This window comes from Pelophylax lessonae, assembly GCF_965119305.1.
Source record: "Pelophylax lessonae genome assembly, chromosome: 3".
In the NCBI taxonomy this organism is placed as follows: domain Eukaryota; kingdom Metazoa; phylum Chordata; class Amphibia; order Anura; family Ranidae; genus Pelophylax; species Pelophylax lessonae.
This window is the reverse complement of record NC_138770.1, coordinates 142337705-142481883: the sequence shown is the minus strand read 5'-3', so window position 1 is coordinate 142481883 and position 144179 is coordinate 142337705. Positions and strand designations below refer to the sequence as shown.

Here is a 144179-nt window from a genome sequence, read left to right as displayed (position 1 = left end):
ATATTATTATTATTTTTTTTTTGTTTTTTTACACAAAGTTGTCACTAAATGATATATTGCTCACACATGCCATGGGTATATGTGAAATGACACCCCAAAATACATTCTGCTGCTTCTCCTGAGTACAGGGATACCACATGTGTGAGACTTTTTTGCAGTCTAGCCGAGTACAGGTCCTCGAAAGCCAACCCCCACTTTCAGGCTTTCCAAGGGCGTAAATTGTTGATTTCACTCCTGACTACCTATCACAGTTTCGGAGGCCATGAAATGCCAAGACAGCACAACCCCCCCCCCAAATGACCCCTTTTCGGAAAGTAGACACCCTAAGCTATTTGCAGAGAGGCATGTTGGGTGTTTTGCAGATCTCACTTTTTGTCACAAAGTTTTGGAAATTGAAAAAAGAGGAAAAAAAATGCATTTTCCTGTTTTTTCTTCATTTTCCAAAAAAAATGAGAGATGCAAAATACTCACCATGCCTCTCAGCAAATAGATTGGAGTGTCTACTTTGCAAAATGGGGTCATTTGGGGGGGTTTTGTGCCATCTTGGCGTTTCATGGCCTTCAAAAGTGTGATAGGTAGTAAGGAGTGAGATCAACAATTTATGCCCTTAGAAAGCCTGAAGGTGGGGAGTGGATTTCCGGGTCCTGTACGCGGCTAGACTGCAAAAAAGTCTCACACATGGGGTATCCTTGTACTCAGGAGAAGCAGCAGAATGTATTTTGGGGTGTCATTTCACATATACCCATGGCATGTGTGAGCATTATATCATTTACTGACAACTTTGTGTAAAAAAAAATAAAAATAAAAAAAATAATAATTTTCCTGAAACTTGTGGCAAAATATAACATATTCCATGGACTCATCATGCCTCTCATCTAATAGCTTGGAGTGTCTACTTTGCAAAATGGGGTCATTTGGGGGGGTTTTGTGCCATTTTGGCATTTCATGGCCTTCAAAAGTGTGATAGGTAGTAAGGAGTGAGATCAACAATTTACGCCCTTAGAAAGCCAGAAGGTGCGGATTGGTTTTCCGGGTCCTGTATGCGGCTAGACTGACAAAAAGTCTCACACATGGGGTATCCCTGTATTCCGGAGAAGCAGCAGAATGTATTTTGAGGTGTCATTTCACATATACCCATGGCATGCGTGAGCAATATATTATTTAGTGACAACTTTGTGTAAAAAAAAAAAAAAAACAAATTGTCATTTTCCTGAAACTTAGGGCAAAATATAAAATACTCCATGGACTCAATATGCCTCTCAGCAAATAGCTTTGGGTGTCTACTTTCCAAAAAGGGGTAATTTGGGGGGTGTTTGAACAGTCCTGACATTTTATGCTCAATTTTAGCAACACATCACCCACTCTTCTAACCACTTGAAAACCAAGCCTTTTCTGTGAGTTTTTGTTTACATGAAAAAATATTTTTTTTTCACAAGAAAATTACTTTGAACCCCCAAACATTATATATTTTTTTAAAGCAGAGGCCCTACAGAACAAAATGGTGGATGTTGCAATTTTTTTTGTTACACGGTATTTGCGCACACATTTTCCAAACGCAATTTTTGCGTAAAAAAAAAAACACTTTTTTTATTTTTAATGCAGAAATACACTATATAATTCCAAATTGTTTGGTAAAATTTAAAAGATGATCTTATGCCGAGTTCATAGACACCTAACATGACATGCTTTAAAAATTGCGCACGCCCGTGCCGCTGCAACAAACTACGTACGGTTTTAAAAGCCTTTAAAAGTCTTTACAGGTTACCACTTTGGACTTACAGAGGAGGTCTACCACAAGAATTACTGCCCTCGACATGGCGTTCACGGCGATACCTCACATGCATGCTGAAATTGCGGTTTACATATGACACTAGACCAACGCTTGTGCGCGCATTTGCGCGCAAGCACGGGGGGACAGGGGGGCTTGATTTTTATTTTTTTTTTAATTTGCTTTCTTATGTTATTTTGACACCTTTTCTTTCATTTTTTTTTTCTTTAATCATTTTTATTGTTATCACGGTGAATTTAAATTTCCTCTATGATAGCAATCTGTAGTGACAGGTACTCTTTTTAAAAAAAATTGGGGTCTTTTAGACTCTAGATCTTTCCTCTGACCTTAACGCATCTGACCATATCAAAATTGGTGTGATAAAATACTTTCCCAATTTCCCAATGGCGCTGTTTATTTCTGGCGAAACAGAAGTCATGAAATGCTCGTAGCCTCCGGCATCTTAGGCCATAGAGATGATTGGAGCCATTCTCATCTCCAATCAGCTCTATGGTTAGATAATTGAACCACCGGCTGCACTCTCGGGTTAACCGGTGGGACAGGAGAGCCCGAGAAAAACCGTGGAAGGCAGCGGAAGGCGGCAGGAGGGGGGGGGGGGGGAGTCCCCTCCCACTGCATGTAAAAGCAGTCTAGCGGCCAATTATCCGCTAGGATTGCTTTTACATGTAAGCCGACCGCTTGCTGTAAAAAACGATACCAAGATGATGCCTAAATCTGCAGGCATCATCCTGGTATAACCACTCAAAGTCCAGCAACGTACCAGTACATTGCTGGTCTTTGTTTGGCATATAGGTTTTTTTTTTTCATGCAGCCTGTGGGCTGAACGAAAAAAAAGAGAACCTATCAGAAATCAGCACAGGAATAATGCGTAGTATTACTCATCATTAACCGCCCAAACAACCACCCACTGAATTTAATGATGGGTATACACGACACTATCCACGTATACAAAAATAGGATTTTAACTGCAGTGCTGAAATCAGAAAATCACCACAGCTGCTATCAGCAAAGGTATCCATATATGCTGAGCGCAAACGCTGTTTGTGTCAGAATATATAAAATCAATGCATGGTAGCCGACAAGTACCTGCAAGAGAAACAGGTCACAAAAGAATGAAAAAACAAACAAAGTACATTAAAAAAAAGTACATTAGGAAGAGTAGGACATATAAAATGACTGACACAACAAAAGTTTTTGGATTCTCATCATTAACCGCCCAAACAACCACCCACTGAATTTAATGATGGGTATACACGGCACTATCCACGTATACCAAAATAGGATTTTAACCGCAGTGCTGAAATCAGAAAATCACCACAGCTGCTATCAGCAAAGGTATCCATGTATGCTGAGCGCAAACACTGTTTGTGTCAGAATATATGAAATCAATGCATGGTAGCCGACGAGTACCTGCAAGAGAAACAGGTCACAAAAGAATGAAAAACAAACAAAGTACATTAAAAGTACATAGGAAGTGTAGAAGAACATAAAAAATGACTGAGACGACAACTATTTTTGGCTTTTATGTATTTTTTTTTTTTTCTTCAAACGTCGAGTTCCAGGTTCCAGGTTCGGGTCTCTCAAAATGACGATAGCCATCGAACATCTTTTGAGACCCTGTGTAAATGTGCCCTAAACTGTGCCGTGCTGTACCCTATGCTAATAATCCACTAGTGTGTGGTAGCGACGGAAACAGTCACCGTGGCAAAGACCAGGTCGGTCAGGACAGTCGGTACAATAATTCCGGGTGTCACGCCTAAATCCGCCCTTGCTGCAGACACGGCATCTTTTTTGGGGGTATCGTTTGGTAGGGGTACTCGGGAGGTATTTCGGAAAATGCCTCTCATGCAGCCGGCTCACTGCATCTGGTTGGGGAAGTTGGGCAGGAGCACCAGCTGAATACAGAAGGGCTCTGATTATCTCTTCTTGGAATTGAAAGAAGGATAATGTTCCAGCAGACGCTTTGTATAAGACAAAAGCGTTGTAAACAGCCAATTGAAATAGGTATACAGACACTTTTTTGTACCAGCGTCTGGCCTTACGGGCAATTAAGTACGGTCCCATCATCTGGTCGTTGAAGTCCACCCCTCCCATTTTACGGTTATAGTCGTGGACACAGAGGGGTTTCTCAACAACAACACCGGTGACCGTAGTAATTTGGACTGCCGTGTCTGGGTGAATGGAGGACAGCACGTAAACGTTTCGTTTGTCCCTCCACTTCACTGCAAGCAATTCATCGCACCTCAAGCAGGCTCTCTCCCCCGAGCTCAGTGGGGCATTCACTAGCCGTTGGGGGAAGCCCCGGCGATTAGATCGCACGGTGCCACAAGCGCCAATTTGCAATTGATAGAGGTGTCTAAAAAGTGGCACGCTTGAATAGAAATTGTCCACGTACAAGTGGTACCCCTTTCCGAATAAGGGTGACACCAAGTCCCAAACTATCTTGCCGCTGCTCCCTATGTAGCCTGGGCAGTCGGGGGGCTCCACAGTGCTATCTTTTCCCTCATAGACACGGAAATTAACTGTATAGCCTGTGGCCCTGTCACAAAGCTTATACAACTTGACCCCGTATCTGGCACGCTTGCTGGGGAGGTACTGTTTGATAGCAAGGCGACCAGTAAACTTAATCAGGGACTCGTCAACGCAGACATCTTGTTGGGGGGTAAACAAGGCTGCGAACCGCTGATTGAAGTGGTCTATGAGGGGCCGAATTTTGTGGAGCCGATCATATTCAGGGTCTCCCCGAGGACGACAGAGTTCATTGTCGTTGAAATGCATGAACCGAAATATTTGTTGGTATCGAGCCCTGGACATAACAGCAGAGAACACGTACATTTGATGAATTGGGTCAGTGGACCAATATAACCGCAATTCATTCTTTCTTGTAATGCCCGTGTTGAAGGAAAGGCCCAGATAGGTTTTAAACTCCTGAATCGTAATAGGATTCCAGGCGAATGGTCTGGCAAGGGGTGAATTTGGGTTGGCGGCGATGAATTGTTGAGCGTACAAATTTGATTGGTCCACAATAGATCTGAAAAGATCTTCAGTGAAAAACAGCTCAAAAAAGTTTATGGGATTAAAACCAGCTGTTTCCACTTGGATTCCGGGTTGGGCGGTGAATGGGGGAAGTACTGGCGCTGTGGAATCTGTGGGCTGCCAATTAGGATATGCCAGCGCTTCAGGGAGGACACTATGGGCTCTACGGGCCTGTCTTCGGAAACGCGGTGGCTGCGGGCCACTTCTCGTGCTAGCCACCGCACCAGCTTCAACTGCACTCAGGTGACTCGCCACGTCACCAGGTGATACTGCAGTGCTGGTTGAAGGTCCAGGGTGTACTAGGCCGCTCGTGCTTGCCAGTTCACGAGAAGTGTGAGCGGCACTAGTACTGGCACTCTGCTGCATACCAGAAACCTCCAGTTCTTGCAAGTCAACAACTCCAGAATGGGGTCGGGTACGCCTGACCCTAGCAGGGACCCCTCTGTCGGAGCTATCTGTCAGGGAGCCGCTGCTGTCATCTGGTTCGTATACTGACCCTGATTCTGACAGTGAGGCTTCCCCATCGCTCTCACGTGCCGCGGTCAGCATTTCGTAGACCTCTTCACCACTGTACCAACGTTTTGTCATTTTAGTAACTAAATTTACCGGTACAGTAGTGCGACTACTAGGTAATAAAAGCACCTGGTTGTCGAGGACTATTTGGTCGCTACAAAGAAAAACTGCTAGTGCTAACAGAGATCAGGCCTGACTCTGCTAACGCAGCGGTTTTGTGTGATGTGTTTTTTGGAAGTGTCAGTAATCTATTGATTACTACACTTGCCTGGGTAAGGTGGGCTGGGCAGGGGGGCTAAACGCAGGTGCTAGCAGGAATCAGTGCTGATTGTGCAAACACTGCGTTTGGGGAACACTAAATTATGAGGACGCTAGTATAGTTATGATCAGATCAGATATTGATCTGTTCAAACACTATACTAGTAACGGTGGTGTGTGTGTGTTAGTGTACTTGACTCTAACTGACGCTAAGTAACGGTGGTGTAGTGGGACCATGACGCTAACTAGCTAGCCTAAGTTGTGTCACCCGTGACGCTAATACAGTGATCGGTAATCACTGTATATAGTGAACACTGTGACAGGGAAGTGAAGGGGTTAAACTGGGGGAGATCAAGGGGTTAAACCTTTATAGAGGATAGATGGCGGGTGGCCTAAACCTATTCGGGCCTAGCGCAAGCGCAAATTAGGGTCACCAGTGACACTAAATACAGTGATCAGTAGTTATCTGATATACTGTATATATTAGTGCACTGTTTTATATGGAGTGAAGGGGTTAACTGGGGAAGATCAAGCGGTTAAAAGTTTATTAGGGAATAGGTGGCGGGTGCCCTAACCCTATATGGGCTTAGCGCAAGCGCAAATTAGGGTCACTAGTGACACTAAATACAGTGATCAGTATTTACCTATATACTGTATTTAGTGCACAGAGTAATAGGTAGTGAAGGGGTTAACTGGGGCTGATCAAGGGGTAAAAACTTTATTAGGGGATAGGTGGCGGGTACCCTAACCCTATTTGGGCCTAACGCAGGCGCAAACTACGCTCACAAGTGACACTTATACAGTGATCAGTAAAATATCTGTATACCACTGTATATAGTGTTCACTGTGAGGGGTTTGGGGGTGATCAGGGGGTGATCAGAGGTGATGAAGGGGTTAAATGTGCCTATGTGAGGTGTGTCAGTGTAGTGTTGGTGGAAACTCACGTTTTTGGTGTGTCTCTGTCTCTCTCCTGGAACCGAAAGGACTTCAGGAGGGACAGTGACATCACTTCCCCTGTCTGTGTTTACATTACACAGACAGGGGACAGATTGCCATTGGTGGGGACCGATCTACAGACACTGACCAAAAATCATTGGTCAGTATCTGGTGATTGATCGGTTCCCTACCGAATGCCATCGGTATCGGGACCCGCGGCGCGCGGGAGCGCGCTCTGGAGCCGCGATCGCGCATGACGTTAATACTACGTGGCTGAGCGGTATCGTGCCGCACTGCCGCAGTAGTATTACCGCGCGCGGTCCTAAAGTGGTTAACTTCAGCTTTTTCACAGATCCAAAATTTGCTGAAATATTATTGAATCCATTTTTCCCTCTACTTGTGAGATGTTCCCTGTGCCACTGGCTGCAATACAACCCCAAAGCATAATTGATCCACCCCCATGCTTAACAGTTGGACAGAGGTTCTTTTCATTAAATTCTGTGCCCCTTCTTCTCCAAACGTACCTTTGCTCATTCCGGCCAAAAAGTTAAATTTTAACCTCATCGGTCCACAGAACTTGTTTCCAAAATGCATCAGGCTTGTCTATATGTTCATTTGCAAAGTTCAAACTCTGATTTTTGTGGTGAGGACATAGAAGAGGTTTTCTTCTGATGACTCTTCCATGAAAACCATATTTGTACAAGTATCTCTTTATAGTGGAATAGTGTACCACAACTCCAGTGTATGCCAGATCTTTCTGGAGGGATCGTGCAGTCAAACGTAGGTTTTGAATTGTTTTTCTCACAATCCTGCGAGCTGTTCTGTCTGATATTTTTCTTGGTCTTCCAGATCTTGCTTTAACTTCCACTGTTCCTGATGACTGCCATTTCTTAATTACATTCCGAACAGAGGATATTGACATCTGAAAACGCTTTGCTATCTTCTTATAGCCTTCTCCAGCTTTGTGAGCGTCAACTATTTTCAATTTCAGTTTTCTAGACAACTGCTTAGAAGATCCCCATGTTGCTGATTGTTGGGGCAAGGTCAGATGAGTCTAGGCATTTAAAACGTTTAAAATTTTCATCACCTGGTCTTCCCAGACGATGATTGAGAACAAACAATGACACTGGCAGGTCTCAGCCTTGGAAAGGGGGCAGTGCATGCTATAAATTCTGCAGGGTGCCCAAACTTTTGCAGACGCCATGTTTTTGTTTTCTGTAATTTTGGAAGTGTCAATGATGGAAATAAAATCTAACTTTTGTTGACATATTATAAGAATGTCTAATCTGTAATTTGAAGCCTTTTGGAGATTTTTCCATCTTTCCTTGGCTTCTTTATGCACATTAATACAAATTTTTACCTGGGGTGCCCAAACTTTCGATCCCCACTGTACTTCCCTAATTCCTCTACTTCCCTAATTCCACATCCCATTCAATCTCCTATTCCCTCAGTGATTTCCCCCCCCCGCCCCCCTATCAGACCTCTTGATAACGCACCTCTACTGCCCTTCACCACTTCCCAAATCTCCCTAACCAGCAGACCACCCAAGCTGTGCAATCCATAGCCTTTCACATTAACCCAAACCCCTACTACAGTCAGGTCCATAAATATTGGGACATTGACACACTTCTAATCTTTTTGGCTCTATACACCACCACAATGGATTTGAACAAGATGTTCTTTAACTGCAGATTTTCAGCTTTAATTTGAGGGTATTTACATCCAAATCAGGTGAACAGTGTAGGAATTACAACAGTTTGTATATGTGCCTCCCACTTTTTAAGGGAACAAAAGTAATGGGACAGATTAACAATCATAAATCAAACTTTCACTTTCTAATACTTGGTTGCAAATCCTTTGCAGTCAATTACAGCCTAAAGTCTGGAACACATAGACATCACCAGACGCTGGGTTTCATCCCTGGTGATGCTCTGCCAGGCCTCTACTGCAACTGTCTTCAGTTTCTGTTTGTTCTTGGGGCATTTTCCCTTCAGTTTTGTCTTCAGCAAGTGAAATGCATGCTCAATCAGATTCAGGTCAGGTGATTGACTTGGCCATTGCATAACATTCCACTTCTTTCCCTTAAAAAACTCTTTAGTTGCTTTCGCAGTATGCTTCGGGTCATTGTCCATCTGCACTGTGAAGCGCCGTCCAATGAGTTCTGAAGCATTTGGCTGAATATGAGCAGATAATATTGTCCGAAACACTTCAGAATTCATCCTGCTGCTTTTGTCAGCAGTCACATAATCAATAAATACAAGAGAACCAGTTCCATTGGCAGCCATACATGCCCACGCCATGACACTAGCACCACCATGCTTCACTGATGAGGTGGTATGCTTTGGATCATGAGCAGTTCCTTTCCTTCTCCTTACTCTTCTCTTCCCATCACTCTGGTACAAGCTGATCTTGGTCTCATCTGTCCATAGGATGTTGTTCCAGAACTGTGAAGGCTTTTTTAGATGTTGTTTGGCAAACTCTAATCTGGCCTTCCTGTTTATGAGGCTCACCAATGGTTTGCATCTTGTGGTGAACCCTCTGTGTTCACTCTGGTGAAGTTTTCTCTTGATTATTGAATTTGACACACATACACCTACCTCCTGGAGAGTGTTCTTGATCTGGTCAACTGTTGTGACCAGGGAAATAATTCTTCGGTCTTTCTCTTTTCTACAATGTTCCTGATTTCACACTTTTGCTTCTCTTCAACTTTAGAATTCCCATATTTTCTCTTATCTGCAAATTTCCTTATTTCACTTTGCTTTCTCTTTTCTAGAACTTTCCTGATCTCCACTCTTTCTTTTTTCTCCAACAATTACCAATCCTCATACTTTACTGTTCCTTTCTCTTTCCTGATACTATACTTTATCTTTTCTACAATGTTCCTGATCTCTGTTCTTTCTCTTCTGTGCAACTTTCCCAATCCCTATACTTTCTATTTTCTAGAAATTTCATGATCTACATACTTTCTCTGGAATGTTCTTGGTTTCAATGTTTTCTCTTTTCGCCAGCTTTCCTAATCCCTATACTTTTCTCTTTTTCCGATTTTCATAATCCCCATACTTTTTCTTTTATAGCTGTATCCTAAGCTCCATACCTTCTTTTTCCTACAATGTTACTTATCTCCACACTTTCTGTTCTCTACAACTTTTCTGATCTCTATGCTTTCTCTTCTCTCCAATTTTGCTAATCTCTATCTTTCTTTCTCCAGCGTTCCTGATCTCCGTACTTTCTTTTCTCTCTAACATTCCTGATCTCCATACTTTCTCTTTCCTCCAACTTTCCTGATCTCCATATTTTTGCTTCTCTCTGACTTTCCTGATATCTATACTTTTTGTCTCTATTCGATAACCTTTCTGATCTCCATACATTCTCTTTTCTTCAAAGTTTCTGATTTTCATACATTATTTTCTCATCTCCACACTTGTTCCAAGTCACAGATTGAAGCCAAAGGGTCAGCGCAAAAATCAGGCAATTTACATTTCAGGAGAGGTCAGCAATGACAGCCTCTGTGTTCCTCTCCTGCAGGAATAGAGCATGGAACAGAGTTCTGTCCATTTGTAGACAGAGCAGTTGATTTATTATTATCGTCCGTACGATTGTGCCATAGACTTGCAACCTGGTGCTATTCCCTCTCGTAGCACGGTTTATCCTTTCTCAGTTGCGGGGAGAATAAGGCCATGGAGGAGTACGTTGCAGATGCGCTTGCCTGGGGGCACATTCACAAGTCCACTTCTCCAGCGGATGCCAGTTTTTTCTTTGTAAAGAAAAAGGGGGGTGAGTTGAGACCTTGCATTGGTTATAGGGGCCTCAGTCGCATCACAGTCACGAATGCATACCCGATTCCGTTGATTACTGAATTAATCGACCGCCTCAAGGGAGCAATGGTCTTTACCAAGCTTGACCTAGGAGCCGCGTATAACCTCCTAAGGATCAAGGAGGGCGACGAGTGGAAGACCGTGTTTAATACCAGAACCGGTCATTAGGAATCTCTAGTGATGCCCTTTGGCTTGCGCAATGCTCCTGCTGTCTTCCAGGAGTTCATTAATGATGTCTTTCATGATATGTTACAGCAATGCGTGGTAGTCTATTCGGACGACATCTTGATTTACTCGGACTCCATTGAATCGCACTACCTGGATGTCAGACGGGTGCTGCAAAGTTTATGTGAGAATGGGCTTTTCTGTAAGCTTGAGAAATGTGAATTTCACCTGTCTCAGGTTACCATCTTGGGCTACATCATTTCAGCTGAGGGGTTCTCCATGGACCCTCAGAAGGTTTCGGCTGTTCTACAATGGAATTGCCCCACTGGTCTCTGTTCCATTCAGCGTTTCCTTGGGTTTGCCAACTACTATCGGAAATTTATCAGGAACTTTGCTTGTTTGCCAAACCTATCTCAGATCTGACCAAGAAGGGCAGCGATTCCCACAATTGGATGCCTGCTGCCATCCAAGATTTCGAGGCCCTCAAGTCTGCTTTAGCTTCGGCTCCCATTCTGTCTCATCCCAATCCTGGTTTCCCATAGAGGTGGATGTGTCTGAGACGGGAGTAGGCACCCTCCTGTCTCAGCGTCGGACACCTAATGGACCCTTACTTCCTTGTGGGTTATGTCAGGAATCTGTCTCCAGCTGAATGCAATTACGAGATTGGAGACAGAAGACAAAGAATTGAGACACTTGCTCTAAGGTTCTGTGGTTCCAGTTCTCATTCTTACTGAGCATAAGAATCTGACGTATCTCTCGGAGGCCAAAAGGCTCACACCCCATCAGGCCTGATGGGCCTTATTCTTGTCTCGTTCTAAACGATGTGGTCTCCTATTTGCACAGCTTCAAGAATGTTAAAGCTGATGCCTTGTTTCGCCAGTTTTCGGAGTTGTCCAGGGAGGACTCAGTGCCAACACCGGTCATACCTTAAGATCATATACTGGCTGCCACCCGCACCAACTTAGCCTCTCCTCTTGGGGAACAGATCTTGGCTGCCCCACCTGATGCTCCCACAGAGAGACCTGCTGGCATATGTTTTGTACCGGAGGGGTCGCGCATCAGACTGTTGCACACCAAAATTCCAAGACTGCCGGTCATCCTGGTAAGAACCAGATGTCCTGAGCTATTTTCCGTCAGTTCTAGTGGCCATCTCTCCGCACTGATGTTGCTGTGTATGTGGCTGCTTGTTTGGTCTGTGCCCCGAACAAATCTCTTCTGCACCTTCCCTTGGGCCTACTGCATCCCATTCCCAATTGGGAGCGTCCCTGGTCTCACCTGGCCATGGATTTTATTGTGGAACTTCCCGCATCTCGAGGTTACACGGTTAACCTCATGGTTGTTGACCGGTTCTCCAAAATGTGCCTTTGTGTTCAATTTAAGCGGCTGCCTACCGCTCAGGAGCTTGCCTCGGTGTTTGCCAGGGTCTTCAGTTTACACAATCCCCATAGGCAATCTGTTTACATGGGTTGCCTGAGGATATTGTCTCGGACTGTAGGAGCCAGATGGTCTCCAGGTTCTGACGCACCTTTTGCTCCCAGTTGGGTATTCACCTCTCCTTCTCCTCGGCCTACCATCTGCAGATCAGTGGTGCCGCTGAGCATTCCAACAAAGCTCTGGAGAAATTTCTCCACTGCTTTATCTCTGACCATCAGGAAAATTGGGTTGATCTGCTACCCTGGGTGGAGTTTGCCAGGAACTCTGCTATCAACTCGTCTTCCAGAATGTCTCCCTTCATGGCCAGTTATGGGTTTCAACCCGCTGTGTTGCCCGAGTTGTTGTTCTCGGGACAGGACATCCCGGCTGTGGAGGATCATCTTCGCGCCCTCCGTTCCTCTTGGTGCAGATTCAAGAGTCTTTACGGGTCTTTGCAAAGCGTCAGAAGCTCCAGGCAGACCAGAGACGCTTATCTGATTCTTCTACCAGTTTGGGGAGAGGGTGTGGTTGTCGACCCGTAATCTCAACCTCAGGGTGCCCACTCCAAAACTGGCACCCCGTTTTTTTGGGCCTTTTCGCATCCTCCGTAAGGTGAACCTGGTGGCCTATGCCCTTGATCTTCCCCCTGGCATGCATATCTCCAATGTCTTTCACATGTCACTTTTAAAGCCACTGGTTTGCAATCGCTATTAGGGGTGTTGAAAATGATCGGCGCATCGATGCATCGCGATGAAGCCTTTTCAGATTCGGTTACGATGCGGAACTCAGATTAATAGCGATTGCGCATGACGTCATCCTGGCTCCTCCCCCTCCCTCCACAGAAGTGTCATTGCTGGATTTCATGCACCGGTGGCCTGGCTGCGTCCGGCGCTGTTCCCCCCTCATTGGATGGTGTATCCTCAGGAGGCGGGCGCTGCAGCACATCAACGTGCCACCATCACCCACGTCCTCCGCCTTCCTTGGGATTTGTAGATCTGTCGACTCCCCCATGGGTGGGTGTGGTGCCGCTCGGTGCTGACACACACATCTCTGCAGGTGTCATCACATCCCTGGACTTCACATCACTGCAGAGTCTGCTTCAGGAAATGAGCTGCGAGGGGAGGAGGAGGGGTGGTAGGAGTGCTCGGAAGGTGAGAGACCAGCCTGTCATGCTTAATGTAAGTGATGGCTGAGTGCATAGAAGTGGCACATCCGCGCCCCCCCCCCTCTGCTGTACCTCCAGTCTGTGTGTACCTATCACATTGGGGCTTTTTTCTGTCTAGTTCTTCCTGAGATTTCCCTATAAATGTTCCCACCTGGAAACATCCACTTATCTGCAAGTAGTATACTTGTAGATAGAATGCCTTCCTTTTTTTCTTTCCTCATTGATGTTGACACACAATCTATGTAAGTTGCTGCCAAAAGACTCACCAATTATTTGTTAAAGTGATGCTAAAGGGTATTATTTTTTTTATAAAATAAAAAAGATATACTTACCTGTTGGCCGTCTCTTGTACCATGTCTGCAGTCTCTGACCATCTCCTGTACCATGTCTGCAGTCTCTGAGCGTCTCCTGTACCGTGTCTGCCACCTCTGAGCGTCTCCTGTACCATGTCTGCAGTCTCTGACCATCTCCTGTACCGTGTCTGCAGTCTCTGACCATCTCCTGTACCGTGTCTGCAACCTCTGACCCTCTCCTGTACCGTGTCTGCAATCTCTGACCCTCTCCTGTACCAGGACTGCAGTCTCTGACCCTCTCCTGTAGTGTGTCTGCGGTCTCTGACCCTCTCCTGTAGTGTGTCTGCGGTCTCTGACCCTCTCCTGTGGTGTGTCTGCGGTCTCTGACCCTCTCCTGTGGTGTGTCTGCGGTCTCTGACCCTCTCCTGCGGTGTGTCTGCCGTCTCTGACCCTCTCCTGTGGTGTGTCTGCCGTCTCTGACCCTCTCCTGTAGTGTCTCTGTGGTCTCTGACCCTCTCCTGTAGTGTATCTGCGGTCTCTGACCCTCTCCTGTAGCGTGTCTGCGGTCTCTGATGCTCTCCTGTAGCGTGTCTGCGGTCTCTGACCCTCTCCTGTAGTGTGTCTGCGGTCTCTGACCCTCTCTTGTAGTATTTAGGGGGGAGCCTGGAGCTCCTTTTTAATTTATCTGCTGTATTTTGACTTTGCTACATGCAGGGAGTGTTTTTTTTTTTTTTAAGAACAGATAAAATAAAAAAATGGAGTGCTTATGACTGCTTGAATTTTTTTTGATGAAAACCATGGGCGTTAATCGTGATGCATCGTGGACTCGAAACGATTTGTTGATATGATAATGTTAATCGCTATACTTCTTCACTTCCCTGCCCTCGTCTTATTCCTGTGGGCAATTATGAGGAGTATGAGGTTAGCAGCATCTTGGATTCTCATCTGTTCCGAGGTCAGGTTCAATACCTGATGCAATGGTCCTGAGGGGCACTCCTGGGTTCCCTCCGCTAATGTTAATCCGACTGCTCTGATGGACAACTTGAAGATTACTCTGCAAACTCTGAGGGAGTTTGGTTGGATTCTGAACCTTCACAAGTCTGCTCTTGTTCTGTCCACAAGACTGGACTATCTGGGTCTGACTCTGGAAAACTCCAGAAATTCCAGGAGGCAATCCAGCTTCTGTTGTCCAGCAGACGGTCATCCCTCCAGGCTTGCATGTGGGTGCTGGGCCTGATGGTGTCTACCTTTTGAGGGGGTTCCGCTTGCACAGTTCCGCACGACATCTCTGCAAAGAGGGATCCTGGTGAAATGGGACAAGAATCCTCAGTTGTTAGACAATCTGATCCTGTTGAGCCGAGGTACGAGAGGGAACCTGATCTGGTGGCTTTGTTCTCCGGCACTTCGACAGGGAAAATCCTTTCTCCCCCCCTACTGGATGGTTGTCACCACGGATGCCAGCTTGCTTGGGTGGGGAGGTGTCCTCGGGCACATATTGTGCTCAGGGGGTCTGGACTCTTCCAGAGTCCAGACTGCAGATCAATGTACTGGAACTAAGAGCAATCAGACTTTGTCTGGATCATTGGACAATTTGTTTTCAGGGGTGTCAGGAACGCATTCAATTGGACAATGCCACTGCCGTGGCCTATGTCAATCACCAAGGGGGCACAAGAAGTGCACTGGTGGCTCGGGAGGTAGCCGGTATTTTAAGGTGGGCAGAACGATAAGTTCCAGCCCTCTCTGATGTAAACATTCCAGGGGTGGAAAATTGGCAAGCAGATTATCTCAGTCAACAGGCGTTGGATCAGGGGGAATGCACGCTTCATCCGGAGGCGTTTCATCAGTTGTGTCCCCGGTGGGGTACTCCCGAGGTGGACCTGTTGGCCTCTCATTTCAACAGGAAGCTACAGAGGTTTGTGCCACAAACTCAGGATCCTCTAGCCGACGCCACAGACACCTTAGTGGCTCCTTGGAGCCAGTATCTTCTGATTTATGCCTTCCCCCCTCTCAAACTTCTGCTAAGACTCCTGCGCAGGATCGAAGCAGAAGCGATTCCAGTCATTCTAGTGGCTCTGGACTGGCCTCGCCGGTTTTGGTACACCGATCTGGTACGGCTGGTCACTGATATTCCTTGGAGATTTTCCTCTCAGGGAAGATCTGCTGTCTCAAGGGCCAATCTTTCATCCTGCTTTACAGTCGCTGGTTTTAACAGCTTGGCCGTTGAAAGCCAGGTGCTGAAGGATAGAGGTTTGTCTGTGATTCTTACGCTGTTAAAGGCTAGAAAATATACCTCTAGGAAGATCTACCATCGTACTTGGAAGATGTACATTGTGTGGTGTGAGTCTCTTGGGGTTCACCCTCGCTCCTTTTCAGTGGCTCGGATATTGGCTTTCCTCCAATCGGGGGTTGAGCAGCGCCTGGCCTTGAGTACTTTCAAGGGCCAGGCTTTGGTTTTAGAGGTTTTCTTTTAATGCCCATTGGCTACACATTCCTTGGGGCGTACCTTTATCCAGGGAGTTTGACACTTGGCTCCTCCATTGCGGTCTCTATTGCCACCATGGGACCTCAATTTGGTGCTGTCAGTTCTTCAGAAACCTCCCTTTCAAAGTCTTAAGGAGGTTCCCCTGCTTACGTTGTCCCAGAAGATGGCCTTTTTTGATGGCTTTTACTTCTAAACGCAGGGTGTCGGAGCTGGCAGTGTTGTCTTGTCGTTCACCTTACCTGGTGGTTCACAGAGATAAGGTGGGTCTTCGTCCCTGTCCATCGTTCCTTCCAAAGGTCGCCTCTGATTTCTATTTGAATGAAGACATTGTGTTGCCTTCCCTATGTCCAATGCCTAAACATCCTAAGGAAATTTCCTTGCATTCTCTGGATGTGGTTCGGGCAATCAGGGTGTACCTGGCAGCTACAGAGTCTTTTCGGAAGTCAGACTCACTATTTGTACTCACGGATAGACCTCAAAAAGGGTTGGCTGCTTCTGCTGCGACCATTGCCAGATGGATCAGACAGACAGTGATTCAGGCCTATTCAATTAAGGGTCAGGTTCCTCTTTTCCCTGTTAAGGCGCACTCTACTCGAGCGCTTAGTGCCTCCTTGGCCTTCTGTTATGAGGCGTCAGTGCTGCAGGTTTGCAAGGAGGCCACCTGGTCGTCTATGCACACTTTCATTACATTTTATAAGGTGAATGTCTTGGCATCTGCGGATACTTCTTTTGGCCGCAAGGTTTTGCAGGCTGCTGTTTAGAGAACCTGGTCCTCTTTGAGGGTGTATTGTTTTTTTTTAGGTGAGCTCCAGTTGTTTATGGTTAAGCTCCATGTTACCTGGTTGGCTATGGTTTAATGGTTTAGCCTTGGGAATTGTTTCTTGTTGTTCCCAGCCCTCATGTTATAGTTTACAGACGGGTATGGTGCCAGCCGATTGGAAAAAAGCCAACGTGGTACCAATATTTAAAAAGGGTCCGAGGTGTATCCCGGGTAACTATAGGCCGGTCAGCCTAACATCTGTAGTCTGCAAGATTTTGGAGGGGATGTTAAGGGACCACATACAAGACTTTAGTAATGAAAACAGTATTATTAGTAGTAATCAGCATGGATTTATGAAAAATCGTTCTTGCCAAACCAATCTACTTACCTTCTACGATGAAGTGAGCTGCCACCTAGATAAAGGAAAGCCTGTGGATGTGGTGTATCTGGACTTTGCAAAGGCCTTTGACACCGTTCCCCACAAACGCTTACTGTACAAACTAAGGAAGGTAGGTATGGACCATAAGGTGAGTACCTGGATAGAGAACTGGCTCCAGGGGATAGTCCAGAGGGTGATGATTAATGGGGAGTACTCGGATTGGGCAGGTGTGGAAAGTGGGGTCCCCCAGGGTTCTGTCCTGGGACCAATCCTGTTTAATTTATTCATAAATGATCTAGAGGAGGGTATATCAAGTACAATCTCAGTATTTGCGGATGATACTAAACTAAGCATGCCAATATCTTCTATGCGGGATGTGGAAACCTTACAAGCGGACCTGAACAAAATAACGGGGTGGGCAACTACATGCCAGATGAGGTTTAATGTTGAAAAATGTAAAGTAATGCACTTGGGGGCCAGAAACCAGAAAGCAAGCTACTCACTAGGGGGGAACCTCTGGGTGAGTCTAGGATGGAAAAAGACTTGGGGGTACTGGTAGACAACAGGCTTGGCAGTGGCATGCAATGCCAAGCCGCTGCAAGCAAAGCCAACAGAATACTAGGATGTATAAAAAAGGGGATTCACTCCAGAAATAAAGAGATTATTCTCCCGCTCTACAAGACTCTGGTCCGGCCACATCTGGAGTATGCTGTCCAGTTCTGGGCACCGGTCCTCAGGAATGATGTGCTGGAATTGGAAAGAGTCCAGAGAAGGGCAACAAAAATAATTAGGGGAATGGAGGACATCAGCTATGAGGAAAGACTACAAGCACTGAACTTATTCTCTCTGGAGAAGAGACGATTGAGGGAGGATATGATATCAATGTACAAATACTGTACTGGCGACCCTAGCATAAGGAACAAACTATTCAGAGTAAGGGAATACAATAAGACACGTGGCCACTCACTAAAACTAGAGGAAAGCGGTTTAACCTTAACCACCCCCCGTCCGCGCTACAGCCTATATACGGCTGCAGCGCGGACTCGAATTTTCGGGAGGCCGTTTTTAAACGGCCTCCCAGTGACACGCCCCCAGCGCGCTCCCGCGAGCGCGCTGCGGGGAAAATCTGTGTCGGCCGTGTCCCTTGGACACGGCCGATCACAGATCGTGGTGAATGGCCAATCACAGCGGCCATTCACCACGTGATCTGGCCGTCCAATGAGCGATGATCTCATATGTAAACATATGAGATCATCTCTCATCGCCGGCGCTTCTTCCTCACACGGAGCCTGCAGTGTGAGGAAGGAGGGGGAGCCTCACAGCGCCGGGGACACACAGCAATGTAATATGGGCACCGATCACCAGTGCCCTGATTACTGCAAGGTAAAAACACACACACAGTGCCCCCCCATCAGTGCCCACAGTGCCCGCCATCAGTGCCCCCATCAATGCCCACAATCAGTGCCCATAGTGCTGCTAGTCAGTGCCCATCAGTGCCTGCTCATCTAGGCACTGATGAGCACTGACTGGCAGCACTATGGGCACTGAGTGTGGGCACTGATGGTGCTGCCCATCAGTGCCGCTCATCAGTGCCACCCGTCAGTGCCCAGTGCCATCCGCCAGTGCCCATCAGTGCCCATCAGTGCCGCCTGTCAGTGCCCAGCAGTGCCACCTCTCAGTGCCCAGCAGTGCCACCTCTCAGTGCCCAGCAGTGCCGCCTCTCAGTGCCCAGCAGTGCCGCCTATCAGTGCCCAGCAGTGCCGCCTATCAGTGCTCATCAGTGCCGCCTCTCAGTGCCGCCTCTCAGTGCTCATCAGTGCGGCATATTAGTACCTCTTCATCAGTGCCCATAAGTGCCACCTTATCAGTGCCCATAAGTGCCACCTCATCAGCGCACATCAGTGAAGGAGAAAAATTTATTTTCAAAATTTACTCGCAGAAAATAAGAAAAACTTTTTTTTTTTTTCAAAATTTTTTGTCTTTATTCTTTTTTTTTGTAAAAAATAAAAAACCCAGAGATGATTAAATACCACCAAAAGAAAGCTCTATTTGTGTGAAAAAAATGATAAAAATGTCAAATGGGTACAGTGTAGCATGACCGCGCAATTTTCATTCAAAGTGTGACAGCGCTGAAAGCTGAAAATTGGCCTGGATGGGAAGGGTGTTTAAGTGCACAGAAGGCAAGTGGTTAAAATGCGTAAGGGGTTCTTCACTGTAAGAGCGGTAAGGATGTGGAATTCTCTTCCACAAGCAGTCGTATCAGCAGGGAGCATTGATAGTTTCAAAAAACTATTAGATGGGCACCTTAGAGACCACAACATACAGGGGTATACAATGTACGGTTAAAAGCAAACACACACACACACATCATAGGTTGAACTGGATGGACTGATGTCTTTTTTCAACCTCACTAACTATGTAACTATGTTTGACACTGCTTTGGGACATCCCAATGGTCAAGAAGATAAGGAGCTTTGTCCGTCAATGAACGAAAGAAAATGGGATTTTTGACTTACCGTAAAATCAATTTCTCTGATGTTCATTGACGGACACAGCACCCACCCCTCTGTGGAGTTGGCTTTCTTCTGACACTTCTTGTAACCAGGGCCAGACTGGCCTGCCGGGATAGCGGGAAATTTCCCGGCAGGCCAGCGCTCCTGGGGCTGCTATCGGCTATGAGCTGCTGTGGGATGTTTTTTTTTTTTTTCTCACAAGAGCAGCGTCCGGGTGCCGCCCACTTCATTAGAACTAGTGCCTGGTGTAGTCATATGCTTTGCAGTGCAGCCACGCCTCTTTTTGTCAGCTGGCTGAGTCAGGGCTTTCACAGACCTCCAGTACAGGTGGGCGGAGCTAGAAGAAGTTACACAGACAGCAGCCCCGATCATTGCTTCCTGCCCAGCACATTTTAACTCTGCCTGAATGAAGATCTGAGAGGACAGGTGGCAGCCTTCATCTTCTCCCTGTGAGTCCTGACCTTCTCTGCCTTCCACCCTGTACTATGCTGTGTGCACCTTACATTGCAGGTTTACACAAACAGAGAGAGTAACTTTCTTGAATAGGTTAGGGATATACTGGGACATCTGAGGTGATACATAGATGTATTCCACACACACACATCTTATATAATAAGTTATAGTATGTATATGGAATACATCTATGTATCACCTCAGAAGTCTAAGCATATTCTTAACCTACTAGAAAATCTAAGTATAAACAGAAATGAATGTAATTGCATAACAGGGCCAACTCCAGGAAAGTATAAAAAAAAAAAAAAGTCCACCTTGCAGTGTAGGTGTGGGGAGGGGGAGGGGGAGAAATGCCTCTTTTACCTTATTCCATGTTGCAGCCAGCTCCAGTGCTCTCTTCCTCCACACAAAGTCCTGACATCATCACATACAATGCAGGGACATTAACCCTGTATAGTATGATGGGGAGACTGGAGTGTGACCACAGTCAGTACTTTACATAGAAGCTGAAGGGGACAAGTTACAGCACTGGAGGAAGCCTATATGAGCAAGGAATAAGGTAAAGCTGGCTACACATAGATTGAGATTTGTCTAGTTCAGCAGGGAACAGCTGAATTTCAATCTGAGTGTAGCTCCACCAGTATTCAGGGTGTAACATGTTCTAGTTGCCCCCCTCTCCTTCTCAGGCGCCTGTACCATGTCTGCAACCTCTGATCATCTCCTGTACTGTGTCCGCAGCCCATGACCTCTCCTATACAATGTCCGCAGCCCATGACCTCTCCTGTACCATGTCTGCAGCCCATGACATCTCCTGTACAATGTCTGCAGCCCATGACATCTCCTGTACCATGTCTGCAGCCCATGACCTCTCCTGTACCATGTCTGCAGCCCATGACCTCTCCTGTTCCATGTCTGCAGCCCATGACCTCTCCTGTACCATATCTGCAGCCCATGACCTCTCCTCTACCATGCCCGCAGCCCATGACATCTCCTGTACCATGTCTGCAGCCCATGACATCTCCTGTACCATGTCTGCAGCCCATGACCTCTCCTGTACCATGTCTGATGTCCATGACCTCCTGTACCATGTCTGCAGCCCATGACCTCTCCTGTACCATGTCCACAGCCCATGACCTCTCCTGTACCAAGTCCGCATGATTCTTGTGCCGTGTCCGCAGCCCATGACATTTCTTGTATTGTGTCAGCAGCCCGTGACATCTCCTGTACCATGTCCGCAGCCCATGACATTTCTTTTACCATATCCGCAGCCCATGACATCTCCTGTACCGTGTCCGCAGCCCATGACCTCTCCTGTACCGTGTCCGCAGCCCATGACCTCTCCTTTACCGTGTCTGGAGCCCATGACATCTCCTGTACCGTGTCCGCAGCCCATGACATTTCTTGTACCGTGTCTGGAGCCCATGACATCTCCTGTACCGTGTTCGCAGCCCTTGACCTCTCCTGTACCATGTCCGCAGCCCATGACATCTCCTGTACCGTGTCCGCAGCCCATGACATTTCCTGTACCATGTCTGCTGCAGCCCATGACATCTCCTGTACCATGTCTGCAGCCCATGACCTCTCCTGTTCCATGTCTGCAGCCCATGACCTCTCCTGTACCATATCTGCAGCCTCTGACCATCTCCTGTATCCTGTCCGTGGTCTCTGACATCTCCTGCACTGTGTCCGCAGCCTCTGACAAGCTCCTGTAACATGTCCGCAGCCTCTGACCATCTCTTGTCTTTTATCGTGTCTGCAGTCTCTGAGAGGGAGCCTGGAAAGAAGTTTGCTCTTATATTTATAAAGCCCTATGTGCTTTCATGTCTGTCTTATCTATATATAATACACTCTTCAAATGTGCTTTAAAACTCATGGTTTTCCCTATTATGAACAAGAAAATAATGGCGTTATGCTGTTGGGCCGGTATAATAATGCTATGGGGCTGGTATGAAATGATTTCCAGGGCTGAATTTTATTCCCAGTCCAGCCCAGCCCTGCTTGTAACACAACTGAGTTGCTATAGGGATTACCCCCTGGGACTGCCCCATAGGAGTAGTCAAGCATTTTCCTGCCTAGTGTCCTACTCATGTAGAGGGCAGTATATCCAATGGTCAAGAAGATAAGGACCTGTGTCCGTCAATGAACATCAGAGAAATTAATTTTACAGTAAGTCAAAAATCCCATTATTCCAGAGTTCAGTTTTAGAGGGTTGGTTCACCTTTAAGAAAAATCTGCTTATACAGATAAGGGATGTCTGTAGATAAAAACAAACTGGGCAGCTTTGACCAAAGTTCAATAATGCCGGTATTTTACACACAAAAAGAGCACTATTGGTCGGGAGACTTTATATGAGGCAAATCACATGTACAATAGTAATATAAGGTTTTCATGATTTCACATTTTATTAACCACTTGCCGACCGCCGCAAGTACATATACTGCTGCTGTCAGCCCCTCCTGGGCAAAGTGACATAGGGGTACTTCACTCGCCCATGAGCCTCTAGGGGGCGAGCGCACGTCGCCGGAGGCGCGCTCCCGCCCCCGCTCGTTCTCTGACATCCCCACGCGAGTGACCGGCGGCTCCGATGTCCGCCGGTCACTCGCGATCTCCCACTGGAGAGGGAGAAAGGCAGGCGGCTAATGTAAACACAAAGCCGTCTGTCATCCTCCCTGGTGTAACTGCAGAGACTCTACGATCCTGCTATGTAGGATCGTATGTCTCTGTGGTTACATCACAAGCCACGCCCCTTGACAGAATCACGTCCCTAGGGATACATTTAACCTACTGATCACCAATAAAGTTAACCCCTTCCCTGCCAGCGTCATTTTTACAGTAACAGTGCATATTTATAGCACTGATTACTGAAGTAATGTCACTGGTACCCGCAAAAGTGTCAGTCAGTCAGGAGTCCGATCTGTCCACCGCAATGTCGCAGTCCCGCAAAAAAAAAACGCAGATCGCCGCCATTAGTTGTTAAAAAAAAAAACAATAATACGTAAAAAATACAACATAGATCTTTCCTGTAGTTAGTAAACGCAATAACTTTTGCGCAAACCAATCAAAATCCGCTTATTGCGATTTTTTTTTACCAAAAATATGTAGCAGAATACAAATTGGCCTAAAATGTTAAAAGATTTTGATTTTTACTTTTTTTTTTTGAGAATTTCATATAAAACAATGTGAAAAATATTGTTATTTTTTCAAAATTGTCGCTCTTTTTTTGTTTATAGCGCAAAAAGTAAATATCGCACAGGTGATCAAATACCACCAAAAGAAAGCTCTGTTTGTGGGAAAAAAAGGACGTCAATTTCATTTGGGTACAGCATCGCACGACCGCGCAATTGTCCGTTACAGTCACGCAGTGTGGAATCGCAAAATAGGCCCTGGTCGTTGAGCAGCCAAATCCTCCGGGGCTTAAGTGGTTAAAAAAGATTAATAATTCTATAGTCCTGGAAATACATGATGTCAAATTTCCAAATATGATATATAAGCATATAAAAATAAAAATGAGCTGATGCATATACATGATGACAGTATGAATTCATAAAATCCTCGTAGTTATGTACATAATAATGTTTACAAATAGAGATACATGATTACACAAGTTGTAAAAAACTGAATTTCTTGATATCCTAAGACTCTACACGTTTCGTGGATCCCTGTCCACTTCATCAGGAGATGATGCAAGAATGGAATCTATAGGATAAGTGCAAAAATGAAAAAGAATATATCATGTAAATGAGTAGTACATAAATCTCCCAAAGGAGAGAGGGAGGGGAAAAGTTATTTAAAGGCTGATAGCCTTGTTATTTAGAAGACAGCTCGAAAAGCCAGCCCAGCATCCTAGCGAGCCAGTGCCGGTAAAAATCTACCCCGGGTGCTGTGATGAGGCAATCTCCCCAAGCCTTGCGAACAGCAGGAGATCAGGCCAAGCTTCCAAACAGTGCAAATCCGAGGGGTATGTGAATTGATGTTGGTACACCCAGCAAACACTGGTCTGTAAAAAATATGTATAATGCTAAGTGTAACATACAGTGCCTTGAAAGTATTCATACTCCTTGAAATTTTCTACATTTTTTCATGTTACAACCAAAAAACGTAATTGTATTTTATTGGAATTGTATATGATAAACCAACACAAAGTGGAAGATACTTGTGAAGAGGAAGGAAAATGATAAATGGTTTCAGATATTTATTTGTAAAAAAAATTGAAAAAGTGTGGCGTGCATTTTTTTTCAGCCCCCTTTACTGTGATACCCCTAACTAAAATCTAGTGGAACCAATTGCCTGCAGAAGTTACATAATTAGTAAATAGAGTCCACCTGTGTGTTATTTAATCTCAGTATAAATACAGCTGTTCTGTGAAGCCCTCAGAAGTTTGTTAGATAACCTTAGTGAACAAACAGCATCATGAAGGCCAAAGAACACACCAGACAGATCAGGGATAATGTTGTGGAGAAGTTTAAAAAACGATATAAAAAACATCCCAAGCTTTGAACATCTCACAGAGCACTGTTAAATCCATCATCCGAAAATGGAAAGAGTATAGTACAACTGTAAACCTACCAAGACATGGCCGTCCACCTAAACTGACAGGCCAGGGAAGGAGAGCATTAATCAGAGAAGCAACCAAGAGGCCCATAGTAACTCTGGAGGAGCTGCAGAGATCCACAGCTCAGGTGGGAGAATCTGTCCACAGGGAAACTTTTAGTCGTGCACTCCACAAATCTGGCCTTTATGGAGAGTGGCAAGAAGAAAGTCATTGTTGAAAGAAAGCCTAAAGCTGGATACACACTATACAACTTTTGTTGTCAGATTTCCTTTAGATTTACCTTTTCTATGTAGTGCAAGGGCCTGCCTTATTGCATACAAATTGAAAGTGTTTAGGTTTGACCTCATATTATATGGTTTTGGTAAGTCTGAAGGAAAAAATGTAAAGAAAATTGTATAGTGTGTATGGCCCTTAAAGAAGTCCCGTATGCAGAGAGAAACCATGTGGGGGACACAGCAAACATGTCAAAGAAGACGTTCTGGTATTGAACTTTTTGACCTAAAGGCAAAACGCTACATGTGGCGGAAAACTAATTGCACATCACCCTGAACACACCATCCCCACCGTGAAACATGGTGGTGGCAGCATCATGTTGTGGAGATGCTTTTCTTCAGCAGAGACAGGGAAGTTAGAGTCTGCAAAAGACTTGAGCCTGGGGCAGAGGTTTACCTTCCAGCAGGACAATGACCCTAAACATACAGCCAGAGCTACAATGGAATGGTTTAGATCAAAGCATATTCATGTGTTAGCATGGCCCAGTCAAAGTCCAGACCTAAATCCAATTGAGAATCTGTGGCAACACGGAAAATTATTGTTCGCAGACACTCTCCATCCAATCTGACACAGCTTGAGCGAATTTGAAAAGAATTGGCAAAAATGTCACTATCCTCGATGTGCAAAGCTGGTAGAGACATACCCAAAAAGACTTGCAGCTGTAATTGCATCGAAAGGTGGTTCTACAAAATATTGACTCAGGGGGCTGAATTAAAAAAAATTTGAAAACCATTTATCATTTTGCTTCCACTTCACAATTATGTGCCACTTTGTGTTGGTCTATCACATAAAATCCCAATAAAATACATTTACATTTTTGATTGTAACATGAAAAAATGGTTTAAATTTCAAGGGGTATGACTACTTTTTCAAGGCACTATGCACAGTGTTTATGTACAGGTGCATCTCAAAAAAATTAAAATATCATCAAAAAATGTACTGATTTCAGTATTTTTATTCAAATTGAAACTCATATATTTTATAGATTAATTACACACAGAGTGTGATATATTTCAAGTATTTCTTTCTTTTAATTTTGATGATTATGGCTCACAGCTAGTAAAAACCCAAGATTTAGTATCTCAGAAAATTAGAATATTACATAAGACCAATAAAAAAATTGATTTTTAATACAGAAATGTTGGCTTTCTGAAAAGTATGGCCATGTACAGTATAGTATGCACTTTATACTTGGTCAGAGCTCCTTTTGCATGAATTACTGGATCAATGCGGCATTGCATGGAAGCCATCAGCCTATGACACTGTTGATGTGTTATGGAAGCCCAGTTTGCTTTTATAGCGGCCTTTAGCTTGTCTGCATTGTTGAGTCTGGTGTCTCACATCTTCCTCCTGGCAATATCCTACAGATTCTCTATGGGGTTTAGGCCAAGCGAGTTTGCTGGCCAATTAACCGCTTGCCGACCACCGCATGACTATTTACTGCGGCGGTCAGCCCCTCACAGGCAAAGCGACGTAGTACTACGTCGCTAGCCTATGAGGCTCTAGGGAGCGAGTGCGCGCCGCCAGGGGCGCGGTCACGGACCCCCCCCCCCCCCCCCCGCGCGTGTGCCCGGCGGACCCGATGTCCGCCGGGCACTCGCGATCATCCGTTACACTGGGATGTCAACAAAGCCGCCTGTCATTCTTCCCTGTGTAAGAATGGAGATCAGACGGTTCTACTATGTTTGTTTATTCATATCTTTGTGTTGAGGCACTTTATGGTTGAATTTAAAGGGACAGCACCTGCTGTTTGCACAACAGCTTGTAGTCTCTTAGCAATGTCTTTAACTACACCCTAGGAGTTTTTCAGTCAGGTTATATGAAGCAGTGTATGTAAATGGCCTACACATATAGTAGGGGCATAATTCAATTTTGGTCAAAGCTGCAGAGTATATTATCTTCAGACACCCATTGTCAGCATAGGCCGGTTTTTGGGGAATAGAGAACAAACGCTCTCTGCCAGCAACGTTTCGCCCGTCTTCTGGGCGTTGTCAATAGCTATTGACAGTAGGAGGGCGAAACGCAGCGTCTAGCAAGGCAGAGAGCGTGTGACGTCATATCCTGCTACTTCCGGTCGGTGGAACGCATGCTGCGGGAGCAGCATCCACCGGGCCTTACAGCCTTTGTTTTAACCCTGTTTGTAAGTGCAACCTTTTACTTGGCTAATAAACTGGTATAACATAATTCACCATGGTGGGCATTGTTTTCTTTTCATCATGAGGGGAAGTAATACTTTTCCAGCAACCCTAAAGAGACATATGAACAGCGTGGTGGAGTCTTAAGAGCATCACACCTGTGTATAAGGGTTACGTATACAGCGTTTCGGTGATTGGGGACACTCAGGGGGGACCACCAGCACTTGGAGTGATACTGAGCACCAAAGCACTTTTTACAAAGTCACCCTATGAACTGTGCACAATTAATTGAAGGACATTTACTTTATGAATAGTGATATATATTCATTTTTTTATTTATTGATTATTCATGTTTATGTCTGCACGATTGGCACTTAGCACTTTACATTTATAATATCACTTGGTATATTTTTGAAAAAAGTTTATTGGATTTTTTGAATATTTATTGATATATTGGTACACGCAGTTAATATATATTTTTTATTAGAATATTTATTTACATTTTGGTATACACAGTGGAAGAAATCGTGACACACACAGCAGCGCTGACTCACATATTTTCTCATTGTGTTAGATTGTTGTCTTCCTATTGCAGCTGTGGGAGTGTAATCTTGGCATACACTGTGTGACAGCTGATTGGAGGAAAGGCACCCCACATAGGTAGAAGGAAGGAATGTGCAGAGCTGTGCTGCGAATAGACCAGCTCTCTGCTAATCCATCTCTATGCTCCCAGCCCGACACAAATTTCCAGTTGCTTTTATCTCCCATCTAAGAGAACTTGTCAAAGGTTATCATGCTGAAGAAGAATGGAGCAGCATAAAGACATGGGACTTAGGGATTTGGAGAGAAATAAGTAAATACTACAGATATATGTGCCCAGGTCAAATTTCATGAATCGGGTTTACATCCACTTTAAGACCAGTTTGTAAAGCAGCAGATGAACCTCTGATCACAAGTCACTTCTACTGGAAGAGGGGGATCCATAAATTCAGGTGTGTCTTTCTCGGTTATAGAGGATTTAAAAAAAAAAACACAGCCAGAATGGGCGCAGATGGGGTGGTAACTGGAGATGTACTTTGACCGACTGCAAATATTTTAGTTTGTGTACATGGGCGGGTACTTTTACATGCATACTTGTGAGTTTTATAGATTACTTTTTTTTACCAATGGGTTTCTTTGAAATAGTGGTCCTTCCAAACCGGTTCATACAGTCAAGTCCTAAAACTTGGAGCCAGAGCTTTCTGGCCTTTTTTTCCTGGGCATCCATGTGATTGTACCATCACAGCAGTGAACTCGCTCTTATCATGTCTCATTACTCAAACTCCCACACTTGGTAATAAAAAGTTGTTGCCGGACTTGCAGTTTTTCCAACCAAGGGCAGTGATGGATTATATTATATGTCTATGATATTTGCTAACTGTATTGACTAACACTGAGTATACATACCATAAAATGGCAATAGATGGATAGTCAATATTGAATTGTCTCCTCCAGTAGTGAAAGACCTCTTTTCACCACTAAGGATGATTTATTTCTGTAGTACCAAATACATTCTAGCATGGGAGGGACACATAATGAATAAAGCTTCAGGAATTCAGCTCCTTTGTAAAAACTGAAGGCACACTATGAGTTAAAGAAGAAGTTTAGCCAAAGGCTATACTTCTCCTGGGGAACACAGGAGTGCAGTTCATTTTGTGCTCCTGTGACCCGTTTTTAGCCAACAGCCGGTCCAAGCTCTGAAAAGATCTTAACCATTAGGTTAGCATCCGCCCAGAAACCTGGAGGGGCAGCTGGCTCAGCCTCTCAACGATCTGCTATGGGCCTGAGCAAGCCGCTTCTGCCCCCACCACAGCTCAGCACTCCAGTGAGCACTGGAGGGGAAAAGCAGAGAGCCACTGACTGACATTCCCCAAGACTCTGCAGTCTTTGATCGCTCAGTTCTTAGTCATAGAGCTAATTCATTAGCTGCAAGTACTCACATTTTAAGTACAGTGAAGAGATATTGCAGGAGACTGAAGAGATACTGAAAGAGATTGGCTTGGAGTTTGCAACTGACTCATATGTTTTTTTTTTTTTTGCTGACCATTGCTTGAGAAGAGGAAAGGAATTTGGTCAGGTGTTTGTAATCTTTTCTGTAGTTAGTAGACACGATAACTTTTGCGCAAACCAATCAAAATATGCTTACGATTTTTTTTTACCAAAAATATGTAGCAGAAAACAAATTGGCCTGAAATGTTGAAAAATTTTGATTTTTAATTTTTTTTTGGGGGGGGGGGGGGGGGGTAATGTTAAATGTTAAAGTGAAAAATATTTTTTTTTTTTTTTTTCAGAATTGTCGCACTTTTTTTGTTTATAGCGCAAAAAATAAAAATTGCAGAGGTGATCAAATAGCACCAAAAGAAAGCTCTATTTGTGGGGAAAAAAAGACAATTTTATTTAGGTTCAGTGTCACACGACCACGCAATTGTCCGTTAAAATAACGTAGTGCCGAAATTGCAAAAAATGGCCTGGTCAGAAAAAGGGCAAATCCTTCCGGTCCAAAAGTGGTTAAGGCAGAATTATACTCACTTTGGCTCCAGCGATGGGATGTCCTGAAATTCCCCGCCAGCCACTGATATCTGCGGGCAGCTGAATTCCGGGTATCAAATGCTGGCTGTTTCATTGGCTGGGCATGGATGACGTTACTCCCATGCATGCAAGAGAGTTTGGGTGGCTTCGGCATTGCTGCAGCTCACTGTACAGCGGCACTTAGGCAAGTTGGTAATTTTAATGCAGAAGAGACAAAGCATGTCTCTTCTGCATTAAAAATCCTGCCTGTTTGCCCATTTTTGTGTATTACCCAAAGATCCACTTTCAGGCATGAAATGGGACAAGTTGTGGGCGACAATTTCATAGGGCCATTTATTGTGGCTCTAACATAAGTCACTGAACTAAAACAACCTTGCAAATAAAAGAAAATCAAACTAATTATATGCAGACTTGTTCTGGGTCAAAAAATAAGAAAGCTCTAAATGTATTGATTCAGTATGATTACTAGGCATGTAGCATTTTCAAAAGGAGAAGTCAGCAATGGCACTCTCCATATTTGGTGGGTTAGTCCCTTATGCTGGCCACATGCGTATAGATTTCTTTCTTCAGCAGGCCCCTATCCAGCTTCAGTACTTGACACTCTGCTAGGGAACTCACCAAAATACAGGGCTGTACAAGGGCCTCAAACAATTAAAAAACTGACGGAGCCAGGTGAAAAATGGTCAGTCGAACAGCAGCTGCATCCAGTCGAATGCTGTCACTCTACAGCCATTCTGACAGCTGCCGACTCCGGCTGTCAGAATACAATGACCCAGCAGAGGCATTTGTTCTTCCATATAACATGGATGGAGGAATCTATTCAAATTCTTTGTTCAGTGTATGGCCAGTTTTAGGGTGCCACTCTGCATTTGCTGGCAGGGGACAGGCTTTTCTACTAAGGCTCTAGCTGTTTTAGAAATAAAACTGTATAATAATAATAATAAACAAACAATCTGTGTCATTGAAAGGTTGTACCTGCAATATATTTTGCTGATTTAAATTGAGGCTTCCGTTAAACTTTATTATTTTTATTTAATTAATTTTGTAATTGTACTTTCTTGTATATATTGAAAATGAAGCTGTAGTCAAGATGGTGTTTTATTCCTTACAAGCACTTGAAATCTCATATGTAGTGGAGCCCTTAAAATGATAAGTTCCCCCTTAGCTGTTCATCGCATTAACCCTACTACTGAAAGAGGAACTTCAAGTAGTATGTGATAAGCTTATCGGAAGTTTCTAGTCCCATGGGACACTGTTGGCACTGTTGGCTTTACATGCTGTGGAAGAGATCCAGCAGGCCTAACATAAAACGGACATGTACAATAATGACTGGAGTGTCATTCTTCTCATTTCCAAATGTATTGTGTATAAAGCCCAAACTTTTTTCTTTACTTTTGGATAGAAAGGGGTCAGAATCCTGATCAGGTTATTACTGTCTGTTGCCTCTGTGAAGTTCATTCTATTTGTCTTCATGACCATTGTCACCCTGACCGAATGCATGGGGGATAAGGGATAGGGGGGACTGGTCTAGACGCACAGAGGAGCCTGTGGGAGCAGAAGATCGAATGACTAAATCTGTTTTTCCATGCCCCATAGACATAAACAAGCAGTTAACCCCAATGCAAGCAGGGCCAGACTGGGAATAAAATTCAGCCCTGGAAATCATTTCATACCAGCCCCATAGCATTATTATACCGGCCCAACAGCATAACGTCATTATTTTCTTGTTCATAAAAGGGAAACCATGCTTTTTAAAGCACATTTGAAGAGTGTATTATATATAGATAAGACAGATATGAAAGCACATACGGCTTTATATATACAGTATATAAGAGCAAATTCCAGTTAAGAGTGGTAAAAGTGCGGACATGGTACAGGAGGTGGTAATGAGCTGTGTGGACATGGTAAAGGAGGACATGTCAGAGGCTGCGGGCATGGTACAGGAGATGCAGGGGCTTCAGACATGGTACAGGAGACGCAGGGGCTTCAGACATGGTACAGGAGAGGCAGGGGCTGCAGGCATGGTACAGGAGATGCAGGGGCAGCGGACATGGTACAGGAGGACATGTCAGAGGCTGTGGGCATGGTAACGGAGATGCAGAGGCTGCGGGCCTGATACAGGAGATGCAGAGGCTGCAGGCATGATACAGGAGATGCAGAGGCTGCGGGCATGGTACAGGAGATGTCAGAGGCTGTGGGCATGGTACAGGAGATGTCATAGGCTGTGCGGACATAATACATGAGATGCAGAGGCTGCGGGCATGGTACAGGAGATGCAGAGGCTGCGGGCATGGTACAAGAGATGCAGAGGCTGCGGGCATGGTACAAGAGATGTAGAGGCTGTGGGCATGGTACAAGAGATGTAGAAGCTGCGGGCATGGTACAAGAGATGTAGAGGCTGCGGGCATTGTACAAGAGATGCAGAGGCTGCGGGCATGGTACAAGAGATGCAGAGGCTGCGGGCATGGTACAAGAGATGCAGAGGCTGCGGACATGGTACAGTAGATGTCAGAGGCTGCAGGCATGGTACAGGAGATGCAGAGGCTGCGAATATGGTACAGGAGATGCAGGGGCTGCAGGCATGGTACAGGAGATGCAGAGTCTGTGAGCATGGTACAGGAGAGGTCATAGGCTGTGCGGACATGGTACAGGAGATAAAGAGGCTGCGGACATTATACAGGAGATGCAGAGGCTGCTGGTATGGTACTAGAGATGCAGAGGCTGCGGGTATGGTACTAGGGATGCAGAGGCTGCGGACATGGTACAGGAGATGTCAGAGGCTACAGGCATGGTACAGGAGATGCAGAGACTGCAGGCATGGTACAGGAGACGCAGAGGCTGCAGGCATGGTACAGGAGATGTCAGAGGCTGCAGGCATGGTACAGGAGATGCAGAGGCTGCGCATATGGTACAGGATATGTCAGAGGCTGCAGGCATGGTACAGGAGATGTCAGAGGCTGCAGGCATGGTACAGGAGATGTCAGAGGCTGTGGATATGGTACAGGAGATGCAGGGGCTGCAGACATGGTACAGGAGATGCAGGGGCTGCAGACATGGTACAGGAGATGTCAGAGGCTGCAGGCATGGTACAGGAGATGCAGAAGCTGCGGGCATGGTACAGGAGATGTCATAGGCTGTGCAGACATGGTACAGGAGATGCAGAGACTGCGGGCATGGTACAGGAGATGCAGAAGCTGCGGGCATGGTACAGGAGATGTCATAGGCTGTGCAGACATGGTACAGGAGATGCAGAGGCTGCGGGCATGGTACAGGAGATGCAGAGGCTGCAGGCATGGTACAGAAGTTGTCATAGGCTGTGCAGACATGGTACAGGAGATGCTGAGGCTGCAGGCATGGTACAGGAGATACAGAGGCTGTGAGCATGGTACAGGAGATATTATATAACCTGTGAAGGCACCAACCCAGTGAACTAAACCCACTAACTGCCGCCCTTTTAAATGTGAAACACATCAAACTACGGTAGTATATGAAATATTAACAAAGTAAGGCTCTGTTAGAAATACTCCTATTTAGTGAAAATTTGTGTGAAAATGAATCTCATAATATACGTGTATCACAAATATTAATATGATTCTAATGTAATGATAAAAACCACTACAAACATCTAATTGAAATAAAATTAAAAAATATTTTCATAAAAAATTCATAATATCAGTCTATTCAATGGTGTAAATATTCATAAGTGCGCTCTACTCTATAACCGTAACCCATAAAATGCATTCTTCTCCAAATTTTAGTGCTCCACCACATGAAATGACAAATATTCACTCTCACCAAAGTCCCTAGGTCCAAGGGACCACAAAGCCTTATCAGGGATCACAGCACCCAAACCGACCAGAGGTTCCCCTTACAGCTGTCACCATACACTCCAGTGCAACAGTCTCTTCTTAGATACCCGATGGCATGTATATGAATGCAAAAAGACCAAATAATAGTGCAACTCTGTTTATTATAAAATGTCCACTAACAAACAGCTAATGGTGTTATGCTTACATGGATAGTGCCAGGACCGGCACCAGCTCAGATAACATTAAAACTGCATCCGACATACGAACAGACCAGTGACAGTCTAACCCTCACTCATCACTCCATGCAGCCGGCTGGCCGGCATGCGTACCGCGGAGTAGCCGGACGTGACGTCCGTGGTCAACTGGAACTGTAGTCGGACATGAATGCATTTCACCATCCGTAGGCGTCCTCAGGAAATCCTACAAAATCACTAAGTAATGGTACAGGAGATGTCAGAGGCTGCGGGCGTTATACAGGGGCTGCAGGCATGGTACATAGGGTTGCCACCTCATCCCTTTAAACCAGGACACACATTAATTACACAGGTTCTTTTGCTGATTAAGGTGGTAATTAAACTCACTTAGTGCCTTATGTGCATTATATTAGCCTCAGAACCTGTGTAATTCATATGTGTCCTGATTTAACCACTTCAGCCCTGGAAGGTTTTACCCCCTTAAGGACCAGGCTATTTTTTGAGATTCGGCACCGCGTTGCTTTAACTGACAATTGCGCGGTCATGCAACGCCATACCTAAATACAATTGATGTCCTTTTTCCCACAAATAGAGCTTTCTTTTGGTGGTATTTGATCACCTCTGCGGTTTTTCGTTTTTGCGCTATAAAAAATGGATTGAAGAGAGGCAAAGAGAGATCGGTGATTCAGCTTAGCTGAATCACACGATCTTTGCCTGCCTCTCTGACAGGAGAGCCGTCTTGCATTGTTTACATTCCAGATGGCTCTCCTGTCAGTATTGCCGAAAGATTGCGGGAGGCCGGCGGCGATCGAGCCCGCTCCTTTCCTGGTCTGCCTCCCGCTGTGTCTAATCACGGCGGCACACGCGCGCAACCAAAACCACGTGCACATAATCACGTAGATCTATGTGATTATGCGCAGCCGGGCCGCCCTGCCACAGTAAATCTGCGTGGGGCGGTCAGCAAGTGGTTAAAGGGATGAGGTGTCAACCCTAATGGTACAGGAGATGCAGAGGAAGTGGGCATGGTACAGGAGATGCAGGGGGGTCTTATTTACCAATTTGTGAGGCGCCTTACATTTAAAAATGGCGCTGCCGGGCACTATTATGTCACTGCGCAGTGCAGTTGACAGGTTGGGCCGGCTGCAGCCATTTTTTAATGGGTGCCACTGCCCTTTAAGCAGCCCCAGGGCAGGCAGACTTGCCAGCCTACTGGGAAATTTCCCGGTAGGCCAGTCCAGCCCTGAATGCAAGGGAGAGTTTTCAGGTTTCCTGGAGTTCATCTCTACAGTGGTTGTAAAGGCAGAACAATGTTTTACCTTAATGCATTCCCTACATTAAGGTAAAAAATATTCCAGTGTTTCTCTCCCCTTTTATTTACCGGAGCCTCCTCTTGATCCAGCACTGTGCCTGTCGGCAGCGGCGCTGAGCTCTCTCTCTCCTCACAGTACTCAGAGGCAGCAGTGGGAGCTATTGGCTCCCGCTGCTGTCAATAAAATTCTGTGAGGAGGGGGCAGGGCTGAGATGTGCTCTGTGTGTCTACCGATGCACACTGCCTTGCTCAGAAGTGAGCCCACACATGCACTCCCATAGCAAGCTGCTTGCTATGGTGGCGTATACAGAAGAGGAGGAGCAAAGAGCACGGGCGTGGGACCCCAGAAACGTACTTTCAGGGCTGCTCTGTGCACAGAGCAGGTATGTATAAACCTGTTTGTTATTTCCCCCCAAAAAACCCTTTGCAACCTCTTTAAAGTGATTGTAAAAGAATATTCCTCTTCTCATGTCTCCCACTGGCGCTCTAGGCCACTTCCCCTTGCCGAGTGCCCTCATAGCAAGCAGCGTTCTATGGGGGAACCTGTGCGTCCTTGCTCCGCTCTCAATCTGGCTCGCTGTGTCTATAAGAAATATTCCCATAGACACACTCCTAAACCTTGTGAACAGCCTTCCCAGAAGAGTTGAAGCTGTTATAGCTGCAAAGGGTGGGCCAACTCAATATTGAACCCTACGGACTAAGACTGGGATGCCATTAAAGTTTATGTGCTTGTAAAGGCAGATGTCCCAATACTTTTGGAAATATAGTGTATGTGCAATTCAGCCAACCTCTGATCAATTAGGACACTTTTTTGGGATACAAACACCCACACTCCTCCTGAATGGTGATTACAGTGCAGACATAACTCAAACTCTTCTACTTGGAGTAAAATATAGGGATCAGACAAGTCTTTCAAACCAGTCCAATTAATCTTTACAGCCATGACACAAAGGAGATCTTGATGCTGGCTACAAAACACCAGGGTCAGGCTCTAAGAGACCGCTTAGCAGTCTCTATTGTGTTACTCCTCCTCACCAGCAAGGGAGATGTGACAGCATTCGGGGGTCAACAGGGGAGCAATTCCACAAAGGTAAGTGTGACTCTACCACTGGTGATGTGTGCAGTATGACATCAACCTTAATCACAAGATCAGCCAGCTACTATCTCATAGACATGAAATCATTCACTACCTTATCTGTCTGAAAGTGGTCAAATTGGGTGACTAATATCTTATATCTGTAACCTAAATTCCAAAAACAATTGGGGCTTTGTGTAAAAATCTACATAAAAACAGAATGAAATGATTTGCAAATCTCATAAACCCATAATTTATTCACAATAGAAAACATATCAAATGTTTAACCACTTGAGTCCTGGACGATCTTAGATGACTAGGCCATTTTTTGCTAATCGGCACTGCCCTACGTTAGTTGGTATTTCCGTGGTAACCCAAACGTAATCTATATCATTTTTTATACACAAATAGAATTTTTTGGTGGTATTGTATCACCACTGTTTTTTTGCGCTATAAACTAAAAATTACAGACTGCCCATACATGTTCAATTTTCTGTTAGATTTACCAAAAACCATATAATATGAAGTCAAAACTAAACAACACTTTCAATTGTATCCTATAAGGCAGGCCTTTGTACAATATAGTTGAAGGTAAATCTAAAGAAAATTGTACAGAAAATTGTATAATGTATGGTTGCCATTAGAGAGTCAAAATGTCTCAGATGGGCAGAGGTTCACCAATCTGTGAAAAGCTGCATCTAAAAATTGTCAAACAAATTCAGAATAATGTTCCTCAAAATAAAATTGTAAAGACTTTAAATACATCATCATCTACAGTACATAATACTGATTGAGAATCTGGAAAAATCTCAGTCTGCAAAGGACAAGGCCGAAACGCAATATTTGATGCCTGTGATCTTCGGGCCCTCAAACGGCACTGCATTAAAAACAGGCATGATTCTGTGATGGACATCACTGCATGGGCTCAGGAATACTTCCAAAAAGCACTGTCCATGAACACAGTTCGCCATGCAATCCAAATACGCAAGGTAAAGCTCTATCATGCAGAGCAGAAGTCATATCTGAACATGATCCAGAAACGCCGCCATCTTCTCTGGGCCAAAGCTCATTGAGCATGGTGTGTCGCAAAGTGGAAAACTTATTTGGCCAGATATATTAAAATTCAAAATTCTTTTTAGCAACTATGGGCACCGCATCCTTCAGACTAAAGAGGAGAGGGACCTTCCGAGTTGTTATCAATGCTCAGTTCAAAAGCCTGCATCTCTGATGGTATGGGGGTGCATTAATGCGTAAAGAATGGACAGCTTGCACACCTGGAAAGGCACCATCAATGCTAAAAGTTAGATTCCGTTTTTAGAGCAGCAAATGCTCCCATCCAGATTACATCTTTTTTAGGTAAGACTTGCAAATTTCAGCAAGAGAATGCCAATCCGCATACTGCATCTTTGACAATAATGTGGCTTCGTAGTAGAAGGGTCCAGGTGCTTAACTGGCCTTCTTGCAGTCCAGACCTTTCACCAATTGAAAATACTTGGCGGATCCTGAAATGAAGAATATGCAGAGAGGACCCAGGACTGTCGAGCAGTTAGAATCCTATATCAGGCAAGAATAGGACAATATTCCTCTCCCAAAACTTCAGCAACTGGTCTCCTCAGTTCCCAGACGTTTACAGAGTGTTGTTGAATGAAAATGAGATTCTACACTGTGATAAACATGACCCTGCCCCAACATTTCTGAGATGTGTTGCTGCCATTCATTTAAAAATGATCCCCTTTTTTTTTTCTTAAAAGTGGTACATTTTCTTGGTTTAAATTAAACATCTGATATATTTTCTATTGTGAATAAAATATGGGTTTATGAGATTTGCAAAATATTGCATTCTATTTTTATATTGATTTTACACAGCATTACAACTTTGGAATTGGGGTTGAATAACTAGTTGAACTACCCCCTCTTATTCTGGGGCGACGTCATATGACGTCGCCCCAGGGTCACCGCTATCGATACGGTGCGCAGCACGGCGATCGTGGTTTCTAGGACATGGCGCGACCAATATCTGGGTAAAGAGCTGTGATAAAAGTGCCCTGATTATCAATGTAGCCCCATCAACGCCACTTATCGGTGCTCAGCAGTGACACCAATTAATGCCCATTAGTGATGCCAGTCAGTGCTGCCTATCATTGCCCATAAGTGCAACCTATCAGTGCGGCATATTAATGCCTCCTCATCAGTGCAGCGTCATCAGTGCACATCAGTGAAGGAGAACATTGACATATTTACAAAATGTACTGACAAAAACTATAAAAAAAAAAAAAAATTTTAATTTTCGGCCCCATTTCATTTTTTTAAGCAAAAAAAAAAAAACAAACCCAGTGGTGATTAAATACTACCAAAAAGAGAGCTCTATTTGTGGGAAGAAAATTATGAAAATTTCCTTTTGGGTACAGTGACCGCGCAATTGTCATTCAAAGTGTGACAGCGCTGAAAGCTAAAAATTGGCCTGGGCAGGAAGAGGGTGAAAGTACCCTGTATTGAATCGGTTAAAAGACCACTAGCACAATAACAATTATATTCTGATAACTGTACATGGTAATACATGTAACAATAGTTTTTTTCACGTATATTTATTTTTTCATTTCTCCACATTTACAGTGCCTTGTGAAAGTATTCGGCCCCCTTGAACTTTGCGACCTTTTGCCACATTTCAGGCTTCAAACAAAGATATAAAACTGTAATTTTTTTTGAAGAATCAACAACAAGTGGGACACAATCATGAAGTGGAACGAAATTTATTGGATATTTCAAACTTTGTTAACGAATAAAAAACAAAAATTTGGCGTGCAAAATTATTCAGCCCCTTTACTTTCAGTGCAGCAGACTCTCTCCAGAAGTTCAGTGAGGATCTCTGAATGATCCAATGTTGACCTAAATTACTAATGATGATAAATAGAATCCACCTGTGTGTAATCAAGTCTCCGTATAGATGCACCTGCACTGTGATAGTCTCAGAGGTCTGTTTAAAGCGCAGAGAGCATCATGAAGAACAAGGAACACACCAGGCAGGTCCGAGATACTGTTGTGGAGAAGTTTAAAGCTGGATTTGGATACAAAAAGATTTCCCAAGCTTTAAACATCCCAAGGAGCACTGTGCAAGCGATAATATTGAAATGGAAGGAGTATCAGACCACTGCAAATCTACGAAGACCTGGCCGTCCCTCTAAACTTTCAGCTCATACAAGGAGAAGACTGATCAGAGATGCAGCCAAGAGGCCCATGATCACTCTGGATGAACTGCAGTGATCTACAGCTGAGGTGGGAGACTCTGTCCATAGGACAACAATCAGTCGTATACTGCACAAATCTGGCCTTTATGGAAGAGTGGCAAGAAGAAAGCCATTTCTTAAAGATATCCATAAAAAGTGTCGTTTAAAGTTTGCCACAAGCCACCTGGGAGACACACCAAACATGTGGAAGAAGGTGCTCTGGTCAGATGAAACCAAAATCAAACTTTTTGGCAACAATGCAAAACGTTATGTTTGGCGTAAAAGCAACACAGCTCATCACCCTGAACACACCATCCCCACTGTCAAACATGGAGGTGGCAGCATCATGGTTTGGGCCTGCTTTTCTTCAGCATGTATACAAAGAAAACGGTGCAGAGCTTGCAGTATGTATGGATGTATATCTGCCTGATGACTAAATTCCTCCCTTACATGCTATTTCTGGAACCATTGATCATTAAGAGGAGGTGACGTAGGGAGACGGCCGGAGGATACAGCCTGATCACGGAGACCTTATCAAACTATATTTGCCCCTTGTCATACAATAAGGGTTGACCCAATACCGTCTATCTGAGTTCCCTATCTGAGTGAGGAGACACAACGGATCGGTTCCATACATATCCTTCCTGCCTCCAAATCATCGGGAGTCGGTAAGGGTGTTTTATCCATCAGAGGTGTCCCCCCACTTGCTTGCATGTTCAAGTCACACCTATCCAGTCATATATAAGCTCTCCATACTCATCCTTGTGGTAAGCTGCTGTCCTATTGGGGTAATCCCCCTTCCCCCCTTTTTGGTGCATCTGCTATTTTTCTTCTATATTTCGGTAAGGAGTACCTATTGGGGTTCTGTGGCATCCTTTTATCACGTTTTCTTCCACTACGGGAGCAGTGGTGTTCTCATTGCACTTTGGGTGTCCTTTCTTTACACATATTTTTTGGTTTTACGCTATGGCGGTATATTTTTTTGTATCACACATGTTACCACTCCATTGAGGGATCCGCGTTGGAACCTGGTAGTCCACTTGGACCTCATCCCTAGGACGTATTTGAACATACTGATGGGCCTTTGTTTATCATATTTCCGGTAAGCGGTACCTGCACAAGTTACCCGTTTTTGTTTCCATATTCTGGACATTATTCGGATCTTTTACTATTTCACCATACAATCAACTAGTCTCACTTGAGGTTGCTGCTTTTATTTTATTTTTGGATTAGCGCAATTGTTTTCTCTTCTTTTTTTTCATGTATACAAAGAAGATTCCCCTTTTGGAGTGGGACTGTAAATGCCACTAGACACTGTGTATTGTATAAAAATAACTTTATTGAAATACCAGATTTTGAACAAACAAAAAACAGAAAATAACAACAGTCAAAAACACATACAGGGCATTAAAATATGCATGCATTTGACAGACCATATACCGAACCAAGATGAGGACGCTCAGGTGTACAAGGCGATCATGGAACCGGAAACGACCCTACGCGTTTTTGGCATTGAGAAAGCCCTTCCTCAGGGGTCACCCAAAGTTCCAGATAAAGCACCTAGTATATCTAAGAAAGCAAGATGTTTTAGTGTATTATAAAATAAATGTCTATACATCGATAAACAGGCGATTATATACTTGTCTTATAGTGCATGCTTTATGCTAATGAACCTACCCTTTGCGTCCAACCAATGGATTGGAACGGTCTGTCGAATTAAAAAATGGTATTGTTACCGTATGGAGGGATGCCCAAGTTCCCAAAGGCCCGTTCAGGGAAAAGAGATCCGTAAGAGCATGAAAGAGATTGTAGTAGCTGCCCAGAGGGACCGACAGGGCACCGCGATGACCGGTAAGTATGTGGCTCAATATGGACCGCTCCCGTGTAGGGGGATATGTTCATATATCGTACCTAATGCAAAAATGTAGAAAAATGAAGAAAACGAGGAATGTAATGACCCGAGATAAAAGTTTACCTTACAAATTGGTCACAGACCCCTTGTGCCCTGAGAAAAGACATTTACCTGTAATATATGAAGTAAATAGGACCGCAGAGGGTCATGTAGAGTAAGTGTAGTAACAGTCTCGTATTAACGGGGTCAGAGTATATGATTATCTGTAAAGATGAGGGGGTACGAGAAACAATTAGGGAACATAGCCGGGCCCATTGGATTAAAAAACAGTATCGATAAGATACGGTGACACCAGGATCCCAAAGTTGTGCAGAAAACCAAAAATACGTGCGCGAGAGGACGTGATACAGGAGAATACAAGATTGGAGTAGGAGTAAGTTCTATATCAAAAGTCAAACGTAGTGACAAAAAGATGAGAGACATAACAACACAGCTGCCCATATTAATCCTGGATATGCCTTATCACACTAATGTGATCTCAAGTATGAGTAAAATGCCTTATAGTGCCTCTAGTGGTGTTTGTCACAGAAACATGACATGACCACTGTATATAAATCCAAAGTAAATTTGCGGCAGTATGTGTATATGTCCTCATAGGTATGGAAAGTGCTGTCTACATATATCAGGTGCAGTAACAGCCAAACATAGCCATATACGTGCATAGGCATAAAGAGTGGAAAATATGCCAAAAGGAAAGAAAGAAAAGAAAGGTTGAATGGTGATAGGAGGTCGGTGAGTACAGGAAATATAAGTCCTGTGGTATCCAGCGCAGGAAAGACAAAGTGCCCACATGTGACATAGAAAGCCAGCGGAACATTAGTCCGCATAAATAGATATAGTGCACAATAGAAGGATGGGGACCATGTGGACTTACCTGTTCCTCGGTGTCAATGGGCTTGGCATCCTCTGCGGATGACCATTAGCCCAGACTGTTTAAAAAGCATTGTGTAGACGCCAGCGCATGCGCATCAGGGATGCGTGGCGTGATGTGGCTCGGTCCGAGAGCCAATCTGGTCACCCGCCCGAGGAGCGCGGGCCCCGCCCATCCCGGAAGGAGAGGCCAAGTCCGCGCTCCACGGGCGCCAACGCGGGAAACCAGCTACTCCGGAAGAGAGCTGGTATAGGCGGGGAGCCACCGCAAAGGGCACCCCCTACCCGCGCCGGGGGAGCCTGCAGTCGGCACTGAACAGCCAGTAAATAGAAGTCAGCAAAGGCTGACAGTGAGTGTAAAGGAAAGAAGGGGAAGAAGGGAAAAAATAGGGGAGGAAAAAAGAGGAAGAAGAGGAGAAACACAACGGAGCAGGGCAATAAAGGGAATTGTGGCAAAAAAATAAATAAATAGATCAGAGTCTGTCCCGCTCTGACTGATGAGAAACTAGTCAGGAGAATATGTCCTTAAAGGAGAACGGCCAAAAAGAAAAATGAAGAGAAAAGTACTATAAAAGGCAAAAAATCTTAGCACTTAAATTTGAACAAAGCAATAGTGGTAAGTCCAATACCCAATAAGGGGTCCGCCACGATGGGCCAATATTGGTCTATCAATTGCATGTAACAAGTAGTGTACAATATGTATACATAGCACATCATTATCGTATCTGTATTTCCACATCACACACCAGCCAAAAAGACCTATGAAAGACCATATGTAACATATTATTATGCACAATGCATATGACAATATTATATCCACATTTAGACATAGCAAGACAGTCCCAGGAAGTAAATGTAATATGTTATGTTGGTGGACCTTTAAACATATGTATTACATAAACTGAACAGTTTGCACAGATGTATATATAAAAAACAGAATGTAAAACATGAACCTATACAGGAAATAGCCTGTGTGTATCCCCCTATATAGGATAGACCTGATAGATAGAATATGACACCTCCATATAGTTGTTATGCTACCTCTGTGATATGGGGTGTAAGAGTAATCGTAGGTTAACCCATTAATGGGTGTTCATAGCTAGCTATCAAAAAGTTTGGTATAGACCACGGAAAAAGGGGTATCCCTGGTCCGTGGGATGTTGTGAACTTGCTGGCTACAGTAATGTGTGTCTTGGTGATACGGGACCAGCCAAAAGAAACCTCAAACGTATAGCCAACATTATGAGTATAATCACTAAACTCCTAAGGTTAGGTGATACTAGATGTACATCTAATTTAGCAAAGCCCAAAGGGATGGTCATATATCTGGGCGATCCGAGTGTTGATGACCTCAACACACCAATAGGGGGGTAAAGATAATAGTTGGAGGATTATGACTGCTCTTATCGCATCAGCAGTAAAGGCTAAACCTAGATTAGAGGGAACCAGAGATACTTAGCTACTGTTCCCAGCCACCTGAGGAGAAACCATCCAAGAAGGGCCTAAAACTCACTACATCATTTAGGCCCGGGGCTGTAGTAGCATTCAAGTCTAAGATCCAGCGTGTTTCTCGCTGTAGAAGGGTCTTGTTCCAGTCCCCACCACGGGGACTGGGGTGGACCCTATCTAAAGCCAAGAATTTGGGTACCGGAGGGATACCTGTGTGCATATCCCGTACATGTCTACCAAGAGGTAGATCGGGGTCTCGTTTTTGCATACTCAGTACATGTCGATAAATAAGTTTATGAAAGGGTAGTTGGGTTTTCCCTATGTAGTAGGATCCACAAGGGCAGGAGAGTAGATACACTACCCCGGCCGTTTTACAATTCACAAAATGGTGTGCCTTGAATGTCTTGCCATTGGGGAGGCGGATGTTGGTATCTCTATTAATATATTGGCAATAATTGCATCCTCCACACGTGAAGGTTCCGAATCTTTTACAGGGATCTTTGCGATATTTGCCAACAAATTTGCTGCGTGTGAGATAATCTTTTAAAGCTTTGGTCCTACGGTACGTAATGGCAGGTTTTTGTGTAATGTGTGGACCAATATTGGGATCACAGCTCAGCATATGCCAATATTTGTCAATCGCCTTGAATACTTGTTGATGCTGTTCTGAGTATTGCATTATAATGCGAGGAAGATTCGCATCAGCCATACCCGACTTGACTTTTTTATTTTTAAACAACAATTCATGTCGTGTAAGTGAATTTGCTCTATTGAACGGTTTTTTGAGGCAAGTTTTAGAATAGCCTCTTTTATACAGGCGTTCCCTTAGTTTGTTGGCCTCGATTTTAAATTGTGTGTCATTTGAGCAATTTCTACGTATACGAAGGTATTGACTGAAGGGTATGGATCTGACAAGTGGTGCAGGATGGGAACTGGACGCATGTAAGATAGTGTTCGCGGATGTGGGTTTGCGATATAAGGTGGTTTGTAAATTCCCTAAAGTATCCTTCTCGACAGTGATATCGAGAAAGTTAATGGAATGCAAGTCATAGTTCATAGTGAACTTTAGGTTAAAGTTATTATTGTTCATACGGGCGACACCCTCAACGAGCTCGTCGGCCGAACCGCTCCAGATAACCAGAACGTCATCAATGTAACGGTACCAAGTCAGGATATGACTGGTCCAACTTATAAGCGAGTCATCAGATAACAATTGACGTTCCCACTCCCCCAGGTACAGGTTGGCATACGATGGGGCACACGAGGTCCCCATCGCTACCCCCTGCACCTGGAGGGGTAGTGGGAACCATCAAATGAAAAAATATTGTTGGTAAGTATAGGGACAGGGAAGATGGTTAAAATTTATGGGAAGATGGATGGGGCCAAATACAGGACCATTCTGGAAGAAAACGTGATGGAGTCTGCAAAAGACCTGAGACTGGGACAGAGATTTGTCTTCCAAAAAGACAATGATCCAAAACATAAAGCAAAATCTACAATGGAATGGTTCACAAATAAACATATCCAGGTGTTAGAATGGCCAAGTCAAAGTCCAGACCTGAATCCAATCGAGAATCTGTGGAAAGAACTGAAAACTGGTGTTCACAAACGCTCTCCATCCAACCACACTGAGCTCGAGCTGTTTTGCAAGGAGGAATGGGCAAAAATTTCAGTCTCTCGATGTGCAAAACTGATAGAGACATACCCCAAGCGACTTACAGCTGTAATCGCAGCAAAAGGTGGAGCTACAAAGTATTAACTTAAGGGGGCGGAATAATTTTGCACGCCCAATTTTTCAGTTTTTTATTTGTTAAAGTTTGAAATATCCAATAAATTTCGTGCCACTTCATGATTGTGTCCCACTTGTTGTTGATTCTTCACAAAAAATTACAGTTTTATATCTTTATGTTTTGAAGCCTGAAATGTGGCAAAAGGTCACAAAGTTCAAGGGGGCCGAATACTTTCGCAAAGCACTGTATATGCAGGCTAGTCTATCCAACGAACGTGACAGTTGAGACATACCATAGCACTGCCAAGGGTGTTTAATCATAGCAGCAAGCAACAGTTTTTGTTTTTTTCCCCCAAAAAGGATTCAAGGCATGGAAATAAACTGTAATCATTGTGAGCACTCCTGGCAGTAGTATCATTTGTCCCAACCCCTGCCGCTGTCATTGTTTCTGCTTCATGTAAATCTGCAGAAAAATTGGAATAAAGACCTGAAATAAAAGCATGAATTTATATACCAAATAACATCATTACATGTATTAACTGTAATTCAATATTTTATTGCAATAGGAAAAAATAGATGGACATTGTGAACGTTTCATCTGTTATAGAAGGAAAGCAATAGATTGATTAGCTGGCACTAAAGCTCTGTGAAAAGAGTAGGAAATGTTGTTATGAATTGCAGCTACTTTACGTATTTCAATCAACTTAACCACAGTCTTTTGGGCCATGGATCAATAGTATTTAAGGTAACGAGCATGCCGGGATTATATTTTTAATGTACACGGACGATTACACTTATTCACATTGCTGTGGTTTCCCCACTTAGTGAGTGGTTGCTGTGTATTGATCATCTGGGAATATTACACGGTGAAGAGCACACAATCTCTAAGAACTTGTTCACTCTTCGTAATAGCAGCACTGCACATCTGGTGATTGGTTCTCCAGTTAAAAAGTGAAAAATTGTTTTCCTCTAGTTGTAACAAGCCCTAACCAACTGAAAATTCTAATAATGGTGCAGCCAAGACCATTCTCTCTGCTGGTAGTTACTACTCTAGGGCTGAGGTTCTAAATATGTCTTCAGGCCTCACTGCTGTTTGTTTTATTATTATTATATATATATATATATATATATATATATATATATATATAAATTGATACTCTTTCTCACTGTACTACTAATCTTGAGATGACCCTGGACCGAAGAGTTTAGTTTTTTAAAAATTTCACATTTTCTGTGTTCTCTTCGGGTTCATTCACCCGACCCGCCTTCATTGACAGCTTATGAGAACTGGTGTATGAGGGAATAGGGTTCGAGGGACCGTATCTCTATGGCATATGAGCTGCTGCTTACCTGCCCCCAAAAGTAACCATACATGTTGGCTTGGGAGAGGGACCTTGCCTTTGAGCTTGAGCCAGATGCCTGTTTTTTTTTTTTTTTTTGAGTATGAGCCTCCTTCCCAGAGATTTTAAATGTCTCCCTAAATAGAGGTCAATCCTAGGGTTCTGACTTGGTGGTATCTGGTCCCTTCTCACCTTGCTAAGATGTAATCCGACTTCTTCACCAGAGTGTTTTAGGGGAAGTTCCATGTGGGGCTCTATGCATCATGTGTGGTGGGAGTGTCCCAGGATCCCAGGATTCTGGAATAGGGTGTTTTCCTTGCTCTGTCGTTTGACTGGTTCTTTTCATGCACAACGGCGTCAAATAGCTCTGTTAAATAAATTACCACAGGGACGGCTCATTTTTACCAAATTTGTAGCTGCTAAAATTACTATCGCCAGGGCTTGGAAATCATCCTCAGAATATGACGGATGAAATACAAAATTTCTTGGATTATGATACACAAAAAAATTGCTATTATTTTTAATGATAGACAGAGGCAGTTTGAGCTTATGTGGGAACCATGGGCTACCTACGTTAATGTGCGGATTACCATCTCTCAGCCAAATAAACCATCTTCTCATCGAGGTTCTCTTTCCTTGTTTTCTTCTTCTTTTTTGTTTTTCAATATATTATTTTGTTTTTTTTTACTGTCCGTTTGGGTTTTGTGCAGATGTTTATGCCGTGTCCCATTGATGATTGGTCTATGAATTAGGTGTTCTTTCATACCCAAGCTTTAGGTCGCTGAACAAAGTATTGTTTAATTATTTTTACAACACAGGGTACTTGTGTAATCTGTCATTTGGGTTTGTCATTTTGGATGTTCTTCTGATTCTTTATGTATTTTCTGTACATATACCGTGGTATCTGGGTATACCATCACACTCAAAAACTAAGAATCGCACGACTCAAGCAGCGCGACATTCCCCGTACCACCAAAGTGCAAACGTGATACCATAAATAATACTATATAAGAATAGAACAAATATATATACTGTGAATAAAAAAATCATATACAGCCAATAAAGTGCATATGTGCTATCATAAATACTGTGAATAATAGTTACTGTGCTATAAATCACAATTCCTTATAGTGCCAATTAAATATCTTATAAAATAAATAATCCAATATGATAAAATGTACATAGATAATTATTGTGCAAAAAAGTTATAGTGCATGTGGGGGGACCAGTGACATTACTACAGTAATCAGTGCTAAAAATATGCACTCTTACTGTAATAATGACACTGGAAGAAAAGGGGTTAACACCAGGGGTGATGAAAAGGGTCAAATGTGAGCCTAGGGGGTGTTTTCTAACTGTGGGGGGATGGGCTTGTAAAATGAATACAGACACCTGTGTTCCTAAATAGTAGGATCACAAGAGCTCTGTGTTGATAGCTGAGAGAACAACGGTCTGCTGTGTGTACAACCGTGGATCGGCTTCTCCGCTGGCGAGTGGGTGCGTAGGAACCTGCCGCCTTATAACTGCGTCGGCTGGTCGGCAAGTGGTTAAAAAAAGTTAAATTGCAACCAGTGACCAAGGCACCCGTTTTACCTACAGAACTTGAAAATCAAGGCGAACATAGGAAATTATACTTCCCCAAAGTGTGACAACGAAACTCTGCTTGTTAAAGCGGAGTTCCAGCTGTTTCTGTGTTTATTAAAAGTCAGCAGCTACAAAAAGTGTAGCTGCTGACTTTTAATAAACAGAGACTCACCTGTCCCATGATCCAGCAAAGCGACCGCCCAAACTCTCACCCTCTCCCTCTCCGCAGTGCCGGCATCACTAGTGTGGGCACCCGGCTGTGACAACTTGTGGCTTCACATCTGGGTGCACACTGCTCATGCGCGAGTCACACTGTGAGTCATGAAAGACCGGGCAATCTTCTAGGAAGTGTGTCGTGTCCCAGAAGATTGCAGGGAGGGAGGGGGAAAGGAAAACTTCCGCTCGAGCCGCCTAGGTGGCCCATGCAGAAGTGGGAGCTGGTATCTATCAAAACTAGGTAGCTGTTGCCCCTCCCATAAAAAAGTGACATGCCGAATGTATGTGTCATGTCAGGAGCCCTTAAAGCAGAAGTTCCACTTTTGGGTGGAACTCCACTTTAAATTTGGAGAGAACAATGTATACCAGAGAATGCCTACATAGCTATACCTAATGGGGGTCTCACTGTTCCCCTTTTCTTTTGTCTTAAGAGGATAGGGGGCAAGGATCTAAAAGAGGAAAGAAGTAAATGAGAAGGTATGGAACTGAGGTTTTAGGGTGGACAAGGAGAACCAAGAGGGAATAGTATGGGAATAGAGAAGAAAGGGGGGGGGGGGGGGAAGGAGAGGAAAAAGAAAAATAGAGGGAGGGGTCAGGGGACGATGCAGTACATCACATAGAGGTAAGTTAACCTCTAAAACGGGCAATGATATGTCACCACTAACCATCTGATCTGAGTTTGGATTTACTAAGATTGAAGTAGGACTCTTAAAGAGGAGCTGTCAAAAAAATAAACGTCAGCAGCTACAAAAAGCATAGCTGCTGACTTTTAAAAAACAGCCACTCACCTGTCCCACGGTCCAGTGGTGAGCTCACCCCAACCGTCTTCATCCTTTGTCCACCCTCGATGGTGCTGGCATCTTCACTATGGGCACCCAGCTGTGACAGCTTTCGACTTCACAGCTGGGTGCCCACTGTGCATGTGCGAGTCGCGCTGCGCCATGTGAATGGTGGATTCAGTTTGAAGGAGAACTTCCATCAAAATCAGAAACCTACTCCCCCGCTCCTCAAAAGTACCAAATGAGCAGAGGACGAGTCCTTAAAGTGGAATTTCCCCTTTTGGATGGAGTTCTGCTTTAAGGGACAATTGTGGACATGATAGTTCAGGCTTTTTGGAATTTTTCCTTAGGCCCCATTTTCACTTTTGCAACCTAAAAGTTGTGCGATTTTGACTGGACTTGAAGCTAGGCCTGTGTAATCGTGAGGTCTATGGACCTTAAAGCACATCAAAGTCAGACCAAAGTAGTGCAGGGACTACTTTGAAGTCGCACATATATGAGTGGTACTCATTGGAAATCGTGGAATACGACTTGTAATGTGACTTTGCAGTCCCAAGTCGCACAATTGTAAAAGGGGCCTTTAGCCCTGTTCACACCTGAACGTTTTTCAGCTTGTAAAACGCTCATCTCTAAAGTTCCAAAATGCCTAACAAGCAAAATCAAATTAATTTCAATGGCCCCTGTTCACATATGAGCGTTTTTGTCACCTGAAACGCAAAAAAAGTACATGAGCTTCTTTTTTGGCAGATTACAAGCGTTTTTGGTCAGATGTCAATGCCTGCCTCCAAACACCTGCAAAAAATGTCTGAAAAACGCTTAAAAAACACCCAAAAAATGCCTGAAAACAATACGCTCAGGTGTGAATGGAGCCTAAGGCTCCGTTTACAAATTGGCATCTCAGATTGCAGGCAGAATGGCAGCGATTCTGCCCAAGGTCCCAAATTATTGAAAATCGCGGGACTCCCGTGCGATTCCTGTGACTTGCAATGGCACCCCAAACATGGCTCGATTTTGCCACGATGGTCGTCTGAAGAATCGCAGTGAAATCTCTCAGAGTTGCGGGACGCCTGTTGTCCAAAAGAAGTTCTTGTACTTTTTTGGGCGACAGGCATCCCGCGTTTCTGTTTGCGCATTGCGCCGCGTTTGGGGTGGCATTGCAAGTCATGGGAATCGCATGGGCGTCCTAAGATTTGCAATGATTTGGGATCGCAATCCGAGACACCAATATGTGAACAGGGCCTAAGGCTCCGTTCACATCTAGCGTTGCTATTTTTACAGGCGTTTTTGTGCAGGTGTTTTTGGTTGACAAGTGACCAATGAAAAAAAATAAAAACGAGCAACGGGCGTTTTGGTTAAGGCAACAGAAAATTTGCTGTTGTGCAGATTTAAAAACGCAAATTGCTGTAAAAACACAATACTTGCATTTTGGATGCAGATCCATTGAAGTTTATTACATGGAAAATACTGCGTTTTGTAGGGGGAAAAAAAGTCCCTGACCCTTTCCAAAAATGCAGAGGCACAAAAATGCATTGACGTGAACCTGTTCCATAGGAAACCATGTTAAAAAAATGAAATGCATTGCTGCGAAAAGCATAAAAAAAAACTCATTAGTGTGAACGGAGCCTTAGTGCCTTTTAGGTGCCTGGTGAGGTCTTCTATTCGTCTGTCACAGAATTGGCGGGGATAATTATTTCTTCCATAGTAAGAGGGTACACAAGTATGGTGCATTCATTAGATAGATAATTATAAACCGTTTGTATGCTTTAAAGCTGACTTGAGTAATGGTTTAGTAGGAAAAAAGGCAGAGTCTATTGGTATATGATATTCTATACATTATTGAGAGAGAACTATCCTAGGTTATTCAACTTACCTTATGGACATAAGTATGGTACTTGTGGTAGTCTGAAGCAAGTCACACATGACTTTTCCTACAAGTCTTGGTAAATGCCCATTTCTGCTTCCAGGTGGCAATTCTGAACAAATAACGAAACAGTGCTGCGCCACTTAAAGCGGAGTTCCGGGCACAGAAATATTTTTTCAATGAACATACCCCCGGGACAGTCAGGGCTAGTACATTCCACAATGGCTAGCCTCTGATCTGTCCCGGTTCGCACTTACCTGCAAGAAGAAATACTCACTTATAAAATGTCTTATACAGCGGTGCCATCTCTGTTGTGGGCAGCTGAAGCCAGCGCGATCCTCTTCTGCGTCCTCTTCCGCGTCTTCTCCCAGAATGCGCTTTCACCGCCCCTCTCGTCACTTCCGGCGCGGCGCCGCATTCCTACACAGCTTCTGGGCATGCCCAGAAGCTTTTTAGCAGGGAATGCGGCGTCGCACCGGAAGTGACGAGCCGGGCCGGTGCATTGATTCCTGGGAGCTTTGACGTTCAGCTCCCAGGAATCATTGCAAACCGGAAGCGATGGCTCGGGCCGCGGCCACAGAGGGAGGAAGTGGAAAATAGGTGAGTATTTCTTTCTACAATTACAAGGTAAGTAAAAAAAAATAATAATCCTAACTATCCAATTCCTTTTCAGGTGAAGCAAAGCAAGCGGATGGCCACAAAATCGATTAGGTCGATTTTGTGCCCTGAACTCCGCTTTAAATGAATTGTTCATCAAATCTAAATACAAGTGAGCATATTGAGATAGTGATGAATATAAATAAATAGTTGTAGCACCCTACAGGTAGGTGCTAGGTAAATGTATAGCGGGCCCTGTCTGCCTAACCTGTTTAGATAGGGGATCAGGGCGTCCGGATGTGCCTGCTGAGGGGAGAAGTATCCCCACTGGCTCCTGTGAGAGTCTTCTCATAGGGCAGTGTGGGAAGCCCAATCAGGGGACACATCCCAGCTTGTATCTACCCCAGAAGGAAGATTATGCTGCAGAGGATTCTGGGAGTGGGTATAAGTCTGGGGGGGGAAGTGCGTGGCACAGTGTCTTTGGCGGGAGCAGAGTCCCAGGAAGGAGAATGCGGCTGTGTCCAGAGAGTGCCGAGTTGAGCTGAGGGGATACGGTGTGCTGAGAGCCTGCGGTTGGAGAGAGGGGTCCAGTCCCAGGAAAGCCTACACAGGTCATGAGTACTGAGAATTGCCCCTGGGGGTCTGCCTGAAGTTAGAGGGGACCACTCCGGAAGAGGTTCTGGGATCCAGTGTCAGCTAGTTGTAAAGGGGGTACCCAGGTTGAGGACCCTGAAGCTACAGAGGGGGTACATAGTCAGTGGACCCTGAAGAGTTCGAGGTTAAAGGGGGCACCTGCAGTTTGGGCCCTGAATTGTACAGAGTGTGCCAGGTAAAGTGACAGCTATACAGAGTTCTACAATATACTACCTCAAGCTGTGCCAGGCGGGGCAAAGTATTCAGTGACTTTCACAGTGCAACAGTGTCAAGAGTTCTACAGTTCTCAATCTTGGATCTTCTGGACTATAAATCTAGGATTCAGCACTTCTTCTGTTTTACAGAATAATCTCAGTGTCAGTGAGCGTTGGCTGGCGCAGGCTGGCGTCCAGGAAGCGCCAACGGGCATTTCAGAAGTAAAAGTCCCAATTGTAATTAGTTTAAGCCTCAGGGCCGGTTCACACTATTGCGAGTGCGGCGATCGCTTGTAATTCGGAGGGCACTGCTCCTTCATTACATGCGATCGGATGTGCGGATGCAAAGTCAGCCTGAATTCGCACTGCACCCGCACAAAAGATGCACAGGACCCTTTTTTCCAGCCGCATCAGGATCGGATCGCACAGTGGTTCACACTTGTGCAATCTGATCCTGTGCGAACTGTCAGATCGCACTGCGATATGCGATCAAACTGGGGGTGTCGTTAACATTTAATTGACACCCCCTGCGTATCGCATATGGCAGTGTGAACTGCCAGAGGTGCGTTTGCGATGCGGGAACAGGCTGCGAATTCGCAGCCTTCCCGCATCGCACAAGTGTGAACCGGGACTCAAGGAGTATCCCACTCATTCCCTCCTCCCCTCCGCTAATTCCATTAAAAACCACAAACAAAGATGCCGGAGTTGTCGCTGCTTCAGTTATCACACCCAGAGTCGCAGCTCACATGGGCTGGAGAGATTACCGGTACTAATGGCAGACCCACATCAGGCCATAGGCCTGGAAACCTTGCTACATAGTGATATCATACAAATGTGTAAACAGAAATTTAAAATTACAATATAAAAGACCCACAAATGTGCAAATATGCAAATCTGGTGCAAATTCAAAACAAAGTGCCAGTGCTCTTGCAATTTATCCCGTGTCCGTGCTCTCTTTCACCAATGGATGGATGGCCGCTCACCTCAAGTTTTGACTGTTCCCTTCCAGGGATAAAATCCTAAAACCAATAGGCAGATAGGGGTCGAGATGATGCCGATCCTTTGTATTACTCTATACTCCAGGTGATTCCTGATAAGGATATAAGGGAGATAAGGACAAGAACTAGTGCTCTCTGTGTAAACAATTTTATTGGCAACAAAAGAAATTAGATGTACTTACATGAAAAAGCACAACAAGCTGTGCGGGCTGGACAGGCATAACACATATGGCAGCTGACAGCGAAGTAGCGTTGAATAGTAGGCTATGCCCTCTATACGCATTGCGTCACACATTGGCTTCCTCAGTAGGGGTCACGAGGCAGAAGTGCAGAGTCACATATATATACATGATTCTGCACAGAATGGCTGCCCTGTAGCAGTAAATTTGCTATTGGGCAGTCGCCAAGTGGTTAAACGTCCAATAAATGTGAAAGGCCAGTGTTGATGTGATCATTGCCCTGCCCTGGTCAATAAATGGATGCAGTGAAAAGTTTGCTCCCTTTCTCTACATACATCAGCTGTGGGTGTATCAATTACATTCTGCATATGACATGTGGTGATACAGCCATCTTCACCACAGAGTGACAATTCTTATACTAAGCCAAGGTTCACACTGAATGCGGGTTTAAAATTGTACAAGTTCAGCTGAGTTTGCGCAATTTCAGTCCGACTTCGGGGGCGATTTGAGAGACATCAGTGCGGATTTATGCACAGATGTCTATTGAAATCGCCCCCGAAGTTGCCAAAAGTATTGCAGTAACTACTTTTGGGAATCGGTGTGGCGCCGCAAAGTCGGTGTCACATCGATTTGGACGGTGCCATTGCTGGCAATACGCTCCGACTTGGCATGTGATTTGACATGTCAAATTGCATGGAAAATCGGCCCTATGTGAACGGGGGCTAAACTGCAAGGTCAGCTGACTTTCCAGACAGACTAGTCACATGACACTCTCAGACACGACCAATTACTACTCCTCCCGCCCTCATCATTTCCAGCGGAAACTGTTTGAAGACCCCTTGTATGATACGGTATTTTGAAATCATATTGCCCTAATTTAGAAACAGCTGAACGGGGATGCTTTTTGTAAAGTTTAGGCCCTTCGATTATGTAATTATTTTAGTAAAAAAACCTAATAGTGGAATAGGCTAATGGAGGGAACATACACATACATTATATGTAGAATATCTTTTAACATTGCAGGTAGCAAATCTAGAGAAATGAGGAAAGGTTTTGTGTTTCCTAAACTATAATGGGTCAAAAGACTCCTCTCAACATCCCCTTCCCCCAACACTTCTCTTGCTGAATTTAGCCACAAATGGCCAGAGGTGGGAAATAAAACAAAGAAAACACTATCACAATTAGTTACTGAGGCTTTGTGTTGCATTATTCTAGCTTCCTTAATCCTTGATTACACAATGTATCTCATAGAAACCAACTGAGAATCTTGGGGATAATAGGATTAATTAATACTATTGTATTTTGTTTGTGATCACTGCAGGCCCTTTTCGATCTATATTGCAGGATTTATTTATTGCCATTTGTAAGAAAGCCAAAAAATGCATACAAGCTGGGGCATTAAAAAAAATATCCCCACCCATACTTAACCTTTTTATATATAAAAAAAAAAAAAAAAAACCCTCCAAATTACCTAAAATGGCAATCATGACAGGTAGACTTTTTTTTCTACTCTGCAGTCAGAGCAAATCCATCAGTGCTGAAGTCTCTTCCTGGTGGGCACCACCTATTGGCTGCTGAATTTGTCTATGACGCAGAGGGTCCTTAAAGTGTAACTAAAGGCAATTTTTTTTTTTTGGGGATGGAGTGGAGATAGATTGGAATACTTGTCAGTTTTTATTGCTGTCTGTGCCCCCATAAGGAAAAATCACCCTCTCCATTTGTCCTGTTTGCCTTCATCATCAAAAGTGAAAGAAAAAAGAAAGTCCTAGCTTTTGGGTTGACCTTGGAACACTAAAGCTTGGTTCACACCTATGCAGTCTGCTTTTGATCTGTTTCTGGAGTGTTTTTGTGGTGCATTTTTGCACGTGGTTTTTTTTACATGTTTTTTATGCTTTTTTTTTGGCCAGTTTGTTGTTGGGGAGATTAAAAAACGCAAATTGCCCTAAAATCACTACCAATACACACTACCTGCTTTTTTGCAACTTCTCCATTGAAGTCTACTGAATCAAAAAGCACTATTTTGCGTTTAAAAAAGCCCCTGACCTTTTGCAAAAACGCAGCGGGATGAAAAAAAGCATAGATGTGAATGTGTCCTACAGGAAACTATGTTAAATGGGCTGTAGTGCAAGACCGGTGGTGAACAACAGAGGCCAGCAGGAAATCACAACTGAAAGCTACACCGGTTAAACGCATGACCATAGATTATGTTAAAGTAATAAAAGTTTTGGAGTTTCAAAGATTTACTTTTTTTAAAGATAAATTAACTAGGGGCAGGCTAGAAACCCTACACTGTCAGCACCATCCTCTTTTGGAAACATGGGTACACTTCAGCCTATCTTCATTGCCATGCCCCACCATGCAGCAGCTGGCTAAGCACTTGTACGTATGGGTCCATAGAAAATTCTCATTAGCCTATGAGCCTTGGGATGCAAAATGCACTTTGGTTTCAGTGAACGATATCAGCGTTGAAGTGAAGAGAAGAGGCCTGACAAGCTGACAAACTACATGATGATGAAGTGCTTGATTAGCAGCTCAGCCTTTAATTACTTCACCAGCTATCAGCCATCAGAAGCAGTCAGCACTGCTGTCTGTTCAGGGCATAACAGAGAAAGCTCCCTGGACAGTTATCTCTTTCCTATCCCTGGAGAGAAAAGGGATTCTACTACACTATTATTAGCCTCAGTCCCTAACACTCTGCATTCTTCTCCCCTTCAAGGCCCAGGTGCCTAATGCCTGTATCAGAAGACATTCCAGCTCATGTGTAATGTGGCCCATCACATTTCACTAGACAGGAGAACAATATTCCTTTTCGCTCCTAAAACCTGGTACTCATTGAGGTTTTTTTTTCCATTCAACTCAGCGGGTTGAATGAAAAAAAAAAAAACGGTCAGCTCTGGCCAGAGCTGCTGTACTAACTATACAAAGTTAGTACAATGATCTCCCCAGCTGAGCTGTTTTGTTTTGAGCAGCCCTGGGTCCAGCCATAGACCTACGTCGCTGGATTCCTGCCTGTCTCGGCGGGAGTCGGAGAGACAGCGATCACCATCTCTCTTCCCCGATCGTCGGGGAAAGAGTGAGAAAATCTGAAAAAGCATCGCTGAACCTGCGATCTCTGTCTCTGTCACAGAACCCCCTCCCCCCACACACATCAGTAACCCCTTGATCACCAACAGTGTTAACCCCTTCCCTGTCAGTGTCATTATTACAGTAACAGTGCATATTTTTAATAGAAAAATAGAAATAGAAAATAGAGAGAAGGGAAGGAAAATGTGGAGACCAATCTTGGGGTTATGGGCAAAAAAAGAGGGATCAAAAATACAAGGGAAAAGAAGGGGACGGAGGTATTAAAGGAAAAACAGGGGGGGGGGGGGAACGGAATTAAAAGTATGGAGACCAAGCTTACCTAGTATAAGTAAAGTTTCTGGCGCACGCGCGTTGCCATTATTGAAGTCGAAGTGGATTGGGCGGACTGGATGTAAATGGCCATAGAACCAAGTGCACAACCAATGGCGGGCGCATGCGCCAGCCACAGGATGCACACCGGAGGTTAATCCAGAACCACTCGGCTTATAGGCAAGGTGGAGGGCCTCCTATGGGGAATCCCCATTCTCTCCTCCCTCTACAGGAATTCAGGGAACGTATGCAGACGACCAAGTTGCCGCCTTGCAAACTTGTTGCACCGACGCCTGATGGCGAAAAGCCCAGGAGGCACTCAGCGCTCTAGTAGAATGCGCCTTCACTGGAAAAGGAGGAACCTGACCCTTCAGTGAATAGGCCTGTACCACCCTCTGTCTGATCAATCTGGAAATGGTTGCAGCAGATGCAGGCAGTCCCTTAAGAGGTCCATCCGTAAGGACAAAAAGAGCGACCAACTATCTGAAGGACGCAGTGGTCTCTAAGTAATCCCTAATAGCCCGGACCATATCCAAAGAATGTAAGGCATACTCCTTAGGATGCTGACATTTAAGACAAAGGGAAGGCAGTACAATGTCTTCATTTAAATGAAAATCAGAAACCACCTTAGGAAGGAACGACTGATTAGGTTGAAGTATCACCTTATCTCTGTAAACCACCAGATAAAGTGAGCGGCAAGACAACGCCACCAATTCAGTTACTCTGCAGGCAGAAGTGATCGCCACCAAGAAGGCAACCTTCTGAGACAAAGCAAGCAGCGAAATCTCCCGAATTTTCTCAAAAGGAGGCATTTGAAGAACAGACAGTACCAAATTGAGATCCCATGACCGTAACAGGGATCGCCTCTGAGGCGCACACCTTGAATGAACGTCGGGATAAGGGCGTGCGTGGCTAACGGGCGTTGAAAATAAATAGCCAAACTCGAAATGTGGCATTTGATAGTACCCAAAGCCAACCACTGTTCAACCCCGTTCTGCAGAAAAGCCAAAAACCCTGGCGATAGAAAACTAGCGAGGGTGCACTTTCAGCAATTCGCACCATGAAATGTACGATTTCCACGTTCGATGATAGATTTTTCGAGAAGTCTACTTCCTAGCCTTTAAGAGAGTGGGAATTACAGACTCAGAGAGACCCCTATCTCAACACCTGACTTTTAACAGTCATGCCGTTAAAGCCAGCGACTGTAAAGCAGGATGGAAGATCGGACCTTGAGACAACAGATCTTTCCTGAGAGGAAGTCTCCAAGGGGTACCGGTGGCCAATCTTACTAGGCCTGTGTACCAAGACCGACAAGGCCAGTCTGGAGTCACCAGAATGACCGGAATGTTTTCCACATCTCTCCTGTGCAGAAGACGCAGCAGAAGTTTCAACAGGGGAAATGCATAAATCAGCCGATACTGATCCCAAAGAGCCACCAGGGCATCTGTGGAGTTGGCCAAAGGATCCCGAGATCTGGCTACGAATCTCTGCACCTTCTTGTTGAGACGAGAGGCAAACCGATCGACCCCCACTGAACATAAAGTAGGTGAAACACCGCTGGGTGTAGGGACCACTCCCCTTGATCCAACACCTGACACTCAGGTAATCCGCCTGCCAGTTTTCCACACCTGGGATGTGTACAGCAGAGAGGGCTGGAACAAATCTTTCTGCCCAAGTCAGAAACTCTGCAACCTCCTTGGCCGCCAGGACACTCCTGGTGCCCCCCTGGTGATTGATGTAAGCCACAGCCATGGCGTTGTCTGATTGAACCCGAACAGGACAATCACGTAGGCAAGTCGTCCAATGACTCAGACAAAGTTTGATTGCTCTGAGTTCCAAAACATTGATCTGAAGTTTTGACTCTTCAACGTCTAGGTACCCTGGGCACAGAGCTTCCCCAGCACCCCACCCCAGCCCGTCAGGCTAACATCCGTGGTTACAATGGCCCAGAACAACGGAAAGAAGGACTTGCCGTGGCATAATGCTGGAGACTGCATCCACCACAACAGAGGAGACTTGGTGTTGTGGCTCAACCGATTCAAGGAGTCCAAGGACTTTGGATCTTCGTTCCACTTCACCAGAATGTCCCTCTGCACGGGTCTTTCCAGAGAGGCTCCAAATAGCTTCTCCCCTGTAAAAGGGAGATCAGCAACAGCTTTTTTTTTTTTTTTTTTTTTTTTTTTTTTAGAAACCTGGTCAGCATTTCAGCCATATCAGGCATCTAATAATAGCAACCCCCACTACTGACGTCCTGGCCACCGCTAAGGCAACTCCATGGACATATCACACATGAACACTAGGGTTGGACCAACTGGTCTAACAGTTCCAAAACCGCAGGGGGGAAGCTATGTCGTTTCCAAGTTGCTCTTCAACAACTTCAAACATTCATAGTTACATAGTTAGTGAGGTTGAAAAAAAGACATCAGTCCATCCAGTTCAACCTATATTCAGTAGCAGTCTGTGCTATGAGAACATTCACAAAGTTAGCTTTTAACATTCCACCAGTCTATCCACGGGATCTAAAAAGGTCGGCAACTCTTCCACTGGCACCAGAGTCGCTTTATTCAACCTGGCCACTGGGGAATCCACTTTCCGTGGTACAGACCACCTGGTATCCACCGCCTCCACAAAGGGATAACGGCATGCAAAGCATTTAGGCACGACCAGCATGTGCTTAATGCGTCGTTCATTGTTCATCCACAAGTCAGGACAAGGGAATACTTTATCCGATTTGCGATATTTGTGGGAGCCAAAAAGACACCTGCGTACCTGATGTGGGTTCATCAGCCATTTTAAGAGTTTCCCGCACAGAAACTATACATTTTTCCACCAAGGTGCATTCTCGTGCGACAGCAAAGGAGGACAAGTCCCCTTCACCGTCAGAATGTGAAGACACCGACCCCTCAGGGTGGTCTCCGTCTGCCGCAACCATATCTGTGTCAGAATCCGAAGATCCTGCAGATGGAGGGGGAGACGTTTGCAGGTACAAGCACCAGAACAAACCGACTGCACTTTTGACATCAGGCTTTGCAGAAAAAACACAATCTCTGGCTGCAACTGGGAGCCAGAGGGTTCCGCAGTCATTTCCAGGGTGATTTTTTTATCCTGGGACTTCATTTGCAAATAAAAATGTTTTTTTGTGCAATGTCCCTTTAAGACCGTGAAAAACTGAATTTTTGTAAAATCTTACCTGTAAAATTCCTTTCTCTGAGTCCTCCGACAGTCGCCGCCACCTCTAAGTCATCACTGTTGGGTATTGACTTCCCATCCGCAGGAGTAGCTAGGCATATAGACTTAGTCAAAAGACAAAAGGCATTAGCATATACACACCCATGGGGGCTGTCCCATCTGGTCAATACCCCCCCTGCATCACCACTCCCAACTCAGTTTGGTAGCATAGCAGTAGGTAATAAGAACCCCAAAAGAGGGGCGGGGGCGGTGACTGTCGGAGGACTCAGAGAAAGGATGTCCCAAAGCAGTATAGACATGAGGGGTGGGAGACTCAACCGTAGAAAAGGCAACGCAGTACCCACATCAGAGAAAGGAATCTTACATGCACTGTAAGAAAACCAACTGGGCAACAGAAAAAACAATGCTCAACAGGAGCAACAGCCCAGGAAAGCAAATGCCAACAGCCAGGGACCCAGAAAAAAATACAAGGGTCCATCATGGCACTGCCGCACTGAGAACTTTGCGGCCAAAGGAAGCATCAGCCGATGCCCGAACATCTACTTTGTAGAATTTTGAAAAAGTGTGCACCAACGACCAAGTCGCAGCCTTGCACACCTGGGCCACCGAGGCCCGATGCCAATAGGCCCAGGACGCACTCACCGATCTGGTAGAGTGCGCCTTAACAGGGAAGGGTGGAACCCGTCCCTTCAAGGCGTAAGCCTGTTCAATGGTCTGTCTGATCCATTTGGCAATAGTGGCTGCAGAAGCAGCCATGCCCTTCCGAGGTCCCTCAGGAAGGACAAAGAGGGAATCAGTCTTCCGAAAGGACTCCGTAGACGACAGGTAAACCCTGATCGCCCTGACAACATCCAAGGAATGCAGAGCAACCTCCTTAGGATGTTTAGGCTTCGTACAAAGCGAAGGCAGGACAATGTCCTCATTAATGTGGAACTCAGAGACCACCTTAGGAAGAAAGGAGGGATGCGGACGCAAAACCACCTTATCCCCGTGAATCTCCAAGTACGGAGAACGGCAAGATAACGCTGCCAGTTCTGACACCCTGCGAGCCGAAGTGATCTCCACCAAAAAGGCAACCTTCTTAGACAGCAGAGGCAACGATATTTCCCTAATGTTTTCAAAGGGAGCACGCTGTAAGACGGACAGAACCAAGTTCAAGTCCCATGGAGGTAAAGGCTCCTTCCTGGAAGGAGCCAAATGTCGCACACCTTGAATGAAGGTGTGAACCAGAGAGTGAGACGCCACAGGGCGTTGAAAAAGAATAGCCAGTGCAGACACCTGGCCTTTGATCGTGGCCAGCGCCAGGCGCTGGTCCACTCCAGACTGGAGGAAGGCCAACACTCTGGACACCGAGTACGAGCGAGGGGAGAACCCCCTGGACTCACACCAGGCGAAATAAGCCTTCCAGGTACGGTAATAGATTTTACCGGAGGAGGTCTTTCTAGCCTTGACAAGGGTAGGGATGATCTCAGAAGAGACCCCTGTCCTTTAGGACCTGGGTCTCAACAGCCAGGCCGTTAAAGCCAGCGACTGTAAAGCAGGATGGAAGATCGGACCCTGAGACAGGAGATCTTCCCGCAGAGGCAGACGCCACGGAGGCGCCACTGCCAGGTGAACAACGTCGGCATACCAGGACCGGCGTGGCAAGTCCGGAGCCACCAGAATCACCAGGTGCTGTTTCGAGACCAATCTGCGGAGGAACCGGGCTAGTAACTGAATCGGAGGAAAGGCATACATCAGACGATACTGATGCCAAGGGGCTACCAACGCATCAGAGGCGTCCGCCAACGGATCGCACGTTCTTGCCACGAACCTTTCCACCTTTTGATTTAGCCGGGATGCGAACAGATCCACGTCCGGGGATCCCCACCTCGCACACAGCATTTGAAAGACCTCCGGGTGTAGGGACCATTCCCCCTGGTCCAGGGTCTGGCGGCTCAGATAGTCGGCCTGCCAATTCTCCACACCCGGAATGTGAACTGCCGAGATCGCCGGGACATGAGCCTCGGCCCAAGACAGAATGTCAGTCACCTCCCGGGCCGCCCGAGGACTCCTGGTGCCCCCTTGTTGGTTGATGTAGGCCACCGCGGTAGCATTGTCCGTCTGTACCCAGACAGGACGGCCCCGAAGACGGCCCGACCACTGGAAGAGACAGTTTTATCGCTCGCAATTCCAGCACATTTATCGGGAGGGAGGACTCTTCCTCCAACCAAGTGCCCTGGGCAGACAGATTTCCCAGAACTCCACCCCAGCCCGACAGGCTGGCATCCGTGGTAATCACCGTCCATACCAACGGACGGAAAGACATGCCTTCCGCCACCAACGGGGACTGGAGCCACCATAGAAGAGCCAATCTGGTCTGACGACTCAAGGAGACACACAGATACAGAGACTGAGGCAGTCTGTCCCACCTGGCCAGGATCTCCGCTTGGAGAGCCCGCGTGTGGAACTGAGCAAAGGGTATCGTCTCGAAGGCCGATACCATCAACCCCAGGCCCCGCATACAGGTCCTGAGTGACGAGGACGAGCTGTCCCTGAGGGACCTGATCTTGTCCCGCAAAGTCCGGAGCTTGTCCTCCAGCAAGAACACCTTTTCCTGAGCAGAGTCCAGAATCATTCCCAGGTAGGGAAGACGAAGCGATGGAGACAACGTTTATTTCTGAACGTTGATGGTCCATCCGAACTCCTGGAGCGTCTGCACCGTGGTGGACAGATTACGCACTAGGTCCTGGCTGGCACGTGATCTCAGAAGTAGATCGTCCAGGTAACCCAAGACCGCAATGCCCTGAGCCCTCAGTAGGCCCAGAACCGGCGCCAACACTTTGGTAAACACCCTTGGTGCCGAAGCGAGACTGAAAGGTAACGCCACAAACTGGTAGTGGTCCTCTGCGATAGCAAACCGAAGGTACCGCTGATGACCCTCGAAAATGGGGATGTGCAGGTACGCACCCTTCAGATCTATCGAGGCCAGGAATTCCCCTGGACTCAGGGAGGCCACCACCGAACGGAGAGACTCCATACGGAACTTCCGAACACGCACAAAGCGGTTCAGCGCTTTTAGGTCCATAATAGGACGCACTTTGCCCTCCTTTCTGGGCACAGTGAACAGATTGGAATAAAACCCCCGAAACCTGTCCCGATGATGCACCGGGACAATCACTCCCTGAGCAAGCAGGTCCTGCACCGCTTGATGCAAGTCCTGCAGACGCCCCGGAAGCAGATGAAGATTGGAGGGAAAGAATGTGTCCGCCGGCCGGGAAAGGAATTCGATCTTGTATCCCGATCGAACGATTTCCAGAACCCACCTGTCCGATATCCGGAGCAACCAAGGTTGGAGGAAACCGTGCAAACGTCCCCCCACCCCTGAAACGGGTGAGGGCGCCCCTTCAGGCAGAGGCAGATTGACCCGCCGTGCCAGCATTGCTGGACTTCTGCTTACCCGCCCAGGGCTTCTTCTGACTGCCCTGGGCCTTGAAGGGCCTGCCCTTGGATTGGTTTCGAAAGGCATGAAAGGACCCGATTGGATCTAGGCGCAGAACCCCGCTTGCCCCGAAAGGACTTGTTCTTCGGGTTCTGGGGCAGCATAGTGCTCTTGCCCCCCCGTGACGCCTTTCACCAGGGTATCCAACGCCTCGCCAAAAAGGCGAGAACCAGCATAGGGAAAATCAGCAACTGTTTTCCTTGAGAACTGGTCAACCGACCAGCTCTTCAGCCATATCAGTCGCCGGTTAAGTACCGCGACACTAGAGAGGCGAGCCACTAAGGGGGCCTCATTCAAGGCTGCATCACACAAATACATGACTCCTTGGTGGATCTGATCCACCATTTCCAGCCGGGCAGGCGGAACACCATCAGACACGAGATTGCACCTAAGCATCTTAGTCCAATCAGCCAACGCCTGAGCCACCAGAACGGACGCGAAAACAGGTTTGAGCAACGAACCCGCCACCGTATAGGAATGGCGAGCTAGAGACTCCAACCGCCAGTCCGTGGGGTCCCGGAAAACCGGGGTATCCTCAGTAGGAACCAAGGTAGCCTTGTTTAACACGGCCACAGTGTGATCCACCTGTGGAGGCACACACCATCGTGATTCCGTTAGCCGGCGCAAAAGGAGAAAGCAATTTGAACCGACTAGGTACCAGGAATGGACGTTTTAACGTGCGCCACATTTCATTAACAGTGTAATGAAATTCAGCTGGGCAGGGGAAAACCTGCGCAGACTTGAGGGTCCTGTGCGTCCCAAATGAGGACACAACGCCCGGAGGACAGGGCTCATCCTCTAAATGCAAGGTTTCCTTAACAGAAACAATTAACTCATCCATGGTCGCCCATTCTTCAGGTGACCCTGGGGAGGAGGTATCAACCCCCTCCATTTCAGCCTCCCCCTCGGACCCCGGGGGGGGTCCAGGGATGAGCGGGACCCTGAAAAGGGCACGCTCACAGCAGCAGCCATATCCCCATCTGAATCAGAAGAGAGAGACAATCTGGGCCTCTTCTTTGCAGCAAGTTCAGACCTCAGCATTTCCATATTAGACACCAAAGTCGCCACTACAGCAGCTAAATCGGGTCGCAGCGGGGCCACAGGAGAACTGGGGACCCCCACTAAAGCGGGGGGGAACTTGCTTTCCTGAGAATCCATTGCTCAAAGTTCACAGAAAAAAACAGTGCAATAAATGTGTACTGCCCCTTTAAATCGCTGCGGAATGCGCAGCCCACCGCTACAGCTACAGTGACAAAGACCCCAAAAGGAGAGAGAAAACTGAGCCAGAAGTGATAATACAGAGGAATATTGAGAGCGATAACCTGCAGAGCCTGCAGAGTGTTGCCACCGATGTCCTGCTGCATATGGAAAGGAAGTGCTGCTGAAGTAGGCTGAACTTAACTTTCAGTCTTAGGGAAAATGGCTGCCCCATAGGAATGCATTGGAGGCTTCAAGAAAATGGCCGCCGAACATGCGGTCGGACCGATCGTTCTACACCCACCAAAATGGCGGCGGATGGCGCCAAAACAGCATGCAGTATCGCCCACAGAGAGGCTGACCATGCCTGCCCAAATCAAAGATGGCGGACCGCGCGAGTTCACTCCGCTGCGGTCATCACACAAAGTCTGCACCCCCAACAATGCACCGAAGTGACACAGGGAAGGGGACCCCCACACATATAGAAAACTGCACAAGCGATCCCCGCAGGGACCGCATCAGGGAGTCACACAGACACAGACATGGGGGACACACAGCAACACAGTCTGCCACCCCAGACAGAGGCCCCACACAGAAGTACTTACCTGTACCAGATGGCGTGGGAAGCCTCTATGCACGGAAAACCGCTGTCCTCACCTGACAGCGAGTGCCGTGAGCCAGGGACATGACACTGCAGCACCGCAGATTTGTCCTGTGAGGTAGCCACCTCACGGCTGCATCCCTGCAGCGAACAGGGATGGGTCGTTCGTAATGCCAGGGCGAGCCATAGCTGAACGCTCGATGGCGGGCTGGGGGTCCATCTGACCCTTTTGCTCTGGAGAACCAGGGCGGTCAGTCCAAATCCCAGCACCGCATGATCCATCTTCATCCGAAGGGAAGACTAACACTAAAAGCTGACAAAATAAACAGCTAGTAAAGTAAGAGAAAAAAACTGACATTTTCAAAGAAAATCAAATAAAAGATTAGGAAGGCGGAGATCGAAGCCCCAACACAAGGTAAGCCTGACTACTCCTCACGCTAGGCAGATTAAAACTGAGTTGGGAGTGGTGATGCAGGGGGGTATTGACCAGATGGGACAGCCCCCATGGGTGTGTATATGCTAATGCCTTTTGTCTAAGTCTATATGCCTAGCTACTCCTGCGGATGGGAAGTCAATACCCAACAGTGATGACTTAGAGGTGGCGGCGACTGTCGGAGGACCTAAGAGAAAGTGCAGTCTCCCCGTTATTACTGCAGACCCCCAAAACCTGAGCAATGTATAAATATAGCAGAGCAGGAGAGGAAAAGCCTACAGGGGACCTCTAGAAACTTTACCAGAGTCCAGATATAACGTGCAGTTCTGGTCTGTGTCAAAATGAAAGTAACACAGAAGAGCAAGCAACTCTGCCTCAAGCATAGAAAAGAATGTGCTGCATGCCAGTCCCGGCCCCAGACCACAAGAAAATGGCTGCTATACATTCTCAATGGGGAATCCTAGAATAAGATCCTGCCCATACAAACTAATGGAAACACAGAGGTCATGAACCACGGTAAAATGGCGGCCCCCCGATGCAGTCTCCGGGACCCCCAAAAGGGGTCCTAGAACAAAAGGCAACTAAGGGTACCCATTCAAGGACCCCCCCACCCCCCGGACAATCCATCTCCTTAAGATAAGTGACTAAAACCGGCTGCATTTTTACCCCCCCCCCCCAAGGTGAAAACCCACTAGGGAAGGGGGAAGCAAGGGGTACGCCAGATTAGACTTCCGGGGTGACAGGGAACCGAGGGAGCCACTAAGGTCTGACCATTCCAGGGAGGGGCCCGTGCCCACCCCGCAACCTCTGGGGGTTTTGGGAGGACATTTTACTCACCATACCACGGTACAAGGTGGGCGCCACTCCGAAACAAATCACCTCCCATCTGGGATGGGGGTACTGTTAACCAAGGGGAGGCTATGACTCCAGGTCGTCTGCATCCCGACTAAATGATCCACTCGCAGGCTGGTCCCCATCCATTGGGGCACTGTTGTGGCGAGGCCTAGTTCTGGACTATAACCTGTTCACGCTCCCAAGCCAGGCTGGGAGACCTTAAGGATCTAGATTATCAAGTGCGAATACCAGCCGGCTGTTACTTATAGTTCCTCTGGATCTTGGTCCTCAGGAACCAACTAGAAAATTAAAAAAATAAAAAAAAAAAATCACAAAAAACTTTCCCTGTTACAGTTTAGACTGAAGTCCCAGCAGGGAACTAGGTCCTATCCCTGTCACTAGGCAGAACAAACTGTTTGAGTATAGCAGAGTCTGAGGGGTTATATGCCTGCTGGGGTAGCCCCTATAGGCGTGGACAAGTTTTTTTCCACCTAGTGCCTATCTCTTGTGGGGGGGGGGGGGGGAGCATAAGCCTATAGTCTATGATTAAGCAGAGCTGTGTCTGTTGATAAACGATAGAGAAAATATGATTCTACATTATAATATATTGTAATACATACAGTATTTGCAGGAGCCTTGTGGATCTGCTCTCATGCTCGCCCGGGGACATTAACCTTGGTGCCTCTGTGGTTTGCTGACTGGGTTGACTCAGGCCTTGAGGTAAAGATCCTTTATATATTTTTTGAACAGTTGCAGAATATGCAAGTTAATTGTTACTAATTTAATTTCATGTAGTGTACTTCGGTTTTTTAATATTACTTGTAGTGTTTGGTCCCCTTTCATTGTCTTTTCTCCTGAAGAAGTGGGCAACCGTGAAACATGTTGAGAATCTGGCTGTCCATATCTACATTACTCTCGGAGCTATCCTTGGAATCAAGTATCCTCCCAGACAAGTGTAAAGGACTGTCTGGAGAGGGACCCATTCATGTACTTTGAATGCTTCTTTTTGATTTTATATTGTAATTTTGTTTCTATAGAAGTGAAATAAATGTAATTGATTTTATACAAGTTGCTTGTCATGTCTCATGACGGTATCGGAAAAGTCCCTTCGCCCCAACCTTCCAAACGTGTTCCAATACATCTACAGTAAGGAATAGGTATAATATACAATTTACACTTGGGTGTCTCTTTAAAAAACATGGGTTAATAATTCATCAAGGCCATATCAGTTTTATCTTTTGTCAATAGCATTAACTCAGGGGATGAGCGTGGTATATAAATATATTTCCATTATCTCTTTATGGTGTCAGCAATTTGGTCTCTGATGATCCTATAATAGCAGGCTCTCCCAGGAAGGATTATAGTGAAAGCAGTAAATCAGCAGAGTGAATCTCACCCCCTGAAATAGTGCACACATCATCTCTATTCTAAGTATATGAATGAGGTCTTCCTGGCCTCTAATAAACTGCATGCGCCCACTTGCCTGGATGCTATCATGAGGTCAATGCTTGTCACCACTCTGCAGCATGATAAATCACCACACATACTCCCTTTACTTCATAAGTATTTTTAATAGAACTTACAAAAATGGCATCTCTACAAAGGTTTCACAAAATAGAGATAGTATCTACTACAACCCATAGAAAAGAGCAGCAGTCTTTACAGTTTTGCTTTTAAACTAATATCCAGGACAGGTTAAGGCACAGGGGAAGAATTAGAAAAAAACAGAGCAAGGACAAGTAGAAGCAACAGGGAATGATCACTAACACCTGACTGGTTGGTGTGGGCAAAAGCTCTACTTTTCCCTTACTCAGATTTTTGATAAATTAGCCCAGGATTCCAAGCTTTTCCTTCAGGGACCACACGCAGGTCACGGTCTGCAAACTTCCAAATACCTAGCTATTTTATTTAGTAATATTCAAAGAAAAAATAATTTATTTGGTTAGAGACCATCCACATAGTTTAGTAACACATGAGAGTACCTACCTCCTTGGGCAGCCCATAGAGGAGTCAGTTGTTTTTTTAATCAACCAGCTTCCACTGGCCTATTGTATTCTGACAACAGGGAGGCTTCGCTGCCATTAGAACGCACTGATCAGCGTAGCAGGCTATAGCCTGCAGCGCTGATCCAACAGGGAAATTTCGACAGGGTGTTCGTAAGGAAGTTGATCGTTAGAGCGAGTTCTGTACAACCACAGTGCCCATACCTGGATCAAAATTTTTCCTGTCCCTGCTGAACCAGCCAAATTTTGATCCATGTATGCCCAGCTTTAGCCAAACTGATGAAATACAACAGCTCCTGTAGCAAGCCACTACTTACAACTGCATTGCAATACAAGATTTCACCAACAGATAGCAGTACAATTGCATCGGACAAAACCTGAGGTCTGGACAAATTCCAAAATTCCATTGCAGGTAATATTAAAGCGGTTGTAAACCGCTCGACATTTTTTTTTTTTGGTACCCTGCAAAGTAATGTCATAATGTGCTAGTTGCTAGCATGCATCGCATACAAGCACATTATGTTAAACTTACCATAAAACAAAGCCCTTCCAGTGCCGAGATATCAGAGCTGCAGGCGCTCCCATCTTCACCCGTCTTGCTTCTGGGTTTTTGGACTCCAGGTCTGTGACTGGCCAGAGTCGTGATAACGCCATTCCGGCGCATGAACACGGGAGCCGCTGTTTACGGCACAGGGCTCTGAAGGAACAGCCCGGGCGGCTGTTCCTTCAAAGCGCATGCGCCAGTGATGTCACTGGCTGCATGTACAGTCAATATCTCCTAAACGGTGCATGTTTAGGAGATATTTACACTACCTAGAGGTAAGCCTTAATATAGGTAAAAGTCAGAGATGGAAGTTTACTTCCACTTTAAAGTGAACCTTCACTTGCAGAATGGACTTCCACTCATCTGCTCTGCACCACCCCCACCCCATTACATGGTAGCAGATCATTTATTTCAGTTAGGCTGTCTAAATAACTTTATTTTGGTTAGGGGCCACTACTTCCTAATTTTTCACTTACATCACACATCCGAGGCAGTGTTTCATTTGGAGATCAAGTAACACAGGACATGGCAGCCTTATGCTGTATTCTGCACATGCATGAGACCCCCACACATGCCCAGATGTGTCACAGGCCCTATTTATCTGGTAGAAACCTGCAGTGCATTTGCACATGTGCAAACAAAAATGTTACAATTATACTGTGCTAGGAGGGGGTTCATGAAGAACTTCAGCAACAAGCAATGCAGTGCTAGACTTCATGGACTAGTATATATTGTATATATTTTTTAATGTCACTTGTTAAATAATTACAAATTTGTTTTAGCCAGGTAAAGTGAAGTTCCTCTTTAATGATAACAGGCTGCCACAGCTGATGTACTAAAAATGCTAAGTTACCTGGCTGAACTGGGGTTCAATGCTAACCCAGAAACAAGCATATGGCAAGATAGGAGTCCTCATTTGCACATCATATTGAGGCCACTGGATTAGCCTGAACCTACTTATTTTTCACCACAGGTTTCCTTTAGCACCAGTGCAGGTGCATCAACACATTTTTGTGTGTTGATATACTGAATGGTGTAATTTGTGTTTTTTCGGTAGATTATAGGGTTTTTCTCTATCCTGTATGACATGTACACATGCTTTTTTTCATGTGCTTACACTCATGATTATGGGTCATCTAACACATGCTTAAAATACTTCTAATGCAGAGAAAAGGCCCATGAGCAACAACTAGACCTGAAAAAAATAAAACATTTTAGACTTTTTAAAAAACAGTGAAGCTAATCTACAAAGGCTGGACACAAAGAACACTGTTGTCCTATGTGCCAGTCCTTGTTGATCAGCCACTTTGTGTATATAGTGCTCTGCACTGCTGACAATAGAAATTTACAATATACATAAAGTATATATAATAAAGCGTTTGCACTGAGGCTTGACCAGCCCTGGAAATATATTTTTAGTTTAGTTGCATGTGTTTTCTATCCATCTGTCTGTCTGTGCAATGCAATTACCAGGAAGATGAATTCTTATTTAAAGAAGTCCAGAATTCCAGAAACGGTAATACATTATACACTTACTTTGAACCAGCTTGGCTCCAATGAATGATCTAGATGCCACCTCAATGTGGCCGATTGTTATTGTTTAATTTACTTTACAAACAGGAAGCAGGTTTGTGGGTGCTCCTATAATTTCCCTCCCTGTGCACTAAATATAGAGCATCTCTTGCTCTGGCGCCTTTGCCACCCAGGAGAAGCCTTGTATTTTTTTTCTCAACAAATGCAAGGCTTTCCAACGTTGAGATTGTGACACCATCCACTCACCTAGGCCAAACAGAGGAAGCCTTGTATTTATTAAAAAACAAATAAAATATAAGGCTTCTCCTGAGCGGCAGAAGTTTCAAAGCAAGCAATGCTATATATTTAGTGCACAGAGAAAAGTTGTGGGAGAACAAGCCAAAATAGCACACCTTTAGACTAAAACACTAACTTAAAGATTAACAATTGGACACACAGAGGTGGCACCAGAATCATTCATTCCAGCTTTAAAGTTACCCTGTTGCTTCACCGGAAATTGAGCCATCAGCAGGCTGTTATAGATTACTGCGACTTCTTTTCTTCCAGAACCAGTGTTGGCATGTTCACTTTAATGAATGCCATTGCTCAGGATCAACATGTAAATGTCAAAGGGGTTTAGCCAGTGGCGCCTGGATGCCCCCCAGGACGGGAGGGGTCTATGGTTCTTAGTATCACGACACAGATATTTTCACAATGCATTAAGAGACATGGAGGATATAGTTAGCATGGTTTTGGGTGTTGTGGTTGGGAGGGGGAGGAGGAGCAACTTCTGCCCATGTAAACTTAATTGGCACAGGCAGAAACTGCTCCCTCCATTGACAGTCAGCAGACCAGATGGGGAACTGCAACACCATAAACCATGTTGGCTCTGCCCCCCATGTCCCTTCAAGCATTGTGAAAACAATGGCATCAGGACGCTGACAACTGTGGATTCCACCACCTTATCCTGAATGCAGACTTGATTGCCACAACAAGGCCCATAATATATGCAGTGCTTTGAAAAAGTATTCACACCCCCTTGAAATTTTCCACATTTTGTCAGGTTACAACCAAAAACGTAAATGTATTTTTTTGGGAATTTATGTGATAGACCAAAGTGGCACATAATTGTGAAGTGGATGAAAAATGATAAATGGTTTACAATTTTTTTTTTATAAATACATATCTGAAAAGTGTGGCCTGCATTTGTATTCAGCCCTTCAGAGTCAATACTTTGTAGAACCACCTTTCACTGCAATTACAGCAATTGATCAGATTCGTTGCAATTACAGCAATCTGTTAGATTGCATGGACAGTGTCTGAACTGCAATTTCCAAGTCTTGCCAAAGATTCTCAATTGGATTTAGGTCTGGACTTTGAGCTATTCTAACACATGAATATGCTTTGATCTAAACCATTCCATTATAGCTCTGGCTGTATGTTCAGGGTCGTCCTGCTGTAAGGTGAACCTCTGCCCCAGTCTCAAGTCCTGCAGACTCCTAACAGGTTTTCTTCTAAGATTGCTCTGTATTTGACTCTATCCATCTTCCCATCAACTCTGACCAGCTTCCCTGTTCCGTTGTTGCTGAAGAAAAGCATCCCTACAACATGATACTGCCGCCACCATCATGTTTCACGGTGGGGATGGTGTCTTTAAGGTGATGTGCAGTGTTAGTTTTCCACCAAAGTTTTGCTTTTAGGCCAAAAAGTTCAATTTTGGTCTCATCTAACCAGAGCACCTTCTTCCACGTTTGCTGTTTCCCCCACATGGCTTCTTTCTACTAACAAACAGGACTTCTTATGGCATTCTTTCAACAATGGCTTTCTTCTTGCCACTCTTCCATAAAGGCCAGATTTGTGGAGTGCACGACTAATAGTTGTCCTGTGGACAGATTCTCCCACCTGAGCTGTGGATCTCTGAGGCTCCTCCAGAGTTACCATGGGCCTCTTGGCTGCTTCTCCCATTAATGCTCTCCTTGCCCGGCCTGCCATTTTAGGTGGACAGCCATGTCTTGGTAGGTTTGCAGTTGTGCTATACCCTTTCCATTTTTGGATGAAGGATTAAACAGTACTCTGTAAGATGTTCAAAGTTTGGGATATTTTTTTTTTTATAACCTAACCCCGCTTTAAACTTCTCCACAACTTTATCCCTGACCTGTCTGATGTGTTCCTTGGCCTTCATGATGTGGTTTGTTCACTAAGGTTCTCCAACGAACCTGGGGGCTTCACAGAACAGCTGTATTTATAGTAAGATTAAATTAACTCAATTTACTAGTTAGGTGACTTCTAAAGGCAACTGGTTCCACTAGATTTTAGTTAGGGGTATAAGAGTAGAGAGGGCTGAATACAAATGCATGCCACACATTTCAAATATTTATTTGTAAAAACTTTTGAAAAACATTTATCATTTTCCTTCTACTTCACAATTATGTGCCACTTTGTGTTAGTCTATCACATGAAATCCCAATAAAATACATTTACGTTTTTGGTTGTAACATGACAAAATGTGGAAAATTTCAACTGGTATGAATACTTTTTCAAGGCACTATAAGAGGACAAATAGTTCAGCCAACAACGTTGTTATGATGCAGGCAGCTTGTTGGAGGATGCGGGCAGCTTTTGCCACCAAGTATCCTAGCAGCCAATTGGGCAAATTTTCACTGTACATGCTACAGAAATGTTTACATGGATACAGTGTTCAGACAACATTTTTACACAGAATCTTGATGCCAGGCTCTGAATTGATAGGCGTATGGTATTACGCCAATGTGCATAAGCCCTTAATGCAAGATACAGCTCCTTTTCATGTCTTAAGACATGAGCTACTGTGTTATGCGAGCCATGGGCATGCTAAAATAGTAAGTCATTAGGAAACCAGAAGCCAAGTAGTATCCTTGCTCTGACCAGGACATACACAGCCCTATCTAAAAAGTTGAATATTGCACAGTTTAGGACAGGAAAGTGAACTGGGCCTCTGTTACTAGATTTTTAGAACAAAAAGGAGAACAGTTTATTAATCAAAAAGCTTAAAAATTCAATAAACAGAACTTCAATGGCAAAATTGTTTTTTCAACAGTAAAGAGGAAAATGGGATTTTTGACTTACCGTAAAATCCATTTCTCTGATGTTCATTGACGGACACAGCTCCCGCTTCTTTTTAACCATTGGGTTATACTGCCCCCTACAGGAGGAGGACACTAGACAGGCAAAAGTTTGACTACGCCTATGGGCACTCCCAGATGGTATACACCCACACTCCGCTATAGGCACTCAGGTTTGTTACAAGCAGTGGCCGAAGAAAGCCAACTCCACAGACGGGTGTGTGCTGTGTCCGTCAATACACATAAGAGAAATAGATTTTTCGGTAAGTCAAAGATCCTATGTTCTCTTTCGTTAATTGACAGACACAGCTCCTGATTCTTCTTAGCCATTGGGACATCCCAAAGCAGTGTTAAACATGAGGGGTGGGAAAAACAGCAGAAAAAAAATTCTCAAGCCTAACCATAGCCAACCAGATAACATGGATCTCAACCAAAACAACTGGAGCTCACCTGAAAAAAAACAAAAAAACCAACAATACACCCTCAAAAGAGGACCAGGTCCTCTAAACAACAGCCTGCAAAAACTTGTGGCTAAAAGAAGCATCCACAGATGCCAACACATCCATGTTATAAAACTTTGTAAACTTTCTGGCCGCCTTGCAAACCTGCATCACTGATGCCCGACGACGGGAGGCCCAGGAGGCACAAAGCGCCCGAGAAGAGTGGCCCTTAACAGGGAAAGGAGGAACCTGACCCCTAGTCGAATAGGCCTAAATCATGGTCTGTTTGATCCATCTGGAAATGGTCGCAGCAGAAACAGCCAACCCTTTTTGAGGTCCAACCATGAGTACAAATAGTAAGTCTGACTTCCTAAAAAAACTCCATAGCTGCCAGGTACACCCCGATTGCCCGAACCACATCCACGGAATGCAGAGCAATTTCCTTAGGATGTTTAAGCCGGAAAAAACAAATTGAAAAGGATTTTCAATTAGTTTTTTCTGACACAGGGATGGAGACGCTGGGCATACCTGCTGGTGTCTCACCTAAAGTCCCACATAGCCCACATTGTTTAGGATGTTTAAGCCTGGAACATAGGTAAGGCAACACAATGTCTCCATTCAAATGGAATTAAGACTAACTTTGGAAGGAACATTGGACAGGGATGAAAAACCACCTTAGCTCAGTAAAAAAACAGGTAAGGTTAACAACAAGACAATGCTGCCAGCTATGACACCCTGCACGCAGAAGTAATAGCCACCAAAAAGGCCACCTTCTGGGACAACATAAGCAGGGGAACCTCACAATATTTTCAAAGGGAGATTCTTGGATAACTGACAACACCAATTTGATGACCCACGCGGTAATGGAGACTGCACTGTAGGAACCAAGTATTGAGCTCCCTGGATAAAAGGTATGCACCAAGGATAGTGTGGCCAATGTATATTGAAAGAAAACCGACAAGGCCGAAACCTGGCCCTTGATTGTACTACAGGCCAAGCGCTGCTCAACCCCCTGTCGGAGAGCCAAGATCCGAGCCACCGAAAAGGAGCGAGTGAGAACCCCAAAAGACTCATACCACACAACGTACGTCTTCCAAATACAATGGTAGATCTTCCTAGAGGCAAGCCGTGTCCTCAATTTGTGTGGAGGCCCAGCTGCAAGTGCACTCATCCCAGCCAGGCTCACTGGGGCTGCCCCCCACAATGGAGGCCGACGCAGCCGCATGGCCTAGTAGGCCGCAAGCGGTGGTCTAGATTTTTGTGGATTCCCAGCCGCCTGGGCGATAGCCTCAGCAGAGCCGACCACCCAGGGGCAGCAGAGGAGAGGGCGGATGCCCAAATGGAGGGTAGTGGCTTCAGCCACCCTCACTGGGGCCACCCCACATACCTCCGGACCAGTAGGCTGCAAAGCAGCAGCCTAAATATTGGGACCGATCCGCTCCCCCAACCCAACAACTGCAGCAGGGAGCCAAGAGAACATCTCTGCCCTAGTCACCAAACCCTCAAGGTAGCAAGGAACCCTGCTCAACTCCCTGTTGTGCACCATGACAAACCCGGTCAGCAGCAACTCAAACAAGCCCCCCTTAAGAGCATGTGGCAAAAGCCAGCTCATAAACCGGGGTGGGCGCCTGAAGACCTGCAGTGACCACCAAATTTTTAGAGGGCTGGGGGGCAAACTCGGGGGTCCCATTGTCCCAGGGAGGGGCCCACGTCCACCCCAAAAAACACTCCAAGGGTGGGGGATAGCTACTTACCATACCAGGAACAGAGAGGGCACTGCTCCTGACAGACCACCGCTCCATCGGGATGTGGGTGGCTATCAGCCAGGAGAACGCTGCGACTCAGGCCAAGGCCAGGTCGTATGCGCCTTCGCAAGGCGTTTAACTAGCAGGCCAGCCCCTGTCCAGCGCGGAGCGGAGGCCTGCGTGCGCTCACTGGCCATACTGGGGGGACCCTCTGGATCTAGATTATCCAGTTTAATGCCCAGTCCGGCAGTTGATAGATTCTCACAGGAAAAAAATAACAAAGCTAGAAAAAAAATCAATTTAAAAAGGGAAAAAATTGCCAGGACCAGAGATCCCAGCAAGGAACTAGGTCCTTACTCCTGACTAGGCAGAAGAAAAAAAAACTGAGTGCCTATTGCTGAGTGTGGGTGTATACCCCCTGGGACTGCCCATAGCCATAGTCAAGCTTTTTCCTGCCTAGTGTCCTACTCCTGTAGGGGGCAGTATATCCCAATGGTTAAGAAGAATCAGGAGCAGTGTTCGTCAATGAACGAAAGAGGAAATTCATTTGAATCCTCAAACAAACATATAAATTACTAACATGTAACAAATAGCATTTCATAGCTACACTTAATTAGGATAGACACAATGGAAGTTAACAGTATCAAAAGTGTTCTAACAAAAATAATATCTGCAATTCAAGCCTGTGTGGCTAGCCCCTCTTATGAAGGCCACTGTATATACAGACAAAACAGAAATTATATTTATCTATGTACACTGTACATTAGTGTGAGCCACATTCCATATTAGCCAATAGCTGGAAATGCAGCTGGGACTTCTAATTCTTCAGATGGAAAGACCCATCCTGCTGTACAAGTTGGTTATATCATATATAACTGATATAACCAGATCTAGAGGAATCCCAGGAAAACTGAGAAACTGAGATGTTGAAATAAATCGGCCAAGGAAAAACCTAAACTCATTTTGCAAAAAAGTGCTTAATTGTAAGGTTATTACACATCTGTCTGCTTACTATATATTTCATTCGTCTAGATGTATATTATCCTTATGATTAAAGTAGAATTCAGGCCTAAATCGAATTAGTCTTAAAAGTCTTGAAACTGCTTTCTCCCCCTCCTAACAGTTATACAGTATGCTGCCTAGCCTAGTGTAAAATAAAAAAAAAAAAAAAAAAAAAATGCACACACCTATTTTCAGGCCACTCAGATCTGGTCACATGATCCACAGATCCAGCACCTCAGTGCCAGTCAGTGGCGGCTGCAGGGGAGGGGAGGGAGCATGGACAATGGCTGGGCTGTGGGAACCAAAGGGTGACGTCATTGCTCCCAGAAGTTATCAAGTGTTCTGTTCTCTCCCCTGTAGCCGCCATTGATTGACATAGGGGATCACGTGACTGGACAGGCGCATGCTTCAAATGGATAAGTATAGGTTTGCTTTTATTTTGATTATTTAACACAGGCTAATCTGCATGGGCGTTAGGAAGGTAAAAGGAACATGTTTATTACTAGTTAGTGTTGGGCTGAAATTGTACTTGAAATACTTTGTGTGGAAAACATCCAGGTTTCTTCTTTGGGGTCTATCCGTGCGTGCCTGTACATTTTCACAATAAATCTTACAATCAAACAAGACAAAACAAGAAAATGAAGTGGTTTAATTTTACCGGAATTTTGCTGAATATACCAGGACCAGGCCAGGTCTGAAAGCCATGATCCTTGAAGCATTGTGCATGTAAAACCATCTCCTTTTTGGCAGCAAAATCTTGTCATCTTGAAAAGAATCTTGTTGCAGAATTTTCAGTATCCAGCACACTTCTGGGTGTGGGATGCCTTGTCCTCTGCTTAGCATGGTTGTTGCCTCTGCTAGTCACTACATCACTACCTTTATACTGTAATAACATGAGTCGGTGGATGAAACTAAAGAGTACAGCAGGGGATGTCCGCATTAAATATTTCCAAAACTGTTGCATGCAGAAGATTTTCAGCAAGCTTATCTCTTCAAGAAAGAGGATTTTGGCTGTATGGGCAGCGGGGCAAATAAGTATGAATGCTTTTTGTTGCAAGCTGCAATTCTTTTTAAATAGCGATAAGCACTGTATTTTTTTTTTTTAAAAAAAACCTTGCTTCTATGTATTGTTTGTAATTACATATGTATATGTAATCTGCTCATTATTTTATGCAGACTTTGCAGTCATTATTTATGCTGCACAATGGTTGTAACTTATGGTTCTAGGCTAACTGAAAGTCTATGGACCAGGTCTTTCCACACTTTCTATTTTGCCAAGACTATTTCACCATCCATGATCAGCAAGGGGGAATGAAAACAGAACCACTAGAAAGTATAAGCAACTCTCCATATGTAACCACAATAAGGGAATTTGTGAACAGCATGTACAATTGTAAAACACCCAAAAAATAATTTAAAATAAAACACAACTATAACATAAAATGTTCTCACTGAAAAAACATTAGACCAAGCTCTCACATTTGTGTCATTTTAAATGGCACTCTGAATCCACATCCCCCAATGCAGTACAACACACCAACATTTTACATTACCTCAAAGCACAGATGTGAAAAAAAAATGCAGGTGTATGTTTACATGTGGCAGCCAATTCAAAATTTTACTACAAACGCTCATTAACGAGCATCATAAATTTATGTGCCAACACCGCACACTTCTGTGATCCTAGCATTATGGTTTTTCCTAAACCAATGCTACATGTGATAACTGGAAAATAGGAAACGCTATATTCTCCCTGAAATGATTTCACTAGAATTAGTATACCAAGTACAAACAGCTGACATCATTCAGTGTATAATATAATTGTAGGGTCCAAAAAACCTAAACGGATTATATATTATCCCTTACTTCAAAACATCTCATTGCTCTAAAGTACTGGCACTACTACAGAACATAGGAGACGATGGCTGAGGATGTGACTGGAGAGTTGGTTTTGGAAAAGGTGCTGGAGGATACAGAGGGTCAATTATCACCTTGGAGGAAAGGTTTTTCAAAATTCTGTGCAAGCTGCACAATGTGCCATATTAATTTGTCCACCTCTGAAAATTATCATCATGACTGAGTTTGCCAACAGCAGCTTAATATATCCAATTTCCAGTTCACACGCTGATGCGTTTCCATTGGTCCTAGAGGGCAGCGTAGTTACTTCTTAAATACATCTGCCGATGATTGTAATAGGAGTCAGATGTTTGTATCTGTGATCACTACAAGATTATAAAACTTTTTACAAGTCTGAGGGAAGTTTAGACGACACTGTAGACCATGCCAAAAAAGCTGCACCAGATTTGATCAGACTTCTTCACTTCCGGCTCCTCCCCCAAAAACAGGACATTAACGTGTTTTAAGTGAGGCAGAAGATATAAGCTCCTTTCTAGAGCTTTGGACATCCATGACCATTAAAACCAGGATGGTGTTTTGTGCGCTATAAACAGCACCTTCTTTTAGAGTCTGTGACGCATTTATAAAGAAGAGCTTTATCCCATCAGTATTGGTAGAAGCCTCCATTGATCAGTCTGTAAGACAAAAAGAAACACAGAAGTCAGCCACAATAAAGAGACAACGGCTGTGAATGCCTGGTGATGTCGGCTAAACAGATTTATGAGTGACTGGTCTGGAATTAAGCTTTCCCACATTTGATGTTGCTGCTATCTGCTTCAGGCAGATGTTCCCCGGGCCAGCTTTCATTTGTTTTATAGAAGAAATGATTATAGTGAACACAAGGACAACATGGTGCAGACATGACACAGCTCTGGGCAAGCACATGCTATAAATCCAGATGTTTGTGCTATGCATCCCAGACAGTGTGTGCGTTGGAGGAGTCCTGGTTCTGATATATGGTTTGATTTATACAACTTACTAGAGTTACTTGGAAAATCAGCTGGTACCTCTGTAGACGTTTTAGGTTGAACTTGTAAGTGATTTGAAGTAGGCAAAACCTTGCTATTGTTCTGCAAGCTCCTACCTTACCAGTACCTCTGATAGGGCATTGAAACTCCTAGCATTCCAGAAGCTGGTATCTAAATAAGTTTAGGCACCCTTTCCAGACATGGGAGTAAGTCACACATGTGCAAGTCACAAGCAAGTCTCAAGTCTTAACCTTCAAGTCTCAAGCAAGTCCCAAGTTACTGTGGAGAAAAGCAAGCAAGTCAGGTCGAGTCCCTGCTAGAAGTCAAGCAAGTCAAGTCATTTATTTTGGTCAAGTCACAAATCAAGTCAAAATACTGATCTACCCCAATTTTCACCTTTAAGCCCCGGTTCACACTTGTGCGTGTGCGGGGTTCGCATGTAATGTCGGAGCGCACTGCTCCTTCATTACATGCGATCGGCTGTGCGGTGCGAGTTTAGCCATACAGTTTGTATGGCTAAATTCGCACCGCAGCCGCAGCAAACACGCACAGGACCCTTTTTGGCAGCCGCATCAGGATCGGATCGCACATCAGTTTACACTTGTGCGATCCGATCCTGTGCTAACTGCACGATCGCACTGCGATATGCGATCAAACTGGGGGTGTCGTTAAGATTACATTGACACCCCCAGCGTATCGCATATGGCAGTGTGAACTGCCGGGGGTGCGTGTGAAATGCGGGAACAGGCTGCGGATTCGCAGCCTTCCCGCATCGCATAAATGTGAACCGAGGCTAAATCAGTTAAAAGTCAGTGGTCAGGAAAGGTTTTGTTTTATTTTCAACACTAACAAAACTGCTTAGTGCTTTTTTCTTGGCATATTAAAGAAACACTTTGAATTCCCAAACAGCTCAAAATCCTTTGTCAGGTCATGTTTGAACACCACAGTCACTAAAAACATGTTAAGTATTTCCATTGTTAAAAAGCCAATGTCCTAAAAATCAGAACACACTGAGGTGTTTTAAGTGACTGTGGTGTCAGAAACATAACAGGCACATTCATTTTGATTTAACACATCTTCATCAGTGCCACCCGTCAGTGTCCAGCAGTGTCGATCAGTGCCACCTCTCAGTGCTCATCAGTGCGGCATATTAGTACCTCCTCATCAGTGCCCATAAGTGGCACCTCATCAGTGCCCATCAGTGCCGCCTATCAGTGCAGCCTATCAGAGCAGCCTATCAGTGCCCATCAGTGCCGCCTCATCAGCGCACATCAGTGAAGGAGAAAAATGTATTTATTTTCAAAATTTACTCACAGAAAAGAAAAACTTTTTTTTTTTTCAAAATTTTGTCCTTTTCTTTTTGTAAGAAATAAAAAAAAACCTGGAGTTGATTAAATACCACCAAAAGAAAGCTCAGTTTGTGTGAAAAAAATGATAAAAATTTCATATGGGTACAGTGTAGCATGACCACGCAATTGTCAAAGTGTCAGAGCGCTGAAAGCTGAAAATTGGCCTGGGCAGGAAGGGGGTGAAAGTGCACTGTAGGCAAGTGGTTAAAAAAGTAAAGTCATTTCGAGTCATATGTCTCAAGTCAAAGTCAAGTCTCAAGTCATGAATACCAAATCAAAGTCAAGTCGAGTCTTTTATTAATTTTAGTCAAGCAAGTCTCAAGTCCTCAAACTGGTGACTTAAGTCTCGGTTCACACTTGTGCAATGCGGGAAGGCTGCGAATTCGCAGCCTGTTCCGCATCGCAAATGCACATCTGGCAGTTCACACTGCCATATGCGATACGCAGGGGGTGTCAATGAAATGTTAATGACACCCCCAGTTTGATCGCATATCGCAGTGTGATCTGACAGTTTGCACAAGTGTGAACCACTGTGCGATCCGATCCTGATGCGGCTGGAAAAAAGGGTCCTGTGCGTCTTTTGTGCGGGTGCAGTGCGAATTCAGCCATACAAAGTGTATGGCTGAATTCGCATCCGCACATCCGATCGCATGTAATGAAGGAGCAGTGCGCTCCGAATTACATGCGATCGCCGCACTCGCACAAATGTGAACCGGCCCCAAGTGTGACTTAAGTCAAGTCATGTGACTCGAGTCCCCCACCTCTGCCCTTGACCCCCTTGCCAAGTGACAGGTCACTGATGTCATAGTGGGAAAATAAAGGATGAATTTCCAAGTACTTCATACCCAAAAGCAGTTTGGGTCTTTGGTGGAGGCAGGTGCTTCTGACAAGGTACTAGCAGGCAGCTTATGGTGCCTTATATACTGCTGCACAATTGGTTTTCTTGCTTTCACCCTATCCTAGGGTTCCTTCAAGAGTGCATGCAAAAACAAAAAGAAAAAATGAGGACATCTAAAAAAAATCTGTAATGGTGGGAGAAATCTTTTCTGTAATTCCACTCCTCCTATGAAACATTGGTAGCAGCTCCAGCCGGCCCTCCAAGGGGTTTGGATTTCTGGGAGGCAGGGCGGGGCTTATGACCGTTTGACCGCCGTGACTGGAGGTCATCTTATCCGAAAACTAAGCATTCCTGTGAGCCGCCATTTACCGCGCTAGGAGCGCATTCTTGGCACAGCTCTGTCAGCGCTATTGCATGCAAATATGCAGCCCCTTGGCACCAGGGCCCGGACACCTATAGGGCACATATTTGCATGCGCTCGGCGCCAACAGGTTAAAGAGCACGCCGCCGCATTCTTAACCACTGATGGCTCATCTTAACTTACAGGCCCTTCAGGTCTGGTATGGATTTTAAGGGGTATCCCATGCCACAATTTTTTTAAAAACAAGCGTGGGGTCCCCCCTTCAAATCCATACCAGACCATTATCCGAGCATGCAGCCTGGCAGCAGGGCACCCCGCTGACAGCTGATGAGTCATTGGTTATTAAGGATGCGCCAGCCAGCTTTACGGCCTGCTCCTTGACAACCAGCTATTCACTGGTTGTTAAGGATGTTGGTGGTCGCTGCTAAGCAAAATTGAAAAAGAAAAAAAAAAAAGGCTGGAGACCAGCTATTTGAAGCAGTTAGGAGTGTTTAGTGTTTTTTTCTGCCAACCAATCACTCCCAAAAAAAAATTGTATTTTTGTAAGAACTTACCGTAAAATGCTTTTTTCCTAGTCCTTTGACAGACGCAGCTCTTAATGCTTCTTCACTAATGGGTTATGCGCCATCTACAGGAGTAGACTAGGCAGTGAAAAGTTTTCACTCGACACGCCTATAGGGGCTGTCCCTTACAACATAACCCCAGACACACTGTGCTCTCAAATCAGTTTCGTAGCAAGCAGTGAAAGAAGACACAACCAACCCCAAAAACGAGGGGTAGGAGCTGCGTCTGTCAAAGGACTCTACGGTAAGTTCTTACAAAAATCCAATTTTCTCTTGCGTCCTTTGACAGATGCAGCTCTTAATGCTTCTTCACTAATGGGACGTCTCAAAGTGTAGGCATGAGGGGTGGGAAGAACGCAACCAAAAACTGTTAACGTATTTCCAAGGTTAAAAGCGTAACCAACTGGGCAACCAAAAGCTTAACCAATACCAACAGGAGCTTACCCACAAAATAAAAAATTCAACCCCTTAAAAGAAAAAAACCAAAGTCTCTAAACAGCAGCCTGCAAAACCTTGCGGCCAAAGGAGGCATCCGAGGATGCCAATAAGTCAACTTTATAGAATTTCGTAAAAGTCTGTACAGACGACCAATTCGCCGCTTTACACACCTGAGCAACGGAAGCCTGATGGCGAAAAGCCCAAGAGGCACTCAGCGCTCTAGTAGAATGCACCCTCACAGGGAAAGGAGGAACCTGACCCTTCAATGAATAGGCCTGAACAATGGTCTGCCTGATCCATTTTGATATGGTCGTCCGACAGGGTGGCAGGAAAGCTTGCCCTCAACAGGAGAACGTCCAGATACCCGAGGATCGCAATCCCCTTTCTGCGTAGCAAAGCCAGCACCGGGACCAAAACCTTGGTGAAGACCCTGGGATCGGAAGCTAGACCAAGGGGTAATGCCACAAATTGAAGGTGCTCCTCCGTCACCGTGAAACGGAGATACCGCTGATGACCCTTGTAGATAGGGATGTGCAGATATGCGTCCATCAAATTGATGGAGGCCAGAAAATCCCCTTGATTCAGAGAAGCCACCACCGACCGAATGGATTCCAATCCGAAACTTCTGCACCCGCACAAAGTGGTTCAGCGATTTGAGGTCCAGAATTGGACGTACCTTGCCCTCCTTTCTGGGCACCGTGAACAGGTTTGAATAAAAACCTCAAAACCTGTGCCGCTGAGGAACCGGGATGATTACGCCCTGTGTCAGGAGATCCTGCACTGCCTCCCTGAGATCCTGCAATTGATCCGGAGACTGACAGAGATTTGATGGAAAGAACCTGTCTGCTGGGCAAGACCGAAATTCGATCTTGTACCCTGAATGAATCAGTTTGTGAACCCACTTGTCTTGAATCAGAGACGTCCAGGGTTCCCGAAGTAACGCAGACGTCCCCCCCACCCCTGAACCGGGTGAGGGCGTCCCTTCATGCAGAGGAGGACTTGGCCGCCAAATCGGACTGGCCGGCCTTGGGCTTACCCGACCAAGCCTTCTTGCTCCCTCCGGAAGCTCCGAACGGTTTGCCTTTTTCCTGCGCACCTGAGGCACGAAAAAGCCCTCTGTGAGACTTGAAGGAAGGCCCCCGCGTACTCTGAGGCGCTATACCTTTTGAGGATTGGGGGAAAAGAGTACTCTTACCCCATCAGGCCCTTGATTATCTCATCCAAAGAGTCACCAAACAGGCGTTCACCCAAAAAGGGAAGATCAGTTAGTTGAGCTCCCCCTCAGAGGTCTGCTACAGGGACACGGGGGGTGTTGCATCACTCACCATACCATGGAACCGGTGGGCTCCGCTCCGAAACAACTCGCCTCCCACCCTGAGTGGGGGTGCTGCCAGCCAAGAGGGGTACGCTGCGCCTCAGGGCGTTCCAGGTCGTGCGTCCCATCGAGACCTCAGCTCACAGGCTCGTCCCCATCCACTGGGGCTCCGTCGTGGCGAGGCCTGGGCGGACCACAACCTGCTCACGCTCGTTGGCGAAGCTAGGAGACCGTAAGGATCTAGATTATCCAGTGCGAAATCCCAACCCGGCTGTCGCTTGTACTTCACAAGGAGGATCCCCCTGACACTAGCTAGCGATAGTGAGTAAAGAGAAATAAACAAGCATTCTTAAAAGAAACAAAAAACTGAGACCGGAGGCCCAGCAGGAAACCTAGGTCCTACTCTTTAAACTAGGCAGCAAGAAACTGATTTGAGAGCACAGTGTGTCTGGGGTTATGTCGTAAGGGACAGAACCTATAGGCCTGTCAAGTGAAAACTTTTAACTGCCTAGTCTACTCCTGTAGATTGCGCATAACCCATTAATGAAGAAGCATTAACCCATTAATGAAGAAGCATTAAGAGCTGCGTCGGTCAAAGAATGTAAGAGAAAAAGTTTTTCTTCTGCTCCTAAAAACTGAAGCTTAAAAAACGCTTTTAGCCTACAATAGTGTGTATGGTCACATAGAAGAACACCATTTGCTTCTAGAGGCAGGAAAAAAAAAAACAAAAAAAAAAAAAACACGATGGTGTGCATTGGGCCTAAAGCTTATAGCAGGGCTTGACAAATTTGCCTGAAATCTAGGAGCCAGTTTTTTTTTTTTAAATAAACAACCAAGCTTTATTTCCCAAAAAATAACATACTAAATTTACACATAAAGACGACTAGAACCCCACTCTCCTCTATAGCCCAATCGGATGGAAACAGACTGTCTGTTTCCATCCGATGCCATCTGATCCGATCCACGGGATGGATAGAAAATATCACCACCATCCGTCTGTTTTTGGCGGACAGGATCAGATGGCGTCAGATTACCGCTCCATAGAGGAGACTGAAGGATCCGACCAGGTCTGCCTGAAAAATTAACAGGCGGACCTGATCAGACAGCCCGTGTGAAAGGGGCCTTCGGTTGTGGCATGGCGATGTGGGAAAAAAAAAAAAAAAATTATATATATATATATATATATATATATATATATATATATATATATATATATATATATATATATATATATATATATATAATATAATATAATATATATATATATATATATATATATATATATATATATATATATATATTTCCCCGTTCTCTCACTGATCGAATGGCGCAGAAGTCCATGCACTCGGGGAGTGGGTGGGGGGGCCAAAAGGGACAGGACACCTCCTGCAGTGCACCCCAGGCGCCAGGTCGCTAATTCTAGTCGCCAATGCGACCTGGCGCCCAGGATTTGTCGAGCCCTGGCTTATAGCCACACCAGCCTTACTATACATAAGTAGAGGCAAATTTATATTTTACAGAAATTCAACAAAAAAGAAACCGTCTGAGCGAGTCCTGACCTGTACCTGAAACCAATCATGCTAGAAACAAGGCTAGTAGTAGAGGAGGTGCTGCCACAGATACTGCCAGAACGGAGAAAGTATCTACAAAGCCATGAGTGTTGATTGAAGTTACAATCCCATTCAGGAGCCAGTCTACCCAAATCCAGGGGCCTGCAGGACTTTAGGACTCTGCTCACTAGAGAAGATCTCAAAAATTAGGCACCAGCTGTAATTTTAAATGAACATTTTGCTACGTGGCTCCTGGGATTTGTCCAACCCTGACCTATAGGTATACCTCCCCTAAAAGAAAAATGTACCAAGAAAGATAAAGTAGCTGCCATTAATGACCACCTGCTGAAATACTAACTGCCTGGCTGTCCCTGGCTTCTATACATTCTGATTAACTGAACTGCATCAAGTGTCAATGAAAGCAATGTCAAAACTACTGACTGATTTCTTATTCCAGGTCAGAGACTAAAGTATGGAAGCCAATGAACTGGCATGACAGGTAGGCAACCAACCACTTCATCAACCACTTTGTGCCTCAGCACCACTCATTTCTGAGCCGAGTTCAGAATTTTCAAGGCCGTCCCATCTACAGCCTCCTTCTGTAAGTCAACTTTCCTAGAAAATTTTTCACAATACCTTGAAAAGAAAACCAATGAAAGAATGGATTTTTTAATACAGACTTACCTGTAAAACCCATTTCTTGAAGTACATCACGGGACACAGAGCCATAAATCATAACATATGGGTTATATAGCCACCTACAGGTGAAGGACACTGGCAACCAATCACAAAGGATGTCCCCCTATACAACCTCTCCCACACAGTACCTCAGTTTTGTAGCAAGTAATAAAGACCCCATAGAAGAGGGGAGGGTCCTGTGATGTACTTCAAGAAATAGATTTTACAGGTAAGTCTGTATTAATAAATCCATTATTCTCTTCGTACATCACAGGACACAGAGCCATAAATCATAACATTTCGGATGTCCCAAAGCAATGCATCTGAGGGGAGGGGGGGGGGGGGGAACACCAAAAAATACCACCATCAAACCACCAAAAGGATTACACCGCTGCCTGCAGAACACTGCGGCCAAATGCAGATGCCTCCTGGGACCTAACATCCACTCGATAGAAATGAGTGAACGTATGCGCCGACGACCAGGTCGTGGCCTTTGAGCCATAGATAGCCATTGATGGTGATGTGCCCAAGAAGCACCTACTCCTCTAGTAGAATGTGCCTTTACAGGAAAAGGTGGAACCTTTCCTTCTAAATCATACACCTGTGTAATAACCTGGCAAATCCAATGAGAAATCGAAGACTTAGATGCTGCCAACCCCTTCCTGTGCCCTTCTGGCAGCACAAACAAGCTCTCGGTCTTATGAATGTGAGCTGATTTCTCTAAATAAAACACAAGACAATTGTTCTGTTCAAAAGAACCAGGGGAACCTGCCACAGAGGTTGAAAAGGCTGTTTTTGTAAAACTGCGAGCACCAAATTTAAGTCCCAAGGATACAATGGTGGCTTCACAGGGGGAAGCAAACATAACATTCCCGGGACGAAGGTCTGAACCAACGAATGGGAAGCGATCGATTCTTGGAAGAAAACCAATAAGGCTGAAATTTGCCCTTCAATAGTGGTCAAGGCTAATTTCATATCTACCCCTGCTTGAAGAAAAGCTAGAATTCTCCCTATTATATATTTACGGGGATGCCATTTCCTGGCTTCACCCCAGGCAATGTAGGATTTCCAGAACCTGTAGTAAATGTTTCCTAGCATTTATCAGCTTATGAACTGCAGGGCCAGATACACCCTTCCTTCAAGATTAAGGCTTCAATAGCCAAGCCGTCAAATTTAGAGACTGTACAGCAGGGTGAAATATCGGACCTTAAGAGAGTAGGTCCGGACACAGTGCAAGAGCCTAAAGCCGCGTCACTGCCAACCATTGGATTTGTGCATACCAAACCCTCCTTGGCCAATACAAACGCGGTATCAGCTGCACCGGAGGAAAGGCTTTTTTTAGGGAATATGCCTCCCAAGGAGTCACCAAAGCATCCACTCCGACTGCGAGTGGATCTCTGGTCCTGGACACAAATCTCTTCAACTTGTTGTTGAACTTGGATGCCAACAGATCTACGTTTGAGGCCCCCCAGCGTAGGCAGATTGATTGAAAAATCTCAGGATGTAATGACCATTCCCCGGAAACATCTGTTGACGGCTCAAAAAATCTGCCTGCCAGTTCTCTATTCTTGGAATAAAAACTGCTGTAAGGCATGGCACAAACTTCTCTTCCTAGGATAGGATGATATCCATCTCTTTCAGGGCTGACTCACTCTTTGTGCCTCCTTGATGGCTTATATAAGCCATGGCCGTGGTAATGTCAGATTGCACCCTGACAAGGTGACCCCGAAGTCTGGCCATCCAGTATTTCAATGCCCGACTGACTGCTCGGTTTTCCAGAATGTTGATGGGGAGACGTCTCTCTTTCCAAGACCATTTCCCCTGGATAGTGGCTTTCTCCAGAACTGCTCCCCAGCCAGAGAGACTGGCATCTGTAGTCACCACTTTCCAGGTCACTGAGAGGAAAGGATTTCCCCTTCTCCAGATATCTGGTCAACAACCACCAATTCAGACTCTGACTTACTCTTGGTGCTAGAGACATCGACCAGTCCAGAGACTGAATCCTTTCAGTCCATGTAGACCGAATGTTCTTCTGTAAGGGTCTGGCACTGAATTGAGCATAGGGGATTGCCTCGAATGCGGACAACATCTTCACTAGTAACATCATACAAAGACGTATAGAAGGATATCTCAGCCTTACTACGGACCAAACCACATCCTTAGGTCTGTGACCTTTCTTGTTGGCAAGAATATCTTTGCCTGTACCATGTCCACAAAGAGACCCAGATGTTCCAGAAGCTGGACCGGCTGTAATGCTGACTTTGCCAAGTTCAGTATCCAACCTGAGACGTTCTAGGAACTGTACTGTCTGGAGGATATTTCGGCTTGGAGCCGAAGCCGATCGATCTATTAGTAATAGATCGTCCAGATATCCTATTACAGATATCCCTCGGGACCTTAGAACAGCCAATACTGGAGCTAGGATCTTTGTGAATACTCTTGGAGCTGTGGCTAACCCAAAGGGCAGGGCCACGAACTGAAAATTATGGTTTTCTATTGCAAAGCGTAGAAACCTTTGATGAGCCTGGAATATAGGCACGTGAAGATATGCATCCGGATGTCTATAGATGCTAGAAATTCCCCTCCCCGCAGGGAGGCTATAACTGAACGAATTGACTCCATACAGAAAGTACGACTGTTCAGTAACGGTTAGAATTTTGAGATCCAAAATAGGTCTCACATCCCCGCTTGGTTTGGGGATTACGAACAGGTTTGAGTAAAAACCCCTGAAACTTTTGTTCTCCGGAACCTCCATTATCACTCTTTAAGCCCTCAGCTGGTCCAATGCCAGAAGGAAACCTTTTTAGAGGATCTGTCAGTAAACTTGACCTATAAACCAAGGATACGGGAACAACCGAAATTCCAGTTTTTACCCCTGCGAAATGGTGGAGATTGTCTTGGATAGATTCCACCCAAACCTTTGAGAACTGCAGCAGCCTTCCCCCCACCCAAGTGAGTGGGGGTGCCCCTTCACACAGTAGGCTTAGAGGAAGTTTTGGCTGATCTCTGGGCCCAGGGCTTTTTCTGACCCTGCCCTGAAGGCTTGGTTCCGGACCCAGATGGTTGAGGCCGTTGCCCCATCTGGAATTAGAAGCACTGGGGATCTTAAAAGAAGGACGCTTGCTCTTCCTTTTCACAGGTAGCAACGTACAGTACTCTTCCCCCGAGATCTTTTGGATATACTTCTCCAGATCATCACCAAAAAGGCGTTCTCCCTGAAAAAGGGAAGACAGCCAGTAACTATTTACATGGTAATTCCACAGACCAGCTCTTTAACCAAAGGATTCTGCGCATATGCACCGTCATCAGAGCAACTCGTTACATTTGCCTTATGGAGTCCGTAAGAGCACTCACTGCGAAACAAAGTGCGAGGTAGATCTGACAGATCTTCCACAGACTCTCCTTGAGAAGGAAATGTCTTGGACACTCGCTTCATACGGTCTTTTAAAAAGACTGACAAACTCCTATGGCCGCTACTGCTGATTGTATCGCAGATCCTGCAACCGCAAAGGAGGCTTTCAATAAAGATTCCAACTTCTTAACTGCTGGATCTCTAAAAACCTGGGCATTATCCACAGGGCAGGTTAAACTGTTATTAACCAAAGAAATGGCAGCATCCACAGTGGGTATACTCTATTTCTTCCTAGTATCCATTTCTTAGTAAGCTTTTTCCTCCATAGAATACAATAGTGAAAACCTTTTAGGAGTAACAAAAAATCCTATTAGGATGGTCCCAATTCATTATACAGTTCTTGCTCCACGAGCGGATGTATGGGAAACGTCTGAGGACTATGAGGAGGGCGCAATGAGCCTAGAGAGGAAAAGGAGACTTCAGCCGTCTCTAAGGGAGGAAATTTGTGTCCAGACCATTTCAATAGGAGACTGAATTAACAATCTCTGGGTTTGAGAGGCTGACAGAGACTCCTCTGACCCTGACTCCCCAGAAGTGGAAACCTCAGCTTGACCTTCTATAGGGTTATCATCAGCTACTTCGTCCACTTCTTCTGCCCAATTCTGAACTGAAAATTGGGGTGGCTCAGGTGAGGAGGATCTATCATGTTTTTTCCCTCTTTGCAATGCTGCAAACATGTCAGCAATCTTCCCTGAAGGCTGGCTAATGCCGATGACAAACTGTCCTTGGTGACGTAGGTTGCAGCAGAAGCACCTGGGGTAGCTACTATGCCGACAACCGTAATGGCTCAGATTGGCTAGTCACCTCTGGCTGTTCAGGGAAAGTAGACACAGAGGAAGCACGGCCAGGACCTTCAAGGCCTGATGGTGGCATCGCATTGCCCCTTCCAACAGTGCCCCCCCAGCCCTCTTTGGCGCAAACATTGCTTTATAGCAAGACAAACTTGAGGTACTAACTTAAGTGTACTCGAGGCTTTTGCCAAGCTCATACAGCTTATCGTACACAGCACTGATTACCCCAAGATACAGGACCTGTTTGTGCCAGTAACATACACCCGCAATGACTCACGCAACCCAGCTGCTGCTGCTCTGTGTCCACTTCAGCCTCAGCAGAGGCTAGAGTGTTGGAAACAGTTCCTCTAAATTGCGCCCATTTATGCTGTACTGCGCATGCATGGCATGCTATGTGGCGTCCACGTGCATGCCAATTGCGTTCAAACATGCCCTCCATGCGGCATACACCTGTATATAAATGCGAAGATGCGTGCGCGAATAGGCCTTCGCCACAGACACGCTATCAAGGGAGGAGACGAACATGCGGGCGCTTATGCGCCAAGGCGAAAACAGCAACCACATGGGGTGAGAGCAGCTTAGGCTAAATTTTGTTTGTCACGGCTGATACCTTTCAGGTGATCAGCCCAGGGCAAGAAAACTGTGTGATAAAAATAAGCAAATAAATAAATGTTTAAACAAACTTTGCATAATCCCACAACTGCACAAACTCATACATTCACAATTGATATAAATGGTACATTTAATCCATGAGGGAAAGCCAGAGTTTTCAACAAGATGTATTTTGCATAGCTTAACATTCACAGTCTCATGCACACATTGGTTTGTCACAGCCGATACCTCTAAGGTAATCAGCCCAGAGTGAAAACAGTGTGTCTGAAAAACAAGCACAGAAATAATGCTTAACAGGATGTATTTCGCCTAGGCTTAACATCTATAGTCTCATGCAGAGACTCACATGGCACTCGGTCTGTTATTTTTTTAAAGGAAACAATGCATAAGATATTTACAATCTGCAATTATGCCAGCAATTTTTACCGTCAAGGTTTGCTGTATAAGTAAAAATATTTTAAATTGGACTCACCAGTCCTGCTGCAGGATTCTGTATGAAACAGGAATCCAATCTTCACCCATCACTGTAAACTTTATCTTGGCGACCTTCAAGGACTGGATCCCCTTGTTTAAGAGGAGCCAGGACCTTGGACCTGTAGAGCACCCTGCACGGAGCGCCTTTGGGGTTTGGTAGTCCAAAAGGTCCAGATCCCAGGGTCCAGCGCCTAAAAAGGACAGCATTACAGGCAATACCTCATATCTGCTTCCGGAGGCACAGGTACCATCTTTTTAGTCCACTGACTGTTTTAGATGGATCTGATAGCTAACCCCTTCGATTCAGTGATCTTTGATCGGGGTATGTAGCATAAGCTTCTTTCTTCTTTGAAGAGAAATGTGGAGAGACTCTCCACAGAGACCATCACCTTTAGACACTGGCGAAAAAACAGAATTACTTCCTGTGTGGGAGGGGTTATATAGGGGACATCCTTTCTGATTGGTTGCCAGTGTCCTTCACCTATAGGTGGCTATATAACCCATATGTTATTATTTATGGCTCTGTGTCCAGTGATGTACGAAGAGAAATACAGATCTTCCATACCGTAAGACCTCAGCATTTGACCAATTTCATAAGTCTTATTTGTTCAATCCCTCAAGGCCACTTCAAGTGCACAGAATTGTTTAGCAGATATTCAGAGAAGAGGTGGGCTGTATCGTGGAGATAGCTATCCACACTTCATTCCCAAAACATCTTACTGAGCTTTGCTGCATGAATAAAAGGCTGTAACCCAGGGCTCGACAAACCCCGGGCGCCAGGTCACATTGGCAACTAGAATTAGTGACCTGGCACCTGGGGTGCAGTGCAGGAGGTGTTCTGTCCCTTTGCACCCCCCCCCCCGCCATTGCGCGGAGTACCGCGCCGTCCGATAATTGAGGCCGCGGCTTTTCGGCCTTCTTGAGTGAGACGCTTCCAATGTGGAACTGGCGCCCTCTTGTGGTGGCCGGGAGTATGACAAGCAGACTGTTTCCCCTGCTTGTTCTCAATGCCCGCCCATCTTCTTTCCAAGAGGAGAAGAGATGGAAGTTTCTGCAGGCTTCATTTGGCGCCCTTTGCTTAAAAGGCAAGTGAAAAGGGAGTGTGTTTTTTTTTTTTTTTTTATTTAAAAAAAAATTAAATTCATTATTTTTCATCATCTCCCTGCCCTGCCATGCCACAGTCACACAGCTGAAGGCTCCTTTCACACAGACTGTCTGATCAGGTCCGCCTGTCAGTTTTTCAGGCGGACCTGATCAGACCCTTCAGTCTCCTCTATGGAGTGGCAACCCGCCGCCATCCGATCCGGTTTGCTAAAAACAAATGGATGGTGGTTCTATTTTCGGATTGGATGGCATCGGATGGAAACGGTCAGACAGTCCGTTTCCATCCGATTGCCCCATAGAGGAGAATGGGCTGTGTCTGCATAGAGTGGACAGGATGCGCCTGCTCAGCAGGGATCAGAAGAGAGATCTGCTGAGCGGAGGTGGCTGTGTTAAAGGGGCCTACGGTGGCATATGTTACTCTTCGTCATTGGATCTCCTATCACCCCCACCTTGCTGCGCTGTCCTTCCCAAGTGAGCCGCTGCCCATCACACGCAAAAGTACAAGGCATATTCATGGCCACAAAAAGCCAAGTGAAAACAAAATGACATTGCATTAAACACCTGGTATGTCACATCAGAATATATTCATTATCTACACAAGGTAAATGCCTATGATGTTTGGTTCTAGTCGTCTATGTGTAAATTTAGGATCAGTAATTTTTGTCATTGAAAATAAAGCTTTGTTGTAAATTCAGACACAGCACGGGTTAGTGCAGTCATGGATAGCAGCAGAATATGTACAGGAAAGCTTCCCTATGTACAGCATTTCTTTCCATTAGCTCATTACTGCTTACTGAATGCATACATTTGTGCACAACTTCCCTTGTGGCTGCTCATGAGCCGCAAATGCAAGATGCAACTTTTTATCAACCTATAGAAATGAACTGGCAAGGTAAAAGTTTGTAAAAGAAACATCACATGTAGATGACTGTATTCGCAAGAGAAAAAGTCTGTAGAAAGTGATCTTTCTAGCCGTTCCCAAAAAATCTATTTGCACATTTTTCTACTTTGAGAAAAAAAGAAAAGAAAATGCTGTCAAAGTTTTTCTTCTAGAACAGACTTTGTAGGTCTTCTTGACCATAAAACTCCATAACCGTTTGCTAGCTTTTTTTGTGTAAATTGAACACTGCCAGTGACAAAGGCATCTGTAAGATGCTGCGAGTTCAGCCAAGTGTACACTAAAGGTTTTTTTTTACCTGCATGCAGGTATATACCTTCACCCTTTACAACCACTTTAAATAGTAGTATGACTGCAAATCATCAAAAACCAAAACAGTAAATAGACTTTGTATTTTCTTCCGATCTATACCAAAGACAAGGTTCGAAAGACTTGGGAACCATCTTTTGGAGGAAATCCATTTCCATAACTAGTAACCATCTTCACTGCTGAAAAGATTTGTGATGGTGCCAAATAATATAGAACAGATATGCAGCTACAAGAAATGTGTATATTATATTATATATCTTGTATCTTATATATCTTGTAGGACTGATGATCAGAAGACATAAAAAGGATTCTTTGAACAGAAAACAGGCTAAAGGAGCTGCAGCTCTACAAATTGATATTTTTGCTAACAGCCATCTATAAAAAACACACAAATGGTCTTTTCATGTCATTGCCAAGGTGATCAACATTTCGTCAAATTGCTATCTCATGTCTATGGGAAGTTTTACAACTTACGAACACTACCAGGGCTATAAGTAGGTAGCACAAAGTGCATTATTCTACAGCAACCAGATTTCAAAGGTAAATTATTAAAACAAGTTTAGACATTGGTCTTTGCCTTATAAGGTATAACTGTATCATATACTTTTTTTACCATCGTCCTTTGGAATTGGTTCTGGTTCCATTTTAAGAGTCTTTGTTAATCTCCGAAAAGATTTCCTGCCTGTATCTTCATCCTCTTCTTCACAAAGGTAAACATCAATTGGCCCCTTTGAGCTCTTTATATGAATCTCTATGCAATCCTGCAAAGAACACAATGTAAACATGAGTGAATAACATGTACTTTCCAGAATATAATCAGAGATACATTGATAGATTTGTAAAAAAATAATATATATATCAGTAAAGAGAATGCAAGAGTTAGAACCTCTATCAGTCTTTTCGTGTCATCTGTATCTCCTAAGTTTATCTTCATATATTTAACAGATATCAGAACAGGAAATTAGAAAATCTCTCCATCACAGACACAATACGGCAATAAATCTCTAATAGAGTGAATATTAAAACCTCTATCAGAAAAGAATTGCTGTCAAAAACCCAATTAAGGAGATTACTGTCCAGTTATCTGGTGTCAGGCAAAACAAGAAGTGAGGAGAAATTAACAGGGACACACACTATGCAAAACTATTGTAGCAGGTTTTCCAGGCATTGAGCCTGATGTGGGTCTGCCATCGTTACCGGTTACCTCTCCAGACCATGTGAGCTGCGACCCTGGGTGTGAGAACTGAGACACTGACAACTCCGGCATCTTTGCTTTGTGGTTTTATTGTATTTTAGGGGATGGGTGAAAGGAATGAGTGGGATACTCCTTTAGGCTCAACTAAGTACAACTTGGGACTTTATCCAGAAAAATGTCTGTTAACGCTGCCTGGACGCCAGCCGACCCTGGCCAATGCTCACTGACTCTTAGAACTCTCTGTAACTTGAAAGAAGTGCTGAATCCTCGACTTTAAGTCCAGAAGACCCAGCACTGTGTAGAGTATGAAACTGCTGACACTGCAAAGTCACTGGCTACTCCCTCCAGCCTTGCACTGGCTTGAGGTAGCTTGTTGTGAATTCCTGTATGGCTGCAACTCTCAACTGATACTGTGCACAATTCAGGGCCCAAACTGCAGGCGCCCCCTTTAACCTTTAGCTCTTCAGGGTCCACTGACTATGTACCCCCTCTGTTACTTCAGGGTCCTCAACATAGGTATCACCTTTACAACTAGCTGACACTGGATCCCAGAACCTCCTCTGGAGTGGTCCCCTCTAACACTTCAGGCAGACCCCCAGGGGCAATCCTCAGTACTCATGACCTGTGTAGGCTTTCCTGGGACTGGACCCCTCTCGCTCTCCGCTGGTTCTCGGCACACCGGATCCCCCTCAGCTCAACTCGGCACTCTCTGGATTCTCAGGCGACATCCCAAAACATCCACCTCCTCAGACAGGAGGAGAGACAGCCGTTCTCTCCCTCCTGGGACTCTGCTCCCGCCAAAGACCCCGAGTCATGCGCCCCCTTCAGACCTATACCCTCCCCCAGAATCCTCTGCGGCAGAATCTGCCTCTTGAGTTAGATTCAAGCCTGAATGTATCTCCTAATTGGGTTTCCTCCACTGTCCTATGAGAAGCCTCTCCCAGGAACCAGTGGGGAAACTACTCGCTGAGCAGGCACACCTGGAAGCCATGACACCCTGACAAAAGAAATCATAGCCCTGCTGTTAGGCAGACAAGGCCCACTATACATTTGCCTAGCACCGACATGTAGGACGCTACACTATGTAACAATAAAAATGTAAAACTCTTTAAAAAGCAAAACAGCCACAGCTTTAAAAAAAAAAAAAAAAAAAGAATGCTACAAAGAAGAGCTCTTACTCTGTGTGAAAGCACTGGTCTCTGCAGAGATCTGTCACAACCCCTGCTGAGACAGAGCTAGAGCTCTCTAATCATAAGAAAGCCCAACTCCAGACAAACCTTTTTTTTTTTTTCCCTTTCGCACCAGTGCAGCATTGCCAGCACTGCACAGGTTAACTGCTCATTTTTTTCTAGGGGAGAGGAGAGCGGAAATTTACTTATCTGATCCTCCCAGCACAAGATTGGTCTGGTGCACCTGTGCTCCAGCGGTCTTGAACAGTGGACTGATGTCATCACACCCAGAACAGGCTCCATAGACCAGGAACAGTCCACTACTGGACAATGGGGGAGTGCAGTTTTGCAGAGGATCAAAGGATCGGATGAGCATATGATTTCTGCTCACTCCTAGATAAAACAAGCAGATGGCCATTGCAGTGCGAGCAGAGCCCCACAGCATCTGAAAAAAAATGTTTCTGCCCGGAGTTGAGCTTAAAAGAGGATATTCAGTCAGAAAAAAAAAAAAAAAAAAGATTAAACGCTAGCAGCCACAAAAACAGTAGCTGTTGACTTTTAAAAAAAAGGACACTTATCTGTCCAGGGATCCAGCGCTGTCCTCATATGGGCAAGTTCCTCACTGGTCTTCAGGTCCCTGGCGTCGATATCTTGTGTGGGAAGCTGGCTGTGACTCCCTGCAGCTTCACAGTCAGCTTCCCACTGCCCATGAGCGAGTTGTGCTGCACTTGGTAAAGAGACTTGCATTCTCCTGAGACCTGTGACTTGTCCCAGGAGGTGGAATTGCCCAGACGATCCCAGTGAAAGTGCAAACGGGTACCTGCCGTAAATAGATAACAACTACCCCCCCCCTCCCAAAAAAAAAAAACTACCAAAAATGTTAGGCGGTGAAGATTTGAGAAAGCAGAATTTCCCTGTTAGGGTGAAGTGCCTCTTTAAAGGGGTTGTAAACCCTTACATATATATACCTAGCGAAGTGACTGGCCTCAGGTTATCGATACACAAGAGCGGAAACAAATCCTCCAACATAAATTACAGATTTATCTGAAGTTTTTGCTTCTCTACATCTGTCAAAGTCCAGAATTTTTGAAGCTTGTCTGAGCTGTCAGAAAAAAGGGGACAGAGAGCTAAAGTCACACTCTGCAGAGCTCACTGAGGATAGCTCTAAGAGCTGAATGGAGGGAAGGGACACACCCCTCTTCACACAGAAGTTGAGCTGAGGCTGTCAATCAACTGGAGCTCCCTCCCCTGTCACCATTTTTCTCTTGGTGTCAGGAAAACTCGTCAGAAGTGATTCATGCGGATAGAGGAACAAAGCAGCAGACTAAAATGACACTTAGTGCTCTGGACTGAGACAAGTACACACTATAGAGGGATATGCTTTGCTCATATTTCATGTCTGAGGTTTACAACCATTTTAAGCTTTGCCGAATACAAAGTTATAGGTTTGAGACCACTGCTTCCATACAGAGAACAAAGCCAGCTGCTGGCAGAGGACAGGCTTTTCTAATCAGGCTTTGGCTGCTTTCTAAAAAAAAAAAAAAAAAGCACACTGTACGACATTGGATACCGTTTCTTTGGAATGTATTCACCAGATTTAAACTGAATGTTCCATTGGACTTTATATGCCATAACCCACAGCAACCAATTTGTTTTATTTATGTTGAAGCAAACACATTAAAGTCTGATGGAATGCTTTAAATTACTGGAGAAAGGGACATCATGTGACTAACCAGAGAACATTTAAAGGTAAGTATGCCTCAAATGATGAAACAATAAATAGGTAAGTGTGTGTGTGAAGGTATGCTGGAATTGGTCTTGAAGACAGACACTTTCATCATTTTCAGAAGTAGCCCAGCAAAGTCAGCCCCCCATACTTCTCTCAAGGCAGACTCACTTTATGGAAATCAAAACTGCTAGTCTTGGATAAAAATGTTAGCTGCCTGGCTGACACAATGACCTAGAACTAGCTTGCAGATTAAAATGTTATGACTTCCATGATTTGCATGCTTTTTTGTCGGGTCAGAGACTTGAAATACCCAAATGCAAGTTACAACCAGGCAACCAGCATTTTCAGAACATGGACAACCATGGAAGCCTCCATCTTCTCAGTCACGATGACCTTAGATGAAGTTGCAGTCATAAGGTACTTGCCTCACTGGGAGCTGGAACCTCTAACTTGGTTTCCTCTGGAGCTTTGACAGCGATGACAATCTGCTTCTGGTAGTCTTCAATACTGTGGAGGTCTTGGTAAGTTACATAGGCTAATGTGTTTCTTCATTAAGGATAGTAAACATCAGAAATTGGCCCAGGAATTCCATAGGAATCAACAAACACTGAGGAAAAAAATAAAACTAGCAGATGGTACTAACCTGGGTGTATAGCAGGAAATACTGTCTGACAATGCCATTGCATACAATTCAGTCTGATAGAAGAGTTAAACCTGTGCCAACATGCCCAAAGTGCTGCAACTGGGAACAAGCATGGAGCTTTAAAGAAAAATTAATTCAGGTATTGTCAGAACTCAAAATAATTTACCTAATTTGTATCATTTTAGAGTAACAAGCCCACTGGTAATTTTTCTAGCACTGGGAGTTCTGTTACATTGGCCTAAAAAAAGGATATCTCCTATTTGTACGGTCTTCTGTTAGCCGGAAGAGTTGATGAGCGCAATCTCTAATTAGGTCATCCAGCGCTTCCTCCATAGCGGAGAGATCACCGATGTCATTGCGGATCCGCTGTTGCTCTGGGATCTCTGTTCCTGTGTGATTCAGGTTTGTCCCCCTTCAATAAGAAATCGCTACATTAGAAAGAATACTGAGAAAAGCATACAGCTCTGAACACAACTTCAATCCACTGATACTGCTTTGTGTGTTAACATTTATTATATTACAGCCCCATTCACACTTGTGCAATTTGTTGTGCGACTTTGGACATCAAAGTCCCATGACAAACCGTACCCCATGTTTTTCAAGGATAATCATTTCTATCCAGGTGCATCTCAAAATCAGAAGATCAAAAAATTCATTTCAGTAATTCAATTCAAAAAGTGAAACTCATATTATATACAGTGCCTTGCGAAAGTATTCGGCCCCCTTGAACTTTGTGACCTTTTGCCACATTTCAGGCTTCAAAACATAAAGATATAAAACTGTAATTTTTTGTGAAGAATCAACAAGTGGGACACAATCATGAAGTGGCACGAAATTTATTGGATATTTCAAACTTTAACCACTTTACCACTTGAGCATTTTGCGGTCTTACGTCTGGGCCACTTTTTGCGATTCGGCGCTGTGCGACTTTAACTGACAATTGCGCGGTCATGCGACGCCGTACCCAAACGAAATTTACGTCCTTTTTTTCCCACAAACAGAGCTTTCTTTTGGTGGTATTTGATCACCTATGTGATTTTTACTTTTTGCGCTATAAACAAAAAAAGAGCGTTTATTTCGAAAAAATAACAATATTTTTAACATTTTTTTATATGAAATTCCCCCCCAAAAAAATGTAAAAATCAATTTTTTTTTAAATTTTTGGCCAATTTGTTTTCTGCTAAGGGGTTAATGTAAGCCTGGTAAAGTGAAATGTGCAAAAGGGTTGAAACGGCGCTACCTGAAAAGTGATTGGTAATATAGTGTAATAATGTGCAAAATGCCTTTTAAAAGGAAAGTGACACCGGCAAATAATAAATAACGTGAAAACTAATAATATTTCCAAAGGGTTAAAAACCACACATTTCCTTATCAATAACCACAACCGATATGATCTGTTGGTGTGTGGTGAATTTTATCTGTAAAATAATAATAATAGTGCCAACAAGTGAGCAGATATTGTAGTGGGTTTATTAAAATAGTGATACAGTGTAAATCAAACAATATATAATATATAAATCCCTGGTGGTGAAGTGATGGATATAAGTGACCAAAGTGAATACTGAAGTGCTGTATTCCTTAGAAGTGTAGGTGTTGTAGTACCCCTGATGACCACTAAGTGAGGTATATACGACCTGTTCACATGAAGTGGTCCCAAGAGGGGTGGATAGTGGGGTCCTCTCCTTATCCCGCAAGGCACCGGCTGGTAATCTCACGGAAAGAAAAGAAAGGGGAGCCCCATCAAGTAGTATGCGAGGTTAAACCAATGTAGAAAGCAGTAAAAACTCACGGTGAAGCTGCCTCGGATCAGTGTAGAGAGACGCCGGGAAGCTTCCGCGTTCCACGGCTCCCATGTCCGAGACCGGAAGTGACGTAATGACGCAATGGACCCGCCCTACGCGTTTCGTCAGAGGACGTCTGCTGGAGCGGCGTCACCACCACGCACTCCCGGAATCTTTATAGCCAGCCGATGTCATAGCAACCAAACGGCTACCCGCGGCCATCTTGGTGCTCCTCAATGAACTGCCGGACGTGCGCCATCTTGCTCACCCACTCCACAAGATGATTCCGCACGGCGTTCGGACATGTTATGCAATTTACATACGGCTGCTATATTTCACATCATGCGCAAAGCAGCTTTCACCGGATACCTACACGGAACTAGTCTGATTCATGTGAAGCAAAACGTATTATTTAAAAAAGAAAATAAGAAAAAATGTATGTGAAAAACTTTTAACTTTAATGTAATTCCAAAAATAAAAAAGGATAAAAGAATAAAAATCTATATTTTCCAAATCTTGTGTTTTAATCTCCCCGGGAGTGGACAAACATCCCATGCTCCTTCATTTATGTGAGAGCACCCCCTAGTGCTTATGGATATATTACCTCTTATTACACATCTTTTGAGATATTTTGTTTATAGCGGGGAGGGAGTTTACTCAAGTAAAATAAGGTAAAAATATATGCAATATATGTAAAAAATATATAAAAAACTTTTAAAATTTATATTTGTATTTAAAACAGAGGAATTTTATATTGATAAAAGAGAGGAATTCTTTAATATTTATTGGTAAGAAGGATGTTGGACGAGAAGGTTCAGATGGGATCATACTGTATAAAAAATTCTGATAAAAGAATAGTGTTTCAGAGAGTAAGTAAAGTCCGAAGGGTTCGCTTGGATAAGTTAAATAAAGAATCTATTTTAAATGCTAATAACCAAGTGAGGGATTAAAAGGAATTGGAACGTGTAATAATAAAATGAAGAACATGGTGGATTACAAATAAGAAGGACGAAATAAATAAGATAATCATCCTAGAGGAGTCTTATATACAGACACTGGAAAGGGTAGGAAGAATAACAATCCTTCCCATTGTGTGGGAGGAGTCTACATGCTGTGCCATATTGCAATATATAAAAACCGTATAAAGGATATTAAAATATATTGCTAAAAGGAGAAATTGGATAAAAATAAAAAATAAAATAAAGGAGGAAATAAAAGGGTATGGTCAAAAAAGGCCATCTGGAAGGTGCTACAAACATGGGCCACATGCTAAAACCATATAAAAAGGGATGTAATGGGTATGTGCACTGAATGAATCATAATGTTATACCCCTGTTGGGACAACTTATTCTAAAAAATTCCAAAAAATTCTAAGAAATTCTAGAAAATTGTTTAAAAATTATTAAAAAAATAAAAAATTAAAATTAAAATGCTGGGATAAAGGAAAATTGGTTTCAAACATCTGTAATAAAACCGTTTAAATCAATGTCAGCGTTCAAACCATCAGGGCGCAAAGATTTCATTAAAAAGATCCATTTTGTTTCGTTTTTTTGAGACCAGTCTTCTCTTGTTGCTGCCTCTCCAGTCCCCTTTTATTTTATCAATACCATAAAACGTAAAACCTGATGGGTCCTGGGAGTGCATTTCCTTAAAATGCCTGGATAGACTATGCTTCTCGAATCCTTTCTTTATGTTTTTTACATGTTCTCTAATTCTTACATATAGGGGACGCGTAGTTCTCCCTATATATTGTAAGTGACAAGGGCATTCGATGACATATGTCACATGTGTGCTGGTGCAAGTGATGGTATCTTTTATTTTATATTCTACGCCTGTAGTATGTGATTTAAAATTCTTTATCTTTTTGGGTTGTCTCCTATTTGTTCTGCATGGCAGGCATTTTTGGCACCTAAAAAAGCCGTTAATACTTGTGGGCAAGGAAATGGTCTTAGGAGGGTTCACCACGTTGTGTACCAACCTGTCTTTAAGTGTTGGTGCCCTCCTGTAGATAAAGCATGGTGCTCTTGGTAATATCTTTTTCAAGGTTCTGTCTGCTGTTAGTATAGGCCAGTGCTTCTTAATAATGCCTTCCAAGTGTTGTCTGTTATAGCCCGTTATGAACGCAAACTCGTATTTATTGTTTCTTTCTTTACTTAGTTTTTCCTTTATAAGTTCCTCTCTTTTGGTGTTTCTGACTAGTTGTTTTAAATGTTCCAGATCTTTTCTTGGTTCCAATTGCCTGTAAAGGTAATGCCATATGCGTTACTGCTGATCTCATCAAAAAATGCTTGTAATGTTTCCATGTTGCCTCTCCAGATTAAAATAATGTCGTCTATGTATCTACGGTAATAAATTAAATCTGGTCGTTCCACGCTAAAAACCTGTTCCTCCTCCCATTTCTGCATAAAAATGTTGGCAACACTGGGGGCATACTTAGCCCCCATTGCAACGCCTTTTGTCTTTTTAGCGTGGAACGACCAGATTTAATTTATTACCGTAGATACATAGACGACATTATTTTAATCTGGAGAGGCAACATGGAAACAATACAAGCATTTTTTGATGAGATCAGCAGTAACGCATATGGCATTACCTTTACAGGCAATTGGAACCAAGAAAAAGTGTCCTATTTGGATTTAGAACTTTTTAAAGAAGGAGGAAAAATTGCCAGTAAAACTTTTTTTAAGAAAACGGACAAGAACGGGTATATCCCAACCAGGAGTTGTCACCACCCTAAATGGTTGGGGAATATTCCCAAGGGGCAACTCCTGAGGATAAGGAGAAACTGCAGTAATATACATGACTTTGATATCCAAGCAGATATTCTAATACAAAGATTTGTTGAAAAGGGCTATAAACGAAAAGATCTGGAACATTTAAAACAACTAGTCAGAAACACCAAAAGAGAGGAACTTCTAAAGGAAAAACTAAGTAAAGAAAGAAACAATAAATACGAGTTTGCGTTCATAACGGGCTATAACAGACAACACAAACAATTGGAAGGCATTATTAAGAAGCACTGGCTTATACTAACAGCAGACAGAACCTTGAAAAAGATATTACCAAGAGCACCATGCTTTATCTACAGGAGGGCACCAACACTTAAAGACAGGTTGGTACACAACGTGGTGAACCCTCCTAAGACCATTTCCTTGCCCACAAGTATTAACGGCTTTTTTAGGTGCCAAAAATGCCTGCCATGCAGAACAAATAGGAGACAACCCAAAAAGATAAAGAATTTTAAATCACATACTACAGGCGTAGAATATAAAATAAAAGATACCATCACTTGCACCAGCACACATGTGACATATGTCATCGAATGCCCTTGTCACTTACAATATATAGGGAGAACTACGCGTCCCCTATATGTAAGAATTAGAGAACATGTAAAAAACATAAAGAAAGGATTCGAGAAGCATAGTCTATCCAGGCATTTTAAGGAAATGCACTCCCGGGACCCATCAGGTTTTACGTTTTATGGTATTGATAAAATAAAAGGGGACTGGAGAGGCAGCAACAAGAGAAGACTGGTCTCAAAAAACGAAACAAAATGGATCTTTTTAATGAAATCTTTGCGCCCTGATGGTTTGAACGCTGACATTGATTTAAACTGTTTTATTACAGATGTTTGAAACCAATTTTCCTTTATCCCAGCATTTTAATTTTAATTTTTTATTTTTTTAATAATTTTTAAACAATTTTCTAGAATTTCTTAGAATTTTTTAGAATAAGTTGTCCCAACAGGGGTATAACATTATGATTCATTCAGTGCACATACCCATTACATCCCTTTTTATATGGTTTTAGCATGTGGCCCATGTTTGTAGCACCTTCCAGATGGCCTTTTTTGACCATACCCTTTTATTTCCTCCTTTATTTTATTTTATTTTTTATTTTTATCCAATTTCTCCTTTTAGCAATATATTTTAATATCCTTTATACGGTTTTTATATATTGCAATATGGCACAGCATGTAGACTCCTCCCACACAATGGGAAGGATTGTTATTCTTCCTACCCTTTCCAGTGTCTGTATATAAGACTCCTCTAGGATGATTATCTTATTTATTTCGTCCTTCTTATTTGTAATCCACCATGTTCTTCATTTTATTATTACACGTTCCAATTCCTTTTAATCCCTCACTTGGTTATTAGCATTTAAAATAGATTCTTTATTTAACTTATCCAAGCGAACCCTTCGGACTTTACTTACTCTCTGAAACACTATTCTTTTATCAGAATTTTTTATACAGTATGATCCCATCTGAACCTTCTCGTCCAACATCCTTCTTACCAATAAATATTAAAGAATTCCTCTCTTTTATCAATATAAAATTCCTCTGTTTTAAATACAAATATAAATTTTAAAAGTTTTTTATATATTTTTTACATATATTGCATATATTTTTACCTTATTTTACTTGAGTAAACTCCCTCCCCGCTATAAACAAAATATCTCAAAAGATGTGTAATAAGAGGTAATATATCCATAAGCACTAGGGGGTGCTCTCACATAAATGAAGGAGCATGGGATGTTTGTCCACTCCCGGGGAGATTAAAACACAAGATTTGGAAAATATAGATTTTTATTCTTTTATCCTTTTTTATTTTTGGAATTACATTAAAGTTAAAAGTTTTTCACATACATTTTTTCTTATTTTCTTTTTTAAATAATACGTTTTGCTTCACATGAATCAGACTAGTTCCGTGTAGGTATCCGGTGAAAGCTGCTTTGCGCATGATGTGAAATATAGCAGCCGTATGTAAATTGCATAACATGTCCGAACGCCGTGCGGAATCATCTTGTGGAGTGGGTGAGCAAGATGGCGCACGTCCGGCAGTTCATTGAGGAGCACCAAGATGGCCGCGGGTAGCCGTTTGGTTGCTATGACATCGGCTGGCTATAAAGATTCCGGGAGTGCGTGGTGGTGACGCCGCTCCAGCAGACGTCCTCTGACGAAACGCGTAGGGCGGGTCCATTGCGTCATTACGTCACTTCCGGTCTCGGACTTGGGAGCCGTGGAACGCGGAAGCTTCCCGGCGTCTCTCTACACTGATCCGAGGCAGCTTCACCGTGAGTTTTTACTGCTTTCTACATTGGTTTAACCTCGCATACTACTTGATGGGGCTCCCCTTTCTTTTCTTTCCGTGAGATTACCAGCCGGTGCCTTGCGGGATAAGGAGAGGACCCCACTATCCACCCCTCTTGGGACCACTTCATGTGAACAGGTCGTATATACCTCACTTAGTGGTCATCAGGGGTACTACAACACCTACACTTCTAAGGAATACAGCACTTCAGTATTCACTTTGGTCACTTATATCCATCACTTCACCACCAGGGATTTATATATTATATATGGTTTGATTTACACTGTATCACTATTTTAATAAACCCACTACAATATCTGCTCACTTGTTGGCACTATTATTATTATTTTACAGATAAAATTCACCACACACCAACAGATCATATCGGTTGTGGTTATTGATAAGGAAATGTGTGGTTTTTAACCCTTTGGAAATATTATTAGTTTTCACGTTATTTATTATTTGCCGGTGTCACTTTCCTTTTAAAAGGCATTTTGCACATTATTGCACTATATTACCAATCACTTTTCAGGTAGCGCCGTTTCAACCCTTTTGCACATTTCACTTTATCCTTAACCCTTCGGGGTTTGGTTGTTGGCTGCTTACACCTTTACACCCGTTCTACACTGTTCTACCTCATACTCCATAGCGCTGGTCACCCTTGCCTTACTTATAATGTAAGCCTGGTGCTTACTGAAGTGTGTGGGGGGAGGTGAACCCTGCAATCTGACCCTGCCTGTCACTTGGGAGATCCGCCCGCTTGTGTTTACACAGGCGGGCGAATCTCCACAATTGATCCCCGACGATCGGGGAAGAGCGGCGGCGATCGCCGATGCTCCTACCCTGGCCCGACTCCCGTTGTGACTGAAAACAGCGGGAGCGAGCCTCCGGCGGCGCGCGCGCCGCCGAGAAGGGGGAGTGTCTGACGACGTAGGTCTACGTCGTCAGACCTACAAGAGCCACTTTGCCGCAGTAGTACTACGGTACTCAGCGGTAAAGTGGTTAACAAATAAAAAACTGAAAAATTGGGCGTGCAAAATTATTCAGCCCCCTTAAGTTAATACTTTGTAGCGCCACCTTTTGCTGCGATTACAGCTGTAAGTCGATTGGGGTATGTCTCTATCAGTTTTGCACATCAAGAGACTGAACTTTTTGCCCATTCCTCCTTGCAAAACAGCTCGAGCTCAGTGAGGTTGGATGAGAGCGTTTGTGAACAGCAGTTTTCAGTTCTTTCCACAGATTCTCGATTGGATTCAGGTCTGGACTTTGACTTGGCCATTCTAACACCTGGATATGTTTATTTGTGAACCATTCCATTGTAGATTTTGCTTTATGTTTTGGATCATTGTCTTGTTGGAAGACAAATCTCCGTCACAGTCTCAGGTCTTTTGCAGACTCCATCAGGTTTTCTTCCAGAATGGTCCTGTATTTGGCTCCATCCATCTTCCCATCAATTTTAACCATCTTCCCTGTCCCTGCTGAATAAAAGCAGGCTCAAACCATGATGCTGCCACCACCATGTTTGACAGTGGGGATGGTGTGTTCAGGGTGATGAGCTGTGTTGCTTTTACGCCAAACATAACGTTTTGCATGGTTGCCAAAAAGTTTGATTTTGGTTTTATCTGACTAGAGCACCTTCTTCCACATGTTTGGTGTGTCTCCCAGGTGGCTTGTGGCAAACTTTAAACAACACTTTTTATGGATATCTTTAAGAAATGGCTTTCTTCTTGCCACTCTTCCATAAAGGCCAGATTTGTGCAGTATACGACTGATTGTTGTCCTATGGACAGAGTCTCACACCTCAGCTGTAGATCTCTGCAGTTCATCCAGAGTGATCATGGGCCTCTTGGCTGCATCTCTGATCAATCTTCTCCTTGTATGAGCTGAAAGTTTAGAGGGACGGCCAGGTCTTCGTAGATTTGCAGTGGTCTGATACTCCTTCCATTTCAATATTATCGCTTGCACAGTGCTCCTTGGGATGTTTAAAGCTTGGGAAATCTTTTTGTATCCAAATCCAGCTTTAAACTTCTCCACAACAGTATCTCGGACCTGCCTGGTGTGTTCCTTCTTCATGATGCTCTCTGCGCTTTAAACGGACCTCTGAGACTATCACAGTGCAGGTGCATTTATACGGAGACTTGATTACACACAGGTAGATTCTATTTATCATCATTAGTCATTTAGGTCAACATTGGATCATTCAGAGATCCTCACTGAACTTCTGGAGATCGTTTGCTGCACTGAAAGTAAAGGGGCTGAATAATTTTCCACGCCCAATTTTTCCGTTTTTTATTTGTTTACAAAATTTGAAATATCCAATAAATTTCATGCCACTTCATGATTGTGTCCCACTTGTTGTTGATTCTTCACAAAAAATTACAGTTTTATATCTTTATGTTTGAAGCCTGAAATGTGGCAAAAGGTTGAAAAGTTCAAGGGGGGCGAATACTTTTGCAAGGCACTATAGATGCATTACACACTAGAGCTGCACGATTCTGGCCAAAATGAGAATCACGATTTTTTAGCTTGGAATAAAGATCACGATTCTCTCACGATTCTCTGTGTAACAAAAAACAATTGGGATAACTTTACTGTTACATTTTTTTTTATTCATTAAAGTTTATTAATTGCGTTTGAAAGACTGCTGCGCAAATACAGTGTGACATAAAATATTACAACAATCGCCATTTTATTCTGTAGGGTCTCTGCTAAAAAAATATATAAAATGTTTGGGGGTTCTAAGTACTTTTCTAGAAAAAAAAACTGATTTTAACTTGCAAGCAGCAAGTGTCAGAGAAAGGTCTAGTCTTTAAGAGGTTAAACTTCCTTTCTCCCTGGCAGAGGGAAGGAAAAGATACAATGTAATCATTTTGTTTATAGTTACTGGGAGACTTTAATGCTGATAGGCGTTTGCGGGAGGAAAGATACAATGTAATCATTTTGTTTATAGTTACTGGGAGTTTTCCACATCTGTTTTCTCTGCTCCCTTTAGCTATGCAAAGAATCGAGAATATGTCAGGTTTAGATCGTCAGGGGGGTGAATCGAGATCGCGATTTTCATACGATTAATCGTGCAGCTCTATTACACACAGTGATATATTTCAAGCATTTCTTTCTTTTAAATTTTGAGGATTATGGCTTACAGCCAGTGAAAACCCTAAATTCAGTATCTCAGAAAAAAAACATTATGTAAGACCAATAAAAAAATTTAAAAAAAAAAGCGTTTTTAACACAGAAATGTTGGCTTACTGAAAAGTATGCCCATGTACAGTATAGTATGCCCTCAATAATTGGCTCCTTTTGCATGAATTACTGCATCAATGCAGCATGGCATGGAGGCGATCAGCCTGTGGCACTGTTGAGGTGTTATGGAACCCCAGGTTGCTTGAAAGCGGCCTTCAGCTTGTCTGCATTGTTGGGTCTGGTGTCTCTCATCTTCCTATTGACAATAATCCACAAATTCTCTATGGGGTTTAGGTCAGGCGAGTTTGTCGACCAATCAAGCACAGTGATTCCATGATCATTAAACCAGGTATTGGTACTTTTGGCAGTGTGGGCAGGTGCCAAGTCCTGCTCGAAAATGAAATCAGCATCTCAATAAAGCTGGTCAGCAGAGGGAAGCATGAAGTGCCCAAGAATTTCCTGGTAGAGGGCTATGCTGACTTTGGAAGAAAACACAGTGGACCTACACCAGCAGATCACATGGTCTAATTGCTCACAGACTGTGGAAAATGTTGAATTTAATTTGGAAATCAAGGTCCCAGAGTATGGAGAAAGAGTGACGAGGGCACAGAATCCAAGTTGCATGAGGTCCAGTGTGAAGTTTCCAAAGGGTACCAATTCCAGGGTAAGCTTTGTCTTATCGGACAAGTGAATGGTACAATCCAGAAACACCCCCCTAATGTCCAATGCTATCAGAATGGTGGACGTGAATGAGTGAAAATAAGGATATAGGATTGGCTTAAAGAAGACCCATAAAACCCAAGACCCAAATGGAAAAGACAGAGTTGGTTTGCGCTTGGGTCTCAAAGTCCAAGTATGGAATTAGTGAGTCTAAAGCTTAAAAAAGGCTGAGACTAGGATCAAGCTCAGATCCAGCAAAGCAAAGAGACGGTTTCCGAGCTTAGTTCTGAAAGATGAGGATCTTTCCAGATCACAGACTGCACAGTCCGATGGACACTGAATGACTGTCTGAGATGACCATGCCTTCAGAAAACAGTTGTCCAATAAGACACTGTCGAAGCAGAGCAAGAACATGGACTAGTGCCATGGGAAGACCTAAGGTGCAAAGCATGGGCTACAAGAAGAGCCACATTTAGAAAAAAGGTAGCACATGACTGCCAGTAAACTGCCAAAATATAGAAGGCATTTGAAGGTAATTGCCTAAAACCAATGGTTATAGACATCGTACCATGTCCTGTTACTGTATGATTAAATTGATATTAAATCTGCAGTTTTTCTAAGCACTCCCAACAGTTGATTTAATCATTTAGTATGGAGCTTCATCTTTTATTCGTTGCATGCTCCGGTTTAGGTCGGTACTGCCATTACCACTACCCCAGACATCCTGTTTCAGAGTGATTTCCCTCTCTTGTATGACCTTACTGAGCCACTTGCATGCAGTGACTAGAGGTATGTCTCCCCACATTGTGTGCATAATTAGAAACACACAGCCCCGTAGCCTTAAGCTATGCATACATTAATTTTTTTTTTCCTCAACAAGCGGGTTTAAACTAAAAAAAAATAAATAAATAAAATAAAGGAAACAAAAAAATGACCCGATTCCACCAGCCACACATTCGAGGTGATCACTCCCACTGTGCTATTGTGTTCTGATGGCAAGGAGCTATAGCTAGCAGCATTGATCGTTCAGGAAAAACCCGACAGGCTGATTGTCAATCTATAGAACATCCAGCCTACTCAAAATTCTGCTGAACCGGTTAAATTTCGATCCATGAATGGCCTCCCAAGGATGACAAGCCACTCAGCTGCACCTCCATTTTAAAAGGGAGTACAGTACGGTTTAAAACAAATCAGAACAAGTGGGCTAGGAGGGCCCTGCTCATGAGAGCATACATTCTAAAAAGGGAGGAGCAAGCAAAACAAAACTAGTAATAGCTGTGAGGGGAGGAGTTGATGGAGAAAGTGAAAATTCTTTTTTTATTTCGAGGCAGGATAGACTTTCTTGAAGAGATGACATTTCAGGGATTGCCTAAAGGTAGACAGCAGGAGATAGCTGGAGGGATTGGGGTAGGGAGTTCCAGGGGATGGAAGTGGCTCTAGAGAAGTCCTAGAGGCAAGCATGGAAAGAGAGGACGCTGGAGCTAGAGAGTCGAGGAGTCTCAAAAGAAGTGAAGAGGACGGTTTGAGCGATATTTTGGGATGACAGACTGAGTGTTCGGTAAGCTGGACGAGTCTGGAAACAGCTGTCACAATTGATTTGGGGGGGGGGGTAGCCTTTATGAAAAGAGGGCCAATGATGAGGGAATTGCAGTAGTCAAGGAGAGAGAACAAGGTAGTGAATTAGTATGATGGTAGGGTCATTAGGAAAGGGGGTTTACGGAGGTGAAGGTAGCAAGATTTAGACGGTGATTGGAAGTCGAGATTACAACTAGCACTCTGGTGTGAGGGGAGGGAACCATGAGTCTTTTATATCTGCCTAGAGTAGTCTTAGTTAGCCACAGTTCCGTGGAGACCTAGGGTTCCTCCAGAGGGTTTCCTTAACAAGAAAGCAGTTTTATTATATTTGTTCAACAAGGGCAGAAAAGAAAAAAAAAAAAAACACTATCCAGCTAGAAAATCTTGTGAGCCAAAAAAATGACCCGTACTCTCTGCATCTGGACTGTAATCACTTAGCAATGTTCCCCACTATCCCTGTGGACTACAAACCCCTCCCCCCCCCAATATGGAAAAGAGAGGGAGGTATTACGCAGTTCTAACACAGCATTATGTAATACTAAAGCCCCGTACACACATACCGATCGTCGGCCGAACGATCGGGCGTCTTTTGTCCCCAGGCTGTCGTGTCCGCTGAAAAGTGCAAAAGACTGAACACGAATTTTGGCCGCCGACTGCAGAAGTGATGTCATGTGATGGTTAACTTTCCCTGTGTTTTTTCTTTTCTGAGCGTGCCCAGTCTTGCAAATCTGCTGTCTGTCGGCCGAATTCTGTACTGACTGGCGAACAATCGGCCGCTCTGGTGTCTGCATACAAAAATTTTAATGCTTGCACGACAGATTCTGTTCGGCCGAAAGTGCGCTGTCGGCTGTCGGAAGCATCATACTAACAAGCCGAAAATCGGCCGATCGGTCGTCGGCCGAATCTTTTCGGCCGACAATCGGTACGTGTGTACGGGCCTTAACAACCCTCCCTGTCCTAGGGTGACAACACTGTTCAGTACAAGAACAGGAAGGGAGTTAAAGACAGAACTACCAGATTAAACTAAAGAGGAAAAAAGTGTGAAAATGATCACTACTGCAGCCAACACATATTAGGACAGATAAGCTGCAATATGCTCTATTTTTTGTTCTTTGGGTTATATGTGCTTTAGTGATGCACACCATTAGTGGTGCACACCATTACCAAGTTCCATGTTTTAACCAGCATGTTTCTCCATTTCCAAAAAGTGGCAACAATGAGATCATCTCCTGGGTGTAACATGTTCCAAAGGTAAACTTAGTCTTTAAAAGGAGGAGGAGATGTACAGCCAAAGCAGAGAGCTGCTGACTGACAGCAGCTCTCTGCTCAGGGAGCCAAGAGAAACAAGCAATTGGGGGTGTTTGATCGGTTCTCAGTGTTAGAGCCGGCAGGGGGGACAGATGCAGCATCGGACCAATGCAGCATCCAGCTAGGTTAGTGAAAAAAAAAATAAAAATAAATCCATACTTCTCTTTTAAAGCTTTCTAGCAGTTCCTTTTTTTTTTGGATAATATAATTCCTTTCGTTTTCTCTTCAGATTTATTACATACATCTTTTCTCTGTGTTCCATAACATAAATGCCCACGCTCTCCTCTAGCCATCTACTTTCCCTAGTATTATATGACTTATATGTCATGGAATGTGTGGAGAACTAACAGTAAATTACATGACTTTCTGGGTACTATCCCCAGCATGCCCAGCTAGCAACTACACAGAGATCCTGAAAGAGTAGCTCTTCAACAGCTGGAAGGACACACTGTCCTCTATATTGGACATTGCAAACATTCTAGCTACACTGCGATATCCAGGATTCATGCTACAGACAACACTGTGCAGCATAAAATCACTATGTTATAATATGCATTAGTTTATTCCCTGTAGATACTCAACGGCCGTTTATGGCTTTTAAGACCATTATCATTACAAAGGCATCTCCCTGAACACTACTCCACTTCAACTGATTGCATTATCACCGCTAATCAATCCCATTAAAAGGCTTTTAACTAGAAGACAATGCTTTTGTTATGCACGATGATGCCATTTCTTGGTTATGCACTGGAGTAGGATTGCCAGAACAGCGTATGTAGCTTTACAAGGATTTTCTACACAAAAAATTTTAAATGTGCAATCCACAAAAAACTTGTCTTCCAAACAAGAAGACGACCAGTGGGCTGACTTCAGCAGCAGCAAGATCATCTTTATATCATTTTTGTCTATGCTCTAACTCACCTTGTTATCTCACTACATCTTATACTACTAAAATTATATTCTCTTTCCACCCGTTTGCAGTCCCCATCATGGAAATCTTGAACTTTCAACTTTGAGCAGAACCCCTGCCATCAAGCAAGAGCCCAGATTGTCTCTTCTCCATTCAATGAGTGCTTTGATGGCCAAAAAAAAAAAAAAAAAAATAATCTTTCATACAGGGGCTAGGGGGTAGGCAGGATTTTATGTCACGAGAGGCAGAGCCTATGCTCAAAAATCTAAGCCTCCAATTCCAAATGAAACTAAAGTAAAACAAGCATTTACTCTTTGTGGAGTAATTTGTGGTGAGGACAAATAGGGGGTTGATTTACTAAATATATAGAGTGCAAAATCTGGTGCAGCTCTACACAGAAACTAATCCGCTTCCAGGTTTTATTGTCAAAGCTTAACTAAACAAGCTGAAGTTAGATGCAGATTGGCTACCATGCACAGCTGTACCAGATTTTGGACTCTCCAGGTTTTAGTAAATCAACCCCATACTGTCGTGATTTGGACAGGGAGGGGCAAGGGGACTTTTAAAAGGGATACCATCATTAGAGCAAGTACTTTGTTATATAGTGAACAATTATGCCATCATTGTTACCCTTATTACTTGGCCTCTGTAGGCTTGGACCGCTCCCATGTCCGCCAGGGGGGATATCTACTCTAATTACGACCCCCGGTCTGTCCTCTTGGTCTCAGGATTGGTCTAGTTGCAGGTGGGTGTCATGGCTTCTGGTGTACCTCTCCTTTTGACCCTTACATCTCTAATGAATACTTATGCATCGAATGTACTATGTTTTATGTGATATTCTGTTCCACTTATCATGCTTTTTCTCTCTCAATTTTGTTTTGGTAGCATTTGTGATGTCCTTTATCTGTGTATATGCCCCTGAAGAAGCGGTCTACCCGCGAAACATGTTGGGCCAGTGTATGGACATCAACGTTCATCACTACATCAAATCTATGTTACCCTCTGGGTTACTGTGCATGCTACCTACAATATCTGCCATACAGTACTTATGTTTTTTTTATATAGTAATTCTCTATAGGATTACGGTTTCTTCCAATAAAGACTGTTTTTATTTTATTTCATATGTACTCTGATTATTGGTCTAATGACAGTATCCCTTTTAAAAGTCCCCTTGCCTCTCCCTGTCCAAATCTCGTACTTATTTAAATTTGGGACGTGGATACCTTTGCCTGAATATCCATTTAGGATATATATTCTTGTGTTGGAGCTTGTCTTATTTCTACAACCCCATACTGTCAATGGAACGGAAAGGACTCTGTCTCAAAACCAGCATACAGGGGACGGCTGTCAGTTATGTATGCAGTTGAAACAATACAGCCCTCTTTCACCCCAACCCTGGGGCTCCAGGCTGCACTGAGGGGGGTGGCCAGGGGGGAGCGGAGCCTACAACTGCAGGTATGTAGTTAGTGTCAGCTATACTTTACCGGTGCTAAATTCACTTTTTTTTTTTTTTTTATTATTAAGAAAATGTTTTTTTTTTTCCATTCAACCCAAATTTTCCATTTATTGGCTGGTTTTCAGTGGTACAGTCCTATGAGTTGGCTCCCTAGGTCTCGAGTCCTATGAGTTGGCTCCCTCTTGCCCTGGCAGACTAAGGCCCCTTTCCCACAGCTCTGTTCCGTCAACGGAGCCGTTCTGCTCAGCGGGGGATCGGTCCGCCGATCCCCGCTGAGCAGGTGGATGACAGCTCCATCTCCGCTCTGTGTGCGGAGATGGAGGTGTCAGATCCCTGCTGTCCTCTATGGGGGAATCAGATGAGAACGGACCACCTGTCTGTTCTCATCTGATCCGATAGACGGATGGAAAATAGGATTTCCATCCGTCCGGATTTGACGGACAGGATCGGATGTCAGCGGACATGTCTCCGCTGACATCCGCTGCCCCATAGAGATGCATGGGGCATCCGTTCAGATCCACCTGAAAATCTGAATGGTCCACATGTGTGAAATGGGGCCTAACATTTAACTGAAGTTTTATTTCAACCTCACCTGAGTGCAGTTGAATTTGACATATACACAGGGAATGTAGCAAGGAAGCTGAAAAAAATATATAAGCACCTTTCCTGTCTTCTGCTTTCCTTCTTGCTTTCTTCCTTCCTTCCTTCTCTTGATTTATTGTCATAAATCCATGTCAAACTTCAATGGGACATGATATAGTGAGTTATTACTTCATTATATCCCTTGTTCACCAGTGCTGACCACTTTGCGTTTTCACAGTCACTGACTTCAATGTAACCTGGGTTTTTCTTTGTTATAAGCTCGAAAGGCCATGTGCCTCTACGTTTTGTTATGTAGGCTGTCTATCCATTGTGCAAGTTCTGTACTGACGATTTTATCGGAGTACTTCCACTGCATGTATACTGTATGTTATACTTCACTATGGAGTAAAAACCATGTTCTTTATAACTTCAATAAAAAAAGATTGAAAAGATAAAATATATGAGCACAGCTTGGTCAGGGCACAGGTCTCAAGGAAGTGCATCAGAGATGTTCATTTTCACAAACTGCCAAGTAATTGGACCTGTCAAAGTCCAATGCAGAGATATTCTTTTTCAGAGGACTAATCTTTTAAAGTGAACAATTTGACTACTTACACCCATTGGACCAAGTTTTTGGATCTCTTCTGAATAAGCCGGATACCATCCAATACATTGGTGATATCATATACTCTTCTTTTCCTCACCCCCAACAGTTTAGCAACTTCATTTAGATCCACAACACCCTCTGGGGCAGACTTAATAATGTCCATAAATTTGCGGGTTAAGTGAAACAGCGATACATCAAACCGAGGCCGCGGCAATTTCAAAGATTCTGTAAAACAGAAGAGCGCAGGAAGGATAAGGGCAGATTTTAATAGCAGACTACAACTTTACAAAGCTACAAGGTATAAAGGTGCATAGTACAAGACAGCTGAGATACTATACAAAAACCAAAGGATGAACACTAAATTTCACTCAGTAAACAACACAACACTTGCAAGATGTTGTGATATTTTTTTATTATTCACTGGTTAAAAAGGTTGTAACATACAAATTTTTTTTTTGGGCAACCTGAAAGAGAAACACATAATGAGCTAGTATGCACCGCATACTAGCTCATTATGAAATACTTACCTTAGAACGAGCCCCCGCCGTGCCGCCCGCTTACCTGTATGACGGGCGACATGTCCAGTCGACCGTCTTCTGGGATCGCGGCATCCGGCCATCTGATTGGCCTGAGCCGCGGTGACGTCACTCCCACGCACGCGTGCGGGAGCCGACGGTCACGGCACGGGGCTCTGAAGGAATGGCACCAGCGGCCGTTCCTTCAGAGCGCATGCGCCAGTGACGTCACTGGCTGCATGCAAGGTAAATATCTCCTAAACGGTACAAGTTTAGGAGATATTTACAGTACCTATAGGTAAGCCTTATCATAGGCTTACCTATAGGTAAAAGTGTCAGAGGAGGGTTTACTTCCTCTTTAAGGGCGCTGGCGGGTGCCTGCTCCTGAACAACCAGCTATATATATTTGTAAATAGTGCGTTGCTAGGCCACGACTCATTTAACAAATGTGTTTAGTTTCTTTTTTTGTGACTTGACCTCGGACAGGTTTATGTGGCATTTACCAAGTGTTTCAGTGAACTGAGGTTTTCCATACTGCATGCGATAATTAGATACAAGACCCAAAATATCACATGAATTTTCCTTAAGTAAATGGAGTTCAGGGTTTCACCATATCCAAAATGAATGGTTTATACTGCCACATTAAGGTGAATGAACACTGGCTAAAGAGAAAAAAAAAAGAAGCAAAGAGGGATCCTGGTGTCTCTTTTTTTCAAGAAAATGAATTTATGGGTAAAACAAAAATACAAATCTTTTAAAATTGTACATTACAAGACATAAGGTTTCATCATATCCATAACAACTGGGATGTCACAAAGAACTAAATATGTTAAGCAAGCAACACAACAAGCCTAAAACAGAAGACCAGGTACCTGCCTTAAGCCTCGTGCTCATGATGGGAATATTGGACAAATTATCTTTTTTTGCATTCTAATCTCATATGAAAAATGTAGGTTACTAAACTAAATGAAAATTCTCTGACGACAGGATACGATTTCGGAAGTAATGTGTTGTATTGTATTTTTTCGTTTCTGAGCATGCATGGTGTTGCTCTCCTGATTGTTTGACTAAACCTAACGATTAAACGAAAATAGTAACATTTTCATGCAAGTTCCTTTCGGATGATTTTTGGATGAACGGTCGTGATCAGCTCTCCAAAGCCGTGTACTAAGGTTCAGATTATTGTACAATCGCTTCTAAACAGTATTTTTCATCCGATTTTCTGATCATGTGTACTAGGCTTTACAAACCTGAACGACTGAAGCTTGCTTGATGCTGAATTGTTTAGAAAGCATTGACACTACAGGTAGAATGGGCTTTGACCAGAAATGGAGGCACTTTGTTCTAAAAGGGTTGATTTATCCTCACAAACAAAAACTGCCTATGCAGATAAGGGGAGTCTGTAGATAAAAACAAACTGTGCAGGTTTGACTAAAGATGAATAATGCCTTTGGTATAGGTGTAGGCCATTTACATCCTGAAGCCTGACTGGAATATTCCCAGAGGGCACTTGGTGGCGGGGGGGGGGGGGCGGGGGGTCGAGCATGTGAGGGGTTTGAGTCCGAGAAAAAGCTCACACCTATGATGGTGGAGGTGAGTAGTAATGACTAGGCCTCAATTAGCAACACCCTGAGAGTATTCCAGTCAGGCTTTGAGATGTATGTAAATGGCCAATACCTTTAGCAGTGGCATTATTCATTTTCAACTTTATAGTGGTTGTAAAGGTTCTCTGCATCAAGATAAAAAAGCTTTTAAAATGGTAGCATGGCCCCCAGCCCCCCCCCCCCTAAATACTCACCGGAACCCGATCTGGATCCTACGCTGTGCACGTCTGCAGCAGCTCCTCTCCCCGTCCCTTCTCTCAGAGGCTTGGCTGAGAGCAGCGAGAGCCATAGAAGGAAGGTAGATAGGAAGCACTTCCTATGGGGGCATTCAGCGGGTGAGGTATGTATTACATGTTCATTATTTTTTTTTTTTTTTTAAATCAAACTCTTTATTGAAAAAAAAAAAAAAAAAAAAAAAGAGGATTTTTCCTAAAGCTTACCTGCAAAATCATTTTCTTGGAGTAAATCACGGGACACAGAGCTGGTAATAATAACTATTTGGGTCATACGCCACCTTTAGGTAACTAGACACTGGCAAGCAATAGGCAGGAAGTCTGGGAGAAAAGAAAAGAGGGGAGGGAGCTCTGTGTCCCATGATGTACTCCACAAAAAGGATTTTACAGGTAAGCTGTATTTAAAATCCTATTTTCTTTCTCGTACATCATGGGACACAGAGCTGGTAATAACTATTTGGGGTGTCCTAAAGCAGGGGAGGGGACACAGTCACAAATTTGTCCCTGAGCATAGAAAAACCTTAGAACTATACAGCTGCTTGCAGTACGCTACTACCAAATTGAGCCCCTTCACGGGCTCCAACGTCCACTTGGTAGAATTTTGTGAACGTATGAACTGAAGACCAGGTGGCAGCTTTGCAGATTTGGGCCAAAAGATACTTGATGGTGCACTGCCCATGAAGCACTTACCCTTCTGGTAGAGTGGGCCTTTAAGTTAAAAGGCGGAACCTTACCTTTCAAGCCATAAGCTTGAGAAATTACCTGACGAATCCACATAGAAATAGTGGAGTAAGTTGCCACCTGGCCTTTCTTAGGCCCATCCAGCAATACAAAGAAAGTATCAGTATTACGAATCTGTGCTGATCTGGTTAAATAGACTTTAACCGCACGAAAAACGTCGAGAGAATGTAACAACCATTCCTTAGTAGACTGAGGATTAGAAAAAAAAAAGGAAGGAAGAACAATCTCCTGGTTCAAGTGAAAACCAGAAACTACCTTAGAGAGAAAAGAAGGATGAGGACTAAAAACTACCTTATCCCTATGCAGAATTAGAAAGGGTTCTTTACACAAAAGAGCCGCCATCTCCGACACCCTTCCAGCTGAGGTTATAGCAACCAAAAAGACCAAGGGAATATGCCTGATAGGCTCAAAAGGCCACTCCTGCAAGGCCGTGAGAACCAGATTCAAGTCCCAAGGACATAGGGGTGGTTTAACTGGTGGAACCATGCGAATCACACCTTGCAAAAAAGTCTGTACAAAAAAAGAGTGTGTAGCCAACGGTCTCTGGAAAAAATTGACAAGGTGGAGACTTGTCCTTCAATGGTTCCTAATGCCAATTCCAAGTCCACCCCTAGCTGAAGAAAGGCAAGAATTCTCCCAATAACATACTTTCGCGGATGACATTTCTTGTATTCACACCAAGAGATATAGGCTTTCCAAACACTGTAATAGATATTCCTGGAAATGGGAGGCTAGGTTTGAGACAGACTCTCCAAACTGAGCACAAAGTGCGTGGCGAAGCTGGGAATAACGGAGGAACATAGAATTAGGCAGTTCAAATTCTGATTTAAGAACTTGAAATTACCTAATACCACGGCTAAATGTATAAATAGGAGAGATATTTGGCCTCTTGTGCATCCCACAGCTAAAAATCAGGCACAGTAAGTAGTTCTGGCAAACAGGAACTACCCCACAGGGGTGTGTGAGCTTGTATAGATGGAGATTTCATCTTGCATATTGCCAACTCCCAAATCTTAAAGCGATGGTAAACCAGTCCCTTACAGCCTTCCAAAGCGAGCAGGATAAAGAGTATCGCTCAGGAGGATCTGATAGGGATAGGTTAACATACCAAAAAACTGAACAAGCTAGGGTAGTATAGTGCTCCTTCTCCTCATTATCAAAATAAAAAAAATTATTTGACAACTGAGCAGCTAAACAGTACAAGTTGGGATCAGGAAGAGCAGTACCTTCCATGTCCGTGGAATTCTTGAAGGCAAAGAAGCTTGGGCAGCAAGATCATCTTTGCTAAATTTATGTGTCCCATGACCCAGACGGAAAGACGGAACCACGTCTGATTTTTGGTCTTGAGTGCTGCGTATAGGGGTTCCAAGTTGAATTTAATATAAATCGCCTGGAGAATAGTTGACCTGGATACCCAACTATTTGATCCGGCTGGCTCTTACCAGGGAAAAGGAAGCTTGCACAGCAGTTCGAGCTCCAAGATCTAGGGGAAGAATTTGGGACTTTTCCCAATTGATCTGTAACCCTAAAAATTCCCCAAAAGGCTCAATAAGATGTAATGCTGCCGATAAGGAAGGACCCGCATCTGCCAAATACAATAGCAAGTGATCTGCATACAGACCAATGGTTTCAACTAATTACCCTGAACATAAGCCTCTAATGTCTGGGTGTATTCTGATGGCAATTGCCAGCGGTTCTGCTGCTAAGGCATAGAGCAAAGGGGATAGTGGGCATCCCTGCCGCGTAGCGCTAGATAGTGGGAAAGGGTTGGGGACCCTACCGTTTACATCAATCCTTGCTATGGTGGCCTAGTATAGTAGCTGAAGCCACTTAATAAAAAACTTTGGGCCGAAACCATATCTGCGAAAGCATTCCCATTCAACCAAATCAATTGCATTAGTGGCATCCAAACTAACCACTACTCATGACCCAACAGAATCATGAGTGGCCACCTGCAAGTTCATAAAGAGCTGTCTGAGATTGAAAGCAGTGTTTTTGTTGTGCATGGACCCTATGAGCCAACGGAGCATGCTGTAAAACAGACAATACCATATCAGGGTCCAACAGTGACAAGAACTAAACAGGCGGAACAATCCAAGGAGGCACCAGGGCAACCACTGCAAATGTCTGAGGATCCTGGTCCAGGAGACAAACTTGTTCACCCTTTTGTTGAACCTGTATGCCAGAAGATCCACATCCTTTAACAAGGAGCATTAAACCCTCTGACTGAAGGGTCCACTCTCCTGAGTGAAAGTCGGCTTGCCAATTTTCCATGCCTAGAATGTGCCGGACACAGAGCTTGAGAATGCAGTTCCAACCAGGTCATGATCATGTCATCCTCTTCTTGAGTGGTATGACTTCTTGTCTCACCCTGGTGATTAATATATGCCAACACTATGACATTGTCACTCAAACTGGGTGACCCCATAAAGGCAGACAGACCAATGCCGCCCACCATGTATTTACGTTGGTACTTTGACGTTAACTGCCATAACCCCGGTATATATTTTTCTAAATGGCAGGCAGTCTGCTTTAACATAAGGATGGTCCCAGTGGCGAAATCGCCGCAGGATTATCCTTATGGGCTGTGGGAGAGGTGACCCCCCTCGCTGCTTCCCGGTCGTTTTCCCTGCTTACCAGACCCGTCGGTATCAGGGAAAACGATCTGGCTGCTGTCCTATCAGGCAGGAAGTAGAGTGAGGGCAAGATGGCCCTCACTGGACTCTATGGCCTTGGAGGACCGGAGCGACGTCATACGTCGCTTCCTAGCACCGGTTTTAAAGACCCCCAGATCTCACATTAAAGAAGTCCTGTCATACTTATTTCTATTACAAGGGATGTTTACATTCCTTGTAAAAGGAATAAAAGTCATCAAAAAAAAAAAAAAAACCTTTTAAAAAAAGGCCAGCGTTAAAAAAAAAAAAAAAAAAAAAAAAGATAAAATAAATAGGAAAATAAAAAATTAAAGTGCTCTGTCCTTGTTAGCTCGCACGTAGACGCGACCGCATATGTAAGTCGCGCCCACATATGTAAACGGTGTTAAAACCACACGAGGTATCACCGCGATCGTTAGAGCGAGAGCAATAATTTGAGTCCTAGACATCCTCTGTAACCCCTAAACTGGTAACCTGTAGAAAGTGTCACCTGTGGGGATTTTTAAGTACCAATATTTGTCGCCATTCCACAAGCGTGCGCAATTTTGAAGCATGACATTTTGGGTATCCATTTACTCGGCATAAAATTGTCTTTCACATTATAGTAAAAAAATTGGGCTAACTTTACCGTTTTCTTATTTTTTCATTCAAAAAAGTGTATTTCAAAAAAAAAAAAAAAAAAAAAATTGCGTTTGTAAGAACGCTGCGCAAATACGGTGTGATGAAAAAATATTGCAACGATCTCAATTTTATTCTCTAGGGCAGTGGTTCTCAAATCCGGTCCTCGGGACCCACTAACAGGCCAGATTTTAAGTATTACCTTGGGGGATGCAGACTAGAATACTGCAATCACTGAGAAGCAAATGAGATCACCTGTGATGTAATTTAGTTATCTTGCAAACCTGGCCTGTTGGTGGGTCCCGAGGACCGGATTTGAGAACCACTGCTCTAGGGTCTCTGCTAAAATAAAATATATATATATATATATTTTTTTTTTTGCTAAAAAAATTACTTGGAACCCTCAAATATATATGTTTGGGGGTTCCAAGTAATTTTTTGGCAAAAAAAAAAATTGTTTTAATTTGTAAACAAGTGTCAGAAAAAGGCCTGGTCCAGAAGTGGATAAAGAGACAGATGAATCGCCCGAAGTTCCAAGATGCTAACTGGCAAATTCTGCTCCTCAACTGCCCACGTTCCTTGAAAAGACTGGTTCTCCAGAACACGTTTCCACCTGGACAGACTAGCGTCCATCCTCAGAAACTGAAGGAACAATTTTCCAGCATCCAATACCTGAGGAAAGATCCACCACTCCAGAACTAACCTGGTCTTTCGATTTAGATGCAGAGGCAGATCTAGGTACTGTGAAACTTTTGTCCCAGACCAAAAGAATATTAAGCTGCAACTCCCTGGAGTGGAATTCGGGAGAAGGAACCACATTGAGGCTCAATACCTAAGCAAACCACTCTAAGACGTGCAACATGCAAAAGAAGTAGGATGTCAAGACCTGAGCAGATTGCTCTCCAAGAAGCAGGTTGTCCTGCAGGGGATAGAATAAGTCCTCAAGAGCCCTAGAATCAGAGTAAACACCTGTTAAGCATTCTGGGAGAAGTAGATGTACCAAAAAGGCAATGCCACAAACTAGTAGTTGCAATCCCCCACAACAAATCTGAAAGAAAGCTTAGGGGGGCTGAAAGATCAAAAGACATCCTTAATATCCATTGACAGTAAGAAGTCCTCTTGATGAATTAAAGCAATTGTCAAATGGGTGGACTCCAACCTGATTTTTGCGGCATCCACAAGGATCTGTGGAGACCCTTGAGATCCATTATAGGTCGAACGTATCCGTTTGAGTTTGGAACCATAAAGAAGTTGGAGTAGAAGACATGAAACTGTTGCCCTCCTGGAGTGGGTGTGATGACACCCTGAATCAGCAGCCTTTTTAGGGCTGCAAAGAAAACTGCTCCTTTTTGGGGCTCCAGAAAATATTAGGGCACATAAAGCATGGAAAGAGCAAGCATTGGAATTCCATCATTTATTCTTGGACACCATACTGCAGACTGACTCTCGCCCTCAAAGGGCAGCTGTTTGATTTTCTTCCTAAAGAGGAGTTCAGCAGACCAGCACTTTAGCCTCAGCATGTTTTCAGCAGCAAAACCAAATAGTGGCTTAACGAACCCCACCACCACAATTCTTGCAGGAAAATAGTCTGGTCAGGAGACTGTGCTATTAAGGAAAAGGTGTTCGACTGCAGGAGCAATTACCAAGTATGCAGAGATGCCCAGGGAATTCAGCAATAAAGCCTTGCATGTGCCAGCTGTAGGGCTATCAAAGAGAATATTCTTCACCCATCATTGCAGGCATGTCTCAAAGGGGGTCTTCGGGGACACAACTTCTCCTTGGGGGATCACTAGCCTTGAACCGTAAAGAACCCTGCCAGCTTTATTACAAGATACCAGGTACCCTGGTTTGCGTTGCCTGCAGGCTACAATGGCAACCATCAGATCATCCCCAATCTTCTGCAGCAAGGTCTGAGTACTCTCCCTCTAAGCCCAGGACTGTAGATGACCAATCCAGGTGAAGCCCTTCCTTTCCACTTTCAGGAAGTATGAAGCATGCAGAGAAAAATCACAGGCTAATGCCCAGAGAAGGAATGTCTTCAGTGAGACATCCATTACCTCAGGACACTAGCACAAAACTGAGGCAGTACTGTGCTGGGTGGTAGTTAGGTCTGGGCAGGGAAGCCTGCTCTTTTGGCCAGTGCCCAGTCACCATAAACCAATGGTTTTGGATATGGTGAAACCCTGTGCCCTGTGAGGTAGGATTAACAGACTTTTATTAATTGTGTATAGAGTAGGGAATATTTAAACCCATCAGATTCATTTTTGCCATTGGTGTCTCATTTAAGAGATTTTCCTCTTTTTTCTGTCATGTAGACATGACGGAAAGGAGAGGAAATAATTCCAGTGAAGAAAATCCTTTGTAAGACAGTGGTTACCTGAACATGAATCCCAACTGGAAGATGTCCTCTTTATTCCTGTTCTGGTGACAACTCAAAATTCTAGATTTCCCATGCCACAGAGAGCAGTCAGCAAAACAAATAGAAAGGACTAACTTTCCCTATTGGGGTTACAGACCGCAAACATAACTAACCCTTCTCCACACCACCCAAAAAAAAAAAAATTATATGACATCTGATACACTTTATAATCATAAAATACAGTGCCGTGAAAAAGTATTCATACCCCTTGCAATTTTCCTCATTTTGTCATGTTACAACCAAAACTGTATTTCATTGGGTTTTTAAAGTGATAAGCCAACACAAAGTGCCACTAATTGTGAAGTGGAAGGAAAATGATAAATGGTTTTCAAAATTTTTTACAAAAAAAATTTGTCAAAAGTGTGGCGTGCATTTGTGTTCAGCCCCCCTGAGTCAATACTTTGTAGAACCACCTTTCGCTGAAATGACAGCTGCAAGTCTTTTTGGGTAGGTCTCTACCAGCTTTGCACATCTAGAAGGGTGAAATTGTTTCCCATTCTTCTTTGCAAAATAGCTCAAGCTCTGTCAGATTGAATGGAGAGCGTCTGTGAACAGCAATTTTCAAATCTTGTCACATATTCTCAATTGGATTTAGGTCTGGACTTTAATTAGGCCATTCTAACACATGAATATGCTTTGATCGAAACCATTTCGTTGTAGCTCTGGCTGTATGTTTAGGGTCGTTGTCCTGCTGGAAGATAAACCTCCACTCCGATCTCAAGTCTTTTGCAGACTCTAACAGGTTTTCTTCTAAGATTGCCCTACATTTGGCTCCATCCATCTTCCCATCAACTCTGAACAGCTTCCGGGTCCCTGCATCCCCACAACATGATGCTGCCACCATCATGTTTCACGGTGGGGATGGTGTGTTTAGGGTGATGTGCAGTGTTCGTTTTCCACAGAGACTTTTGCTTTTAGGCCAAAAAGCTAGAGTCAGGGTTCATACACATTTTCACCAACAAAATTCCATGACTTTTCCATGACTTCACGTAAATATTCATGACCTAATGTTTCATGAAATGTCTATGTATAGATGTTAAATAAGAAGAAAATTTATGTCACACCCAGCCTATTTTTACTAAAATAAATGACAATCTTTGTAGTGTACAGTACCTCTGCAGTTAGGGTTTCATTTCTGGATACAGCGTGACTCAAAATGGTCCCTTGTTTTACAGTGGATGAGATGGAAGCACCGCTGCCGCAGCTGGGAGCCGGTGTCACTTCAGGCGCACGGGTGAAAAAGCCAGCGATCGGATTGGAAGCTGTCAAGCACGCAGCTGCAGACTGGTGCTTTGCACCTTTAGCGTGGCTAGACAGCGCTGCCTCTCCCATGTTTGAAATGTCAAACGTTTTACGACACACACTGTACATTTAGCGGACATGATACAGGAGAAGGTCAGAGGCTGAGGACATGATACAGGAGGTGGTCAGAGACTGCAGACATGATACAGGAGGTGGTCAGAGACTGCAGACATGATACAGGAGGTGGTCAGAGACTGCAGACATGATACAGGAGGTGGTCAGAGACTGCGGACATGATACAGGAGGTGGTCAGAGGCTGCGGACATCACAGGTAGGTGTCCTTCCGGGTCCGCAGTTTGCCCTACTGTCAGTCACTGGCCAGCAGCAGCCGAGGAGATGATCGTGAACCAATCACTGGCAGCGGGGAGGGCCGGCCGCGGTTTGCCTGGAGACATTGACTGGCCAGCAGCAGCAATAACAGCCGGGAGAAAACAAACCAATCACAGGCAGCGGAAGCGTCACTGGAGGGCGGGCCGGCCGCATGAACGTGATGACGTGGGGGTGCGGTAACAGAAACGGTTACCGCCCCCTTCCGCGTCGTCATCACGTTCCAGTGATTGGTTCACGATCATCTCCTCGGCTGCTGCTGGCCAGTGACAGTGCACGGGCATACCGCGGACCCGGAAGGCAAATAGTATGTGGCACTGGCAATAATTTATTAAACATTACGGAATAAAATAATAAATTAAACTTTAAGCATCCGCTTCCCGCTCCTCCCCTGTATATATTTCCATGACTTTTCCAAAACCTTAGTGGAATCCTAAGTTTCCATGACCTTTCCAGGCCTGGAAAGTGTCATCTCAAAATTCCAAAACTTTTCCAGGTTTTCAAGGACCGTATGAACCCTGTAGAGTTATTACTGGATAACTCCTTTTCCAGGAATCCTCCAGGACAGACACATAAGAGAAAGGCTCCCCCTCCTGCAGGAAACACAAGCACACACAAGTTTAAAACAGGCCGCCCTAGGTTGCCCCCTCAGTTGTACAAAGATTGCCCTGTCGTTAAAACACTAACTAGGTGATATATGGACTTAATATCTTCCATTAGTAAGGGTGGGGGTCTATCATCCTGGAGAAATCCTGGAAAAGGAGTTATCAGGTAATAACTCTAGCTTTCCCCAGTCATCCTCCAGGACCGTCACATGAGACCCCAACGTTTCATACCTAGGGTGGGACTACCTCCTGCAGGACCTTTCGACCACAGGTTAGATCTTGGGCGGAGACCAAGTCAATCCTGTAAGGTTTCACAAAGGTGGAATCACTGGACCAGATGGCTGCTCTGCAGATATGCTCAATGGAGGCCCCAGGTTTCTCTGTTCAGGAAGTAGCAATAGAGCGTGTGGAATGCGCTTTCAAGTTGGGTGGACTAGCTTGTTTTTGGGTGCTGTAAGCCGTTTTTACTGCGGTTCCAATCCATTTACCTATGGAGTATTTTGATGCAGATTTTCCTTTGTGGATGCCACCAAATAAATGAAAAAGTTTGGAAATTTCCTAAACTGTTTGGTGGCCTCCAGATAGCGAAGGGCGCATCTTCTGACATCCAAGGTTGCGAACGTTTCCTCCCCTTGGTTGGCAGGTTTTTGGCAGAAAGATGGTAAAATAACCTCTTGCGCCCGGTGAAAGGCTGATGAAACTTTGGGAAGAAACAGCAGGTCCGTCCTCAGTACTAATTTACTATTTTTTCTGGAAGACTGAAGAGCGGTTCCTTTATGGAGAGGGCCTGAATTTCGATGACCTGTCTAGCTGACATAAATCGCGATTAGGAAGGCTGTTTTTAAGTGTCAGGTTTTTTAATGAAGATTCCAAAATTGGTTTGAAAGGAGCTTGAGTGAATGCCCTGAGCACCAAGGAAAGGTCCCAAGGGGCCACCTTCATGCTCTCGGCCTTGAGATAGATTTGAAAAACCATTTGACCAGAGGGGTTTTCTCTAATTCGAGTATCCAAGAAAACTGAAAGTGCTGCGCAATGTACTTTTAAGAGTGCTTACTGCGAGGCCAGCTTCTGCTCCATCGAGCAGAAAGTTGGAGTACTGTGCCCACGTTTTTCGGTCGCATGTTTGCGGAGTATTTATTCCAGATCTTCCTGTAACTTTTCCTTGCAATTGGTTTTCTTCTTTTTAGGAGTGTTTCTACTACCCTTGCAGAGAAGCCTTTTCTTTGTAAAATGCACTGTTCAAGATCCATGCTGTCAATTTTAGGGTCTGACTGCAGGAGAAGGTTGTCTTGAGTCGGTAGAGTCCAAAGGTCTTCCTCTGCCATCTTCCTCAGAGCCCAGAACCAGGCTCTTTTCGGCGAGAAAGGCGCCACAAGGGTCACTTTTGCCTTTTCCGCCCAAATCTTTCTGATCGTTCTGGGGAGCAGCTATACCGGAGGAAAGACGTACCCCAGACTGAACGACCATGGGAATCCCAGACAATCTATCCCTAGTGAGATCGGCTCTCTCTTTAGAGAAAAATTGTCACCTTTTTTTTGTTTGCCGAGGCAAAGAGATCAACATCCGGAAGGCCCCACTTTAAGACGAGCATAGAAAAGATTTTCTGGGTTTAGTTCCCATTCTGCTGGGTCCAGCTATCTCCGGCTCAAGAGGTCCACCAGTGTATTGAGTGCACCCTTTATGTGTACCGCCGTCAGAGATAGTAGGTGTGCTTCTGCCCCAAGAGAGAAGCACATGCGCTGCCCTCATAAGGGGCCTTGACCTGGTACCCCCTTGTGGGTCGATTCATGTCACAGTAGTGACATGGTCCGGTAGAATGTGCTCATGCTTCCCCACTACCATCTCCTGAAAGGCTAAAGGCCCGTACACACGCACCGATTGTTAGCCGTAAATTTTTGGCCAACGTCCGATCGGCCGATTATCGGCTTGTTAGTATGATGCTTCCGACAACCGACAGCGACTTTTCAGCCGAACAAAATCTGGTGTGCAGGCTATAAAATTTTTGTTGGCCAACAACAGAACGGCCGATTGTTCGTCAGTCAGTACAGATTTCGGCCGACAAAAATGTGATGATCAAGACTGGGCATGCTCAGTGAAGAAAAAACACACGAAAAGTAGACCAGAACATGACATCACTTCTGCAGTTGGTTGTTGTTGGCCGACAAAATTTATGTGCAGTCTAGAGCACATTTCAACCAACACAACAACACTGGACAAAAGACGGCCGATCGATCGGCCAACAATAGGTGCGTGTGTACGGGGCTTAAGAGAACCTTTAGTACCGCTGTCCGTTCCCTCAAGTTGGAGGATGCTTCTGCCATCTCTGGATCCCAGGTTCCTTGTCTGACCTGTTGTGCAATGTGTGCCCCCCATCCAAACGCACTTGTGTCTGTGGTAACTCGGACTTGAGTCTGCAGCAGCCATAGTTTGCCTTTCCTCAGCGTGTCTCTCTCTATCCACCACAACAGGGTTTTCCAGACCGCTCTGGGAATAAGAATGGTTTCCTCCAAAAGAATCCAAGCTTTTGTCCCAGCCATTCAACAGGTGGCACTGTAGAGCCCTCATGTGAAGCTGACTCCATTGTACCACTGGAATTAAAGCAGACACGAGTCCTAAGAGAGACAATGGCTCTCCGTGTCCCTTGTTTCGCTATTTTTAACTGATTTGCCACGTTGCTTAATTTCGCTACCTTTTCCTCCTGGGAGAATGCTTTTTTGCTCCATCGTATCAATAAATGTAACCCAGGAACGCAACCTTTTGGGAAGGAGTTCTGTTCGACTTTTCGTAATTGATTTGCAAACCCAATTGGGTGAGAAATAGTTTGATCTTGTGTAAGCCTGCTAATGCTTCCTCTCTGGATACCCCATAGATTAAGAAGTCGTCCAGATAAGGCACTATCTGAACCCCTCTTAAATCGGAGCTCCTGTACGACCTCCGCCATAATTTTGGTAAATATGCGCGGAGCTGAAGAAATGCCAAAGGGAAGAGCTTGGTATTGGAAATGATGATTTGTTATCCCCTCCTGGGTGGCAAATCACAGAAACTTTTGGTGGCTGACGTGAAGGTAAGCGTCCTTCAGGTCAAGAGTCACAAGAAAAGCTGCTGCTGGAAGTAAAGTTTGGACCGAGAAATGGTCTCCATTTTGAACTTCCTGTAATGTATAGACTTGTTCAGGTTTTTCAGGTTCAGGATTAGGCAGGATCTGCCGGAGGGTTTTGCCCAAAAGAATACTTGAGAGTAGTGTCCCAGAGTGAGAAGACTTGGATGTATTTCCGCTATTACTTTGTCCCTTAGTAATTCCCTGATTGCTGTATCCATGGGTATTTTGTGTCTTGAATTGGTTGGCACCTTCGATGACCTGAACTTGGTTGAAGGCTCTGATACAAATTTTATTTTGTACCCTTGGGCTATTATCTGTAGAATAAACTGGCTCGAGCAGAACGCTCTCCATTGAGGGAGGAAATGAAGCAACCTGCCCCCCTCAGTCCTGCTGGCATCATTGTGGTTTGCTGGAAGATGTTGAGTTTGGGAACAAAACATTAGGTTTGCCCTTGTTCTTACTGAAGACCCATCTTCGCTGGGTCTGTTGCCTCTCATTTCTTGTCTGCGTTTTACGCTTTTGCAGACAAAAACACTTCCTTTACTTTTGCTTTGGATTTTTGAAGGGAAAACCTTTTGTTTTATCCGCTGATCTCTCCAACATCTTTTTGAGTTCAGAGCCGAACAGTAAGTTGCCATCGAAAGGGATATTGCACAGTTTGTTCTTGGGAGGCATAGTAGTCCTCCCAGGTCTTGAGCCACAGGGCCCTTCTAGCCGCGTTAACCAGGCCAGTGGTGCGAGCAAGCAGAGAATCTTACGGCCTCAGCCGAAGTGTAGGCAATGTAAGCCACTCCTTTTTCTATGAGGAGGGATTCCAGAGCTTCCTCTGTCCCCGGAACTTTGTCCAGGTGCCTCCTAAGTTGTTCCAGCCAAAACTACACGTTTCTGGCTAAGCATGTATTCGCTATATTGGGATGAAATCACGCTGCCGCTGCCCCTGCTTCGTATGCTCGACGTAGGGTGACCTCCATCTTTTTGTTGGCCCATGTCTTCAAACGAAAGATCCGATTTTTGACACCTTAGCCAGGGATGCTTCTAATTTTGGGCATTTTGTAAGGACACTTTGTTGTTCGTCGAATGGAAACCTCCTCTTTAGGACTTTTGGGAAAAATTTGTTTTCCGGGTTTTTCCACTCCTTGGCTATGATACCCTTGATAGATTGATGGATCGGAAATGATTTGCTCTTCTCTTCTTGAAGCCCTCTATACAGTCTATTCCTGATGGAATCCGGGGGCTGCAATTCTTGGATGTCTTCTGTAATATAAATCGCCTTTAAAAGTTCTTCCTTTTTCTCTGCCGGAAAAAGATGTTTGGGTATCTTCTGAGATTCAACCAAGTCTGAATCGCTGTCAGGGTCGGAGCCATCTTGATATAGGAGTTCACTTTCCTCTTTTCCAAGTCTGAATCGGAGGGGCTCGGTAGCGGCAGGGGGGGAAGATTTTCTGGATTTTCCCTTTGGTTTAGAGGTTTTAAATCCTAGAGAGATGAGGTGGACGGCCGGTCTTCACCCTTCATCTCGTTAATGGCTGATTGTAGGGATCGAAGTGTGGAAGTCATTTTTTTTTTTTATTTAAAATCGAGGAAGTCTTTCGCCAGAGGCTTCGTGTCTCTTCATCCACTATTTTCTTGATCCACCTACTGCAGAGTAATTTCTCGCTGTCGGGCAGGATTTTTACTCCACACATATGGCAGTACATTTTCTTCTTAGACTTGTCCGCCCCCTCAGTCAGTTCCTGGCTTTTGGGCTGTGGAAAAAATAGAGACCAGCCGGAATCATAAAGTGTGGGGGGGGGGGGGGGAGAGAAAGAGACAGACAGCATGGGGGACCCACCAGCCCTGATAAGACTTCCCCCCTCCTCCTAAGACCTCCTCCTAAGAAAAATCTATACTTCTCCCCACCATAATACAAAAACAGGAGTGCAGACCACCATGGAAAGCCCTTCCTACCTTTCTCCTTACCATGTAAGAGCTGGGGCCTGGCTCTGCAGCTTCCGGAAAACGGCCTTGGTCCTCTACCATTGGACTGCCTGGAGGGGAAAGATGATGCCTAGAGTGTGTTGCTGAACGGTGCTACGGTCCTGTCATTTGAAATTAAAAGCTTGAGGGCCCGCCCACATCCAAAAGAGGGCAACCGCTCTGATCGTGGCCGTGTTTGCCCACATTCAAAATGGCTGCTCGACCACTTTCTGTAGGAGGGCCACCTTGATGACATCACTTACACTCCCCGCGGTCACCTAGAGTAGACGCGCCGAGAGACCAACACACCAGCGGGAGGAAAGCGAGGACGCTGAAGCCCCCTTCTCCCGCACGAGCCTGCCCAAGGCTGGAGGAATGTGGAGGGATACTGCAGAGGGACAGCCCCGCTGGTCTCAGTTACTCACTCCAGGCTCTTCCCCGATCCTAAACTTCACCTAAAGGAAGGATAGGAGGAAAAAAAAAAAAAAAACACAGAACCCCCTTTCCCAATACTGTTAAAACAGCCAGTGGCCCGGCCTACCTGTCTTAACCTGGAGTTCAGGAGTTCTTTAAAAAAATTGGGGAGTTTTACTCTCTCCTCCCCTCCTTCACCCCAAGCCTGTGACTGACTGCCTCGTCAGCTATGGGACAGGGAGGTATCCAGGGAAGCCTGCCGTGGATAAATCGCCTGAGTTAGGCAAAATAAACTGGGGAAGTGTCCCCTCCAGTGCCTGTGTTTGCAGGACGCAGGAAACACAAGAACTGAGGGGGCAGACTAGGACTGCCTGTTTTAAACTTGTGTGTGCTTGTGTTTCCTGCAGGAGGTGGAGCCTATCTCTCATGTGACCGTCCTGGAGGATGACTGGGGAAAGTTCAATTTTGGTCTCATCTGACCAGAGTACCTTCTTCCACATGTTTGTTGTGTCCCCCACATGGCTTCTTTCAAACTGCAAACAGGACCTTCCTATGGCTTTCTATCAACAATGGGTTTCTTCCTGCCACTCTTCAATAAAGGCCAGATTTGTAGAGTGCATGACTAATAGTTGTCCTGTGGACATTATCCCCCACCTGAGCTGTGGATCTCTGTAGCTCCTCCAGAGTTACCATGGGCCTCTTGGCTGCTTCTCCGATTAATGCTCTCCTTGCCCCGCCTGTTAGTTTAGGCCTACTCTTTTCATTTTCAGATGATGGATTGAACAGTGCTTTGTGAGATGTTCAAAGCTTGGGATATTTTTTTGATAACAAACCCTGGTTTAAACTTCTCCACAAGGGCTTCACAACAGCTGTATTTATACTGAGATTAAATTATGCACAGGTGGACTCTATTTACCAATTAGGTGACTTCTAAAGGCAATTGGTTCCAATAGATTTTAGTTAAGGGTATCAGAGTAAAGAGGGAGGAATACAAATGCACGCCACACTTTTCAGATGATATTTGTAAAAAATGTTGAAAGCCATTTATTATTTTCCTTCCACTTCACAATTATGTGCCACTTTGTGTTGGTCTATCACATAAAACCGCAAAAAAATACAATTTAGTTTTTGGTTGTCCCATGACAAAGTGTGAAAAATTTCAAGGGGTATAAATACTCTTTCAAGGCACTGTACGGACTAGTTGTTTGACCAAGCTCCATGAAGAACTGGAAGTATGATCGGCCAATTATGGAAATAGATATTTTTCTAAGGGTATTTCTGATGGGATACATGATCATCCAGCAGGGCACCTTGCAGCACTAAGCCACATATTTTGATCCAAAGAAAGAATTAAAGAGCTTCACTCACTTTTCATGGACATCTTGATTTTTTCACTGGAAAGGTTTGGCCTGGTCTAGATGACAAAAAGGGAATATATTAGTACAGGCTCACAGAGACCAAACTTCAGCAGCAGTATGTCTGATCATATAAAATGGGATTTGAGTTACCGTAAAATCCATTTCTCTGATGTTCATTGACGGACACAGCTCTTCATCTTCATGACCATAGGTTATACTGCCCCCTACATGAGTAGGACACTAGGCAGAGAAAAAAAGCTTGAACACACCTATGGGGCAGTCCCTGGGGGTATACTCCCACTTCCTACTATAGGTATTCAGTTTTGTAACAAGCAGTGTCAAAGAAAAAACCCAACTCCAAAGAGGGGTGGGTGCTGTGTCCGTCAATGAACATCAGAGAAATGGATTTTACGGTAAGTCAAAAATCCCATTTTCTTATTCATTCATTGACGGACACAGCTCTTGATCTTCATAACCATTGGGATGTCCCAAAGCAGTGTCAAACATGAGGTGTGGGAACAGCAGAAAACAAACTTCCCCAAGACTAGACATCGCCAACCAGGTAACTTGGAGCTCAACTATTAACAACTGGAGCTCACCTGAAAAAAAAACACCCTCAACTGGAGCTTGCCTGAAAATAAATAACACCCTCAAAGAGCACAAGCCCTTTAAATAGCAGCCTGCAAAACTTTGCGGCCAAAAGAAGCATCCGCAGATGCCAACACATCCACTTTATAAAACTTTGTGAATGGGTGTACAGATGACCAGGTGGCCACCTTGCAAACCTGCACCACTGACGCCTGATGACGGAAGGCACAGGAGGCACTAAGCGCCCGAGTAGAGTGTGCCCTGACAGGGAAAGGAGGAACCTGACCCTTAATAGAATAAGCCTGAACCACAGTCTGTCTGATTCATCTGGAAACCTGAAGCGGTCTCTTGCGAGGTCCATCCGTAAAGACAAATCGTGATTCTGCCTTCCGAAATGACTCCTTAGCTGCCAGGTACACCCTAATTGCCCGAACCACATCCAGGGAATGCAAAGCAACTTCCTTAGGATGCTTAGGCTTGGGACACATGGAGGGCAACACAATGTCTTCATTCAGGTGAAAATCGGAGATGACCTTTGGAATGAACGATGGACATGGCCAAAGAACTACCTTATCCCTGTGAACCACTATGTAAGGTGAATGTCAGACAGCGCCGCCAGCTCAGACACCCTGCGCGCAGAAGTAAAAACCAGCAAAAAAGGCCACCTTCTGGGACAACGTAAGCAGGGGGAATCTCCCGAATATTTTCAAAGGGAGGTTTCTGGAGAACTGAGAACACCAAATTGAGGTCCCACGGCAGCAACGGAGACCGCACCGGGGGAACCAAGTGTTTCACTCCCTGGAGAAAGGTATGCACCAAGGAGTGTATGGCCAACGGACGTTGAAAAAAAAAAAAAAAGAAAAAAAAAAAAAAAAAAATCGCCAAGGCCGAGACCAGGCCTTTGATGGTACCCAAGGCCAGACGCTGCTCGACCCCTTTGCTGGAGGAAGACCAATATCTGAGTCACCGAAAAGGAATGAGGGTGAACCCATAGGGATGCACACCATGCAATGTATGTCTTCCAAGTACAATGGGAAATCTGCCTGGAAGTAGATTTTCTAGCTTTTAAAAGCGTAGGAATCACTGATTCAGATAAACCTCTATCATTCATCACCTGGCTTTTAACAGCTAAGCCGTCAAAGCCAACAACTGTAAGGCAGGATGGAAGATCAGTTCTTGGGACAGCAGATCTTCCCTGAGAGGAAGTCTCCAAGGAGCATCAGCGACCAGCCATACCAGATCGGCGTACCAAGACCGACGAGATCAGTCTGGAACCACTAGGATGACCGAAATCTCTTCCGCCTTGATCCTGCTCAGGAGTTTCGGCAGAAGCTTGAAAGGAGGAAAGGCATAATCAGACGATCCTGACTCCAGGGAGCCACTAAGGCATCTGTGGTCATGTCGGCTAGAGGATCCTGAGACCGTGCCACAAACCTCTGTACTTTTCTGTTGAGGCGAGAGGCCAACAGATCCACCTCGGGAGTCCCCCACCGGAGACACAACTGATGGACCACCTCCGGATGAAGTGTCCATTTTCCTTGGTCTAAAGCCTGTCCACTGAGATAGTCCACCTGCCAATTTTCCACTCCTGGAATGTGCACAGAGCAGAGAAAGCTGGAACGAATCGTTCTGCCCACCTTAAAATGCCGGCTACTTCCAGAGCCACCAGAAGACTTCTTGTGACCCCTTGGTGATTGACATACTACATAGGCTACGGCCATGGCATTGTGCGATTGGATCCGTAGCGGACATGACTTGTCCAATGATCCAGACAAAGTCTGATCGCTCGGAGCTCAAGTATATTGATCAGTAGCCTGGACTCTTCCAGGGTCCAGACCCTGTAGGAACACTCTGTTCCGAGAATGCCTCCCCACCTGATACGGGTGAGGGTGCCCCCCAAACCAGGAACAGAGTGGGAACAGCTCCGGACAGGACAAGCTCCGGACAGGACACCACTCCATCGTAATGTGGGTGCTGTCGGCCAGGAGGAAACGCTGCGACTCAGGCTGCAGCCAGTTCGTATGCGCCTTCGCGAGACGTTTAAATAGCAGGCCAATGAAATATGGAGAGAGACAATTTAAATGTATCCATAAAGCCTATATCCCAGCCCTTTTCACCAAAGATAAGAGAACTAAAGCTTTATATGTCCACTTTGCAAGTCAATTAGGCCTACATTGGCCCATAGATTTTGGCATTGTCCTAGAGTGATTCCATTCTGGGATAGAGTAGTGCACTATGCCAATGTGGTAATGAATACCAACCTACGGAAATCTCCGCATCTTATGCTATTTGGAATCAATTTGCCAAATAATACAGCTCAGGCAAACCTACTACTCACTGTCCCTTTGTGGACACATTTATGTTTCTTGACGGCTAAGAGGACCATCCTAAAATCATGGATCGACCCTAGTCCTCCTACTTTATATGCTCTTAAAGGGGAGCTTCGGTCACTATTGTATAAGGAACGAATGGATACAGCCCTACAACATTATGTCTCTACAAAAATGTTCTTTGATAAATGGCAACCCTTTATTGAGCAAGAACTTGCGGACGTGGAAAACTCCATACTTTATGAAACCTTTTAGATACATGGATTGGTACTTAAAGGCAGAAATAGAACGAACTTTGGGAAAATTAAAGATAAGTGATCCTAGGCCTGAACAAAGTAACCATCCTCCTTTCTAAATTGATTTACCGACTTACTCTCTGCCTATACTAAGGTATTATATGGATGCATGTAGTGATGATGGACCAACAATTTAGATATATATGGGAATACCCATCTCCCAAAGATTAATCATTTGGACCAGCCCTTGTTAATATGTTAGGATGTTGAGAAATAATTTTCTTTCCCCCCTTCCTTTTTTTTTTTTCTCTCTTATTTTTCCTTTATAATATTATAAATCATAGATTTTGATATTGTGATTATTCATTCTATGTATGTTTGTTATAAAAAAAAATTAATAAAAAGAGATTGAAAAAAAAAAAAAAAAAAAAAAAAAAAAAAAAAAAAAAAATCGCAGGCCAGCCCCTGTCTAGTGGGGCTATGTCGCGGGACCTAGCGCAGAGTTGCGGTCTGCACACGTTTTATGGCTGGACTGGGGGGGACCCTATAAGGATCTAGATTATCCAGTGCGTCGCCCAGTCCAGCACTTGATTGTAGATTATCAAAGGAACAAAATAATAAAAAGGAGGAAAAAATTCCATTTAAAAAGCAAAAATTGCCAGGACCAGAGATCCCAGCAAGGAACTAGGTCCTTACTCCTGACTAGGCAGAAAAAAACTGAATACCTTTAGCAGGAAGTGGGAGTATACCCACAGGGACTGCCCCATAGGCGTGTTCAAGCTTTTTTCTCTGCCTAGTGTCCTACTCCTGTAGAGGGCAGTAGAACCAACGGTCATGAAAATGGAGAGCTGTGTCAATGAACAAGAGAGAAAAATGATTTTTTTAAGATGTCAAAAATCTATATAAATGGAGGAGCAATAACACCACCACATATGGGGATGTCACTCAATACAAGGAATATCTGCAAAAAGCCCCAATCCTCCTCTTCTCAGACATCCGGTAGGTACTTACCCGGTCAACTTTCTTGTGCAATGCCAAGAAATGCAATGGGTGCAATGCCAAGAACTGCAATGGGTTTACAATCAACTTATTTCAATGTTTACAAAGTGATGTGAATCTTTTCATTATTTGCATAAACTATCTTTTACAGGTAAAGATGTAACACAAGGTATGTGCATTTATGAAATTCCAAGGCCCAGTGCTGTCTGTTTGTTAACAATGCACATGCACTCTCCAGGCAGGTCCTGTCTCTACTAGCAGGGTGGTGTCCATCCTCTGTGTTCTGAGCTAAACTTTACTTGCAGTGCTAGACCAGCAGGGTTCGTGAAGTGACTGCAAAAAATAGCTACAGAGCAAATCAAAAATTCAACGCCACTCCAGTATGTCTGTTCCTATGATTTATGGTAAACACTTGGATAGTCTCTACGCGGCACTGAGGAAAGGGACCCCGAGAACCCCCAAAATGTTGACAGATCGACCCAAGTGACATGAAAGTGGTATTAAAGGTTTGGCTTTTTTTTTTTTTTTTTTTAACAAACGGTTTTGCACAGAGGAGCCCCAATCCTCCTCTTGTCAGGTCCCCTGCTGGCGCTACTGGCTTCGCCCCAAAGACCAGTGATCCCAAAGCAAACCGCCTGCTATGGGGGCACTTGTGTGTGCTCGCTCCTGAGCCCTGCTCTATGCGTCCATAAGACACAAAGCCGCGGCTCTGCCCAGCCTCCTGCTCTCTCCTCATTGGCTCACTGGCTCTGATTGACAGCAGTCGGAGCCAATAGCTCTTGCTCCTGGCTCAGCCAATGAGGAAAAGGAGTCTCACAGCTGAGGCTCTCAAGGACATCACTGGATTGAGAGGGGGCTCAAATTATTATTAGGGGGGCTGTGAAAGGAGCAGCTCGCAGAAGGCTTTTTTTTTACCTTCAAGCAAAGAATGCATGAAGGTAAAAAACCTTCAGCCTTTACAACCACTTTAAAACCACTTTTTAAAGCACGTTACACCCATAATTTGGGTGTAAAACTCTACAGCTCCCTCATGCCCCCGCTGTCAAATTTTGACAATAGCGCAGTCTTGCGTGGCTCTGCTTACACAGCCGCATCATTCATTCACAGTGATCTGTGAATGGGCGAACTACAGCTACTGTCGGTACTACTGTGAGCTTGTAGTTCTCAATGAACTTTAGTAGGTCATTCACAAGCCCTGCAGTTTGTAAACAGTCAGCCTATATCAGAAGTACGGGCTGAAAGCTGCAGGGCTTGTCTGCAGGAGCCCCAGAATGCACCCCAAATCCACTGATCATGGGTGCAATGCTTTCCAGACTCCTGAGGGGAAAAAAAATGAATGCACTTTTTTTTTCCTGCAAAAATGTGCGCATTTACTATTTTTCCCCAAAAGGTGAGACTTATCCTTTAAGAGTTCAAGATAAGACTGACACAGACACACCGTAGTGTTGGTGACTTGTTGCTTTCCTACATCTTTCAATTCATTCAGCTGTGTATGTAATTGGATCTTCCACGATTTAGGTTACAAAATAGCAGAAAATCAGGCTAAAAAAAAAAAAAAATGCTGCTGTTGCTTTAAACATATCACTCAGTGCTCCAAGCAGTAAAAAATGCTATATTTCATTTAAACTTGGCTAAATAATGATATATAATTTCAGTCCTAAACATAAAATGATAGAAAACATATTCCATTCTCCAGAACAGGCTAGTCTGGGTGGATAAAAGAAAAAAAAAAAAAAAAAAAAAAGGTAATTTTATGAATGGTACCTAAAATGCAGGCACAGTGTGGAGTTTCCTGCAGAGAGCCAATGGTAGTGTCTTTTCTCTCCTAAATCAGCCCTAAAGTATAGAAACCAGAGGATCAGTTGTACTGCCATGGAGCTTGCATTCTCACTAATGAAGAACAGTAATGGCAGCCTCCTTGTTTCTCTTAAGACAGACTTTATTTAAAGGGAAAAGCATAAGGATTACTGAAAAGCTAACCTCTATGGAGAACAAAAATGCTCCCCTGCGCTGAGGGGTAAATGGCTGTTTAAAGCGGTAGTATACTCCGCTTTTTAACTTTTACCTAAAAGTAAGCCTGTAATAAGGCCTATAATAAGGCTTACCTGTAGGTAAAATTAATATCTCCTAAACCTGCACAGTTTAGGAGATATTGGCCCTGCATGCAGCTGCTGACACCAGTGGCGCATGCGCTCTGAAGGTCCGGCGTATCTTGCCAGACCTTCAGAGCTCCTTGCTGGAAAGTGAACTCCTGCACGCATGCGTGGGAGTGACTTCATCGCGGCTCCGGCCACTCACAGCGAAGAGACGCCGAGGGAACATGTCTGCTCCCTCAGCAGTGTCCGGGCAACCGTGTTGGCGCTTCTTTCTAAGGTAATTATTTCATAATGCGCTAGTATGCGATGCATACTAGCACATTATTCCATTGTCCTGCAGGGTTTGTTTTTTGGGGATACAACCGCTTTAAGTCTAGGGGCCTTGGAAAAGCAGTTTCTCCTGCTCAAACCTCTGCCAGTCTTTGCTCTCTTCTACTACCCCATGCTCCAGCAGTGGACTGTACCTCTGTAGAGTGCATCTGACCTCCAGAGTGCAGGAAAGAGGCTGCAGGGACAAATCTTGCAGCGAGGAGGAGAGGGTAAGTAAAACCTTTTTTCTATACTTATTCTCCTAGATCTAATCCAGCATTTAACTATTGCAGCTCAGGGCCAACATGTTTGTTTTCCTCAGAGTTCAACTTTAATGTCTCTTATACTCGCCTTTCCTCTCTTCCTCCACTACATTCAAGTAGTGGGAGGGGGACAGTCTATGCATGTGTGCAGCAGGCCCCCTAATACTTACATTAGCCCAATCTTGATCCAGCAATGTTGCAAGAGAGACTCAGTTGTATAGGATTCTCCCTCCTGATTGGATTGGTTGCCGCTGCTGTCATTCAAACTCAGTGAGCAAATGAGGAGAAAGAGGGGCCGGCCTGCGGCTGTGTCTAAATGGACACACAGAGCAGCCGCTCGGCCTGGGTGCCCCCATAGCAAGCTGCTTGCTGTGGGGACACTAGGCAGCAGGGAGGAGCCAGGAGCTCAGAAGAGGGACCTGAGAAGAGGAGGATCTGGGTTGCTCTGTGCAAAATCACTGCACAGAGGAGGTAAGTACAACATGTTTGTTATTAAAAAAAAAAACAATTTTAGTACTACTGTATTTTTTTTTAAAGCACACTGAAGAGAAAGAGGGAGAAAAATAATCCCAAGCATTGGCGGCGGCGGCCACAGCGACCACCCCTGGAGAAAGAGTAAAATAATGCCCAGCATTGGGGACAGCAGGCTCGACAACGACCCCCGGCATTGGCGGCCACGACCCCCGGCATTGGCGGACTCGACAACGACCCCCGGCATTGGCGGACTCGACAACGACCCCCGGCATTGGCGGACTCGACAACGACCCCCGGCATTGGCGGACTCGACAACGACCCCCGGCATTGGCGGACTCGACAACGACCCCCGGCATTGGCGGACTCGACAACGACCCCCGGCATTGGCGGTCACGACAACGACCCCCGGCATTGGCGGTCACGACCCCCATCATTGGCGGACTCGACAACGACCCCCGGCATTGGCGGACTCGACAACGACCCCCGGCATTGGCGGACTCGACAACGACCCCCGGCATTGGCGGACTCGACAACGACCCCCGGCATTGGCGGACTCGACAACGACCCCCGGCATTGGCGGTCACGACAACGACCCCCGGCTTTGGCGGTCACGACAACGACCCCCGGCATTGGCGGTCACGACAACGACCCCCGGCATTGGCGGTCACGACAACGACCCCCGGCATTGGCGGTCACGACCCCCATCATTGGCGGACTCGACAACGACCCCCGGCATTGGCGGTCACGACAACGACCCCCGGCATTGGCGGTCACGACAACGACCCCCGGCATTGGCGGTCACGACCCCCATCATTGGCGGACTCGACAACGACCCCCGGCATTGGCGGACTCGACAACGACCCCCGGCATTGGCGGACTCGACAACGACCCCCGGCATTGGCGGACTCGACAACGACCCCCGGCATTGGCGGACTCGACAACGACCCCCGGCATTGGCGGACTCGACAACGACCCCCGGCATTGGCGGTCACGACAACGACCCCCGGCATTGGCGGTCACGACAACGACCCCCGGCTTTGGCGGTCACGACAACGACCCCCGGCATTGGCGGTCACGACAACGACCCCCGGCATTGGCGGTCACGACAACGACCCCCGGCATTGGCGGTCACGACCCCCATCATTGGCGGACTCGACAACGACCCCCGGCATTGGCGGACTCGACAACGACCCCCGGCATTGGCGGACTCGACAACGACCCCCGGCATTGGCGGACTCGACAACGACCCCCGGCATTGGCGGACTCGACAACGACCCCCGGCATTGGCGGCCACGACAACGACCCCCGCAATTGCGAAGAGCACGATGCCCTGCATCGGCGGGCACAATAGGGGCTGTCTGCTAACATAAGATGGAAGAGACAGCCAAACTCCTAATTACATCACAAGGAGATGCCAGCATGAGAGAAGCAGGCTGGGACTACATTTCCTTCTAGTGCTAGGCAGAGATGCCTCCTCCTGCAGTTCAATGCTGGGCACAGGACAAGTATCCTGCTGCCACTCTGCACGGTCCCTCAGAGAGCCCATGGGGCGCACATTGCCCACCACTGGACAAAACTTATCCGGAGCTCTCCCTAGAACCCTGCTGGGCCAATCACCAAGCATCATCACTGTCACATGCTCCTCCATACCCGGAAGTACAGTGTTTCCTTCTGGCAGGTGAAGGTAAGGAAGGGAGGGAGGGCCCCTTTACACCACACTAATCTCCCGCGCACTGTCTCCTGACTCACCTCAGTGTCGGGGTACAGCGTACAGTCCCCCGATAACAGGTCAATACACTCCGGGGACAGAGGAGAAGCCATCACCCTACACCGCTACTACGGCCAATCCAGCGGGAAACAACGCCACGCCCCCTTCACAGTCACATGATACAACTTCTACTGACACAACCAACCAGACGCAAGGATTTCCGCTGATGCCCTTTAGTCTTGCGTTTGGTTCGGAGATTACCAGCTACTGATTGGTTAGAAGACAGGTGGTTTCAGACACTAGAGTTTAGAACACTGTCCCAGGGTAAGGAGCCATGTTTGTGGAGACTGATTTGACAGTCTGCAAGCAATCCATCTGCTAGTGCCGATCGTAGACGTCCTAGTAGTGTTAAGACGCACACGGGGATTTATCCCTTTCTCTGCCAGAGCCGTTTTCCTGTTTTTCTTATTTACATGTTTAAAAAAAAATATTTTAGACCTGAAGATTACACCCCCACCCCAGATATATATTTTCTGAATGCAGAGACCCTGGAGAAGTTCCGTTTTTTTTATGTCATACAATATTACCGCAAAGGTTTACGAAACCAAACATTTCAGTAAAAAAATGCTGAATTGTCTAACAGATTGCTCATTGTGAAGATCTCATGCTGTTTCATATTCATTTGGTGTACTTGATCTAATATGTTTGGTTTATTTGTTTCTTTTCTGTACTATTACAGTTACTAATATCTCTAAGTAAGCCATGTTTATGTCCAAGTTACACACTTGTGCATTTTTTAGTGCATTTGAACGTTTTCTGAAAATATGTTTCTGTAACTAATTTATCAATAAAACTCTTGATTGAAAAAAAAAATACACTTAAAGTAATTTTTTTTTGGGACATAAATACAATGAATTACCTAACATTTTTCTTAGGG

At 44.6% G+C, this 144179-nt stretch overlaps 1 protein-coding gene across 1 annotated transcript; it reads right to left on the bottom strand.

The window, feature by feature from the left end:
• Nucleotides 1-79286: 79286 nt before the first annotated feature.
• Nucleotides 79287-143400, bottom strand: E2F6 (E2F transcription factor 6). The gene is made up of 7 exons (XM_082251693.1): nt 143284-143400; nt 134250-134295; nt 116402-116618; nt 99505-99650; nt 99021-99130; nt 95116-95263; nt 79287-79477 (listed from the first exon to the last, which is right to left on the bottom strand). The coding sequence occupies exons 1-7, from the start codon at nt 143353-143355 to the stop codon at nt 79473-79475; spliced, it is 744 nt and encodes a 247-aa protein (XP_082107819.1). The 5' UTR covers nt 143356-143400; the 3' UTR covers nt 79287-79472.
• Between the last annotated feature and the right edge of the window lie 779 nt (nt 143401-144179).

Coding starts and splice junctions, on each gene's coding strand:
- E2F6 (XM_082251693.1), bottom strand. CDS start 143,355: ATGGCTTCTCCTCTGTCCCCGGAGTGTATTGACCTGTTATCGGGGGAC. Junction 134,296..143,283: donor CGCTGTACCCCGACACTGAG/GTGAGTCAGGAG, acceptor TTTGTCATCTAG/ACCAGGCCAAACCTTTCCAG. Junction 99,651..116,401: donor AAAAACTTGGTCCAATGGGT/GTAAGTAGTCAA, acceptor TTCTTATTGAAG/GGGGACAAACCTGAATCACA.